The 132,030-nt window shown below is 42.8% G+C and overlaps 4 protein-coding genes across 14 annotated transcripts; 2 read left to right on the top strand and 2 right to left on the bottom strand.

Annotated features, from left to right (window-relative positions):
• Window positions 1–6,980: 6,980 nt before the first annotated feature.
• On the bottom strand, window positions 6,981–10,091 carry RAG1 (recombination activating 1). The gene has a single exon (XM_033062834.1). The coding sequence runs from the start codon at window positions 10,089–10,091 to the stop codon at window positions 6,981–6,983; it is 3,111 nt and encodes a 1,036-aa protein (XP_032918725.1).
• A 6,229-nt stretch (window positions 10,092–16,320) lies between these two features.
• TRAF6 (TNF receptor associated factor 6) lies at window positions 16,321–38,851 on the top strand. The gene is made up of 7 exons (XM_033061757.1): window positions 16,321–16,400; window positions 25,163–25,489; window positions 29,653–29,803; window positions 30,402–30,560; window positions 31,508–31,579; window positions 32,910–32,987; window positions 34,469–38,851. Exons 2-7 carry the CDS (start codon window positions 25,194–25,196, stop codon window positions 35,348–35,350), a joined length of 1,638 nt encoding a protein of 545 aa, XP_032917648.1. The 5' UTR covers window positions 16,321–16,400; window positions 25,163–25,193; the 3' UTR covers window positions 35,351–38,851.
• PRR5L (proline rich 5 like) lies at window positions 33,498–89,908 on the bottom strand. Of its 10 annotated transcripts, none has more exons than XR_006163000.1 (10): window positions 87,543–87,812; window positions 75,386–75,736; window positions 73,951–74,031; window positions 70,558–70,606; window positions 61,693–61,750; window positions 58,739–58,830; window positions 55,333–55,473; window positions 53,579–53,705; window positions 42,832–50,237; window positions 33,498–33,928 (listed from the first exon to the last, which is right to left on the bottom strand). XR_006163000.1 is itself a non-coding variant. In XM_033061762.2 (10 exons), exons 3-10 carry the CDS (start codon window positions 75,553–75,555, stop codon window positions 49,906–49,908), a joined length of 1,050 nt encoding a protein of 349 aa, XP_032917653.1. In that variant the 5' UTR covers window positions 75,556–75,736; window positions 88,600–88,917; window positions 89,794–89,908; the 3' UTR covers window positions 47,391–49,905. The 10 variants fall into 10 exon arrangements, 7 of the variants coding, with proteins under 7 accessions (XP_032917653.1, XP_032917659.1, XP_032917652.1 ...); XR_006162998.1 differs by having other exon boundaries at window positions 41,714–50,237; XR_006162999.1 differs by having other exon boundaries at window positions 41,699–50,237.
• A 19,517-nt stretch (window positions 89,909–109,425) lies between these two features.
• COMMD9 (COMM domain containing 9) lies at window positions 109,426–114,018 on the top strand. 2 transcript variants are annotated; one of them, XM_033063379.1, is made up of 6 exons: window positions 109,426–109,528; window positions 109,608–109,733; window positions 110,035–110,174; window positions 110,910–110,944; window positions 112,126–112,229; window positions 113,044–114,018. In XM_033063379.1, exons 1-6 carry the CDS (start codon window positions 109,478–109,480, stop codon window positions 113,182–113,184), a joined length of 597 nt encoding a protein of 198 aa, XP_032919270.1. In that variant the 5' UTR covers window positions 109,426–109,477; the 3' UTR covers window positions 113,185–114,018. The 2 variants fall into 2 exon arrangements, with proteins under 2 accessions (XP_032919270.1, XP_032919271.1); XM_033063380.1 differs by lacking the exon at window positions 109,608–109,733 and having other exon boundaries at window positions 109,452–109,528.
• The last annotated feature ends 18,012 nt before the right edge of the window (window positions 114,019–132,030 follow it).

A 132,030-nucleotide genomic window follows, 5' to 3' on the forward strand; every position in this document is an offset into this window, starting at 1 on the left:
GGGTAGAAACAAATGCAGTTGGCTGCTCAAAACATGAGGAGAAGATTGGATTCAGATTGAAAAGGACATTGTCAAGGTTGAATAGCCCAAGAGTTTACTAAGATTTTTGTGGATTCTTTTATTGGCTATTTGTGAAGCCTCATCATTCTTGACTTTATTTTTTATTTTTGTTACCGCTCCAAACATCTTTTCAGAAAATCAATACCAGCAGCTCAACATTTGTGAGCCAGCAATAATAGCTCAGTATTCACAGTCCAACTCTCATGCTGGATCTCTGAATAAAAAAGAAAAACAGGAGCAGCTGTCAGCTATTTGATCACAATGTGCAGACCCTGAGCAGCCATTCCTTTACAGAGTGGAGCACAGTATTCCTGTCAACACAGGCCTGTCTGCACAGTACTCCCCTTTAAACCTTGCCACCCCAAGCCAACAGCAAAGAGAAGGGCAACCATACAAAGTTTCCATTTAGAAACTTTTCATGTGCAGAGGGAAGCTTAAAGATTGGATTGAATTTCTAAAGGGGAAGTATATCACCCTGATTCCCCTGTCTATAGCCTGATATGGGTATAAATTCATAGATTTCAATGCCAGCTGCCCATTTCCTTTGTAGTTTTACTTTATGTAAACTCAGAGTATATAGTGCTATGTTTTTCCAAGGAGTAAGTTAATATCATGTTCATGAAAGGTCCCTTCAAACGGATGAAATTCAGTAGTCAATTTGTAGGTCAGTCATAGATCTTAGAGAGCTGAATTGTCATTAAAATAGATCTTCATCATGCACTTATTTACATCAATCAAAAAGATCCACACCTACATTAAAGCCGCATCATTTCAACACCAACAAAAAGGAACAATATACTCACACGACAAAACTCCATCCCTTTGCCATTTTACATCAACAAAGGACTCCCCACAGTTATTTGGCTCCTCACAATTATTGAATTTCCTGACAATACCCAGTCTGAGTTTTTGCCTGTTACCTCTCTCAGTTACTGTCAGTATCTCAAGTTCCTTGGACATAGCACACTATATGGCAAATTTGTCTGCTGGTACAGACAAATAAAAGGATGGAACTATTTTGTAATGGGAAAGCTCAACAGTGGCCTAGCAGAAGTGACATATAGCCTGAGATAAAGCCTTGTGGCTCAGGCACTGGTGGTGTGGTTGCAGTGTGTTGGGAGCAACTCTGAATTTCCAGAGCTGACTCCTGCAGCTGCAGTGACTCCCTGAATCCCTGGGAGCTGAGAACAGATGCTCAGCCTGTAGCAAGCACAAGCACACATTGTGGCCCCTTTGACCTCCCACCTGAGCTGTTGTTCTTTACTTAACACTGTGCTATGACGAGCAATTTGCAGTCAGACTTCATATTATACCTCATTGGGCCCATAACATAAGTGTATTGTATATTTGAGCTGTGGTTTTTTTGGGTTTTTTTAATGTATGGTTTATTTGAGTAGGAGGGGGAAATTGCTTGGTTAAACCATGTCCCAGCTTCACAGTGAAAGGCTGTACAAGCAGCATTAAATCACATCTCAGAGACTGTAGCTACTGCAGGAAAAAGAAGTTGTAAGTAAAAGAGAAAATATTTTAAAGGACTTGAACATAAAGAGATATACAAACTTCAGCTTGTAAAGAAGACACTTGACATAGCATTCAAGACTGCAGAAAGTACCTAATTTCCTGAATCATCTACTTCAAAAACATTCATTGTCTTCAAAACCAGCTAATCAATACAAGATGTTTCTTGCTCAGGCAGGTTAGAATTAACAGGTAAAATGAAGTAGATTTAAGTGCAGAAGTAAATCTCTATTGTATATGCATTCAGTTGACCTTTGTGTTTTGTAACCACAGTAAGCAGCATCATGGTTCCTGGATATATTTTACTAACACTCTACTGCTATTATCAGCTTCTCTGAGAAGAATATATGGATTTTACTGTTATTGAAAGGTGCTTGGACCTTGAAGTACCTGATTAATTTACAGGAAAAGCACAGCACAAACTTTACTGGTAGCACTAAAGAATGTGTTGTAGTTCAGAGTGACTCATTGCACCAATAGACCATTGAAAGGAGTGGAAATAATGCAAGTGGGAGCCCAAAGCAGAAGGAAAATATTGAATTCAGATTGAAAAGGAATTTGTTATTTGCTGCTGGACCCTATGTATTAAAGACAGAAGGACTGGCTTACTTTGTTTTCATGATTGGTGGCTATAGCTCCCTCCATATTTGATTTCCTACCCTATTGCATTTCAAACAAGACTAGCTTTGGGGAAAGGCTTGAGCCTTTGAAAATAAAACTCCAGTTTGTTGTCTCTGCTTCGAAAACTGTGGAGCTGCAGCCCATTTTTACTTGAGAAAAAAGCAAGATGATAACCTTATAAACTCTCCAGTTTCTCGACACATGAACATGTACAGGAGGAACAGGGCACTGGCCATTCCACAGATGTGCAGGATCTCCTTTGCAGAGGTGGTAGTTACTTGTCCACTTCCTCAGAATGTCCATCTCCAGGGGAAGGGCATTAAAAATTCACCTCTCTCCTGATGCTTCTAGAAAAGCTGCTAATTAAATGCTCTGTAATGTGTCTTTTTGTGTCATGGGCAATATTAAGCCTGATGAAAAAGGTACAAAAGCTCCTTAAACACTTAAGGAAACAGTAGTTGCAGCTGGTCAGCTGCTTGACAACTACACCATATTCAGTCCCCTAAAGCAGTACTCTGCAGAGCTGTGACAGGCCTCGTTATTCTTCATCTTATCCCCACAGAAATACAATTCAGGAAAGTACAATTAAGTCAGCTATTACAGATTTAGGAGTAAAAGAGTTATATCATCCTAATTTACCAGAAAACTGTCTGAGGCTTAAGTTTCTGCTTTATACGGGCTCTTTTTTTTCCATCCAATAAATTTTTTACTTGAGGTCAGATGGAAAAGCTAAGTTGGTGATGTAAAGTCCAGATATTAGAAGTTGGGTTATCTAATTACAGAGGAAATCAGGTAGCTTAATTTGCTCATCATTATTTCCATTGCAACCTCTGGGTTTGTGTAAATCTCTTAGCCTGTAGATATCATTGTAAGGAAGTAAAAAAGTTTTTTCTGAAGTAGAATAAAGCTAAGCTACATGTAGTGGATTGAAAGGTAGGTTGGAACTAATCTTTACAGCTTGACCTCTAGTGAGGAGCCAAACTTTAATGCAAAAGACAATCTATTAGCATGATGACAACAGTGCAAGGCTGATTTTACATGAAATCTGGGATGATATTTGTAAATGAACCAAAAGACATTTACAGACAAAATAAAGTTGGTTTTATATCAGTTTAGTGTTCTGTCAAAAAGTTGCCTGTGAGGAAGGGTGCTGAAAGGACTGCTGAGATTCAGAGAGTAATCTTCATTTGTGTTAATTTAGTGACTTCCAGTGACTTTGTACCTTTTTCATCAAGCTGGAATCACAGCTGCCTCTGGGTATTAGAACAGCCTAACTGTGAAAAGAATCCACAATTTAAATGAAAAGTAAGACTACCACCAGGAAATTATGTGCATAGCTGAAAAACTGTAAGAAATAAAAAGTCAGCAATTCAATATTTATAAGAACTTTATTTTAAACTGGTTTAATGAAATAAGAAACTGTAATACAGTAAGAAAAAGTAAAATTATGAAGCCATGCAGTAAAATAAAGCAAATAACTCAGGTTAGTCAGAAATTAAGATCCTGTAAATATCTAGAGTTTGTTTCTGAACTACCTGACAAAAAGTCAAAGCTGATTTGTTTAAAGACAATAGAGTTCTTCCTGTGAGGAAGAAAAACTTGTGATAGCAGAATTGTGACAATTGACAATACAAAACCTTGTAATATAGCAAAATAAAACAAAACTAAACAAAATAAGAAAAATAATGTGACTGTATGAAAACTACAGTCAGTACAATTTCAGACCAAGGTGATAGTTATTTACTGTGAATTACTGAAGGATTTTTACCAGTTATTATTGTAAAAAAAAGAGAATGTGAAGGTTTGAAAGAGTACCATGAATAGAAGTCTCTCCATGTTGCTAAAACCTCTTCAAAGTCAGAAAGCTTAACAACAGGCTGCATAACCAAATGATGCACCAAGGATTTGTCTGCCTTCCACATGGTTGTGTGCATGCAGCATCATTATTTCGGCTCTGTTTACAAAAGCCTCACTTGCAGGTACCTATCCTTACAGTGTATGTTCTAATGAGCTCAAAATTCTCAACTGATTTACAGAAAGATGTCAACAATGGGGAAATAGAAGACTAGATTCAAGTCTGAAAGAACAGAAAAGGAAAAGAAATAGTAGTACCTCTCTGTGGCAGTTATCCTGCCCAGAGATGGTAGGGAGTGAAATGTGACTTTATAGCTTAAAATATCTCACAAAAGAATACTGCTGCATGGCACTGCATTCCTGTGTCCCCACTGCATTTTGTTCCCTTTGATGAGTTACCCTAGGATGCAAGGCTTTTCTTAAGAAATCACAGTACAAGGATCAAACTTACTCAGCCCTTTGGAAGACAGTGAGGCCAATCACTTGCTGTTACATTGGCAGTCTGCTAAATTTGAAATTGAACTTGGAATTTGACAATGTTTCAGTTAGAGTCACTGAAATTACACGTGCAAAATTAACAAAGTCTGGTCCCTCGCTCCATGACACATTGGTAACAGTGCATTGCTGTGGATGACTTTGGATTCCTTGAAATTCATTCCTGTGCAAAAGGCAATGAAAACTATATATACCACTTAAATGGAGTGAAAATCACCATGAGATGATTGTTAAACAATCATAAACAAAGCCATAATTCATTCATGCACACTCAAGGATACAACATAAGATTAAACAATTGTCCCGCATACACTTACAGAGAAAAAAAATTAAGTGTGCAACTATTTGGGTAATGAAATATATGCTGACCAAGTATGAAAACTGTATCTGCAAAACTGTAACTGCTAGAGAATGCTCTTTTATACCTGCTATTTATATTCCTTAGGAAACAGCTGTATGTGTGGTCTGCACTTATTGGTAAAGAATGATACTTATTTAAAACTAGTTTTTATGATATATAGGAAAGACTTGTTTTCAAAGAAATTTTTTTAAAAATTAATCTAGAAATGAACACTCAGTAAGTGCAGATGTTTATGGTACACCATACAGAAAATGCTGTAACCTTCATGACAGCTTAGAAAAAGAGACATTATTTCCAACTGCAGATTTTGATATTGTGTTACATTATGTTTAAAGAAATCATGTTAAACTTAAATCCTAAATTATAGACTATTTTAAAAATAGTGATTTATTTAGTTGAAATCAAAAGAAAGGCATAATTAGAATAACATATTTTTACTAATTATTAGCTCTTAATTCTCTTTTTTAATTGTTCATAAATGGTAAATGCCAGATCCTTGAAGATACAGTAAACAACATGAACAAGATACTACCAAAGAAACCTCAGACCATTAATTCTTTTAAATTCGTTGTTCACTTACACTCAGAAACCAACTTCTGCCACATCAAAATGGAAAAAAAGAAGTGGATTCTTTTAGATCTGTGCTTTGATTGTTTCCGCATCTAATCTTGTTTCAGAACCATTACTCCAAACACAGTAACACCCTAGCCACAGATGCAGATCTGAAAGGCTGGGTGATTTGGAGGCATCTCAGGTACCTGAGTATGTTTCATGACTATGTCAGTGAATTAAAGTCATAATTTTATTAATTATGAATATACTAAATATCACATCAGAAAGACAAATACCAATTAAACACCGCTGTAATAGTGAAAAATATGGCATGCAAAAATTTCAAGAGAGTTTATTGCTTTTTAACTAGTCATGTAAGCAACTATCTTTGAGGTTAATAAATATTATCCCTCTTTTAGAGATTTGGAAAATGAGGCTGTGAATGTGGTATATCCCAGGTGAGAAAAAATTCTGATGTCAGATACAGCTGGAGTACAGCAGCAGCAGTCAGGGAAATATCCTACTGGCGTGTATCGGATCAGGGTAATAACCATCTCCTGAGAAATGGGACTGCTGTGACTTAACTCACCTGGTGAAACTGTGCACCCACTGGCATTAATGAGGATTTACTGGTGACTTCAGCGAGGCCAGGAATTCATTCAATAAAAATGTACTAATGCAAATTGTACTATATACTGAAGTTACCATAGAAGTCTAAAACCCTCATGAAGCAACAAGCTGCACAGCAGAGCTTGAATGTACTTTATATAATGAGATAACAACAAGGTACTGTAAATCCTGATTTAGGAGCACAAGTTTGCCTTTCAGAGTAAACAGGCTATGGTAAAAATATCTTTTAAAAACTTCAGCTACCTTTCCTATATCTTTATATAGTAAATTAGCATGACGATACCGTCATCTGTTCCTAAGCAATACTACAATATATATGCTAAATAATAATATTTCTAGGCTATGTGACATCAAAGTTTGCATCTTTAGTAAGTATTTTCTATAAAAATAACTGAACTTTATCCCAAAACAATTATCCAACTGTCTCACTGATGAATCTTTACTTATAAAACCCAAAGAACCATCAAGAAAATATTCAAATAGCAACCAGAAAAAAAGAGTTCAACGAAATGCAAACAAAACAAATAGCAATGCTCCTTTGCACCAACTGTCACAACTCTCCACAATCATATTCCCTCCCAACTAAAACTTGCTATAAAACCTTGTTTACTTTGATTTTATCCCTTAGAAACAATATGACCAGAACAAAACAAAGACCCTTCTTTGCAATTTTTTTCTGCTTTCATCTCCTATAACAACTGGTAAATGCACCAGTGCATTGCCTCTTGGAAACCCCCAACACACACGGTGTTTATTAAATGAACTCCTCTCAGCACTTTAGGAGGGAGTGTGAATTTCAGACTTCTCTGTACCTCTGTAGGTTTGGAGAAGAATCTGACTCCTTTCAGGGAGACACCATCACAAACCCAACACCAAAGGTGCTGTATGTTTAGAGTTCTTCTGAATCATTACTTTCCAAGACCTCCAGTGGCAAGGAGTCACCTAAACTATCCCCTGAATCAATGGTGAAGCTCTGGCTTTTTAATGTTTTGTGAGCATTCATAAACTTCTGGAGGTACTTGGAGGTATATAGCCAGTGGTGCTTCAAGACATCCTCCATCTCATAGACTTTGGACTGCCTGGCATTCATTTTTCTGAACCTCCTAAACAGTTTGTTTCCAGACTCATTTCCTTCACTTGCCCAGGCCCCAATGGACCCATCTCTTTCAATGATTTCAGGAACATGAGCAAGTGTTTTGTGGAAATAATTTGTAATCTTGCCCTCATATCTGTACTTGAACTTTGTAGATAAGAGCTCTGCAAAGCGCTGTGAATTGTAGCTATACTGGCACAGCAGTTCTGGGCACTCCTTGGCAGGGCATGAGGATCGCCACACTGGCTTCATCTTCAGATAAAGGTCCATTAGTTCTTTTAGGGCTTCATGCCTTTCCTCACACGTTACTAATTCACATACTGCCTCTACAGTCTCTTTGGACATGAGCTTTCTAGCAAAATTTCCACTCATCTTCAACATAGGCTTCAAGTTCATCTTCTTCCTGAGGTGTTTGTCCAGAGTCAACTGCCACCTCTTCCTCTCCTCCTTAGACACGTCAGGATTCTTGTAAAGTTCACCGATCTCCATCTGGAAGATCTTGTAGAATTCTGTTGCATTGCCAATGTCACAGTGCAATGCATCTATGGAGGGGACAGTCTCGATAAAAGGTTTGGCTGAAACACCCTTCACTCTGTCACGGAGCTCATCGACAGACTCGTGATATGGGTTGGACCTCCATATTTCATATCGCGCCAGGTTTTCAGCATGGCTCCGGGTTATGGAGTGCAAGACCAGATTCTGGGATGCCTCCAAGCGGGTGGCATCACACAGGGTACAAATGTAAGTGGACCCTGAGGCCTCCAGCCCTTCCACTTCCCTCACGAGTTTCTCGTCATATCCTGTACCCCTAAAGACGAATCTAAATGTTCTCAGGATGCCTCCCATCTCAAGCAGCAGTTCACTGTTTTTCATAGCCTCTCTTTCTGCTATGAGGGGGCTCAGGATTGCTGTCAGAGTTTCATGGTCTGATTCATCAGCCAGCATAAGGCACAAGGGCTTACAGCACAGCTCTGAATTGGGCTTTAATTCCTCAAAGATCCTCTTGTTTTCATTTCCATGTGCTATAGAAATGTTCATGACTGTGAAAGAAAAGCGAACAGCCTTCTCTGGGACAGCAGGCCCACTTCCATGCTTCTCACTGACATCTCCCATTCCATCACAGGACTCTTTTATCACCACAGTGAAGGGGCCAGTCAAATAGTCATCCAGGTTTTTTGCTTTCATGCCTTCCAAGATCTCCTCCTCCATGTCCTTTAAGGCACAAACCAAGGCTGCATCATATCGGAATCTCTTTGCAATTGTGTCTACTGGGTAATCGTCAATTGAGAGTGGCAGTCCTGATAGTCCATCTATAATTCCCACTTCTGTGTTAGTGGATACGTTTTTCAGGGGAGGATTCCACTCAAATGGGTGATAACCTGGTAGGAGGGCTTTCTCAGCAGTGCGAAGAGCATGCAAAGGCTGGAAGATCTGCCTCCCAGTGACAGCTTTTACTGTTCTGTACATTTTGTGATACTGACTGCAGCTGAGAAACGTGTTGATTCGGATGGCCAGACAGACAGCAGGATGAAGTCCAGATCCCCTCCCTTGCATTATAGCCTCCAGTTCATCTGCTTGTTTGTGCTCATTTTTTGCTCTCAAAGCTAGCAGGAACAAAGTCATGCATACAGCCTTTATGTCACCGCCCTCTTCTTTCTCAGCAAAAGCCTTGACCTGGCGTTTCAGTTCCCTCAGACGATGTTTCTGAGCTCTCCTCGTCAGGGACAGGAGGTGCTGCCTCGGTCGGCCACCTTTATTTATGTAGCTGTGGAGCTCTCTGTCTTTCATCTCCTTGTGGCCAGAGAGGTGTTGGCCATACTTTCCATGCAAGATCTCTTCATCACATTCCTTTACAGGGCATCTTATACTCAGGTTATCAAGGATGTTCAGGAAGGATTTTACTGGGGTTACCAGGTCAGTGGGAAAGCAAGGATACCAGCAGGAGGGACAATAGCTGCCCATAACCCTGATACATTTAAGGATGCACGTTCTGCAAAACAAGTGTCTGCATGTTGTTTCCACTGGATCTGCCAAAATATGGTCACAAATCTGGCAAGACATGGATTTAATGAAATCCGGTGGGTAATCAACTGCAAGCAGCTTGGTGCTGAGGTGTATATCTTTGCAATTGAGAATCTCTTTCATTAAATTTTTGTTGTTTATCTGTGCTTGGTTCTTTGCACCTCTGTTTAGCTGAGCATGTTCCCCAGTGGTTTTGACACGTTTGCCACGTTGTACACTTGGGGGCTGGCTTTTTCTCTTGACTCCTCTTCTGGTAGTATGGCACACGTCACAGTTTGGGGAATGGGGTTGCCACTCCATTGTGCTGTTCCTAGGAAAATATACTTCACACAGAGTGTTACTGAATTTGCTATGTATAATACTCCAACAGTTGTGACAAAAGTGGGTGGGATGGATAGTATCGACATCCCCGCGCACATCAATCCTGAAAACCTTAGCAATAAGGTCTGGCCAAGAGGTTGCTGTTTTTTCTTTCTTTCTCAGAAGCCTCAGAGTTTCATCATCCACTGGCCCATGCACTGGGTAAGTTTTCTTGTAACAATCAGTTTTAAATGAAACTCCACAGATGCGGCAGAGTTGCTTCAGATTGTTCTGATGAGCTCTATTGTCTTGTGTTTTCATGGCATGGGCATCTTCCTCAAGTGCCTGCCTATTGCCTGTTAACTCCATCTTTTCTCCACTTGGTACTGCTTCATCTTCATGCAGAATGAATTCTTTGTTTGAAGAAACAGCCTCTTCTGACTGATCTTTGTTTATGTGCTGGCTGTCATCAGAGGGTGCTTTTTCAAATGATCGCAATTTAAAGAGCTTGAATTTCCATTCAGAAAATTTTGTATATGTATGCTGAAGTTCTTCAGGTAGGTCCATCTGTGATGCTACCGGCATCTGCAATCTCACAGAAACCAGACCACCTGAGAAATAAAAGATGTATGTTAACTTATTTTCCAAAATTAATAATAATTTGCTCCTGCATCAGACCCAGAAAATAGAAGTGTATAGAAACAATAAGGGTGATTAAACCTATTATTCATACCCTGCCTATGAGAAGTGCACAAGGCATAGAGAAAGTTAACAGTATAGAGAAAAATTAATTATGTTTTCTGACTTATTTTGGTTTTGCTGCTCTGGTTGGTGTGAGTAATAAAAATGAGGAAGGCTGTACTTTAAGATAATGCTCTAGAACTAGAAATTACATAGCTGTGATTTCTTTTACTGATTTTATTATCACTTAGTAATCTCAGTTCAGTGTCTTTTCAGGAGGTGTCCTTCATTAGGTAACACATCCAAGTCATGGTCCAAAGTGATGATGCCCAGGGTTTCTGAGATTATTTCATCTATAGCATTTCAATAAAGCATCATTTCAGTACAGCCCTTCAGAGTCTGTTGGGAAAGGACTGCATACATTAATTAAGTTCCACATGCAGAATGACATACGTCTGATTAGCTCTTTCCTGAAGAGCTGAGTTTTACTTTAAAATCCTTCATTAGACTGGCAACTAAAATTTAGGTTAGTTTTCATCCCAGCTTCTCTTCGCTCCATCCCACTGAGAACAAGCTGCCCATACAACGTCCCCATCTGCCCACATTGCTCTGTCCAGCTGCCTATACTCCTAAATATCTGTGTCTGCACTGCAGTCCCTGCTGTCCATTGCTGATCCAGCCTGGTACCAAGCGTGCTTGTATTCTGCTGTTCACAGATCTGTGAGGTGCAGCTGTGTACAGATGTATTCAGAGCATTACTACTGTCTGACTTTCATGTCTGCATCTTGTGACAGGCTCGGTGAAATTTATGCTCTGAGCAGTAACCCATTTCCCCTGAACAGTTCTGTGTTCCAACCACCTACAGAGTAATTGAATACTTAGCTGCCCTATACTGCCCACAGATCCTTCTCTTCTACATAACACCCTATGCAATTTTGTGCAATTTCACCATCACCAGCAGCACCTTCAGAATCTCTTAAACCATGAGTAATGCCTCTTCAGGACGATATCAAAGTCATTGTAAAGAAACAGCCAGCACAGAGCATATTTAATGCAAAATACTTAATACTTGCTCTGCTCCTCTGACCCTTTGAGTAAGTGCCACTGCAGTGCCATACTCATCTCCAAAGCCATGACCTGATTCTTCCTACTAATCACCAGCTCAAATGAATCAGACTGGGTTTACCCATGCTAAAGGAAAGTTCAAGCAGTTTTTTCTTCTCCTCTTTCATTGAACATGTCCTGCGAGAAATGAATGACGTAGACGCCTGCTCAGGTTATCAGAGCTTCACCCTTTGCAGTAGTTAATTGTTGCCAACAGGCTACTCATCAAATGCTTTTGAATTGTCTAGCTCCCAGGCAGTGGAGATTACAGCAGTTCTCTTGGGAGAGCAAGAAATATTCCCAGTGCTAGGAATATTTCCTGCTACTCATGCAAAATGTGCCTGTGTTCTGCAATTCTAGTTGGGGGTCATGCTGAACAATCTTTTTCCAACCCTGCCTACCCCACTCAGATTCTTACAGAGGGAACCCCAGGCATGAATCTCCAGCAATGGTTATTTAATCAACTCAAACAGTTGTGTTCAGTATCACCTTTTTCTCTTGAAAAGGGAACAGAAATGCCTTTTTTTCCCCAGATCACAGTATTTCATACATTTCTGAAGACAAGGAAGATTGCAATACTTTTGTTCACGTCAAGGAAGACTTTGCTTTATAAAAGGGCTCACCAAAATTAACAGAACAACCTCTGAAGTGAGGAAGCACATATAAAATCATTGACCTGCCCGTTAAACCAAGGAACCAGCACTGGGATCTCCTACAAGCATCTGGGATGCTGTCATTAATACTGCTACCCTACCTTCAGCTCGCTGTCAGTTTGTAGAGCTGCTGCTATGTCTGCCCAGTTTCTTCCGAATGTCGAGCTTGTTTGCTGTCTCTCATGCATTCTCTCACTCTTTCTGTGTTCCCTCTGCCTTTTAAAGACACTGCAGTGCTGTTTATCTCACTTATCCCTCTCCCTCTGAGTTCCCCACACAACACTGGTGCTAACCACAGTTTATTTGAACTGAACACAATACAGAACTCTCAAATCCAGGTGGCACCTGGCAATTTATGAGGCTTAACCACAAAATTCACATAAACAAGGTCGTCTTCTGTGAGACTCCTGGGCTCTGAGATAAGTGTGCAGGCTCTCTCTGAGGAGCACCTGCACTGTTTTTTAACACAAAGTTTGCATTTAGCTTTCTTCTTTGTAGTTTTGTAACTGGTTTCTTCGCTGTTAACTCTGAGAGGAGAGCTAGTCTTGGTCACAGTGATGTTCCACATCAAAGCTATTTCATTGAAGGCCAATGTCTCACTTCCCCAGCCAACTTTCTGCAGTTTGGGTCAATGACAACAGGGATCAAAAAATGCCCATGCTTCTGATACCAGTATTTAATTTTCATGGACATTACCTCTTTAGCAATGTGTATCTGGAGTCTTGAAGACCCTGGGCAGGCAGGACAAATGAACAATATAAAAGTTAGTTGCATAGTTATTGAGTAACTGGTAGGTATTACACCAGGTATGGGCCATAGGTGAAGTGGAAAGATGCTGTCATATAACAGCACTCTGAAAGTTTTCAGTCTCCACACACAAAATTGTGCAAAAATTCTAATGACCCATCAGATCAAATGTGAATGTAAGTTCATGCTCCAGAAGTAAGAATTTGCAGAAAATAGCAGAAAAACTACATAAACACCCAGGCATTTCCCTTTTTCTAGAGACTTTGTGATCCTGCAGGACTCAAAAGCCATTTCTGACTTGTACACTTTTCCCTGAGAAGGTGGCTGAGGGAGGCCACTGTGCTTACATGTCTCAGGATCTCCCAGGTAATGCATCTCTTGCCTGACAGCATCTAATGTCAGCCAGAAGAATCAGCAAAAGTTGTAATACTTGATATTTGCTATAGCTACAATGGGTGAGAGGACTCACTCTTTTATCTACTTTGATCTTATAACACTTTCAATTCTTAGAATCATAGAAGCCTCTAGGTCGAAAAAGGCTCTTAAGATCATCAGGTCTAACCACAAACCTAACACAGCTGAGTCCACCACTAAATCTTTTCCCTAAGTGTCACATCTGCATGTCTTTTAAATATCCTCTTGGGACAGTGACAACAGCTTCTGTGGCCAGCCTGTTCCAATACTCTTCAACCTTTTTTGTGAAGAAATTTTTCCTAATATCCAATCTAAAGTTGTCCTGGTGCAACTTGAGGCTGTTTCCTCTTTTCCTATCACTTGTTATTTGGGAAAAAGCCTGACCCTACCTTGGTACAATGTTCTTGAAAGCAAGGCAGTTGTAGAGAGCACTAAGGTCTCCCCTGAGCCTCCTTTTCTCCAGGCTAAACCACCCCAGCTGCATCAGCTGCGCCTCACAAGACCTGTTTTCTAGACCTTTCACCAATCTCATTGCCCCAGCACTTCAACGTCTTTCTTGTAGTGAGAGGTCCAAAACTGAGCAGAAGATTCAAGATGCAGCCTGCCCAATGCCCAGAACAGAGCAACAATCACTGCCCTGGTGCTGGTTGCCACACTATTGCTGAAATAGGCCAGGATACCACTGGCCTTCTTGGCCACCTGGGCACTGCTGGCTCATTTTGAGCTGACTGTCAACCAGCACCTCCAGATCCTTTTCCAGCCTTTCTGACTCAAGCCATTCTTGTTAGGTGATGTCTTGGAGAAGTGGTTCTAGTCCTGAGTCTTTGTGCTGCACAAGAGGCTAACAGCACTGAAAACCGTGTAAAGGTTCATGCCAAAGAAAGTAATGTATAGAGGAAAGAAACAAAGTATTTCTGGAATATACAATGCATGGAGAAAGTAAAAGGGTTTAGAGACAAATGCTGATATCCTTGCTCAGATTCTGGACATGCAAAACCCTAATATGAAATAAATCCCAATCAGAAAAAACATCTGAATGGGAGTGTCAAGATAAAGTAGAACAGAAGCCCTAGATGTCATTCCAGTCCAGGGCAGTGTGGGACGAGGATGTCATGGTTGAGGCATTTCTAGACATCTGAGAACATTAGATGGCTAGGGCCTGAGCTCACTTCTCTGCTGTTTTGCCTGAACTTCCTAACAACCTACCTATTTATACTGTTCACTCCCTAGCACTTGGAGAGACCTTTAAAAAAAAAAAAATCAGATTGAGCTGCAATGCCAGATATCAATCAAAATCACTCTCTGCAGTCACAGACTGATTTCCTCTCTTATCTTGAAATGGCAGGCACAGTTCCCTGACAATATGCATTGTTAGGATGGAGGAGTTTGAGGCTCTTTGAGAAGTTTAGCAGATCTGTCCCTCTGGGGTGCTTATTCAAAATTTCACCCGGGGTAGCTGGCTGCCTGTCCCGTCCCCCCAGGCGCCTGAGTTCCCGTGCAAAACCACGCTGTACAGGCATCAGCTTCCTTATCAAAGGAACCACATGGGCATACATAAACCTAGTCAAGTGCTTTTCTTCCAAGTACACAGGAAATCACCTTGGAAAAATATTGTCTCGTAGGGATACAGCAGGCAGCTAAAGATTTTAATTGATCTCAAATTGCTACAGCTTTGGGCGTGTTTTGTGTCCATAAGAGCACAATTGCTGAAGTTTGAGCTGCATAGACCCAGTACTGGAAAATGTTTTCCCTGGGCAGCTGGCACCACCGAGTGGAGAAAAGCATTTTTGCATTCATTTCTGTTACAGCAAGGATATTAATATGTGATAATGGGCCTAAGACTTACAGATTTAGAAACCCTTCTGAATAAAAGAATTCATTTATTCTTGGAATAAAAACTCCAGATAAGTTCCTTGAATTCTCAGTTAAAATAGGTTGGGCATCAGTACCCTTGACACCTTACAAATTACAAGAAATAGTATTTTTCAGACATACAAAACCCTCCATCTAAGGATGTCTGTTTTACAAAGCCATGCGATGATAAATTTCCTCCTTTTACAGCTCATGAAAGCAGCACACTGCATGTTTACTTGGCAGGAGAAAAAGGGTAGCTCTGATATTTGTCCATTTGTCCAGGAGTTGGTCCACAAAGTTTCAATTTATTTCTTTGTCCTTAATGTTGTTATTTCGTTATTGTGATTCTTTGGAGCTCTGTCTGATGGCCCAGCTATTTCTCTCCCCTAACTCTTTAGCTTCCTGGCAGTTCCTAACAAAAAAATGTAAGTATGTTTTGGACACAAGCAGTGCTCGGAGGGATGCGTTAAGGTCTGGCATGGCTTTGGCTCTGGGAGCAGCCCTGCAGAGGGAGACAGGCACTCTAGCCATGGAACAATCCACTGTTTCCCAGCTCCCAGGGAGTATGGCATGCAGACAGAAACACTGAAAATCACTGGAAAACTCTGGACCCCAGCACCCCCCTCCTCCCAGCTTACATCCCCCTAACAGCGTGAACAGTTTGTTGGATTTAAATGTGTGTGAATCAGAGATCATTGCCAGGAAAACTCCCTAACGCAGCCAACCGAATTCCCCTCGTTCCTCATTCCTAAGGAAATGAAGCTGTGTTCACACTACCCCGGTATTTCACTTCCTTAGAATTGTCCAAGCCCCGGGAGGGGTTCCCCTGCTCTCCCTCCCTGCGGGATGCAGCGCACTGCGGTGCCTGCGGGAGTCCCCACGGGACAGCTGAGGCGGGGACGGAAGTTGTTCCTAATAAACGTTTGGGTTGCATTGCGAAATGGCTTTTTGGCGACTCCCAAAAACACCATCACCCCCACCAGCCCCGGTTTTAGCGCCTCGTTTTTAGCAGCGCTCAGCCCGGAGCGCTCATCCCGATGGCTCTGCATGGAAGCATCGGCAGCGCGGAGCGAGCACCGCCCCGCAGGAGCGCCCAGCCGCGGGTGGGGACAGATCTGGGGGTGTCGGGGTGACAGTGCCACCGCCGCTCTCCCGGCCCGGTGGGGACAGGTCTGTGTGTGTCGGGGTGACAGTTCCACCGCCGCTCCCGGCCCGGTGGGGACAGTCCTGTGTGTGTCGGGGTGACAGTGCCACCGCAGCTCTCCCGGCCCTTCGCCCCGCCCCGGCGGCGCTGCCCCTCCGCGGCGGCAGAGGACGCTGCAGCAGCTGTGGCGCCCCGGGGGCCGCGCTGGCCCCGAGCCGCTGCTCCGGCGCCTCCCGAGCAGAAGCGGAAGCGGCGCGGCAGACGCGGACAGCGGACGGGGAGCGGCCCTGGGTCGCGGTGAGTCCGGCGGAGCGCGGCCGGGAGGGCGGGGGTGCGGCAGGCCCGGACACCGGGCTCGGGGAGCGAGGGCCCGGCTGGACTCGGGCCGCTGCAGGCGTGTGGCGTTTTTCCCAAGGCCGGGGCTGCCGGCTGGGGAGCGGAGCCGCCGCCTGCCCGGCCCGGCGGAGCCCGTCGGTCCCTTCCACGGAGCTCGGGCCGGGCCGCAGTGCGGGGAGGGCGGGCTGCGCTGGGGCAGGGCGCTGGTGGGGCTGGGGGGCGCCGGCCTGCGCTGCTCCGGAATTGAAACCGCGGGGCTGAGCCCGGCCGAGCCGCCCGGACGGGGGCTGGTGGTAGGGAACCGGGCCGGAGTGCCTCGGTCCCGGGTGCCTCGGTCCGGAGTGCCTCGGTCCCGGGTGCCTCGGTCCCGGGTGCCTCGGTCCGGAGTGTCTCGGTCCCGGGTGCCTCGGTCCGGAGTGCCTCTGTCCCGGGTGCCTCTGTCCCGGGTGCCTCTGTCCCGGGTGCCTCTGTCCTGCCGCTGCCCCGGCGTTGCCATCGGACAGCGGGACAAGCGTGAGCGGCGGGGGCTCCTGAGCTGTGCTCCTCCTTGTCTCGGACACATTGACATCAGCTGAACCTGGGCTCTGCTTTTCCCACTGTGCAATACACTCAGTAAATTTTTGGGGAACGCCTAAAAGGGTAATTTGCAAGATAGGTTGCTGTTTCTAAACCCGATAGCTCTTATTTTCTAGTAGAGACTGGCAGTATTTAATATTTACAGTAACTTTATTAACGCGAGTAATAAATTATTAATTTAGTAGTAATTTCCATCAATTTCGTCTGGCTCAGTTAAGTCACGCTGAGTCTTTTCGTACTTAAACGGAAATCTCAGTTGTAGGTGGGAGGAAAATGTTCTAATTATATCCCTTAGACCTAGTCGTTAAAGCTTGCCGAAAGTATTCCCCCGTGTTTGCCTCTGACACATTCTGCAGCACTACCCCTCGGCTCTGTGGATTTTGTGGTGTCTCAGATACCACTGTGAGTGATTAATGAAGTATCGATCTGAAGCTTTGGGTGAATTTTGTGCCGTGTTAAAAGACTTGTCTTTTAACTTTGTCTTCCTGTAGAATGAAAGGTCATAAAACTTGTCCTCCTAGTACAAGAAGGGGAAAAAAGTCACAGAAGTACGCTGATAAAAACACCTGGATTATTTTCATGGTATCATTCTGGGCGTAATTCTTCTGCATATTCCACATTACCTTCAGCTTTTCCTAGCGAGGAAGATTCATGGAGCTCAGATTTTGCTGAATGAGAACTTGTCATGACATAAATTGCTTTCAAAGTTTTGTAGTATTGCAAACTGCAGTACTGCTTTCTCAGAAAACTGCTACTGTATTTAGAAAGACAAGATGGACAATAGCTGATATATCTATGCTGATAGAACTTGAGCATGAAAAAATATCTGAGGTGAACACATATTCTCACCCATTGAACTTCCATGAGTTTACTATATCAAGAAGAATAACTTTTGTATCTTAGTAGAACAGATTAGCTAAGCACAGGTTTAAAAAAAAAAAAGTTTTAGTTCCAGACTGTGAAAACTGGCTATAAAATATTATGGGTATAAAGGACATCAAAAAGAAAACAAAAGTAAATGTAAGGTGGAGTGAAAAGGAGAAATGTTTTAGTTGTTTCAAAATGTGTGTTTAATTCACTATTTGCTTTCCCAGAGTCTCACATCATTTTACTAATGCCACATAGAAGCCTCATGCCTGTAGAGATGGATGATAATTAAATATAGCCTGGAGACTGTGCCTTGCAGAAATCACATTTGTTCACAGCCATACCTCTCCCTGCCTGCCTTTGAAATGCTTTCTGGGTGTTTACTTTGTCTCCACTTGGGCAGCATCTTATATTCTCTGTAGATCTGCTGAGGGGTATAGAAAGGCATAATGTATATCTCAGTGTGCAAGGGGAGAACAGAAGCCAGAGTCACTGCCAGAGTAAAGAGTTAAATAGTGCTGTTCTTATAACTAACAGTGCTTTCTTTGCATTTCTGATTCTGAACAGTTCCCAGTAAGTTCTGTCTAAACGTCAATAAACTGAAAAAAGTTTCAGGGAATTTTGGCTTGGGTTTGTTTTTTGGTTATGGAAAAACCCATAGACTATATTGGTCTTAAGTAGAGTATAGTATGCATCCATTGTTCACTAAAATTAAATTTGCTTTGACATATTTAAATTGGATAAAATATGAATGTAACTGTGAGTGTGCCATCGTCTAATCTCCTAAGTAACATTCAAGCATGAAAATACTTAGGTGATTAAATCCTGACAGCGTTCTTTACAAATAAAGAGAAATCACCTGGAAAGCTTTAGAAACCCCCCAAGGGCTGCTCTGCTCTAGTCTGGAGCTGTTGATAGTCTAATGAGCTCTGAATGTTGTGTTTGCCTCAAACAGAAACTCTTCTTTCAAGTCTTTAGGTTCTCATGTTAAAATGGTGTGAGTATGGTGGTTATCCAGAAGACTTGGATGTCTTAAAGGTTACTGGTATTAGAAAAAAAGTTTGTATCAACAAAATAAGCAATATGCTTGCAGATTTTTACAAGGAAGGAGGATTTAGCTTTTGCAGTTACAAGTTTAGCCTGAATCTCCTATTGCTTGTCTAGCCGTTTGATAGCTTTGCATGAAAGTGTTTTATAGGTATTAATTAAAAGGCATTAGCATAATTTCATGTGTTCTGCCTGGATGAGGCCATGGTGATGATAGCTACAAACCTCATAGTGGAAACACATGGTGCTTATCAGTAGACCATTGATTAATGTGCCTGGGAATAAGTGTTGCAAGTATTACTCCATAAGCAAATTATCCAAAGTCACTCCACTGGTCTGTCAGTCTCATGACCCAGAAATCGATACATACATATACATGGCAGGTGAAGAAAAGAGAAAAGTTTGGCCAGTTTTTCTGTTGATGCAGTGCTAATGGCATTTCCCCTGCTGGGTGTGTGCTGACCTGGCTGCAAGGAAATTAATTATATTTGTGAACTTTGAGTAAGAAAAAGGATTTGGAATAGTCTTCTTTATTGATACCTTATTTATATGGGCAGTCAGTGTCAATTTTCCAGGAAAGGTCATGTGGAAATTAATTGTATTAAGCACTTTCTGATTTATAATAAAAGTTTTCTCTTATAACTGATACTTCTCTGCACTGTATATCTTAAGTTTGCCAAATGCTTGAAAATATTTCATGTTTCAGTGTAAATAGTATACAATGCCTACTTTTACTTCCTCCCTAATGCTCTTAATGATAGTGGGATTATTTTGCAGGCAATCTGGAGATGTTTTCTGATACCAGTGGGGTTTTTTTGTTGGTTTTTTTTTTAATTTAGAGGAGTTTGGTGCTTGAAAATCTATAGAAGTCCTACCTAAACTTTGTTATATTATGGGAGTTGAAAAAATCAGAGCTTTGTTGCATGCATTGATTTAAAGTATGGTCAGTTTAGATTCTATTTTGAAGTAGTTTTTGTCGACCATAAGGTACATTATTCTTGCAGGAGTTTGCTCCTCTGGTCTGTCTGTGCTATCTCACATCAGCCTAATCACTTTGTAATGTAGCAGTGTAAATAGTAACCTAGCACAGGATACTTAGTGAAGAAAGGCGTCATTATGGTTTAAAGCTGGAAGAGTGGGTTGGGGACTCCTTTTCTGCCTTTTAACTGTTCTTTAATTGTCTTTTCTGGGGCCTGAAAGCTTCATCCCTAGGGCATTCCCAGACTTCTGCAGCACACGTAATGATCAAACAGTTCTGTCCATTACCAGTTGGCATGGAAAGCACCTTCCTTTCTGTTGGCAAACAACACTGCTGTTGCCTTGGAGAGCAAAATCAACCTTTGCCAGCCCAAGGCCAGGATACCTCTGTGCCCAGGCTAAAGCCCATTATCTCCAGAGTCAGCAGGTCTGGCAGCACTTCCTAGCTCTAGAAAAGAACATTTCAGGTACATTACCAGATGGAGTTTAAGACCTTCTCTGCTTTAGAAACTTCACACTGGCAAAAGCAAGAATTACCGTGTAATGACCCAGTTTATTTGCAGTTCTTCCCGGATCTGAAAACTGGGTGTTGTGGCAACAAAAAAGGTACAGAGAGCAGAAAAGTGTTTAATATATTAAACTACTACTACATTTTAAAAAAGGATCAGTTCTCAAGGCTGCGGTGTACACAAGGTATTATAAATTAATATTTGGATATTGTACTTGCATTTGACTCAGTTTTGTTCAGCACAGAGGAATGAAGAATAGCAGCTATTATGAATAAAAACTGATGTGGTTTTTAGGAGATCTTAGTTTTTATTTCACTGGAACCGGCATATATCCTAGGTTGGGAGTTAAAATCCATCCTTTTCCAGCCTAAGCATTTTTTTAATTCCCCAAGAGAGGGTGAAAAACTGCTACAGTAAGCTCACAGATTGTTTGCTCCATCTTCACTGGGGAAAAGTCATTACTATTCAAAGTACAGTAATTTCACAATTATAAGCCGCACTGAGTATAAGCCGCACTTCTGGGTGCCAGCAACTTTTCATTCTTTGTCCATACATAAGCCACACCTGATTATAAATCACACGTTACAATACAGAGTGTGATAAAAGGTATCTGTTCTATCACCATCTGTTGAGGGTGGGGGCAGTGATCCTTATCTCCACGGCAGATATTCTGCTAATGGGCCATCCATTGAAACCAGGCGGGGCATTGTTCTTTATCTTTTCACACCCCATCCTTCCTCCAGAGAGTCATTTTCTGCTAATGGCCGTTGAGTCCCACTGTGTGACTGATAAAATTACTGCATCCCATTGGAAGTTGCTCCAGCCAGGGGGAAGAGCCCAACATTTCTTACCAAGATAAAAACAGAGAAACGGAGGTTTCGGGACACTAAGGGAACCCCTTTCTCCACTGGACTCCAGAGGAAAACTGGATTTCTCCACATCACCACTGGAACTTTAGAGGGAAACTGCACCTTGTACAGGAGCACTGCTTCAACTGAATCACATCTGTCACTGCAGGAGGATGCAGCCACCATTTAATGGGACTGCTACCAACACCCTGCCTGACAGGGTGTCAGGTTGTACTCTGACTTTGTCAGGGTTTGGAGTTTGTTTCTTTGTAGTACTGTATTTCTATTTTAATTTCCATAGAAAAGAACTGTTATTCCTAATTTCCATATTTTTGCCTGAAAGCCCCTTGATTTCAAAATTATAGTAATTTGAAGGGGGATTTACATTCTCCATTTCAAAGAGCAGCTCCTGCCTTTCTCAGTAGACACCTGTCCTCCAAACTAAAACAGCAACTTTTTGTTCTTTGTCCGTATATAAGCCGCACCTGATTATAAGCCGCACTTTGGGTTCGGACCAAAATTTTAGTCAAAATGGTGTGGCTTATAATCGTGAAATTACTGTACACTTTTCTGTAGCTGTTTTTTTCCTAGCACTACTCTGTCCAAAAAGATTAAACCTTTGTTCCACTCTTGGAGGATAAAGTAACTTCCACAAGAAACAGATCTAATTCTTAGTACAGGAGTTACATCATGTAGAGAAGTTAGTTTGAACTATGGTGGAGTAATAAGGACGTAGTTAAGTGTTTGAGTAACAGCAGTGTGGATTTTGATTTGGAAAATTGTGCCTTGCCCCACACCTAAAATATGTGTGGAGGAAGGAGGATTTTACTCACAGATAAGATGAATGGATAAGAGTAGTAGGAGGAATCCTATCTTAGATAAAATACGAACAGAGTTTAAAATCTGGCTCTTAATCACCTTGTCTCTTTGTGCCTGAATTTCCCAATTTAAAAAGATACTTGCACTTCTTTTTTTGTGAACCACTTGGTCATATGCAGATAAAAAGCTCCATGTAGGAGTGGAGTATATCACTGAATAATGGGAAGTTTTTTGTCATACTAGGAAGTTGACTGATTGCAGTGACTCATTCATTAAACTGACTCTGGTATGGGAGTTTTGTTTCTGTAAACTGGGTCTACATACCTGCTATTTCTGTAGAAACAATTCAAATGGCCAAAGAGACACTACTTGCAAAGCACTTAAATCTACAAAATGTTCAGCTAGTGAGATTATACCGAGTCAGGTCCTGGCTTCTTCTTTATAAGAACAGCATTTTAAATAGTATGGGATTTTTTCCTAGGAACAACCCAAGACAAGAGTCACGCACTTTGCAATTAATGTGACAGCTGAATTTGAGTAAAGCTGTTATATATTTCTTCTTGCAACTTCCTAAATTCCTTTGTGACATTGCTAAAGGGACGTATGTTCCTCTTCTCTTTCTTGGTCTCACTAAATATACCTCTTGGCTTAAAGTAATGTGAATTTTTCAGTCCTAGACTGGCCTAGGACTAATTCTAGTATCGTACATACTAACTTTCCCACTCCATTGATCCAGTTTAGTTCCTGTGATTTTTCATGAAATGTGGCCCGTGGACTAATCATCCTCTGCAACAGTTGTTAAATAAGTTACGTTAGTTTAGCAGTGGAAGCAAGCTGAGTTTTTTCTCCAGAGAGAATAGATCTACTGATGGCAGGCTGAAAACAATCTCTGTCACAGAGCATCTTTTTAAGCATTGATTCCTCTGCATCCATTCTAAGTCACTGGGGGAACTGGTGCCTTTGTGGGATTAAACTTGCTATGTCTGGACTATGGCTGAAGCAGCTGCTGAGACCATGCTTGGTGTTTAGTTTGTATTGCTGTTGTGTTTAGGAGCCTCAGTTACAAAGCTTGTTGTGTGGATAACATATAGGGACAGTACATTGGGGTGGAAAACAGTGGAAGTGAGCACCACTCTCTGGCTACAGTTGTAGACAGCTCTGCTCTAGAGTTATTTCTGCAGAAAGTAAGCACTGCTGGCCAGTTCAGTACAACTCAGAACTGTCAGCCTGTGCTTTGAGGATCTGTACCTTAATGGTATTTTGGAAATGTCAAGAATGCTGTTCTTCAGATACTTCTCATACCCCTGCATATCCCAACAAGATGGAAAGTCATATATTTATACACCAAAATAAAAGTTTTGGTTAGATTATTCTAACTATATCTAACCAAAATATGGTAACTTTGTTTTTCTTTAGATAATCTGCCTCTTTTTTTTTTTAGTCTGGATAGCTGGAAAAAATAGGTCACAGTGTGTTATCATGGGCAGTATTGCCAGGTAGATGCCATCATGTAGATGGCCTAAAGCACATTCCTGTGACTTTGCATGTGTTCAAAATATATTTCCCATAAATGCTAGTTGAGGCCTTGGGTGATTTGTATTTCTGTGGATGTACTCTAAAGGTGTTGTAAAATAAGTAGCCAAATAAAACTACCTGTATGTCCTCATCCTGTCCATGAACATTTTGTAAAAATAAGTTGTGATATTTAAATTTTGATATAGGCAAGAAAATTCTCAGGTTTGTGAGTTCATAGTCAAGGTAATCCTATTCATTCTTCTGCCTCCAGCATCTGCAGTAGTGATGCAGATAAACAGTTCTTACAATTTGTCTTTTGATTGGATTTCCATTCCTAATATATTTTAAATGACACAATGGTATTACAGTGAATTCATTAGGTGAACACTGCAGGAGACTTTTGCCTATACTGCTTTGCAAAAGATTATCAAATCTGGGTTTATTTGGCTTGTATTGCATGCCTGTCTCCATAACCCTCAGACTACTCATACTGCCTTGCACCTGGTGATAATCTGTGTTCTTCAAAGAAATGTCATTTATAGAAAACTAACCACAGTAGCATTCTAAGAAAATGATTGTAACCATTAAAAAAATCAGGGGAGAGGAAAGTTTTTTTGGTCTTTAGAATTTGTATTTGTTGTTAAGACCTTTTTTTAAGGTTCTCTCATTCTGTGTAGGAGCACTAACAATCTGTTTGGGGGTACCAGCACTTTTTCATTTCATACTTATGAGTTCACCCTGCTTTGGAGGAGTGCTGTAAAAGCAGGCTTTAGTATGCCATCCACCATTCTTCAGGGACAGGCGACTTTTATCTTCTGTTCTTACAATCATGTCCCTTGTCCTCCCTGCCAGCTAGCCTGGGAGAGGGAAAGGAGAGCAAGAGCTCTGTTTGAGTACTAGTAATTTGTAGATAGCTTTTGAGCTGTGGAATTATTATCCTTATCTCATGTGTAGCTTCTTACTCAATTTAAAGTCCTATTGGCAGTTCTAAAATGTTATCAGCAGTGCTGTATATTTGAATTTCATTACAGCACATCACCTGCTTGGTTTAGGTATTTGGACTTATATTTTATTTGTAGTCCTGCAGCTAAGTCGATTTGAAATCTATATTCTGAATTGCTCCATTCAGAGAATGCTAAATAACATATATACACTGCAAGGAACATATGGAATTGAGCTGTTCTCCTCCAAGAAAACTTGATTCTGTACAGCATTTTTTCCACACAAAATCTGTTTGAAAGTCTTAGAAGTAATTAATATGGAAGGGGTAAAGAAACATCTTCAGTAGACACAGCAAGGACAAAGAGGATTCCTCTTTTTACAGAGAAATGGAAGAGATTGCAAGAGATTACAGACAGGGTGTGTTTGAACTACGCTGACAGGATGCAGTGTCCTTTCCTACATATCACGAGATAAGCGAAAAAAGATAATGGGGACAAAACAAAACCTGTGATTTTGAGTAGAACCAAATCTGTAACTCTGTTCAAGTATTTCTGGTCGGAAATAATTCTTGCCTGGGAGGGAAGGCCTTGAAATACTTAACCCATGTTTTTGCCCGTTGCAGTGCACTGCGGTGTGGCCCTGGCTCAGCTGCCATGAGCTTGCTGCACAGTGACAGCAGCTGTGGAGCCCGCGACGGGGACAGCGGCTGCTGTACGGCCATGGCCAGCGCCTGCAGCGCCGCGGCCAAGGAGGAGAGCTCCAGCATGGGCAGCAGCTCCGGCAACCCGGGCAGCTCCTTCACCGAGGAGACTCAGGGCTACGACGTGGAGTTCGACCCGCCCCTGGAAAGCAAGTACGAGTGTCCCATCTGCTTGATGGCTCTCCGGGAAGCAGTGCAGACACCGTGTGGCCACCGTTTCTGCAAAGGCTGCATCGTCAAATCTATCAGGTAAACTTGTGGGAGATGTGGAAACTTGCTTGAACTTAGAAATTCATGTACTAGAGCAGTTTAAGGTCAATCTGAACTGAATAGAGCTGTGCAAAGTGCATTACCCATGAGTGCTGATAGAACTCTGGAAATGTTTTATTCATTAAAGGTGCTATATATGGCCAGAATGTCACAAGTTTGGAAGATTTATGATAGATTGCCGTTTTTACAAATTTACCCGAGTTATGAATCTAAAAAATTGATTAAACTTCAAATAATAATTAAAAAATGAAATGTAGCCAAATCCTCCAAATAAATTCCACTTCCAACTCAGGGTTGGAAAATTACCTGTCTTTTGCCTATGATTGTTACTCTTGATAACTGCAGGAAACTACAGACAACCTGATTTCTTGGTGTAGATAAGGTAATTCATGCTTTCAGTTCTTCACTTGAAATTAGCTTCGTCCTTCTTGTGCTGGAAGAGAGAATATGAGGGAATACCATTGAGAGAGGAAACCAGGTGGCATATGAGGGACTGGGAATAAGATACAAAGGCAAGACCATGCTGGGCTTATAAAAATGGATAATTGAAAGAACAAGAAAGGGCAGAGAGTACCTTGTAGAGAGCACTTGTCTTAAACCTGGAATCAAGTCACTAATGTCTCACATATGTGATTATTGGCTTACACTGATAGATATTATGCTGTAGGATTTTTTCCTTTTCAGCATAAGCCAAATTTTTTTCCTAGCAATTGCTCACTTAGCTCAAATGTCACTTTGGTAGGAATTTATATATTCAGTTCTTTGTGACTCATGTAAAATTGGCTCATTTTCAACCTTACTTTGCACACTTGTGTAAAGATCATTAAATTGTCTTCAGGGTTGCTGTTTTTTCCCTGACATTTATTTTAGCATGCAAAATGAGCAGTGCTTTCTTGATTGGTTTTTCATACCATTTGTGCCTAGTTCTATTCCATTTCTTTTTCTTCCCTATCCATCATTTGTAATTCACTAAATGAATAGTATTCCAGCAATTATGTTCTCTGAATACAGTGTTTTGTGGGCTTCTCCGTAGTTTCTACTGCGTAAGTTCTCAGGAAGAATTTCTCCATGGAAAGGACCATAACCAGTAGCTTCTGCTTCTTTTATACCCTTTCTGTATTTTACTTCATTTCTATGAATGGTTATGACTGTTTCAGTGAATACTAAACAAGGTGGAAAGCATTTTTTTCATTTGAGACTGTAGGTCATCAGTATAATATTTCAGATGTTTCACTGCTAGTAAAAGTTTTCCCTCATTCCCCACTGTCTTTGGAGGACGCTCTGAGTGAATGCTTGTGAAAGCAGGGAGGACAGCTTGGAGTGCCAGACCTCTCTGAATCCCTGAAGGGCTGAGCTGCATGTGTAATTGGTATCCATGGATCAAGCTATTGATTTGGATTATGTAGTGTCTACAGTACAGTATCGATTTGCTGTATGTACTGTCTACAGTGCCAGATTGATTGAGGTATCGAGAAGCTTCTTCAGAACTAAAATGAAAATGGAAAGTGATATTTTACATTCTCTGAATAGTGTTTTTTTTCACTAAGTGATTGTCACAGCCTTCATTTGATCAGGAAAAATTGCTTCTGTTTATTCCTCATTTCACCAGTGTCTTAACTCAAGTGAACATGGAGATTAAGGATTTTAAATTATGAAAGATGGACAAGCATTTTTTGAGTAATTGCTTCTTGTGACTTACACAAACATTGTAGTTGTGTTGAAGAAGTTGCGCCTGCAACTAAAAAAAAATTGAAAAGCTTTTAAAAACTGGACTCTTCGATCTTACAGAGTGAAGGACACGATTAGATGATATTTGATCACAGTAAATGTTTGCCTCCCAGAAAGTCTTGGCAGCTTTTTAAATAAAGCTGTCTGAAGTGCTTGTAAGTCATGGAAGAGGAGAAGCTTATCTACCCAAGTAACTACAAATGAGTTTATAAATGTTACTTGTCAACAAAATACCTTAGTGGAAATTTTAGAACTAACTTCAGGTGCAGTAGCTAATTCGATGTCACTCCAATCTTCAGTTTATTGGAAAAGCAGAGTTGTGATGTGAGAAGGGGCAGCAGGGAAATCTTTGGGTGCTGGCAGTTCATCCTGGCATGGCTGCACTTAAACTCTCTGCCAACTGTCTCAGCTCCTTGGCTAAACTACTCACTTGTTAAAATCACTGAGCAGGCTTTTCTTTCAAAATTATTTCAAAATTACTCTGGACACCTGTATTTTAATCTCAAGGGAGATTACAAGAATATTCATTACACTTGGTAGCAGATGACCATTGCTTCACAGGTACTGTTGTGAGTGGCGGAGTGCAATGTGATAAATAATTCCAGCATAGGAAAACATTCACTGTAATGTAAGTTAGAACTGAGGTGTATAAATTCAATTTTGTCGCAGAAAATGTATAGCAACATCTTTGTAGATGGATCTTAACAGTGTTTCAAACACAATCCTGATCCTTGTGAATAGTATTTGAAACCTGTTTAATATCCTACAGTGAGTTACTGGCTTTTCCTTACTACACTTTCCTACTTTGGAAAATTGCATATCATTCTTATTTTGCCCTTTATTTGCTAGTTATTTAGACTGGGGATTTGGTAATCATTATTTCAAATTAATCTGTTATTGGTTGTTCTTATTCATGATTAGCTCTTCTTTGTAGAAATAAAGCTGCTGTCTTACCAGCAGACCTATTGAGCTGTCTTTATACTCCACTAAGTTATACCTGTGAAAACTGATTTCCTGTGGGTCGTGAAGTGAGGGAACATTTCTGGCTTCTGACAAAGATCACACTGGTCATAGCTCAGAGAGCTCTGACACGAGGCAAGCTAGGTGTTTTCTTTCTTCCACTTGTTTAGGAGAATGATTCTCAGGCATGTGGTGAGCTTGCTCTGCAAGCAAAACTTGTGAAAGGAAGTTCATTGCCTCTTTGAAGTGGCAACTTTACCTCCACTTCCTCTAGTAGCGTTGCTGATGGAGTTGCTGAGCAATTATTTCCTTTTCCAACAAAGAACATAAATTCCTTCCCAGTCTCCACAACCCACTAGGTTCTACTTCCCCTCGTGCTTGCAGGCAGTGACAATGATCTGGCCTTTGATCCTTGCACCACAAGTGCTCTCTGACATTTTTCCGCCCCATGTATTTTTCCATTTTATTGCTGTTTCCATTAGCACTCAGGAGCTTTGATCCCTCATGCCTCTTTAACTGCATTACTTAATTGTGAATTGGTACATTGGCCTGCTGCTTTCAGAATGAGCTGGTGCTGGAAAGTTTCACGGAGGTATCCCCTTTTTTAGTTCCTTTCTAATGGTTTTTGCATATAAATGCAGGTAGACAGAACCTGATGAACTGGAATAGGCTGTTAGTTGCCTTGTGCAGGTTGCATGCATCCATGTTCAATCAGATTCCAAACCTTCACCAGTTAGCACTGACTTCCAGTCTGTTAGCTGTTAAAATGGCCTCAGATGCAATACCTGGTTCCAAATCCAGTGTAATTTTCGTAGTTACTAATAATTTTTGCATCTGGAGGTTTTCACCCTGCTTGCTGTATAATGAAATTGAAGGATGACCAGCTGATCAAATGGTTGTAAAACAAAACCAACAAACTGAGCAGTGTGTAATGTAATGCCAAAGAGATGAAGTCAGTCTGGAAAAAAAGGCAATTCTGCATTTTTTCTTAGCTGTAATCACCACTACTGTTTATAAAATGAGAAAGAAATAAGAGGAGGTCTAAGAAAATTTAAGTAATTGTTTTGAAGTTAGTATGTAAAATATTCTTTGATGTTTTAGCTATGTGAAGTACTTAAAGAAACAGGACTGTAAGTTCTTAGTGTCTTTACATATTCCTCAAGTTTGTTTCCAGGGTACTTAATATGGCATTTGTACAAGTAAAACGTGTTTGAGTTTGAAAAGTGCTGCAACCCCAGTCATGCCATCTCCAGTGTCACTGTGTTTTCCATTTTTCTGAAATACATTTTGTATTTTCTAGTCATTGTCACAAAAATACTATTGTTTTCAAAGATCTTCTTACTGTGTAATTATTTGGCCACTAATGTCTTGCTGGTATAAAAATATTTTAAATTAAGTACTTGGAAATCTGTTGGTAATATTGGAATATCTTCCCTTGCTTTTCTGTGTCATAGGGATGCAGGTCACAAATGTCCTGTAGACAATGAAATTCTGCTTGAAAATCAACTTTTTCCTGACAACTTTGCCAAACGGGAAATCCTTTCATTAATGGTCAAGTGTCCCAACAAGGGCTGCACCATGAAGATGGAGCTCAGGCACTTAGAGGTGAGTAGTTTTGAAAATATAGAACCTTGTTTTCATGGACAAGTAAAAATTCAAAATAACTCAAATAGGTGGTCATACCTGGTATTCATTTATGCTGGCTCAGTGCATTTTTCTTTCAAGACTATAGCTACACACATTAGTTTTTCATGAGTATTTAATTGTAGTTAGGTGATTCTCAGGTGAACATCACAGTGCATGATAATTGTGCTAATGTAGCTTTCAGAATTATTAATATTTGTATTTTGATCAGTTATGTCTGTGCTTTACACAAGTTTCTTAAAGTTACTTTAATAGTCTCTCAAAGTAGCTACATATATTTGTTTAAATAATAAACTTTATTCGTTTTGGAAAATAATATATGCAGTTAAAAGGATAAATATAAAACTTAAATTTTATATTGTTAAAGCTCTGAGTACATGAAACCCTGGCCTTAGTAATGGGACAGTAACAGGCTGTTGGTAGTCAGCGTAAGTATACCAGGATTTCCTTGCATGAAGGAAAGACTGATTCATTTGTCTTGCACTGTGCTTTCTCTTGAAAATGGATGAGATGATACTTTTTGTTTGAAGTATCCTATCCCTCTTCTGCCCTTCTGCAGGACCACCAGCTGCAGTGTGATTTTTCCACTGTGGAATGCCCACAATGCCAGGGAGCCTTCCCAAAGAACCATCTGAAGGAGCACATGACCCAAGAGTGTCGGAGGCGTCAAGTGTGTTGCCCAAACTGTGCCACGTCTATGGCCTATGAAGATAAAGAGGTATTTAACAGGAGTCTCAGTTTGTCAACCTGCATTCACGTGGTTTGCTTGGAAAGGGAACAGCAGTTAAAAACAAACAAAAAAAAACCAGCTGAAAATTTTTGTTCTAGAAGAGGTCTTTGTGCTGCTGCACAACTGAGAAGCTACAAACTCAGGACATGAGCCTGGAGCAGGGAGAAGCTAGGGAGAGATTGTCCTTAAATGCAAATTTATTTGGAACCATGTGGTGTGAGGAGACTTGTGGACTTGCGTAAGAACCACTGATTTCTGACCTTACCATCAGTCAGGCCAGTATCTTCTGCCCATAGAATACAAAAGGTAGTATTTACATGTGCAGTTTTTATGCCTGGGAGAGAGGATGTATCAGGAGACAAATCCTTTGGGGATATCTACTACCACACAAGACCAAGATAATTTCTGAATTCCTCTGGCTCTGCATTTTTCACTCAGGTGATACTGAGGATAATACTTTCCCTTCTGCTGTTACCATTTCTTTATATGGATGTCTTTTATCTCAAGGACTATTAAATGTTATTGGATATTAATATTGTGAGTAATAAATCAAACATACCTCATATAGTCTAACAATACAAATTTAAAAAACCCTGAAAAAGCACTTTCATGTAGATCCAGTACAACTGAACATGAATTTTAGAAATTTGTGGTTAAAATCAGATTTAGTTGGAGCATAAGAGCTTTGGCAAATAAAACATCTGCAACTTTATAAATCTCTTGTATAAGTCCAGGAAAATCCCTTGTATAAGTCCAGTAATAGAAACCATACTGTTCAGGGTAAAGTGATTGTCTTTGTTTCACAGTTGCATACAGCTAAATGCAAAATTAGATATATAAATAAATATCTAATGTCTGATCAAGGGTGATTAACCCTGTCTTATATTGGGTAACTTTACTTTCTCCCCTTCCTTTTTTCTGTTTGATCACTTAAGCTTCATGAACAAACCTGCCCACTTGCCAATGTATACTGCGAATATTGCAACACAGTGCTCATCAGAGAGCAGGTAAGAGACTCCCTTCTTCTCTCTTTGTTCCAAGTCAGATGCTTTGTATTTACATCACTCCTTTAATCTGGATTTAAACTCAGAGATACAGTTTGTCTACTAGCTGCTAAATCACTACCTGCCTCTGAAAAGGTCCAGTGTAGGTGTGATACTCCCTTAAATGCTGCTCCAGCTTGTAGTTGTAGTCTGGCAAACCTCTGTAGGATTTTGGCTGCACATCACATTGTTGAGCTGTACTGCTTCTTGACAGGGGCCATGCTGCATGTCTTTGATCTTGAATGGAGTCGAAAAAATACCAACAATTGCCAGTGATTGTGGCTGACATTACAAGAGGAGGCTTTGATTTGGGCAGAGAGGGAGAGTTTTTGTTTTGGAAAGCCACTGTTGGAAAGTAACTATAAGTAAATTCACTATCAAACTGGGATACTGTCTGCAATTCTACTTGTCCATTACTGTTGTAATAGCCATTATTATTTCTTCTGTTCAATAATAACTTCATTTGTAGGAAAATGATAAATATTGATCTGTTTAATTTGGGATGGCTACTATGTTGATGGCCTGGATTAAAATAAAGAATAATCTTGTAAAATTGCACAAATACTCTGAAAAACAGGATTGAGCTTAGTAATGACAAAGAAAAAAAGTCTGTTGTTAGGTAGAATAATGAACTGCAGAAGTGGGGAATAGAGAATGCTAAACATTCATAATAATAGCTGACCTTTATTAGCCTTGTGCTTCATTGTGATGTTTAAACAAGGCAAACACCTGGGGTTATATAAACAGGGATTCTGCCAGTGAAACACTGAATTATCCTTTGCTCTGTTTAGGGCTCATAACACATCAGCTGAAGTTGTTGTGCTTTTGAGGGAAGGTGGATTGGGAGGATCAAGAGCAGTGAGATGGCTGATCTGGATCTGGAAAACATGGACCACCAAAAAAAAATTGAAGTAACTTGAACTTTTTGAGGAAGATGATAATAAAGAGAAACAAAATAAGTATGTGCAAGAAGCCCTTCAGAAGGGAAAGAATTTAACATGTTCTGGCTGGAGGAAAGGCTAGAAACAAAAAGTGTTTGGTCTAGCAGGGAAACCTGAATGCTTTCTGAGGTCTAACATAAGAACAAAGTCAGTGAATTGTTACACTACAAGTGTTATATATCATTTTTATCACCAGCTAACATTTGTTTCAAAACTTCTGTATTCCCTTAAGAAATTACGTAGGTATAAACTGATCTGACTTAGGTACCTGTTCAAATTCCATCCAGCTGTATCCTTTTAGGATAAGAGAATACTCTTGATGGAGAAGTAATATCAAATCTGATTTGTTTTAGATGCCTAACCATTATGACAATGATTGTCCTACTGCCCCGGTGCCATGTTTTTACAGTGCCTTTGGGTGTCCTGAAAAGGTAAGCCTTCTATCAGTACCTTCTGAATTGCAGACCTTCTGCAGGATTTTGTTTCTTGCTTTTGTAATGTATTTTCCTATTCTGGTCTCATTCACCAGCCCAAAATCCTCAGTGATTTGTGGTTGTGGGTTTTTTGTTTTGAGGTGTCTTAATTCTGAGACAATGTTGATACATTTCATAAATTTAAAAAGCTCTCTGAACAATTTGCTTGATGACCTCCCTTTATTATTTCATGTTTTCTCAGCTTTCATGTCAATAAAGTAGCTTCTAGCATTTTTTCCAAAGCTGTGGCTTAATATGCTTATGACTCCTAGAGTTCCATGAAAAAAATCGATTTTATTAAATTCTAAAATTACCCATCTAGATATTCTTATTTCTAGTTTTTTAATATCTCTTGGTAAAAATGGGTCTTTCTCCTTCATTTCCACATCAGTTTTCATACACCATTTGATACTATGGAGCATTTTTGCAAATCAGTGAAGGGAGTACAATGCTGATTGAGAACACAGAAAAATTCTAAATATATTTATTACAGTTTCACCATGTCTTTGTCTTGAATTGAACAGTGTTACTGAATTAATGAACATAATTAATGATGATTTCATAGGCAAATTATCACTCCTACAAAACCTTTTTTTTATCATGAATGCTCATTAACAAGAAGGTGACCCTGAATACACAGTGCTTGTCTTTGTGATATTTGACAAGAATGTTTTCAGTATAAAACACTCTATAGTTCTTCATATCTTGCTTTTACCTTCAGGTGCACAGTTTGAAATATGTTCTTATTTCTCACTGTATATACTGTTGAAATACTTCATGTGCTTTACTCAAAATTGCTCCAAAATTTGAAGTGCTGGTCTTGGCCTTTAGTAAGAAGTTGTTCCCAGCCTTTTCTGGGGAATTTAAATTTTGTTGTTTTCCTGGAGATGCTGCAGCTTCTGTAAAAATACAAAGATTCCCTTATTAATCATTACATAGAATTATGCAACTATACAATATGCTATTACTAATGATGAATATTCTAGAAGAATATGTTTGTGACATCCCAAAGTCCCAAACCAACAAAAACAATAATGCACATATCTGATTTATATTGCAGTCATTTATGTCAGTTCTATCTTAAGTTCCCAGGTTAAAAATTCTATGCTGAAATCACCTCATACCTACACTTTTGTTGAACCCCAGCTGTATCAACATCAGGGCAAAGGCACAAAGATCTTAAAGGTCTTTTCCATCCTAAATGATTCTGTGATTTGCCTGCTGGTATTTGAACTTCTTCAATTTTTCATAACAGTGATCTTAAATGTGGAGCTCTCCATTGGTAAAGTACTATTTTGTCACACCTTTGTCCTTGATTCACACTGCTGTTTTTCTCACGTGACAAAAGCAACTGCTTGTTTGATTTTCTTCAGAGCCACATTTAAAATGTCATTGCAGATGCTTGATGTGTTCCTAATGCCATGTCTCTTAAATCCTAGATGCAAAGGAATGAACTGGCACGACATATGCAGGAGTTCACTCAGGTTCACATGAGGATGATGGCTCAGAGTTTCCAGAATATCAGTGTTACTGCTGCAAATCCTGTACCCTTCATCAATGGCCTACCCTTTGAGCCTGCTCTCTACTCACACGTGTCACATGCTGCATATGACTGCCATCCAGAAGTTGAAAACTTCAAGGAAACTATTCAGCAGTTGGAAGGTCGTCTGGTAAGACAAGATCACCAGATCAGGGAACTCATTGCTAAAATGGAGACTCAGAACACTCACATGGCAGAACTCAAACGTACTATCCGAAATTTGGAGGGAAAGATTACTGAAATGGAGGCACAGCAATGTAATGGTATTTATATCTGGAAGATTGAGAACTTCAGTGGGCTGCAGAAGGCCCAGGAAGAAGAGAGACCTGTAGTGATGCACAGTCCTGGCTTCTATACAGGGAAGCCTGGCTACAAGCTGTGCTTGCGCCTGCATATCCAGTTACCAAATGCCCAGCGCTGTGCTAATTTTATCTCTCTGTTTGTCCACACTATGCAAGGGGAATATGACAGCCACCTGCCCTGGCCTTTCCAAGGCACCATACGACTTTCTATTTTGGATCAATCAGAAGGCCCAGAAAGGCAGAACCATGAAGAGGTGATGGAAGCCAAGCCAGAGCTACTGGCCTTCCAGAGACCGACAATCCACCGCAATCCCAAAGGTTTTGGTTATGTGACTTTCATGCACCTGCAGAACTTGAAACAGAGAACCTTCATCAAGGATGACACGCTCCTGGTGCGCTGCGAGGTTCTGACGCGCCTGGACTTGAACAGTGTCCGCAGAGAAGGGTTCCAGGCCCGCAGCACGGATGGAGCCATGTAGCCTGCAGGTCTTCGCCACAGCAATGGAGCCTCACTCATGTTTTTCCACACAGATCACAAAAGGGCTTCATTGTCCACAAAGGCTGTGTTTGTAAAGGATCGTAGTTGCCTACATAGTTGATCTTCACCTGAATGGAACTTTGTTGTTGCTGGTATGGTTTTTTCTATATGAGCTCATATGTTTAAATATTTGGTAAGGTTCTCTCTTAAAATAAGCTACTTCTGTAGCAGGCTAACTAAATGAAGTGTTAATCAAAACTTAACTGCCTACAAGAAAATCCTATTGCAGAACCTGTGCATCTCAGATTGGTATAACTTCAGTCATATCGAATAGACCAGTAAGTCTTTTCACCTCAGTGCCTTGGAATAGATGCTGTTGCAAAGAAGGATCAAAATTAATAAAGATGAGGGATTTTTAAAATTTGATTTTCACAGAGCTTGGGAAAGTTGAGAGAGTTTCTGTATTAACTTACCTAGAATTTTGCATTGGCTATGTGTCTCTTGAAGTTAGGGTTAAGACTTTGTTCATGTCACCAAGGGTTCAGGTATGCTTTGACCCTTTCCTCCTTCAGGAAGTTGCATGTTGATGCAGAGTTGATGTTGGTATTTCCAAAAGATATGAGGTAGTGCTGTGGAGAAGGCTAAGTGACTCTGAGCTAAATGACTCTGAGCACAATTTGTAATGTGGTCTGAAGGTGCCTCCCTAATTGTCTTTATTTTGACAAATTTTTATGTAAGTGTGTGCTCTAGGCACAGAATGTCAACCACAATCATCAAGAGATATACAAGTTTAGCATTTGAATGAAATCCCTTTGTGGTGGTGGGCTCTCCTAGTGCTGGTTCTGAGTGCACACATGAGCAAAGGGATGTACTAAACAGGGTGATGCAGAATTTGTTTTACTGCTGTTGAAACCCGAATTCGTACCAAAGCTGAACTTGTGACCTGCATCTGTTCAAGTGATCTCTTGGTGTTGTGGGTGACCTACCCAAGTCATCCCCTGTGAATTCTCCATGGGCAGCTAGCCATATCAGCATCCAACTGCTGGGGGTATTTCCTGTCCCTTCAGACAATAGGGCCATCTCAGCAATTTGGATGGTAATGAAAGCCTATTAATTCAGCAGTGTGAAGAAAAATTGTAATCCTGTTTTCTTTTAGGAAGAAAATCTGGCTGCCATAGTTACTCATTTATCAAACACTAGATTCACTGTGTCAAAGGTTCATGAGGTTCCTAATGCTGTGTGTATTATTGTTTTCTGTAGTGACTGATGATGTATGATGATGACTGATGATAATGTATGCCATGTAAATGTTGGTTTTGACCGGTCAAAGCAGAATAGTTTAAGTTCACTGGTGCTAAAAATTTTAACTTTCATGGTGCTGATAAAGTTCTGAATCTTGTCTTTAAAAGAAGGAAAGAAAAAAGTTTTGTTCACCCCATAACCTAAGTACATGTTCAGATACTGAAGAAAACTAAACAGTGCATGAGCTTATGTGTATTACTTATCCAAGCTAGTGAAACAACCTAAAGACCAGAGACACTGCAGCTTAAGAGATAGTGAAGAGTGTTCCAAGTATTTGGCCTCATCAAAGCAATACCAGTGGGGAAAGGGCACATTGCTTAATATAAACAAGACTAAAGAAATGCTTTAGTGGTTTGAGAGGGACTCTGCCTGCCTGCATGAGAGGTAAAAGATCCAGGACCCAAACTACCACAGTTCATCATATCCAGATGAGTAAAATTTCTTCTGCAAGTAGAACCTATTAGATGGAAGAGAGACTGTGTTCAGTGGAGTATTGTCACTACTGAAACATGAACTTCCTGGCTAATGGTAAATACAGTTAGTTGTTGGTCACTTTAGTGTATTCTCTGTCATTAGAGGACAGGTGAGCATATGTTAAAATAGGGAAAAATCAAAAATAGATTTTATAATAGCCTCATCCTATCAGCTGAATTGCTCTGGAATGTCTTCAGTTGGAGCATTCCCAGTAAGGCCATTCTTAACCAAGAGTTGTCGATGTCCATGGCAGTGCAAAGAATCACTCTGCATAGAAGGCAGTGTACAAGAGTTCTCCATTTTCAGGATGTGTTACCTATTCATGTTTTTTCAAGATGCTCGAAAATTGCATTCTCTTTTGTTCCTCTTCATGTTTTTTGGGGAGCAGGAGGGAAGGGAGGGGAGGCAGTCAGAAAAAACACTTGTCATTTGAGAGCTTCTTTCTACTCCAGGTCCTTCCTCAACCCTAGCAATAAGAAAAATGTCCTTATTCTCTGTTCAAATCATTTATACTCAAGACCCACTAAATGCATTAACACTTTCTTTGCTTTTGAAGATTTGCATTCTGAATGGAATTTTTGCTTTGAGCCTTATCTGCTAGATCTGCTGTACTTCTGCCTCTGAGGAGGAAACTCCCTGTGGTGGCAGGGTTTAAATTATTCAGGTTAAAATTGTACAATAGCACAAGCCAAAAGGGAATAGAAGGCTACTGCATGTGTAATTCTGTATTGGCCACAGTAATATGGATGCTTTATTCATTGCTGCTATTCTACTGGTTTCGTATTTTTATATTGCCAACTAGAATTCTGAGTGATGTCAAATTACTGTAATGTCAGAATATTACATGAGAGACTGTCAGAGCTAATTTGCTAAGTATCAGTTAAATCTTACTGTCATAAAAAGATTATAAATGTTACCAAAATATTTATTCATGTACTTGTTCCATTTTCTTCTTTCCCCTTTCTTCAAATCTCTTCTTTTGAGAACTTATTTTATCATGGTGAATTGAGGTATAATTGCTAGAACCATTTAAATGGAAGAGTCTGCAGCATTGAACTGTCTCTAAACCAGAGAAATATTTTAATTAACCAATGTCCTGTGTAACTTGTTCAGCAGTGGGGTTTTGTTCTGTAACTCAGTGCTTTGCAGCATTACTAGATCTGAAGATGGTTTAAAAAGTGGCTTAGCTTCTTTTATCTTCCAAATTTCTGTCGTCTTTAACATGTTTTAAGTCACCGACTCTTCGTATGTGTATTTGCAAAGCTGCTATGGCACAAATTTTCCAATTATAATATATTATGAACATGTTATCTCTTTGCCTCTGAATGTCTTCCCCTGCAGGGCAGGGAAAATTATTTTGCTAAAAATGTTGGTATGTAATGTATATGTGGGAGCTCAGAAAATGTGAGATGTATAGAGTTGTTTTTTAAGCGGTCTCATGCTATGTCTGGTCATGTTTGCTATTGAGGGATTAAACTTGCTAATGAAGTGAAATCAGGGTGACCTTTCTGTTCTTATTTAAAGATGGCAGCAGACCAAATACATTGATGATGGAGGCAAAAGATTGTACTGCATCAATGGTAAAGGTTTGTATTGGTTTGCATTTGAACAAAATGAAAGTACTCTTGTTCCCTTGGATGAACTGATTGATAGTTTAATATATTTTGTAATTAATGCACAGCTATGTTTCTGACAGAACTTTAAAGAATAAACTAATTAAACTGTGCACTGCATGTTGCATCTTTATTCAGATGGAGGGCTATTCAAAAATATTAACTGATACAGGATCGCTGTGGTAGTTTGTCTTGAGGGTTTCAGAGGTGGCTGGTATCATATCGCACCAAGAAGGCAAAGAATATTTCAAGATAAAAACCTTCTAGCATTATAAAGGGTGTTGATAGCTTTATTCATCACTAGAAGATACAACTCATGTAATAGATAATAAACTAAGTGTTCTCATAATCATCCTGTAATGTAAGATGTAACTCTCTAAAAAGCTGCACACGATCTCCTCTCTGGCCACATCTGCTTGCTTATTTGTCATAAAAGTGACTATGGGCTGAAACTTTGTTGCAGGAGACTGAGATCAGAAACCAGAGGGAGTTCCTCTGTCAGTAATAGAAGTACTTTAATGCAATCTCTGATTTATCTCAGCCTGGATCTTTTTTTAATTGCATCTGCAGGAAGGGATATTCAAAACCTTAAGATTGTTCTGAGTAAAGTTAGAGGTATTGCAATAATGTGCTGTTAATGCCAAGTTAATTATGACTTTATCTTTCATCCAGGTTGGTCCTAATAGCTTCCATGAGTAATGGATAGGAAGGCCTGCTCAGACATTGGTTATCTGTTGTGTTAATCCATTTTTAGTGTTCTGTATGTTAAGTCCACTAAAATCTTCTTTTGATGAAATGGAGTAATAATGACCTTTTTTTTTTTTAAGCAGGAAAAACTGGCATTTGCAGCTGCCCCAGGAATGGAAAGTCCATATACAGAAGCAGAAGAGCAGCAATATAGAAGCATGTTTACACATAAATAAATAAATAAATACATAAATGTACCTGTACGTTTCTGGGGAAAAAAAATGGCTGAACTAGATATGGACCAGGATACTCTGCCTATTTTCCTGAACAAATACTAGTTCATTGCAGTGACTTCATGAGAAGAGAATGTGTTTGTTTTAGCTAAAATCCTTAACTAGTGCCAAGCCAGTTGCTTTGCTACTTGCCTCATCCCCAAAAAGCACGAGCCCAAAACTCCAGCTGTTCTGTGCTGTCTCTCATTTAGGGGCTGAGACTATTCAGCCTGTTCCAAGACAGCATTTACAGAAGTCAACAAAACTTCCTGAAATAGCCCAGAAAAGCGTTGAGTGTGGTATTGGCATATGCAGCAAATACAAGGCAATACAGGGGGAGGTTAATGGACCAAAAATGGTAAGGAGGGAATCTAAGGCCTTCTGGAGGAAATGAGTAAGAAGTCTGATGAATTCTGCCTGTTACTCATCTTAGATTTTAAAAAAAACCAAAACCCAAAAATCTCACACCACTCAAATAGGAAATTTTTGTGCTAGCACAAAAACTTACCAAAGGAAACATTTCCCTGGCACCAGCCTCACCCTCATCATTTGCCACCACTGAGACTTTGTCCAGTCTGGAAGGGAGAGCTTGACTACACTGGACTGAGTCAACCCTTGTGCCATCACTATCCTCACAGGACCTGACAGTCTTGGTGATCTTGAAGTACCAAATGTCAGGAGCTGTGGCCTTCAGGTCTTTTTCCTTTGTTGGTTTTAAGTTTTTACAATGAAACCTAACCACCTTGATAAATATGTCTCTGAGCACACAGGCAGATACATGTTTTAAGTTACTTCAAGCTTGTCAGAGCTCAGAATGGGTGAAGAGTTCATGCTAGTTCTGCAGTCCTTTCCAGTTCACAACAGCATTTAAAACAGCCAATCCCCAGCCAGACCTATCCTTTTTTCTCCTGTCCTCTCCTTTTTTTTTTTCATTTCTTCATGTCTGCACAGGAGCACAAAGATTCTGAAGTAGTAGTCATATCTTGAGTCTCTCCTCATTCATGTTTTATCCCAAGTGGACCTGTTGCCACCACTTCTCAACCCTTCTGAAAAACTGCAATTATTCCTGTTAAAAAAAAAATACAAACCTAAAAAATAATTTACCTTGCTAGTGCACGCTGAATTTAGAGCAAATAAAGACTGAGCTACAGCATCATGAAGATAATCTTTCCACTTAAATGCTGGGGCCCTGCTTCACTGTCATCTTCTGATCATGTTCCTTGAACATGTTTGCTCCACTGAAACAACCACTTGCATTTCACAGCTCTGAAAGTAGCATTTTGGCTAGGGGTTTTCCTCTCCAATGGAATAGGAAACCATGAAACTGTGTGCAAGGAGGAGATTGTGCAACAGGAAAATAATTTCTTTATTAGTTGCAGTCCAAGCCTCAACCAATGAGCCTTCTTTTCCTTTTGGTTTGTGCTCTGACTGATCTCTGAGGCCATGCAGCCCCAGTGTTCCTGAATTCAGTGATTTCATGCTGCTCCTTTATCGAGCCAACTCTTTGTTGCCTACAAGAGCTGCTCTGCAATGCCAGGGAGGATGCTTATTGCAGCCAGTCACCCACTGATGAAGCAGGGGAAAAGCCCTGCTCTACCCCTGGTCCTGGAGATTCCAGCTGATTTTCTCACTGAGGTACCTGCAGGTTTGACTTGAGTTGGCCAGACTTGACAGGTGTTGGCCTGGGGCAGAATGGATTCACAGACCATGCTTTCTGGTGGCTTTTGTCCAGAGACTTATCCCACTCAACAGCGAAGGGAACAAGGCATAAACAGAGCAGTGTTTTAGCAGCTGGGTACTGACAATTAAAAAAAAGAATCCTCCTCCATTCTCTCAGCTGATTAGAAGCAGGAGAGATATCTTCCTAGAAGCCTTGTGGTAAAGAGTCCAAAAATGTGATTTCAGTTTCTTAGCCCTCACAGACAGAACTTGATTTCCATGGAACTCAGATGATGATTGACACCCAGAGGAGGAAGAAAAAAAAAAGGCAACAACACAAACCTTTTCTTGTCTTACCTGATGTGCAGAGTCCTCACTCCTGCTACAGACCAGTATTAGCAACTTGCACAGCAGGTGTCAGGTGAAGGTGTGAAGTTCAGGAGTTTGGCCTGTTAAATCTTACAACAGTATGCTCAAGTTAGCATTTGTATTTACATTCTGGTATTCCTGCCTGCATGGACTTGTTTCTCTCCAAGATTTAACTTTCTGTTGCTGCCTTTAATAAAGGAATAGTTTCAGCCAGGTATGACCTTGGCCTTTGTTAACAGTGTTAAGGAGCAAAGGCACTGCCAGGGAAAAGTGACACATACAAGTGTTCCTAGTTTCAGTATCACACCCAGATGTGATAAACTTCACGGTGAGGAGTTTAGACTTGCCTAAGCAAGTGCCTCCAGTGTGATTCACCTTCTAGAAACAACTCCCTGAACTTGAGTTTCTTCATCCAGAAGTCCTTTATACAGGCATGTGCCTCTACTCATCCTTCTAGATAAAATGCAAGGACTGAATATTTTAAGTTCATCTTGCTGGTCTGCACAGTGCATGCTTTTGGATCCTCTGGCAATGGAAGGGATTTAGAATTTATAGGGGTAGAAATGTAATTATCCTGAAAGGCAAATCAGTAGTGTTGGGAAAAGGGAGGTCAGACCACCAAACACCCAGGACAGCAATGACCAGCCACAGAGGATTTCTTGGTTCCTTGGCTGCTTTCAAACAGCAGTGGAAACCAAGGTGTGAATGCAAAGGAGCCATATTTTAACCTCTGCCTATTCTGGTTCCTGTATATTCTCAGTCAAGTTGTAATAGTCTCAGATAAATAAAGTAATTATAACAAACCCAATACAAAAATTAAAAAGCATATTATATACATAAAAAACATGTTTTAAATTATTAAATGTAGTATTATATTGATGTACTGTATTAAATATATACAAATGTATATTGTAAATAGATAATCTATAATACATAATAATGTATAAAGATAAGAAAAATAAATTCTAACGAAAATTGCCCCAGTCCAGTCCAACTGTCCCCAGGTTTCTGAGCCAGAACTTGCATCCAACACCATCACATGTCCTTCCCAAAATGAGAAGGGGTAAAAGCATGGGTATGCCTTTCTCCCAGGGAACTGTACTTACTCATAGTTCCTTTGAGCTGCACCTCTAATCCTGTGTTCAGTTTTGGACCCCTCACTGCAAGAAAGACTTTCAGGGCTTGGCCCATGGGTTCTGCTCTCCTCCTCCTGCCAAACGCACATTTTCTGCAGTAACACCAGGTACAAGCCGAGCCAGAGACCCCACAGCACCCAGTGCACACAGCAGGGACGCAGCCGAGCAGTGCCCCTGCCCCAGGTAGGGCTGGGCAAGGCAGGGCAGCCTTGGAGGGTAAGACACAGGCACAAATTTGCTTTCCCCTAAGACTCTCAAAAGCCCATTGGAAGCTCCCCCAATATGGGCAATCCCTAACAAACAATGTAGGAAGAACATATCTGAAAAGCAAATAGTCACTCCCTCGAAGGCCTAGTTCTGCTCTGCTGCTCTCTCCATAGTCCCTACAAACAGCAGTGCCTGCTGCTGAACGGACCCTCACTCTATTTCATGCTGAGCTGAGCCTTTGTAAGCACTTCCAAGCCAGAGAAGGAGTGGAGAGAGGCTGCTGCTGCCCTCTGAAGGCATCACTGGCTCTGTGAGTCAATCAGCTAACCACGACAATTAGTCAGGGAAAAAAAGAAAAAATATGAGAGGTCCAGATCTTGAACAATTTCCTCTCCACACTGTAAATCCTAGGCAAAGGAAGACAGTTATGTTGATGCAAAAAAACAGTGGATTAGATTAAGCATTGGGTAAGAAATAAGCCAAAGAAATAAGCTTTTGAAAATGGGCTTTTTTGTTTGCCTGACAAGCATGGGTGTCCTTTTCACACCAGCTCATACATTTCAATAAGCTAGGGGGAGGCTCATGGCAAATGCTCTAAGGTCTCATTTACTGCAGCTTTCACTTCGATTTCAAAGAGCAGGACATTTCAAAGACTACAGGACACTGACAGGGGAATGACTAGACGGTGGCAGCTCCTTTTCCCTGAAGTTGTTAAGGAAACTTTCCTGTGTGACCATTCAGGAGTCACTCTGGCAGTCACACTCCCACCACTCCAGACTGTCACTGCTGGAACAAAGCTCCAGTGACCCCATGGATGTCTCCCTTGGATTGCTGCACACCCCACACCCACAGTCAGAGAAAAGGTTTCCTTACCAGTTCAGTCATGGGTTTCCCACAGCTCAGGGGGTGGGAGTGTGACTGCCAGAGCAGCTCCTGGATGGTCAGACAGGAAAGGTTCCTTAACACTGTGCTGTTGAGGATGGGCCACTGAATTTAACCAGGACTTTATACCCAGCAGGCAGCATCTCTCCAGTCTGCCGCAGGGCTTTCAGGAAAGAGAGATGTTGAACATTTAGGAGCCAGAAGAGAGACTGATGACATTCAGTGACAGGCTGAATGAAGGAACCTGGAGGAGCTCCATCTGCACTACCAAACGCAGCGATGCTCAGCCTGTAATCACCATCCATCACTGTCTACTGAAAAAAACAACAGGGTGGGGGAAAATCACAAGAAATCTTCTGCATTCACTCAAACTTGTAATGGACAGTGGTGCTAAATCTCTGAGATTCAAAGTTCTGAATGCACATCAGAACTCCTCTCCCATTCCCACAAAAATAAAATACTAGAGAGTGTTTTTGTAGATGTAGTGCATATATCACTTAAGAGGCACTTTTCACACGTACTGTCAGTTCCCTCCTGCAGAACAGCCTCTCCCACCCTCTCATCTCTTCTATCCAACCACTCAGCAAATCACAATCCATTGGCCTGAGATGTGCCTGAAGAAAGACAGGCTTAGCACTTGTCACAGTGAAGCCATGAGACAGAAATACAGGGGACAAGGGTGTACAAGCTTCTACTCCAAGAACCATCGATATGTTAGTCAATAAGCCTTTAGTGTGAAGGGGATTAAAAACCCCCTGTGAAAAACATGGCTGGCTTACCCGTGACAGGTGTGAATCAGTTTCAGAGGTCTGAAGGGCAGATGATTCATGGCACAGAGTCTGTGGTTTCTTACTGACATTTAATATTAATAAATTCTGTCACCTTCTAGGTAGTCCTGTTGCAGTAAAGACTTGAAGACTGAGTGCCTTGTAACTAGTCTGTCTTTAAGAAGCCCAAGCAATTCTAACAGAACTCGCTCTTTCAAGTTAAAAAAAAGAAAAAAAGTTTTTTAAAAAGAAAATAAAAGTAAAACAAAACAAAACAAAAATGCAACAACCACAAAAAACTCCTGTGTGAGCCACTGTGGCTGTCTTCATAAATTTCAAGGTCAGAGAGAATGATTCTCTGACTCCAATCTATTTTCCAATGTAACAGAGGTTGTTACTGCACAGTCTACAATAATTATGCCACAAGAATTATCAACTAGCTCTTGCCATAAGTGGGAACTAGCTTTGAAGCCAAATGAGAGACACTTCAAACAGCAACTTCCTGAATACTCTTGCAATTCATAGCTACTGCAAATCTGCTCTGTGCTATGGCAGGAGTTTGGGCTAGGTGGGACCCTTCAAGCCATTGTCTTTTTATTTATGGAGTTTGCTTTCCTTTTGCTCATTGCAAAACCTGGTGACCAAACTATAATTAAGCCTCTACCTTCTGTTATGCCAATTGTTCAGGTGAAGATTAGTCTAGTCAGCTATTTCCTTTAAACCATGTACCCCTTCTTTACTACTCTCTCCCATACAGGTGGCTCACCTACACACATGCCCATATTTATGGCCCCAAGAGTGTGTTGGCCATGCACAGCAAGCAGCTGTTGATAAATAATGACAATTTTCAGTTCACTTACTTCTGCACTGGAGTTGTCACTTCTTTTCATCACTTGGAGAAATGCACCCAAACATCTGAGCTGCTCCTCCTTCAGATGCAAGTAATGAATAAAAGGCAGCCAATTCTCAGGTGGCAAGTGGCAGCTATTTTACAGCATGCAATTTTGAGCACCACATTGATGAGAACGAGCTGTACCTTTGCAGCAAAGTTGCTTTAAAAGCTGCTACCTCTGTTTTAAAGCTTTTGTTTACGTAGCTGAATGCTTGGTGCCCTTACCTGTAGCTGTTGGCATAGCAGAGGGAAGAGAAAGCACTCTCAAATGTGTGGACAAGCAAGAATATCCCATTTAACCTACTGTTGTCCTGCCAGATCCACCTTCCATATTTGAAATATGAATAGGATGACTAATTACCTCCTCTTCGCTCGGGAAATACCAAATACCCTGCTCTTCACACTTTTAATTAACAGGAAAATTTGCAGTGACTTTCCTACAGAGAATGTTGATTGTGGGCTGAATTTCCAGCTCAGGTACCCCTGGGAAACTCCCTGGGCCCTGTGGGGAATCCATGCCAGGGTGGGTCTTGCTTTCTCACCTGCTTCTCTGAGTGGGAAGCGGTGCTGGCTCTGTGCAGACCTGTCCCAAGGGGGAAGGGGCAGCCAGGGAACACAGCCAGCCTGGTCTCCTTCAGGAGCTCAGACACCCACCTGTGGCTTTGTCTAACACACAGCTCTCCTTCAGGGAGAGGGAGGTGCACTCTGCCAGGCCCAGGAGTCCTGCTGCTGGCATGGGGAAGGAGCCAGGTTGGGAAGGAACAGGGAATCCTGTTAGGGAAGTTTGCTACTCTGAGACTACAGCAAAATTAGGAAGTTCACATAACTAAGCAGACCATACATACCACAGTTTGTCTCTCACTAGAACTGCAGTTTCTCCTCTCTGGGGAACACAGGCTGCCTCTAAGAGCCATGTATTTTCCAACTGTTGACTCAGTGGCAAGTGCCAAAAGGCCTTCCAAGTGAACCCATTGCCATTTGGACTTACAAAGAAAGGGCAATCCAAACCCTGCAGTGTTCACCCTGCTGCCATCAGCGCCAGCAGCAAGATACACTGCAAGTCTTCCGATTGAAAAAAAAAAAATAAAAAGAAAAAAATAAACCAAGTTGTTGCCCACATGGCTAGGGCCAGAAGCAGCTCTGCTTTCTGCCAACAAAAACACGTGCTTGGCTAAGGGGAATATCATAGAAAAGGCCAGTGATACTAAGAATAGCCCCATCAATAAGTTTATGACAGAATTTAATGGACACAGAATAAATCGCTTACCTTAAGAAGACAGAGTAAAAAGGGAAGACAGATTCAGTGTGATGAAAAGTGACTCAGTCTAGGTCATTATCCAAGTAGAAGGTAACAGACTTCAGGAGGTGTGAGAGAAACTCCTTCTTCCCATTCTGATAGCTCCTCCAGGAGGTTTTCTCAAGCTGGTGACCACGAGGGAAGAAAGGACCCACCCTGAGACCCTGTCACAGCTGTGTGACATGGCCAGCAACACAGTGCAACCCCAAAACAGAATGCTGTGACCAAAATGCAAGTGCTGCTCATGCTGCAGCTTGGGCACAGGGACAGAGTCTTTGCTGCCAGAGGTTTGGAAGCTTCCTCAGCAGAGAGCAGCCTCTCAGAGCTGCTCCCAGGACCCTTCCAGGCCAGCCTCACTCTGCCACCACGGCACAGCTTTCCAGCCACCTGCAGAGTCCCCCAGTCTGTGCAAGAAAAGCACTTGCAGAGGCTTGTGCAACCTCACGTGGCTGTGAATGTGGTGCTCATGACCATACACTCGGTGTGGTTTACAGAACAGTTGTGTTTACTTCCGTTTACAAAGTAAAGCCACCAGCTTTAATTCTCTGTAAAAACAAAACAATGGGGCAAGTGCATGATTCAGAGGGTTTGGTGCAAATTTTTGCAAAGTAACAGATACAAAAACCCAAAATAATTAAAATCATACATATGTGTAAAACAAAATAAATTCAAGTTAAAACCAGGACTAACTTCTATTAGTCCTAGAGATGATCCAAGAATATGTCAGGAAATAAATAAATCATTCTAGTTTTCACCATAAAAAGAGGGTGCTGCTCTCTAATCGAAATGGTTTGGGTAGTTACAGAAGGCAAATGGGTTACAGGAGAAGCAGAAAGAAGACAAGCATTCATAAGAGTGAACTGAAATGCTACAGGGTGGCCACCTCTCCACACACCTCAGTGTGGCTAAGAGAAGGCTTTAAATCACAGCAAGGGGCCAAAGAAATTAACTGTGAGCAGGACACCATCATCTGTGCCAAGCTGAGACCAGCATGGCTTGGCTGCCACCAAGAGATTCTGAAGCTCCACCACAATCCATGGCTGCCCTGGGGCAAATGACAGTAAGCTGGCTGGTCAGTCCAATTTATAACAGGAGAGCAATTTATCCTATCATGCATCTGAAGGGAACACTGCTTAAAGGCACATCTTCCAGGCCTCTGCTGGACTGGGGGAGCTCTGAGGAGGAGGAGGAGGCAGCCAGCACAACTGAACCTCTTTTCCTGACATGCAAAGCACAGCTGGGGATCCAAACACTTGGCCCTTCCCCAAAGGCCAAGGAAAAGGAGAAAAAGGAGGCTCTTCCAAGTATCTTTCTCAACACTGCAAACCACAGTAAATAAAGCAACACCCTCATTTATCAAGGCAGCATGGCTTGTGCTCATAGATGGTATTTCTGATGCTTTGTTGCCAAATAATAACCTGCTCTCCTTTTGCTGAACGTGCTACTAATGCCAAATCCTGGCAGGTCAGAGCTGTACTTCCAGTGCAGCCAGTGGAGCAGATGTTTAATGCCCAACAGAAGCAGGGTAAATTCTGCAGTTAATGTCATGGCATGCAAAAAACACCCTGAAGGCTCACCCTAATCTTCTGTTTCCTTGTCAAGACACACTTATTTACAGTACTACTTGGAGTAAATTCAAGTGGTAGTTGTGTTGTGTCCATATTTTTAATGGGATTTGACATTTAAGGCAGCAGTTCACCTCTAAGCCTGTAATTACACTTGCAAGTCTGCTTAGCAAGACGTGAGCAGAGTATCCTGAGGACAGCTCAAACAGATTGGATCTGTCCCCACAGAAGCAGCATTAGAGTACCAAGTGATGCTACAAAGCAGACACTGCAGAGTGCAGTGCCTGACACAGACACCTGCAAACTGGACCCACTCCTAATCTTCACAACAAAAACAAACCCAAAGACTGCAAAGAGCCCTTGCTTTACTTTAAAAGCAATACTGCACTGAGTCAGATACCACTGGAGGTCAGGAGCACTTCATGAATACACTGAGACAGGACTCCTTTCCACACCCTGCTGATTATCCTCGCTCTCATGAAATCCACAAGGGCTAAAATTGCCAGGGTAGGCTCAGGATGAGATCCTGATCATCACCCCCTGATCTGGAGTCACCACGGCCCAGTGCTGAGCAGCACCTTTACATCTCCTATACAAGTGCAGCATCTCCATTGCATTTGATTTGCTCTTTCATCATAGCCCTATCACCACTGAAATTTTGAGAGCAAACTGATGTCAAATACCAGGATGCTCAGTATATTTTGCACCCAATTTACACCAGAACTCCCAAGATATGACTGGAACCAAATAAAGTACATATGAAGTACTCAGTTCAGACTCCATGTATGCTTGGTTCTCTTTGGGCCTGGGAAAAAAAATAAGTCTGATTAAAAATAAGTCTGATTAATTCTGATTTGGACTTCTCATCCATGCCCATATGGGAAGCAAATGAAGGACGTCCTCCTCTCACAAGCCACCCCAGCAGATCTTTCTGCAGGATGCAAATGATTTCATCCCTGAGTTCAACTTTAGAAGAGAAATTAAGTGCTCAGCATTCACCATGCTAGCACCAGAAGCAAAGAGAACACTGAGCACAGAGACCTCCTCTGCAGGGACAAAGAACAGAGAAGAAGCACAACTGGAAAAGATGGAGAAAAACAGAAGGAACTCCGTTTGTATCATACTAAAGAGAAAGAAGGAAACCTGATGCCAGAAAGGTTATACCAGTAGAGGGAGAAAGCTTACAGAAGGCAGACTGTGCTGTTCAACAGCAAAACCTTTGCAGCCCTCAGTGGTCATTTGGGAGCAGCCTGGTACCTCCAGCAACAATGATCCCAGACTGGCAAAAGAACATATCTAGAGAGCATTCTCGAGCCCATTTCAATGACATGACCAAAATTCCTATTTCTTTCTTTTTTTTCCCCGGCAGGGATGACACACCACTCTCTGTCCAGCTCGGTGCATGCAGTTCTCCACTCCCCAGCCAGCCTCCTCCTAGCTGACAGAGGTGCAGTTGAGCTCGGCAGGGTCCTGCCTGCTGGCTGCTGCCACCCCTCCCTCGGGGCCATCGGCAATGCTGGGCTCGCTGGAGCACTGCCTGTGGCCGAAGCAGCTGGGCTGCAGCAGCAGGCATTTGTCAGGAGTGTCCGATTCCTCTGCCACCATGCCCGTGTGCATCATGGAGGCCATGGCCAGCAGCTGGATATCCGAGTGAGCGTTGGCTACCGTGTGCCGACGGATGCTGCCACACTTCTCCAGGTAAGCCTCGCCCTCCTGCTCCGTCAGGGGGGTCAGGGCCTTGGGACGGGATCTGGAGTACCGTCTCTCTGCAAGAGAAAGAGCAGGCACCAATGGTCAGCAGCACACAAGCACTGCCCACACTGCTGGGCTGGCCTCAGGCAGCAGAGAATTCAGTGTGCAGCTGCAGTGCCCCACCTCATCACCACTGGAAAACAGCCAGGAGCTCACTAGGAGACCTCCCACCCTGCTGTAGGGGCCGGTCCCTGCAAGAGAACTCAGCCAAAACATCACACTGGACTCTCCTGAGCATCCTGAGAGTCTTCTCTTGTATCAAGGGGTGAAGACCAAGTAGGTACTCTCACATGCAGGTTCACTAAAATAAATGACGCTAAAGCGGCACAAGTCTCCAAAAGAAACGTTCAGTGGGGATTTGAATTGCCATTCCTTTCTCTGAAAAGTTTTTCTCAAGAAGTGTCATTAGCTGTTGTCAATGGGAAATTCCTGATGCTTACAGGGAGAGGTAGTATTTGTGCTGAAGAGGAAAGGCAGTGACACAGCAGGGATAAGTGTGGGCTGTACAATCTGCTCAGCAAAGACATTAAGGAGGAACAATGCCTGGTCCAAAGCACAGACCCAAGACACAGTTCCCAGTGCAGTATCATGAAGCACATTTCAATTCTGACACTGAAAGCTTGAAGGAAGGCAGGGGACAGAGTTTGGCTCACTATAAATCCCACCCCAGCAGGTTGAATAAGACACACTGTTCACCTGCTGGCTTCCACCCCCGCTGCAATGTTCCAGGTGATCCTGGACACCTCCTGGGGTTCTATCCCTGCAGCAGCTGATGGAGCCATTCCCTCTTTGTTTCTCACAAACTTCACTGAAGTGCAGCGTCTCATTTCATAAAGTTAGAAGCCTGTAAACCATATAAAAGGCTTCCAACCAAGACTGAAGAACATAAGAGTAATAGAATGCAAAGCAAAGCACTCTGAAGGTTATAAGGGTTTTACAAGCTTGTATCATGAAGAAAAGCAGAAAATAAACTATTTGTTGCAGGGAGGAACAGGTGAGCAGCCAACACTTCACCCTGCTACTGCCAGTAATACATCAACTCAAAATGGTTCATTTCAGGTTAAGAGTATGCAACAATCATTTCTGAGGCTGGTTACAGCAAATATACTCTTTATGGCATCTCAAGCCACAGCAAGCTGTGGTGTTAAAGGGCACTGGGATATGACTCTTGAGAAAAAAACTAGGTGGAATTAGGCTAAACTCTGAACATGCATTTATTGCTTTACTTTTCCCCCTTTACTTTCTTGGCCACAAAAGACAGTCTCTTAAGGGAGTTGTCATGCGCAGCTTAATTAGAAATTTTATTTTTATTTTGATGGCTTATGACCAGGAATATAAACTGAGAGTTGTTTCTTCTGGGACTTTTTTGCAAACAACCTCAGATCAGCAGTGATGTGTGGTTGTTTTATCTTCTCTCCTATCCCCAGTATAAACCCTGTTTCTTAGGCAGTTGGATCCCTTTGGCATACTCCATCCTTTCCATGCAGGTTATGGCTAATTTACACAGGCAAAGCAAAAAGGGTGCTAACAGAGAGCAGGTGGGAATGCTGCCATCTACAATTCCCCTGTGTCAGCAGTCCTGTCCCCTTTCACACCTCTCTTGCTTTAAATCAGCTCAAGATACAGCAGCCTTGCAGGCTGAAGCCTTCTGTATACTCACAGCTGGGATCAGATACCTCCAGTCATGTTTCCCAACACTCATTTACCCTGAAGGCTCCAGTCCAGAGGGCAGTTTGGCCCCAGAGCAGCTGGGTAGAATGCAAGCACACCCAAAGGCCCAACAGCACCCTTCCCAAAAACTACTATGGGGAACCTGCTGGGCTTCATCATCATTACAGGTTGCCCAGTGAGAGAACAAACTGGTTCTGGGAAAACAAAAAGGTGACTGAAAGAGGCAGAGAGGAAGAGAAAGAAGTCTGATTACAAATGAAAGTTAAGGAAAAGAAGCCACCTCCACAGCAGCACTTGGAAAATACTAAGATTATTTGTAGAAAAGTGCTGTTTTGCACTCCCTGTCTTGTACTGCAAACACAAGTTCCTTCTTTCCTCATGCTCAGCACAGGGTGGAGCAAGGGTAAAAGGCCACCTTGGAAATATAGACAAATAAATGACAGCTAAAATCGAAGTAAGTTCAATGATTCTAAGGCATATAAACTTTACAAGGCCAGTTTGTCTAGGTTTTCTTTTTTTTTTAATGGCACAAATGCCTTGTTCAGCTGGCAGAAATCCAGCGTGGCTAGAAACTTCAGTACAGGTCAGGCAGCTACCTTTCAAGCTATCCTAGCAGCATCCACAAACAGCAGAGCAATCAAATTTGTCAAAGTCCAACTTTTACAAGGGATTTTGGTCTAGATGGAGCCTTAGGATCAGATCTGCAAATCCACACTGAACTGCACAGCCACATTCACTTGCATGAAGATATCTGATTGCCCAGCAACCACAAAAACAAAAATCCTGAGCCAGTTTTCCTACAGCAATGCATGAGATTATTAAAAGCACAGATTGTATCAGTTCTGATAAATTCTCCTACCACAAGACCATCTTTCCCCATATGCTGCTACAGTATAGTACAAGGCAGGCTGCGGGTCTCCAGCTTGCTACAATTTTGCATCTATGCAAAAGCTAAAGCTAGTAAAAACAGAGGGAGACTGGAGCTTTCTTCACTTGTTCCATTTAAATCTTCTTGACTATCAAATCAGCAACACTATGCCCATTAGCTAGCCAATCTCTTCTGGCTGGCCACATGTGTAAGCAGAGCTCCTGCATCATGAAGAAGTGAAGAAGTTTCTCAGAGTAAGCATGCTCTTCCTTAAGTGAGCTGCCTCTTCACTCACCTAGACATGTTTATCCACACTTTAAACACAGAATTTTAATTTGTTTTTTTTTAAAACAGAATCCTCACATGGAAGGAAGACTTCATGCAAAATCCCTGTCATCCCTCAGAATTAATATGCAGAATTAATATCCAGTTCTGCTGTTTGCAACCACTGATTGATGCAGCAGCTGAAGCAAGCAGGGACAGAGAGCAGGCAGCAAAGGACCAGGTACAGTCTCTCACTGTGGTGAAAGCACAGGCATGGACAAAGGGGTTTTAAAATCCAGTCCATGTCCAGAGAGAGGGGAGATTTTGTGTGTGCAGTGATGGGGCACTGATAGTTCACTAGGTCGTGGAAAAGAAAAAGCCTTCACAAAAATCTACATTCAGAAATATTAATCAGGGCCTTCTCAAGGGTGTTTTAGCCTTTGTTTTCTGTCTCTCATGGAGTCATGCATTGTTTCCTTTTCCAGCACAAATGCCTCCCACTACCCAACCTGTGTACCCAATAATGGCTTCAGTACAATGTGCATGTCTTACCAAGCAAGCAGGTGCTACCAGAAGAGCTGTGATCCTCACACAAACCTAAGAATGGTGATACCACCTGCTTGACCAGTTCTTCCAGCTGTAGGTAGCCCTCAGTGGGGCCAGTAGGTTCATGGACACTCTGAAAATCAAACACAAAAAGTCAACTTTACCCTTAAAAGGTTTTTTAATAAAGCCTGGAGTCTATCAATTCTCTCTGTACTGGAATATCCCAACTGTGTGAGTAAAGCCTTTGGAGCTGATGGAGGTTTGGGTGCCTTTCAGGTCAATCTCCTTGTTCAACTACAGTCACACCCTACAGACATTGAGCAGACAGTTCTTTTTTCAGAGCAAGTGACAGAAAGGTACAAGGTGTGCTCACGCTGAGGATGTGCACAGCAGTGTAATTATGTCAGGGTGGTTCTACCAGAAAACACCTCTTAGTAGAAAAGCCTTAACACACCTCGGGCAAAGCACTGCTCTTTTCCTAGGCAGGACTGCAGGCAAAGCACCCTCTGTGGTTCAGCTTACAGCTGTGAAGATGGTAGATAACACCAACCAATTTAACAGCAATTTCAGAAACCGTTCAGACTCAACTTCCTGCAAAGCCTCAATGAGCTTTTTTCATCAAATGTGTTACTTTGAGATGCTCTTTGCTCTCAAGGTTCTTGTATTAAAAAAACATTTCAGGGAAATTGAAGTAGCACTTAAATATCACCTGCTATTCCAGACTGGGTCACTGGGACATCAGAATAGTGAGAACTCATACAGAACTACCAGCTTAGCCACTTTACAATTTTGGTTCACAAAGCGTTTCAGAAAATTTCATTCTCAGACCCCCATTATGTAGGAGAAGAAATAAAAGCCACCAGGTTGTGTGGTGTGTTGGAGGGAAGGGATGCCACCCAGAGGGACTTTGAAAGGCTCGAGATTTGGGCCTGTGCAAACCTCATGATAATCAACAAGACCAAATGAAAAGTCCTGCACATGATTCAGAGGAAGGCTGGACAGGGCTCTGAACAGCCTGCTCTAGTGGAAGGTGTCCCTGCCCATGGCAGGGAGCTTGGAACTAGATCTTTAGGATCCCCTCCAGCACATCAACTCAAACACGTAAGATGCATTTTCCAGGACTGTCAGGCTGGGCAAAACGAGAATAAAACAAATCTGGCTGTATTTGGCATGCTTGGAAAGTATTCTGTTGAGATCTGGATAAAGAAGATAGTTATCACAGATGCTCTAGATCTCCTGGGAGAGGCCTTTGAAAGATGGCCTTTTATTTTGCCTGCTGCCAAAAGGTATTGCTCCTCTAATGGGCACTACTCAGCATCCCAGCCAGCCAAGGAGCTGGTGTCAAGCAGCCAGAGAGCCACAGTTCATTCAAATTCCATTATCTGCTGTGATGGAGACTTGCCCTGTCCTTGCAAAGCTGAGAACTCAGGAAAACTAGGGCACAAAGAGGCATTCAGACAAGCTAGAAGGTGAAAGTTTGTGTGAAAAAAAATAGTTCTGACACTGTTCCTGGATGGGGAGGAGAGGTAGCAAAAAAAAAATTCAAAAACCCAGATCTTTCAAGGCAACATCTGTTCCCAGGAAAGCTCAGGGCATCGAAATTCAGCTCTCATTTTAACACTGACACTCCCAAACAAGCACATATCACACCCCCTTCATCACATCCTCTACTCTCCCCTCTTTTCCAACAGTGTTTGTATGATTTCAAGGAGATCAAGATACCCAAGTGAGTCAGATGAAGAAGAGCAGAGGCTTCCCACCTGCAGAATTAACAGCATCTGGACAATGGAAGCTGGAACCTTTGTCTGGACCAGGGGAAGAATTTCTTCCAACTTTACTTTTAGCAAGACCAAGTCTCTGAAGCCAAGAAGAGCAATCTGACGGATAGTCAGCTCCTGACCCTATGAAAACAAAGAAGGCAAAATCCCAGTGTAGATAAAGGGATGTGTGAGCATTGTACATGGGCACACAGACAGGAGGGTCTATTCTGCCCATTGCTGCTGCGGCAAAACACCCCCCAGCCATTCATGTTGAGGATTCATGATACTCCTTAATTTCTTCCCTCTCAGTCTCACACAAATTCTGAAGTGGGCACCGCCTCTCTGTGGCACCACTAGGTTCAGAGTGAAGCCAGAAATGCGCCTGCAGTTCACCAAATGACTAAATATGTATTCACAAAACCCACTTGCCATTCAATTTGTTCACCAAAAAAAACCCAGGCTGGATGCAGCTTGTGCTTCTGGTACTTGGATCTGAGAAAGCAGAGAAGGTTTGGTAGGGAACAAAGCTGTTTCCGAATATTTCTTAATTAAACCTCTCTCTGACCTATATTATACCCTCTTTTTGCTCAACATCTGCACTTTAGACCTTGCTGATATGACAAAAACTACAAGTTGGTCCATCACAGATTTCTGCATTTAGGCTGGAGCAAAGTTAGCAAGACTGCTTGAACCAAACAAAATTTTAAAAAACAACAGCTTTAATATCCTCTGCAAGGCATTCCTATTTTACATCAGCAACACAAGTGAGCAGGCTTAACAGATGATGAAGTATTTCTCAGCATATTTAAACACAGTCTAACTCCATTTGGCATTCTGGTATTACCACCTTTCCCTCTCCTATATTTAATATCTCTATGACTTTCTCTTGCCCCACTGCAACTCAATAGCAGAAATTTTCCTCCCAGCCTTGCCCAGCACTTTCCAGCCTGAAAAGTTTGCCTTGTTCTTCTCAGTATGCTAATCTCTGCCCCATGGTCTGCTTGGGAATCATTTTATGATCTCCATAATATACTCAACATAGCAAATATTTAGCTGGAAGAAATTAACAACAGTTAATCATTAATTCAAAAGAGGTTGCATGTCATAATTAACAGCATTATCAATATGCAAATATGAATTAAAACCAATAGTATGGAGGGCAGCTTGGCCATAATAAAAGCAGTTTGCTGTTTTAAACCATCACTGTGTAGGGGAAAAACATGCAGGAAAAACCAGTGCCTATCTTGAAACTGTATTTCAGCAGCTGCAAACTTTTTATTTATATTAAGCAGTTTAGTCCCATTAACTTCATACCCCATTTCAAAACGCAAATATGTTTCTGTGCCAAGCAAAACAAGATTTGCTATTCTTTTTTCCACACCAATAGTCACATAAACAGCTGCAACTATAGGGAAGCCAGTGACCTGTTTACATAGTTTCCCTCTGTACAGCAATTTAACCAACTTGTCTGCTTAAAGGTCATATTTCTGCAAAAGCTGTGAGCCTTGGGGTTAAACTTGGCTGAGATGCAAGGCTGGTGTGAGTTCCTACCTTAGGTAACATACACTCACACATGTGGCTGACTCAGTTTCATTCTGAATGGGCGATTGCTGGGATCACAGGGCAGCAAAACTAAATAATCCTGCTGATATTTGCAGGAAAGGATGGGGAATCACAAACAAATTGACTTTCCCATCTACCAGAGCAGTGAACAAAGAACTGCTCCGTGATGGAAGGCACTCACTGGATGAGCTCTCCTCATGTTGTGACACACTGGTTACATACAGTTCCCTATTTCTAGGAAAAACCCAATCTTCTTATTAGGACACTGGCCTGGTATAAGAGCAATTTCTATTTCTTGCTGCACCAGCAACTCTCTCTGTGGTAGCCTAATGCAATTTACTCTGAGTTAAATTCTTGGATGTATTTAGGCAGCTTAATCCATACATTTATGTAGTACTTAAGTGCCTACAAAGCTTTAAATATCCTGTTTACCTTTCAGTTCCTCATCCAGAAAGTGGCAATACTTTCCAAACTTTACAGTTTTGCTGATATATTTTGAGTGACTCAGATATTGTGACAAGACAAATACAGAAAAAAAAATGCTTTCAAAGAATCTCAACATCTCATGGTCATCCTTTCACCCCTACGACAAAGTTACTTCCAAAAGCTGTACCCACAGTGTTGTAACTTCTGTCCCATTTCTCATCAGAGACATGTAATAGCAGGGCAGTAGATTTTTCTGTTAAGTGGCAGAATTATTAGTGTCAGTGGGTATGACACACAGTCAGCTCAACTGTTCCCACAGTGCACAGGTAGCTGCAGTGCAGACAAACCCCTGCTTAAATAGGTCACTCCCACACTGACAGATAGCTGCAAAAGGAGAGAAAGGGAGGGTATTACAGCTGCACAGTTTTACCTGTCAAACACCTACCTCCAAGCATCTGCAGCAAGGAAAGAACAAAAATAAACACAGCAGAAAGGTTAGTGTCTGTCTTTGCAGAAGTCCTTTCTCTTTTAGGAAATGCCAGCTTTAATAGGATTAGAGGAAAAGGGCAAGCTTTGAGCTTTACCTGCTGCCTTTCAAACAATACAAGGGAAAAATAATTTTAAAAGGCTCTGGAAATAATGTCTTCCAGAAGAGGCAAAAGTCAACGGGAGGAGGCTAGCATTTCCAAGAACGTCATTCTCCACATGAGGTACATTTTTCTTTTCCTCTGATGGCAGGAAAGTTCAAAATAGACTGGGGAGGTAATTAGACTGCTCATATGGAAACCCTGACTAAAACTACATGAAAAAAATGATACAGCTCCACACTTCTGATGGGATACTAAGTTTTCAAAATACCCAGCGTAAAAAGGTTTTACATAAAGTGTTCATTCTTCCTCTACCCATAGACTTACATGTCTCCTTACTGAAGCTTCAAAAAACCCAACTGAGGATTTTCCAAAGGCACAAATGGGACATAAGCCCTTCAAAAGCCATTAGGGTGAGTTTAACACATTTTCTTCTGATCTAGTCTTCAGATTTATACCTCTAAGACAAATTGTCACTGCACCAACAGTCCCAGCTACTTAAAAGAGAAGGAACTATAAATACAAGTAGCCCAGAGCTTCAGTCTAGACAAGGTATAGTCCAACAGTTTCAGTGCAAGCTTAGCTAATCCAGACAGTAGACAATTGGGAAAAAATTCAGCCCAAAACACCATGCTTGTCCAGTAGATTTTAGCAATACTCCTTACAGTTAATACTTGGATAAACTCTACTTCCTCCAAGATTTAGTTTAAAGGTTTTAACATGTATTTAGCCACTGGCCAAACAGCGCTGCTGGCAGAGAAGTTACCACTTGCCATTAGCAGGCATTGCAGTTACATTGCTTCACCTGACTGAAGTGTAATTAGGATTACCTGGACTGGGTAGAATATTGCCTGGAGTGTAGGAAGAGTCTCTGTAAAATAGTGATCCCAGATTTCAGACAGGACATCAATGCGATCCTCACCTACAAAAACAGATGGGAGCAAGAGCTTTAGTGACACCAACACTAAAAGCAAGTTGGATTTTCCAAGTACTCTCTAATTCCCAAAGCAAGAGACACTTCACTTCTGCAGTTTCTGCCCAAAACTGGACGTCACCCAGCTCAGCTTCCCCTTAAGTGACAGAGACAGAAGGCTGTGACCATTGCTTGTTCTGTGAAAAACATGAGACCAATCCCAACAAGAGTGAAGCCTCTCTTTAACCAGAGGCTTTAACTCCACAGCACAGGATTGCACAATTGCACAGCTCACAGTTAACATGCTCAACTAGCAGGGGAGAGGCCACACAAAACCAGCTGAATCTGAGAGCCAACATCAGCTGATCATCCAACACCACCCTGCAACAGAGTCAGGGAGAGCATTCAGAAGAGCTGAGCCCCTCCAGCACCCACTCAGTACCAAGCAGCAGCCAGGCACCTGCCAGGAATACCAACAAAGGCACTAATGACAAATCGGGCACTTGTGAAGGTTCCCAAACAAAATCCACTTGTGGCCAACCCTTATTATGACTCTAGTTCAAATAAACACCCCCAAATGGAACTGGGTACCTAAAATGAAGGCAGACTAAGCTATGTATCTTGGGATTCCCATAACAGGAATACAATTGTGATCAAATTATGCTCATAGGTTTGACTTACAGAGCTGGGCACTCCTCAACATCTGGGCCCAAAGCCTCTAAGATTTTTAGTTAGAGGATTGCAATATTCATTTCACTAGAAATCTCAGGTACAAATACAGATTGCAGGTTTAAAACCACAAGTTTCTGACAGAAGAATTTTCCAGAATACCTCCCACAAAGCCTCAACTGGAGCTCAGAAGCAGTCTAGACTCAAGGAGCAGTAATGGAAGACGGTCACTCAAGACAGGTTTGAAGGTTCAGCCTCAAGGTCACTAAAGGCCCTACATGAGGAACTGGAAAACATGTAAAATTGAAACTCAAAGGAGTTTTATCACTCTGTACTGGAGTGCTTTCCTCATCTTCAGACTTCCACACAGACTTTCCTTGTGCTTGCCCATGGATTGTGCTGCTTAGGACACAGCCAGAGAGCAGAGAGCCAGCAGGACTAGATCCTGCAGGCGTTTCCCTTTGAGCAGAGAGCCAGGCACTAACAACCACAGAAAGGTTCAAAGAGATGCTTCATGTGTCAGGTATGACTCTGGCTTCAAAACTGGAACTGCAGGCACCCCCACAACAGCCAAGTGTAAGCAAAAAAGACAACAGGAAACAGATTAATTGAATGTTCAAATTTTTCCCTCCTCTGCCTCCTACCCAGGACTGCAATGCTTTGCTGTTGGAGACAGAATGAAATGTCAGAGATCACTTCTCCTTCTGAAGGAGAAGCAGGAATGGTTTGTTTTTTCAAGAAATCATAAATCCTGTAGGCATTGAAAGAGATTCTGACAGACTGTATAAAGAAAAATCACGTTAAAGAGGCTGTCATTGAAAAATAGACACAGATAAAACATTGCCATGCCCTGCAGCCACTCTGTCTGGGTGCAGGGGCAGTACAAGTTTTCCAGGAAGACAGAACTAACCAAGAAGTATGTACAAGAAATCCTCATTGCTGTGACCACAAGACCTGCAACAAGCCCACACACTACAAAAGAAAGGTGCCCATGAGTCATCTCCTGCAGTGCTGCCAGCCTGCACAGCAAAGTGGCTCCAGTGTCGCTTCAAGCTAGGGACAGAAAAATGAGGCATAGAAGGTGTTTTGCTGTCTGCCTGGAAAACTTCATCTGATCCTAACTACCTGAGCATTTGCAAAAGACTCCTGGGCAGCTCTCAGCTTTTTACAGACTCAATTTTCATAATGCTGAAGCAGATATTGGAATAGTTTGATATGAATACAGGAATCAAAGTCTCTGGTAAGCTGTGCAACATTCATTCTGAAGAGCTGGCAGTGACAAGGCACATATCCACATTTTGGAAAAAGCAGGAGTCTGCCTTTTTTCCTCCCTCACAGGGCCAATACTGAAGAAGCACACCCCAAGGGGGAGCCTGGCAACCCCTTATCTCCTCTGGGGCCCAAATCCTACAGCCTGCCAGCTGGGTGAAGTCACTTGGTGAAGAGTGGTGCAGAGGAATCCAGCACCAGCAATGACGTGAGATCATAAGCGTCTATTGGTATTTAATGACCCATACACAAGGCACTGGTGATTAGCAAGAGATCTTCCCTGCAGGCTAGAAAACTGGGTCAAACCAAAGAGCAGTTTGGTTTTGAATAAAGACATGTTGGCTTCGCTTGAGCAAACAGTTACTGAATGTGACCAGCTCCCCACACGTCCAGCTCTGAGTGGCCACACCACACTTGCCTTGGCTCTGCAGCAGTACTCTGAACACAACTCCAGGCGTGATCACCTTCCCCCCCAAAAGATTTCATTCTCACCCGAAGGACTGTTCTTTTATTTAAATTTATACCAAACTTGATAGTTCAGCTCTCAAAAGCATGACAGAGAAATCAAAATTGTGCTTACATCAAGCTGCAAATCACATTGAGAAATAAAAGGCAGAAGGCAGCTCCAAGCAGGTTTGCAACAGGATCCATGCCCAGACCAGAACTGCTATGATATGAGCCCAGGCTCAGCTGCCACACAAGACCCATGTCCCTGCTCTCGTGATGCAGTTTAGGCTGGTGGGAGCACCACGGCTCTGTGGTTTTTCAAACAGCCCACCCTCTCTCCAGTCTCACAAGGGCTCCTGAGGGGTTGAGTGACACCCCAGGACAGCACCAGAAAGGGCTGTATGCTTTCCAGACATGCAAATCATCCTGTCTGGCCAAACATCAAAGCACAACTCCCTTCCAAAATAGGTTTCCTACCATACTTACCTTCACACAGCTTGACCTTCTCCTCCATAAACAGCAAGCCTTTTGCAAGGAGCTGGTTCTGCCAAGAGAAAAGAGACACATGCATTTGCCTCTTAGGTTTTTTTTTATAATGAACATAGAAGAATGCATTTTTGTCAGATGCTATTCACTTTGCATGCATTTATCTTAAGATTAGTCATGTTGTAGTACCTTCTTCCAGCACTGCTCTCAGTTATGAGTGCTCGACATTCCTTAAAACCCTCTTGTTTAGCTAGACATGAAAATGCATCAGACACAGCATCTCCAAGAACTGGAAGGATCACAGGGAGGGAGTCAAGAAAATAAAATGGTTCTTACCATAATGGTGCACCCACATATGCTATAACTCAATTACATGATGGAAGCAATCAGTCAAATGCTAGGAAAATGTCCTGCTCTCTTCTTTTTGCACTTGCTCGTTGCTTGCCTATCTGCACAGTAGGCCAAGTTCAGCTCCCTAACATCTACTTCCCCATTCCTACCTACTGTCATGAGAATGAGCCCATTCTTTTTGTATTGAGAAGCTGGATCATCTCAGTATGCAGTGTCAAGCTGCAGAAGAACTGGCAGGACCTGGTCTTTCTAGATAAACTTAATTCTCATGGACCAGACAGATCAAGATATCAAAATATGCCTGTTTGCAGTTCAGGACATCCAAGTACCTGATTAGCTTTTTGTTCCCACTTCCCCAAAGGCAAGAATGGTGTAAAAACAGCACCAATCTTTTTGTTCTCCTGACAACACTAAGTTAATCAGTTATTCTGAAAAGTTTTGGGAACTCCAGAGAAAATCACCAATCACCACACACACTATTTACTGCATCCTAAAAAAGGTACAGACATGATATTGATAGAGAATAAAGCCTTTCTCTGAAAGGACTCAGTATCAGGGCAGCACACAACAGTCAGAGATGACTCCCCCACCGTTCATCACACATCTTTTGTTTTTCATGGGGAATCAGGTCAAGGTTGCACTTTAGAACCTTCCATCAGCCAAGGAGCAAAGGCACCTCTGTTTCCACTCCCAGTGGACAGTGCTGTTCCCCCACTGCCTGGACACCACCACGGCCTCCTGATGAGCTGCCACAGTGCATCCCGCCCTGGTGCTCCTGCTCTGGATCCTAAACCTGTTCCTGGAACCACACACCAGCCTGGCTCAGCCCTGACACAGACACAGGCAACTGTGGAAGCAATCCAAGCCAAGAGAGCAGCACACCTCTGCATCCTCCCTTCAACAAGAAGCTAACACAAAGCTGGGTGTAAAAAGGAGGAAACATTGCTCTGTGACATTCTCAGGTTGGGAGATATTTTTCACCTGGGCAATGACAACAGGAATTAGCAAGCCTGGATAAATATGTTCACAGAATGAAAAAAACCTACATTTCCAAATATCAGCAACAAGTGGAAAGTGAGTGCTTTAAGAAGATACTCTAGCAGAAATACAGGCTTTAGAGGAAATACTGTCAGGATGTCTATTCAAATTTTAGATTTGCTCAACAGAAATAAATGACTACACATATTATGCTCTGGACAACAACAGAAAACTTTCCAGGAAAAAAACCAACAGCTCGAAAAAAGACGGAGAAAAAATCTGTAATGGAGAAAAACACAAGGGGAAAAAAAGTGAAACCTACTTACACTATAAATATTTTTCTGCTTGAACAATAGATAATGTTGGAGTGATATGACACTTTAATCCTTCCAAATGCTTTCAGTTTATTAATAAGTTTTTAATGCCTTTATTTTTCAACTTGTAGCTCAAGGCAATTTTTCTCATGTACTGCAAGGGAAATTTACAGATGGTCTTTAAAATGGTGTTATTTTAAACTACTTAGTAATAAAAAGGTACATATATATACAGATACACAAGGATGTGATGCTTATTTTGTTGTGTTTATCTCAAGAAACAGGAATTCCTTCTCTATCTGCCATAGATTTGATTTTATGTATGTTTCCGATTCTGGATACAATTTTCCAGATACTTTGCCTAAAAGTTAGTATTCTAGGTATTTTTTACTTCCAGGGATTTTTTTTTTCCTTTTGCAGCTATGTCAGCAACCAAAGAACACATTTGTACACGCTAATGGGCAGCATAGCTGTATCTATTGCAAAATAGATACATTAATTGTTACTCTGTGGCAACAAATTTATAATGCTCCTACAAATGTGTCATAGCAATTCCATGTGCTAAAAAGACTGCATAATCTCACTCTAAAGGTTTCCTTAAAAAAGATATTAGGTCCATATAATTACTGTAGTTACTGCAGACTTTTCACTTATCCTCTCAAATTTTCCCTTTTCCTTTGGAAGAGACTTTAAAAATAAATAAAATCAACCACACTTCATTTCCCTTCTCCCCATCCTAAAAATATTTGGAAGTGTTACTTCCCCATCTTTCCTGCAAGAAGCCACAGGCTTAGAAATTGATTCAATCCAAACATGAATCCCTCAGAGCAAGCCAGACAGGTAAATTTTCATTAACAAACCCTACAGGGTCTGCTGACAAATCAATACAAGCTACTCAATGCAGCTGCAGTGGAGGTCTGGACCAGACCTTGTCTAGATTACAAGCCTCCTTTTGCTGCTGCATCCCTGCTTGCCAGAAGCACAGAGCTAAGAGGAAAAATAAATCTTCTATTTAAAGCAGGACCAGATAAAGACTCACACCAAGTGAGCTTCGGGGGTACATTTATTTGAAAAAGTTCAGCTGCCACCTTCCACCTCTTTGCAGTTACAGCTGAACTGGGAGCTTGGGGTGATTCCCTTCCCTCCCCAAATGAGCCTTTCCTGGTTCCCCAGGGTGTTTTCCTCACCCTGCTGTTGGCACACCACAGGATGATATATGCTCACTGTGGGGGTGCAAACATGCCTTTACTCTTTGCTACTCTGCTGTGCAGGGGAACAAAGTCCCCACTTCAGCACAGGTACGTGCAGTTGAGAAATCTGGAGAGATGTTTTGCAGCAGACAGAAGTGACCTTGTGAAATCTCACAGGTTGACCCCTTTTCTCAGTGCAGAAAACCAATACAGCTGACTCAGACACACCACTAAGAAGGGCAGCTAGGAGAAAGCCCTTAAGTACATTTTTTAATGCCCTAAGTTTTTCAAGACAGGATTCAAAGCAAAAATAATCACTTTTCACTTGTTCCTCAGTAACAATCCTCCCACAACATATCTGTGCTTGCTACTCTTTAAAGTAAGTCATGCTCAAATCACTGGGAATAAAAAAAATTTGAAGGCAGTCAGACACCACCTTATAAAACACGTACACACTTTCCTTGATAATCCCTTCCTTTTTTCTGGCACAGGTATTTTCCTGTTTCCCTTCTCTGTTAGAAAAATTGAGGCAAGTTTCTCCATTTGCACCCAATGGAGTAATTCCAGTCCCATCATCTTTCCAGAAGGTGAAAGCTGTCCCAGTCACAACAGCTGGAGCTCCTCTGTCTCTCAAACCAGCAGTGCCTGCAGTACCCAGCACCTTCTCCCTCCCTCCCTCCCTCCCAGTGCAGGAGCTGGGCATTCCCAATGGGGGCCCTTCCTGTGCACGCTCCCACTACCCCTGGGCAAAATGGTACCCATGGGACTGTGCCTGAGGAAAATCAGATACTGCCTGCCAGCAGCACTCAGTCAGCAGCATGGGTGTGGTGCCAGCCTCCAGACAGAACCAACAGGAAGGATTTTGGGGTGACAGCCGTGCCACCAGCACAGCTTGCTCTGCTCTGAGTGCTACATGCAAGCAGAAGGATGGCAAAAAACAGCTAAACAGCTCTGACAAGAACTCCACAGAAAACACCAAGGAGGCTCAAGCCATCACAGGTAACTTCACATCTTGTCTGAAAGCCATGTCTGCAGTATAGCAGGGTAAAAGAATTCTCCTGTTAATAACAAATAAGCCATTATCTTTGAGGGAAAATGTTTTCACGAACACACATTTCATTATGGATAAATTCTGCTTTCCCTTCACATCTCCAAGCCAAACGTGGCCAGGAATGCCTTTTAAAAGCCACCTTCAAATAAATTAATATTAGTTCATCAAACAACATAAGCTTGAAACACAAGTAAATGGATTCCAGAATGCACTCAAAATAATTGACCTCATTTTGCTGGATGAAAAAAAATCAATTTTTCTACAGACCACTACAGTGTTTCTCAAATGCAGCCCACTTTTATAGGCGGCTGAGGCTTTGTGTTCTAGTGCTAAACCAGACTTTTACAGGCTCTACAGGCACATAGCCATTGCTTTGTGGATAATCTGACGTTAATTTGGGAAAAAAAGCATCACCCAAACTTACTTAGCAAGTATTTTCTACAAAGTCATTGCCAGCTGCACACAAACACCTACCTAATTCTTGGCAGTGTTTTAGAAAACACAAATTTGTGTGAGCAGCATCTCATACCTAGAGCACCTTCCCACCCCCATCCTTTTTTCTCTAACAAGAGGGGAAATACTGACAGAAGCAGAGAGATCACTTCGATCCTACATAGAGGAGAAACCGCAAGATAAATATGAAATCACATCCTAAAATGACTCTTCCTAGAGCCGTTCTTTTTCACAGATAAAGGGAAGGCCCACTTGGAGAGATGAAAGTGAGGCAGGGAGAGTAAGAAGGAGAGCAGACCAAGTAGGCAGCAGTGCTACAACCCAGACCACAACCAGCCAGGCAGCAGCTCGGGGAAAATCCCGCAGGCAGGGCCCCTGGCTTTGCCCAGATCAGTCACTGCTCCAGGTGGGATCCTGCTCAGCCAGCCCACGGCACACTTTGAGTGGGGCAGCCAGGCTCCCTTTGGAAGGATTCACACACATCTGTGGGTCCATGAAAGGAGGTGTCCCCAGCCAGGACCAGTCCTCTGCCCGTCGGCAGCACTGAGCTGCCAGAGGACTCCATCCATGATAAGGAACCTGGGCACTGCTGTGGAGTCTCTGGAGCTGCACCATGACAGCTGCTCTAGAAAGTGCCAGATGAAGCAGAAATAATTAGCAGACCTGGATGAACAGGGGTTCCCAGCCAGTGAGCAGACAAATACAATAATAATGACCAGCTTGACCCACAGGAGTATTGCAGACACACAGCTCAGCTCTGCAAGTCACACAAGTGTGAATTCTGTTCCGAGCTGCTGCAGGCCCTGGCAGCAGGCACAAGACAGCACTTGGCCAGAGAAAAGCTACTGCTGCCTGTATCCAGCAGCAACCATCACTCCAAGAGCCTACACAATGATTTCCTTGCCTTGCTGTGAAACAGGTAGACACAGAAACCTGGCACCAAGGAAGGATGCATCACACACCCTGTATTTTCCCCTCTAGCTGAGCAGCCCCATGGCCTTTTCAGCTGTTTGCTAGGCTTTACAAAGCAGCCTTTCAAAGTGAACAAGCATCATGAGAGATGCTGGGGTCATCTCTCCAGGCTGGAGCTCCAGGCAAACACGCAGTGGGGACCTAAACAAAAGCTTTATGGTGCCACAAGAGAGGCAGGAGTGCAGGTTTGCCCCTGTCACTGCAGCCACCCGGCACAGCTGGGGCGCCTACAGCGAGAGGGGCTCTGACCACAGGAAGGCTCACCAGCACCACTCCTGACTGCTCCAAAGGCTTAAGATAAAATCAGGCTTAGTTTGGATCCAGGCTTGCCTCATTGCTGACACCACTTACTTTTGAGCTATTTATTATCATCTTGCTGCCTGGACTTTGCTTGACACCTCAGCAATGTGCTCTCGCACGCTGCAGCTCCTGCAGCTCCGCGTACAAACAGCTCGGTCTAATTCTGAGTCAGGACCTGCCACCTCCAGTGGCTCTCCACTGCAGCAGGCTGGAAATTATCTAACAGCTTGGCTCTAGTTTAAAGACATCAAAGATCTCATTGGATGAGATGAGGAAACACAGTCCACTTGCCATTCCTCACCTACCAGCTCTGCCAGGGCAGGGAGTGGACATCAGGCATCAGCTCTGGGCATTTGACTTTGCATTTGTAGCCTATGGATTCTGGGAGAGGTTACAGTGCCTGGGAAGGGATCAGGTCTCTCTGCCTTGGGAGGAGACAGTTTGGAGTTAATATACATAAATGCATTTCCATTTTGCCCCCCATGAGTTTCAAGATCAACAAGCCCACACAGAATGAAAGGACACAGTCCATCCCTTCCAAAGGTTTTGTTTCAGGCTGTTTGCAGAAGCAGGCAGATAATGCATCAATTTACCAACACTTGCTAATTTTATATTTTAAATTCTATTCCACCAACATGGGGGCCAGACAGCAGGAAAATGAAGGGAGCTTATCTGAAACATCACACAGCTGCTCCAGAGAACTCCTAATTGCCAGGACACCCTGCTCCTCCAAATCCCAGCCTCTTACCTTCCATGGTCAAAGGATTTCCACCTATTGCAGTTGAGCTGACCACCAGCAGACTAACCCAGCGTTGAGAGCAAATGGTGCTCCGCTAGGTTATTGAGCATAGAGGTAGGTACAAAGCACCCTTTTCAGGAAATTCTTAAATCAGTTCATGGGCAAAGTCAGTACTGAAAAAAAAAAACCTGGAGCATGAAGCAGTGCTTTAAGGCAGATCTGCAGTAAATGCTACAAGTCCCAGCTATCTGGCATTTACACTCAGGCTTCAATCCAAGGAGAGGAGTTGTATATACAGTAGGATTGCTAAAGCAGCAGATTTATAAACACAACTTTCCTTCAGAATGAAACATCTGAGTTTGCACTGCAGTCCTTACAGGAATTATATTTCTCTTTCAAAGACAAAACAGACTCATTAACTCTGGTATGATGATGGATTGGTAGCAGAAAAAGACTGCATGAACTCCAACCATTTCCTAAACATTCCTTTAGCAATTTCAGGAGCTAAAAACTGTTAATTTGCATGAGTGCTGATGAAAAGGACTTGTGAGTAATCAAGTCAAGTTGATCACAAAGGTAGCTTTGTCTCACTATAAAAGCTCTGTTCCATTTTAGTCTTGACTATTCAATGGTTATAAAAATGTGCATGTGTGAGTGTATAAAATTTACATAATGTAAAATCCCGCACTCTTAAAACAAAAGTGATTTAAAAGTTCTTCTTAGTGGCTCTCCTTGTAGGTGCCATGGCATAAGAAATGGAAAACATTTAAGTCAGTTTATCACATCTAAATATTACATGATCCAGTTAGTTGCTCTAATTGCTGCTAGGATAGTTAAAATTGCCTGGCTACACAGAGAGCGTATTCTTCAGGATCCATTTCAATGCAAGTGGACAGAAAACTTGGTTCTTGGGACAGCATTCAGTGGGCTTTAACAGATGTCAGAGGAAGTCACTGCCAAAAGATACACTTCCACTCCACTCTGCATCCTGGTGACCCACTCCCAGCACCTCCCCCATGTCAGAGGTGATGACCAAAACACGTCAAAGGAAGTAGTTGGAAACTTCAGTTTTTTTCTTTCAAGGTTATTTTTCAGCCAAATCAGCAGCTTGATTCAACTCTGCTCATCTTGGTGGCAGCAGTACTGCCATAAATCAGCCAACATCAGCAGTGAAACAGAACCCACAGACAAATGAAATAATGTTGTCAGCCCTTCTTTAGCATATAAAGCCTTTTCCCCACTCCATGGTCGTAGGGTTTTGAGGAAAGACATTCAGGAGGGAGTGGTAGCTTTTATCATGGCCATATGCTTTAGTCTAGAATTAGAAATAAGTCTGCATCTTAGCTCACAGAGGGAAAAATCTCACTCCGACAATAGCCTTTATCTCACACTTTGTCTCACAACTTGCCTGCACCAAGAGTTTTACCTCAGGCTAAGTCTGACAGATGCCAAGTTACTCCTTTTGACACTGAGCAAAAACACCCCAGAAATTAAATGAATGCTGGTGGCGGCCACCCCACTCAGGGTCCAGGAAACATCCTGCCATGCGCAGGCAGCAGCTGCCTCTGCAGTAAACAACTTGTGCAGAGAGGGGCTGAGGAAGTGAAACATAACTACCCTTGGGGCAGGAGTTTTCTTCTCACTTGATAGCACAGCAGGGGGATTTTTTAAAGTCACGTAATCTAATAAATCACATAATCTGATAGGAAACAACACTAGTCTTTCTTTCTCTTTTAAGCTGTTAGCACGCACACAGCAGCATCAGTCGCTTCAGAAAGTACAGAACTTCTCTCTCTTACTCAAAGGGAAGAAAACCCTCTTGTTTCCAGCAGCCCTTTTTTTTTTTAAATCAACAGTACACTGAACAAATTAAAACACTGAAAGCCATCAGTGCCTTCTAAAAATCATCCAGTAGGCTTTCATGTGGTCTACATGTGAACCTCTGTCTATATGGTCAGTGTCAATAAAAGGCAGCAACACGCATTCACATTTGTGATTGTTCAAGTCTTCCATCATCTTTCACATTTTCCTTTTTCAGAAGCTGCATTTATATTTGTGGGACTAAAAGGCAAACAGCACCCAGGTTGATTTCCTGCTGAGAGAAACTTCCTTCTCTTTGCCCCCTCCTCCTGCCTCCAGGCAGTTGTCATTATCTCTCCTCTTTCCCTTTGCTGGCCCCTGTTGCACAAAACCTACTTTTGAATTCCCTACACTCAAGAAAAGGCATCCCATCTTCTTTAAAAACTTCAAGTGAATTCCTTGTTGATCTTGGCGGGCTACTAGCAGCCTTTCTTAAGTGCAAAGGAAGATTATCCTTAATTCTGCACTCATATAAATAAAAATAATTACTCCCAGGGCTATATGGCCTTCATATAAAAAGTCCAGTACCTCCATCATCTTCCTCAGCAAAACAAAAACAAAACTTGCAGGTTACACACATTTAAAATGTAATTTTGTTACAGGCTAAAAAGCTGAAGGGAGCAAACCTCAAAATAAAGCAAGCAAGTCATGCAATACCTGAAAGTAATCAGTGATGAAGGATCCAAGTTCACTCTTCAGCAGCCGTCTGTAGACAGAAGGAATGGAGCCATGAAGCAGCAGCCACTGCTGGTCATTTCTTACAGCTATACCACTCATACCAAAGATACAGGAATGTATGGGAAGGGTCCTTTTGGCCACAGTTACATTTCTCTTACAGTCACGTATATATTTTACAAAGGCTATTCTCAAATTATAAAGGAATTAAAGAGTTTCTCTAAAGTTTTCTCATTATGAACCATACATCTAAAACAAGCAAAAATCAAATTGCTCCCCTGAATGAACAGAAATCTGGGGAGAAAATTTGGAGTTATTTAGATTGAAACTCATAATTTTCTCTGCTTTTTTGTTTAAACAAAGATGCCTTTCATGTCACTGAAGATAGCATATATCCCTAATGTTGTATTCCCTTTTCTCTTGGAAGTAGAAGGTGAGGATAAGGAGAGGAGAAATGAAGCAGAAGCTGCAGACACATTTTAACTACCACATTTCAAACAATAAAAAAGAAGGCATATTATCCAAGGAAGAAATTATAGAAATTTAAGAAAAGGCGTTTTAAATGCATACAGGAAAAGGCACTCTAAAGTAGTACTTCTGATGAAAATTGTTGGCTTTTAAATCAGGTTGTGAAAAAAGTTTTAAATTCTAATACATATTTGTATTTTAAAAAAATATATAAAAATCAGGATTGTTTTACATCAGAGGCAGCATTGACAAAACAACTTAGGAAGTTCAGTGCATTTGCACTTTAAGCTTTCAGTGACTGAGAATAAATTCTGTAGCAGTAAATTCTGCCTAAAATGTAAGGGTCCAACACTTTCCAATGTCAAACATTGCTTCTTTTTTTCTAAGAGTTTTGCTTTTTGTCAATGTGAAGTATAGTCAAGAATGCTTGAAAACAGGATTTGAATCAGCAACCATCCAGTTCTTAAGGCTGGGTTTTTACCAACATTTTTTATCTCATTTCTGCTCAAAGTTAAATTTGACAGCCTTCCTTTCTAACCATTTAAAAATGCTTCTACATTTATTTGCATGCCAGAATGCCTTTACTCTTTCTCTCTCTGAGTGCTTATAGTCACCCACCCAAATCAAAGCACATGTCTATGTGATCAATAGATCAGGTAAGTCTTTGGGGGCCCATTTGTCAGAAGCTTTTCTGCTGGCTTCAGCCAAATCCAGCAGGCTCTCCACCAGTTGACTGACAAGCCCAGCAGGATTTGGCTTCATATCAGCAACCAAAGGTTTGCACCTTAGAAAAAAATCAAGGGAGGGGTCTCATCCTAAGCATAGCCTGGCCACTTCCCACTTACAGAAATTACATTTACCGAAGGCATTTCTTACATTTCCTCTTGCTGTGACAACTGACTTTCAGAGTAGTTAAAAAAAAAAAAATTAGCCAGTGAGATGGTATCAAATCACAGCAAGATAAAAACTTGGTGGCAGCAACCCAGAACAAAATGTTACCACCTGCTCATCTCCTGATCCTGTCATTACCAACCTCCTTTAAAACTGCCCCGTGTTTCCCCTGCCAAATAACAAGCATTGTGCAGAACCTGAGAGCCCCTTACTGCATTTACAACTACAACCCAGGAGCTGAGTGGAGAGCTACGAGCAAGGGCAAGGAAAATGCACCAGCTCCACTCCATGGCACACAGGAGCTGTCTGTCTCAGGGCTCTGGCTTTTCTCCAGGGTCACGATGGAGATCCACGTAGTGCACAGAGCTCAGCCCGTGCTGGGAGCTCCATCAAGAACCACAGGTGTGAGGCTGCAGGTGCTCATGCACACACACACGCAGAGGCCTGTCCTTTGCTCCTTAGATGGGCACTAATGAGCTGCTTGGACTGAAATCGTCTATTTAAAGAGTGACATTTGGAGATGTAACCAACGCTCAGGGCACCTGCAGGAACATTAATCATGTAATTCAAGGTGAGTGCTTCCAAGCACAGCCTGGCAGAGCATGGCTGTGGAAAAGGGCATTTCCCCTCCCACCATCAGCACTGCTCTCAAAGCATACACAGCCCATAAGGAATTTCCTGTTCTTTGCCTGGTTGCATGAAGAGAGCATGGTCCAGCCACTGGGGCCAAGCCCAGACCCCACAGCAGTTCTGCCCAGAGTGCTGCCTCCCTGGAAAGGTGGCAAGGAGCACCTGCTTGCACTTCAGGGCAAAAGCGGGATGCAGCCACGGGCAACAGGCAAGTCACAAAGCCCAAAGCCACTCCCCAAGTCTGCTAACAGGCTGGGGCTTTAGGTATTTCCCAAGCCTTATGACATCTGTTTTTATTTTCATATCCACAAATACTCATCCCATGGAGAATTTAGACTGCTCCAAGTACTTAAACCTAACTTGAAGACTTCTGACCTGAACACACTAAAATATCATTAAAGTGCAAGATGCTGCCCTTGCTCAATTCTCAAAAGGAATTATATTAAACTTTTGGGTTTGGGACTAGACCAAATTGGATAGAGTCCCCTGCCCTGATAGCTGCATTTATTTTGAAAGTGGGGAAAGGGGTAGTTTAGACTGCTGTTTAGTACATACTTAGCTCAAATTGCCATTTGAATCTTTTGGAGCTCAAAAAAATGCAACAGCAATGAAGAGAGGGCATATAAAAGAAGAAGCAGAGACATGTATGACAGCACTCTTGATGAATTAATAAAGATGCAGTGGTAAAAAGAGAAGGAGGAATCTACATCCATGAGTGCTGACAATACTCCTCTCAGCAGCACTTGGAACCAAGACAAGAGCAAATAGTTCTTTATCTACTCTACAGTCCTATCTATTGCTAATCAAACTTTCCAACTAATCAGAATGAAACCACAGATAATCATGAAACTTGCTTTGAAAAGAAAATTATATTTTTAGCCATCACTAGTATCAGTGACAAAAAATGTTAGCTAGGCTTTTAGTTTTTTTATCTTTACAGTTCATGTTTTCAGGTTTTGCTCTGCAATTATCAGGTGAATATTAAGCCTTTAAATTAAACTTTGTGGTTTGCTTTAAACGCTCCATGGTTCTGAGAAGTTTGGTTTCAGAAAAGAGATGGCAATATGATTAGGTATAAAACCTATCCAAAAGAGGCATAGCACCTAGGAAAGAACAAAAGCCTTACAATCAGTACACAACCTGTCCTTATCAAAGCTATGTACCTACACAACCTGGAGAAAAATTATCCAAATACCCTGTGCCATTCACATCACTCAATAGCAAGAAAGAAGCAAGTTAGCCAGAAACCCCAGAGCTGTGCTTAAGTTTGCTTTCTTCCCTTCTCCTCCCACCAATATCTTCCAACTGTGGTTCTGAAGGCAACAGACCCCAGCAAACGCCAAACAAGCAGCAACAAAAATCCATTTTTGCATTTCAGCAGCCTACCTGATATTTTCATTGAGGGTGTAAAGTTCATTGTTCTGCAAGCCTCCCCCTTTGAACACATTTATCACTGCTGTTTGTACGCTGCCAAAAAAAGAAATGAGACAGGACAACATCCATGAGTAACAGTGTGATTTACCACAGGGCACAGTGTGAGCAAGGCACCAAAAGCAGAGAGATTACAACCAGGTGAATACTCTAATACTCCCGCTCTTTCTCACCTTGAAATTGTCACTCTTAGCTACTTACATCTCCCCTGGGAGACAGAGTAAAACCAACCTCAAGCTCTGCCTAGGGTAAGCAAGGGAAAGTTGTCACAGGGACACTGCTTGTGCCAGATAGCTTTTGAACACAACTCTCTGGGGGATCTTTGCAGGCTCCTTGCTATGAGGAGACATAGATTTTTGGTAATATCTGCCAAACACATCACGCTGCATTATCCAGCGATCCTACCAGGAACCACCCGTTCTGCAGCATCTGGCCAGACCCTGGCCGTGCTGGAAGATGTTCTGTAGCCAGAATCACCTCATCAAATCTGAGTTTAAGACCTGTTAATGCTTTTAAGATACTACTGGAGTATCTCCTAATTCTCTCACCAGCACAGAGGAAGTCATAAAGTGACAGCAGACAAGGAGGTTTAGCAGATCTAAAGCTTGCCATGGCTAACAAGGGCACATGTCATTCCCTGCATAGACATTCCCTTCTGTGGACAGTTATGGTATCTGCATGCTTCACAGATCCCAGCTCACTATCATGGCACAAAACTGCAATGTTTTTGCCAGGCTACTTTCGTGTGACATTGGTAAACTGAGCTAGGTCAGCAAGCAAGAACGGTCTGCAGAGCACAGAGCTGGTGCCAGGTGGCAGAAGGGAAGGTGGGAATGCCCACTTCTCATAGCAGCACACCACTACCTCAGATCCAGCCACAGGACATCTCACTCTTCACCTTTCACAGTGTTTTCCAGTTGCTATTGCTGCATGACACACACAGTAGACAGGATTTAGCTACCAATAGGAAATGCCGGTTGAAGCCACAAGCTTAGTAGCTGTCAGAGGAACTTGACTGCGATAAAAGCTTCATAATATGCAAATACATGCCTTTGTGAATCAATAAACTGGCATTTATTACAGTACTAGGAATGTGTTTTCCTCAGTGGGATTGAAAATATACAACTGTTAACAAAAAGCAATTCTGCTTTACTTCAAGACAGTACGGCTGAACAACATTGGCCAAAACCAAGCAAGCATTAGTAGGTCTAAATTTTTCAATTCCATGGATGCTTGCAATGCCAGCAAAGCCTGGACATGCCAAAAATTCATGCATGCTTACGAAGAGATGAGCTTAGTCATAAACAGTGCAGCACAAGCATAAGGTACACATGACCCTCACTGAGGAGCTGCTGCAGGGCAAGAGCTCAGCCAGGTGGGTGCTGCTCACCTGTTCCAGGCAGAGTTGGAGCTGAGCTGCATCGCCTGCCGGGCTGCCTGGAAGCGAGGCAGATCGCTGAGCACAGGGGAGCTCATGAAGCGAGGTCGAGGCCTCCTGAACGAGCCCATCTTGTGGAGCTGGAGCGCCAAGGACAGAGCTATGGTGAACCCTCCTTTCATAGGGTCAGGTGGAGCAGAGCAGGACCATCAGAAAGACTCTTCTCTCAAAGGTGCAATCTCAGCAATGCCCATGAGTCTTCAAGCCCAAGGACTCAGTCAAAATCAGCCCTGGACTAGCAGTCCCACACCGTGTCGGGTAGTGACATGAGCTGCATGATGAAGGAACTGAAGCAGTCCTGCACTGCAAAGAGAAAAGAAAAGAGTAAGGCGGGGAAAGGGAGGGATGAAAATATCCTGTGCCATTAGACTCTGGAATTCCAGAGTACTTCAACAGCCCCATTTCCCATCTTGCCCCTTAAACAACAACTCAACTGAGCGAGTCAGAAATGCAAGCATGGTCTCTCTTTTGACTTTAATTAGCAGAGATGCAAGAACAGAGATGCCTCAACTCGTCTGCCAGAGGCACTTTACAAATGCCTTTAAATACAGTTAGCCACTCAGCCTGTATATAAAATAGTAGTAACTGGGGAAAGAGAAAACTATTCCACTAGAGAGGTACAAAAGATGAACAATGGAAAAAAGATGAATAGACTAACACAGTGCTTTTTTTTTTTTGAGAAGTGTTGTGCAAGGGAATCGCTTGCTATCAGTTCACTACAAAAAGGATATAATAAGGAGCTTCTTCAAAAGAGTTCTGACATCCAGATATTTTGAGCATAAGCAGGGCTTTTATGTTTCTGGTTTTTCTACAGCACAAGAAGTAATTGCTAGGCCAGTTACGAAATGCCCGTATTTTCCACTCTGATCATCATCTCCATGTAGATGACTATGTAGCCCCAAGTAAACCACAGAAATAGAAGAAGTGAGCTTGAATAAAAGCCACAAAAAAACTTTGGCAAAGCTTCTGTAGTTTGAAATCCTCCCACTTCAGATGAATACAAGCAATAGATGTAGTTGGCAGTTTGGAGAATGAGACGTGGGACACAGGAGAGCAGAGGGGAAAAGAAACAAACAAAAGAGTTGTGTAACAACTGCACATGAAAGATGTAAAGCAAAATCTCTTTTCTATTACATCTTCAGCACGAGGGGAAACAAGATATGGTCAGACAAAAAAATGCTATGTATTTGCACTAATTTGACTAGTGTTCAGCTTCAGGAGATCTTTCCACTGCCTAAACTATAATGAACTCTTACATGTGAGAAAACAGCTTTCTTCCCACCTCGCCAGTGCCATTTTATGCTGAGCTCACTTTGCTACTCCAGTTCTGCACAGCCTTGGCAGATTCTGATCAATCACCATGAAGCCTTTGCAGCCTTGCTGTGCCATGGACACCACGTGCCCGGCCAACAAGGAAGCTAATGGAGAAAATACTCAATTTTTTAGGCACTGAAACACACAGTACTATCGTTCTTGGTGCTAATTGAGAAATAAATATGGTTATTATACCCTCCCAAGCTAAATGCAGTTTGCAGAGATCTCTGTGGAACTGGAACATGGCTGTAAGTGCAACTTTTTCCTCCCTTTAGTCAACTCCTGGCTGTCCTCAGAGATGACAAAGCCCAGACAGTCTTTTGTGACATAAGTTTAGCCTCAACTGTTGTTGCCTGAAAGGGCAGCAATCTGTTGATTCTTTGGCTGCTCTGTTACAATTAAAATAAAGTCATAACTTCTAGGCATCAAGACTAAATGTAAACTAGTACAACTGCATTAGCAGGATCTTTTGTGTGCATTTTGCAACAACAGTTCATTTGACATTGCCCACACATTTTCAATCTGCCAGCAGTTTCTTCACTGACAACTGTAACCACATTAGAAATCACGAGAGGAAAAAGCTACAGCACCTTGGAGAGCCGAGGCAGGTTCTTTTCACAGCAGGCCAAAGGGTGGCCACGAGGCAAAGCCCAAGCACAGCAGCTGTTTCTGTTACAAAACAAGAGCTGGTGCCAATGTTTGTCATCGAGTTCCAAAGCTGACAGCGTGAGGAGCTGAATGAGTGACAGCTCACTCCTCCCAGCAGCACTGTAAAACTTCTCACTTAACCATCCTTACACATAGAAACACAAAATCATTTGGGTTGGAAGAGACCTTAGAGACCATCTGGTTCCAACCCCCCTGCCACAGGCAGAGACACCTTTCACTTTCAGAGGTACAAAATGCAATATAAGCACTATTTCTCGCAGGCATTTAACAGGGCTAGAAAGCAGTGGTTAAGATGTGCTAACCCACAAGCCTTGTCTTACCACTCTTCCAGGTGCCACAAAGGCATGCAAGCACCTTTCTCCCCAACAATGAAATCATTTCATAGGATGCATTTATATTCATTTGAATTATATTAAGTTGCAAGGGGAAGGTTAAATTCAGAAATGCAAAACAGTGTAACAATCTCTGTGCTTTAACATATATAAATTTAAGTATGGGTAGGAAATTCTTTGACCCACTCTGTGCAAACAGTAAACCACCATGATCAGGAAAGTCTCTTCTGAGCTTGGGTTGTGGATTTACAAGATTGATTCCACACAGCAGAACCATGGCATTACAGTGGGCCCCATGATTAATTTCCTGAGCACTTCTTACCTAGGGAATGTGCTCAAGCTCATTGAAACATACATGTTGTTTTCCTTAATCTCTGTTAAAAGTCACTAGGTCAGATAAAAACAAGCTCTTGCCTGCAAAGAGCAGATAAGACACCCCTCTTCCTCCTCCAGCCCAGCCTGCAATGTATGTTACTGTCAAGTCAACCTCACTTTAGAATCTCATTAGGAATTTAAAGCAAGATCTTCAGCTTTAGGACTTCACTCAGAGTCTTATTTTTAATTCTTCAGGACTCAAAGACACAAATCTCTCCTATCTTATCTAAACCCAGAAACTATTAAATGGCAGGCACACCAAACTCTTACTCTGAAGGCAGGCTAACCCCAAATGGTATCCAAACATAACTGACCCTCATGTTACCAGAACTGGAAATGCCAGTCTGTGAGAAAGACCATTCTCTCCCCATGCCCACAGCCCATTTAAACTGTTTCCAGAGTTCCATAAAGCTTAAAGCACCAGAGTGCTTACTAAAAAACTGACTTTTGTCACATGTACTCTGCAGATCCTACCTGAAGGTACAACAAAGCACCTGAACCAATCCAACACTTACATCACACCAGATTTTCCTAAGAAACTAGCTTCCACTGAAAATTTTCCCCAAAGCAAGGAAGCCTTGTGAATAATGCTTCATTTTCATAGGGAGGTTGCAGCAGCAGTTTCTTGGCAGTATCTGTAGTGTGCATTCTGCAGTGTGCAATTTTTTGGTTTTTTACTGGGAGAAACTACCCCTGTGGCAAGAAAGACATTAACATAGTTATAGGTTAGTGAGAAGTCCTCATGGCATTCAGGTTATTTGAGCTATTGGAAATGAACAGCATTTAGCAAAATGCTGAGCAAGGAACAATTTTCTTTTTCATTTTGCTGTGAAAACTCTCACATAATTATGCAGAAATGTTCAGAAACGGACACTGTTCTCTTAGAGGTTTTCAATATAAACTCCTTCACATCTCCAGTTTCTTCTTGCTAGGACTAAAGTGGTTTAGAAGGTTACAAAATAAAACTTCACTTCTAATAATCACAATCCTATTAGCAACCACAGAACGAGAAACAGCTTTACAGAGAGGCAATTACTTTTCCCCTTTTCCACAGACTATGGGAGACACCAGGACGCAGCATGTTCTAGGCACCAAGCAACATTCTCTCCATCAATTAAGAGTCAGAGCCTGAAGTGCAGTGACTGCATAAGACATACAGCCACACCAGATAATCTTTCACTGTTGGGATGATGCTTTACATGGCATCAGGGGACTTCAAACTGTTTGCCAACTGATACACCCTAAAACACTCCCCACTCTCCTCATCTTGCTTAGTGACCCTGCACAACCTTTTTGGCAAGACATGCCATGTCTAAGTCAGAGAGATAGGTATTGTTCTTCTTTCCCTTCCAGATGTCCTACCCACCTCCCATTCCCCCTCCACAAGTCCTTTTGCTTTCCTTATCCTTGATTATCATCTCCAAGTCCAGCTACCAAAACCCTCTAGACCTCTAACAAGGCAGATATGTCATCTGTGTAAAACTCAGGTCTCCAAGGGAGGCAACTCTGCAGAGATGAAAGTCAATGCTCCCAACTGAGGCAGCACAGCAGGACAATGAGTCAATCCGACAACAATGTAATTTCATCCACTTGTAATTCATCACATCTGAGTAAACACTTTCAGGATTAATCTGAATCTTCAAAGAAAAGAATTGAGCATCGAGAGACAAATCCTTTTCCAACACACATAGATACAGACATTTACAAAAACATTACAGTCATGAAGCTAGGAAATTTTTATTATTTGTTTGCTGTTAGCCATGAAAAACAACAGAGAAATCATTATAAAATGATTTCATGAATCGACCTCTCCCTCCCAACAGACCATAATACATCTGACTGTCTGGAGGAAAAGCAAGATCAAGAGCTACCCCTACTTCAAAATCCCTCTCTACTAAAGAAAGAATAAACCAAATTAAAAATTGGCAGCAATTTCTCCAAATTATGAATCTTCATGATAATCTTGGGCCAAACAAACAAAAGGCCCATGGTAACTGAGATTTAACAGAACAGACCTTTTAAAATTCCTCCGATGCCTTCTCTGCAAAACTCAGAGCAACATCCTCTAACAGAAATGACATGGCAGAAAAATCTACAATTGTTTTTGCTTCTTAGAAAAAAACTTTCACCAACATTACTTCGCAACAAATTCACACCAAAAAGCAACAAGTCCAAAAGTAACTTTAAAACAGGAGGGAAAGAAATAGTGAAGAATGAAACAGAGCAATAGAGAATGAAGGGTTATGCTGCCATGACTGATGTTTGGCCATTTAATTATTTTTAGTGTTAAAAATAGCCCTTTCATGAAGAAAAATATACACTTGTTTATATTTCTCTTTTATATGCTTCATGAAGTTGTAACATTGATGACCTATGATCATAAAATACACAAATTGGACACTGCAACATGCACCTGAATACTTTGTAATCACTTTGAGTGTAGAAGAAGTGTAATATTTAGAAAAATGCCCCTCTGAACTAAGCCTACAATGCTTAATGAGCAGTCCCATCCTGCCTCAGACACAAAAAGTATACAGAGAGATAACTAGATTCTTGTTAGCTGATTCTTCTTCCAGCCCAATAAATCTTTAACAAAGTATGTGATTGGCAAAACCCTTGATATGCGTTCAGCTGACAAGATCTGAAGACGCTGCTTCTGCCAAAAATCCCTCATTTACCTGCTATGCAGCCACACTGTGAAGTGGAAAAGCAGCCCACAGCCTGCAACTTGGAATCTTGTAGGTCATCATAATTACAGATGGCACGTGTGTATGAACTTCATTTATATTCTAACACAGACAGTACTTGCAACTGGTAAATTAACAGCATAGCCAATTCTTCTAATGGATCCAAATTGCTCAGTTTCTTAAAATTAAACAAAGTTTGATCATCATCTCTCCTACTTTTCAGGAGAGAAGATGATGAAATTGAGATTCACTCAGCAACTAACAGAGGTTATTTCTGGTCAAAAATGATCAGAAGCTGTGTCTTGGATATACCTCAGAAGCTATTGAAAGCAAGTGTCAAAAATGTTGGAGCAGTCTAGGGTCCAATATCAAGGCATGGTCCTTCCTACACCCTCATCCTTTCATGCCTTCACACCTTTGGCTACCTGACCCATGAGAAGTTTAGTGCTTAAACCACAGCCCATAAAAACAACAAGAATCTAGGTATTGATCCTATTATGGTTTGAATTGAGTCCTGAAGCAGCATGGAAAAGTGGTGACACTTCCTGTGAGCAGCTCCTCACATAAGGAAAAGTGTATCTGCAGGTGTGCTCATGCTAGCACCAGGAGCACAGCCCATGCCAAGAGACATTCCCAGTTCAGGAAGGTACTTGTTTCTGAAATCCCAAAAACCATCTCAGAAATGTTGCAAGGGGAAACTGTAGTGAGCTATGATGAGGGATCACAGGCCATAGACATGCTCATGGGCCATACCCCTACTCCTCAGCACAAGGGCAGGATCCAGGTGGAAGCAGGACAATGCTCCACATCCACAGGGCACAGCCAAATGACATGCTGTGCCCTAGATGCTGTCCCCTGAGGGAACACAAGGTGATTCCTCAAGCTCTTTGTGCAGGTTCATGCCAGCTGGGAAATGCAGGACTTCAGCCAGTCACAGCACATTACCTGCAACCCCATCACACACCTCCTGCCAGCCCCTGGCTGCCCCCAGTGCACTGCCAGCTGCTGCCAGGGTTGCCTGTCTGTCTGCCCCACATCTGCAGCCTGCCCAGCCCTCCCTGCACCATGGGAAAGCCCTGAGGGATCCCAGCAAAGCTCAGCCCCAGGTAAATGGGCCACTCAGCCCTGCAAATCACTCCTTTCATCAAGAGCTCTTGGAGGCATACTAATAAGAGTAAAAATAATTAGCTCAATTTTCTGGCTGAGGAAACAAAAGTTGCTAAGCCAGTGAAGTAACTTAGCCTGGTCTTCAACCTTGCAAGCCAGGATCCTATTCCTCAAACAAAAATATCCCTCTAAGCTGCTTTAATGAACCTTTCAAATTATTTGACAGTGCTGGAGAAAAAAGGATGAATCTGATCTACCTCTCCTTACCTCTCCCTTCCTAAGCTGATTGAATACCAGAAGGTGTCTCTTTTTATTTTCCTGGCTTCACCACCACAAAGGCAGCACCTTGATGTCCCACAAATAATCCAGAGGTGTTCTACTGGCCTCACATATCTGTAATTAAAATTGATAGATTTTTACTACTGAGCTTAAATATGTTACCAAAGTGACATCAACAGAATAGGGGGAAACAGCCCTCCTGATATAGCGTTCACACCCTGGTATGCAATCATATAATCAATAATTTTACTGCCACAGAACACTGGCTACCCAAAACAAGATCTCACCTTCCTCATCTTCTTAGTACACACCCATCTCCAAAACAGAGACAGCAGTATCCATGTTTTTAATCCCCATCTCTTGCATATTCCCTCTTCCAATTTGACCCACACCCTGCCTTTATTCACTATACATCTCAAACAACTTCACAGATCTAATTTGGCTGTGATAACAGAACCATTTATAAAGAAATTCAGTGGTATCCACTCAGTTGTGCTCTGAGTTTCTGAGGTTAAATCAAACCTGAAACTCAAAGTGAAACTCTGTTTAAGAGTGAGAGGAAATATATGAGGAGGGGAAAAACCTTTGTTATATCCCACCATCAGATCTCAGAACCTTCTCTGCAGTTGAGAGACTCCTGTAGCCCCCTTGGAGTTTACAGGCAGCTCAAAGTAAGACTGCAACTTCATATCTATATACAAGACAGTATAACTACTCATTAAAAAATGTAAGAAATCAGTAATAACACAGAGCAAGCCGGCTCAACTAAAGAGACCAGCTCACAGTAAAGAAGACATAGAAAAATAAATATCTTCTTATATAGGAGTAGCATCTAAGACAACAAAGTTATTTTGTTTTCTACCACAGATGTTCTGTGTTATTTCAAACAAATTTTTTAATTCCTAGGATCTAATAATTCAAACAAACTGAGAAAATTTTAATGGCTATTAAAAGGCATGATATGTTTGCAAAACACTCTGACATGCTTGGGTGAAAATAAGAGGAGAACAGCTCATTAGAATCACTTAGCTGACCAGAATGAAGGTAGAGACAAATTTGAATGAGATGTACAAACAGATTATTTATTCTGGTTGAAGTAAATTACATCCCCCCCAATAAGCAATTACCACACCAAAACCTAGCTATGAAGGGCAAGAAGCAAAAATGTCACACAGCCTCAGAAAAATAAAACTGATTGAGTGGTTTGAGAATGAAAAAATACCTCTTTGGTGCAATAAGAAACCAATCCAATAGGGAGGAGGGATGGATAAGAAGGGGGAAAGATAAGATCTATCCTCATTTTCTGATCAAGTGAAAGCTTTAGGCTATTTTAGGCATTCCATAAAGTTGCATCCTTAACAGCTGGAGCAACCATCCTTTCAAAAAGGATCACTGCAGTGCCATCCTAATCCACAGCAGCTGGCACAGATTCTTTTAAGCACCAAACTTATCTGCATCCATCTTCTGAGTTTCACCCACCAACACATAGCAGATGTAAAATCACCACTGCTTTGTCTCGAATTCTATAGCGAGGCTTTACTCAAGCTGTTAACACTCCAAAAACCACAGCTGATTTTATAGCAAAGCAGTACTCCCAGGATCTCAGGCCCCCAGTTCAGTATATCATGATGTTCTCAGACCTAGCAGTCTTAAACTCAATTAGCAGGTGATTTTCAAGAAATACAGCTAAATGGGAACACACATGAAAACAAGGAAGAGGAAACACACAGTTATTTCCTTCCACTGGCAGTATTCCTGCATTCAACAGATGCCCTAGTAAATGCACCCCTTCTGGAAAAAACAGCCCAGGAATGTATCACTTGAATGACACAAGTATGAGTAAGCTATCAAACTCTTTCTATAGAAAAGGCCTTTGGACTGAATTGACAAATACATTTTCAAACCCAGAAACTAACTTACCATTGCTCTGCCTTCTGAATTTCACCCATGTGGGAAGTGATAACACCCACAAAGAGCCATTCCTTCAGCATGGGCTCTAAAAATATTTTAACAAATCTCAGATAAACTTTGACCATTTAGACCATTTGACCTTTTAGACCATTCCTTCCTTGGTCAAATGTGTTGAAATTCACAAACAAATTCCTAAGGGAATTCGCAAGAGAGGAACAGACAAGCCACAGGATGCTTTCTTAAAGGTCACACTCAAGGAGTTGCAGTGAATGGCTCCTTATCCAAGTGGAAAGCAGTGGTCAGTTCTGGGATAGTTTAACACTTGTCAGTGACAAGGACAGCGGCACTGAGCAGTGACATCCTCAGCTGTGTGGTGTGCAATCGACACATTGCAAGGAAGGGATGCCAGCCAGTGGGACCTTGACAGGTTTGAGGACAAACCTGAACATGAATTTGAACAAGGAAAACTGCACAGCTCTGCACCTGGGTCAAGGCAACCCCAGGTACAAATGCAGGCTGGGCCAAGAATGGATTGAGAGCAGCCCTGAGGAAGACTTGGGGGTGCTGGTGAACGAGAAGCCTGACATGACCCAGCAAAGTGCAGCTGCAGCCCAGAAAGACAATCCTATCCTGGGCTGCCCCCAAAGCAGCATGGCCAGCAGGTTAAAGGGGGTGATTCTCCCCCTCTGCTCTGCTCTCCTGAGACCCCACCTGCAGCGCTGCATCCAGTCCTGGAGCTTCCAGCACACTGAGGATGTGGAGCCCTTGGAAGGAGTCCAGAGGAGGGCCATGAAGGTCATCAGAGGAGTGGAGTACCATTCCTACAGGAACAGGGTGAGACAGCTGGGGGTGTTCAGCCTGGGAAGAGAAGGCTCCAGGGAGACTTGGAGCACTTTCCAGTACCTAAAGAGGGTCTTACAAGAGACCTGGAGAGGAACTGTGTTCAAGGGCATGCAGTGATAGGTGAAGGGGGAATGGATGGCTTTAAAGAAAATAGGTTTAGATTAGACATTAGGAAGAAACTTTGTACTGTGAGAGTGATGAAACACTGACCAGGCTGCCTAGAGGAGCTGGAATTGTTCAAGGCCAGCCTGCATAGGGTTCTGAGCAACCTGGTCTAGTGGAAGGCGTCTCTGCCCTTGCCTGGGGCTCAGAACTAGATGATCTTTAAAGTCCCTTCTAATCCAAAATATTCTATGTTTCTATGATTGTATGCCAGGCAAGAGCATTGAGTGAGAGAAAAATGCAATTTCAGAAGCAAAATGGTCATTATCAGTCTAAATGTAATGACATGTTTAATTTTCTAGGAATGTTAATCAGAAAGCATGCAAGACATATTTTATCAAAATCGAATAATAACTCAGCAAACAAAATTACTGCAACTACAATGACAATCTATTATCTTTGCGCTTTCTTGTACTTCATCCTTATTCCTTTCTGTTTGATTTTTGTTTTCACATTCCTGTTGTTGTTATGAAGAACCTAAGTATGCCCCACATTTTTGACCCTGGGGCTACAAAACGTGGCAGTTAAGTGGCTGCTTATACACCACAGCCCATCCTCAGCCAGCTGTAGTGTAACTGGGGTTTTGCTAAAATCCTCAGTCCATCTTCTGAGCAGCACTTAAACTCACCTTGTGCAGTAAAAACAGGTTGTTATGCCCTACTGAATAGGCCCAGGAACCCAGTACATATTTAGTCAGTGTATATGCTTGAACTCACATCAGCAGAAACAATGAGTACAAAAGTCCATACATTATGGGCAAAAAAATCCACAAACACTCCAGGCACCTAAAAAAGTCACAGGAAAACTGAACTCACTGAATACGAGTTACCAAAAGAATAAAATTCTAGTACTTATGTGTCTGCTACTTTTAAATCCCTGCTGATACATGCAAGTCCAATTCCTCCACTCTTTTCATAAGAACAAAAGCTGCATCAAAGAAAAGGTTAAATATCTCACCTATTCTGTCTTTGGCTGTTGGAAATTTAAGGAATTGAAATTCCTCCAACAGGGAGTAAGGACTCAGTAAACTACCTGTGTTCCAGCTGAACTTTGAAAGTGAACGTTGAAAGTCTTATCAGAGTTTCAGGTGATATCAGGCAACCCATAAACACACTGCATACAATTATTACAAAGAATTTTATCTTGAAGGCGGAAGACAAATGCGAAACTATCACCTTAACTGTGCTGTAAAACTGCCGAAACGAAATATTACTATCAAGCTGACATATGAAAAAAAAGACTCCCAAAAGGGTTGAGAGCACTTGTACCTCCCTGCCCACCCTTGTCACTGCCAGCTTGCCAGTGCCATCCACGCAGAACCCAGCGCAACACACTGCACCTGATATGACAGCTACTTCAGCCAGAGATTTAGGACACCTCCCTCATAGAAAATCAAGAATAATCCACCTCTGGAAATGTTTCCTCTTAGCTTCATCAAAATGCACATGATTTTTGACCCAAGCCCAAGGACTCTGCTGCCTCAGATGTTGTATCTTAGCAAGAATGCCGTTCTGAATGTCAATGAATTGTGCATCAAGAGCATACCTCGTCCTAGATTGCTGTAAAATTTGCATTTACTTGGGATCTGAAGACTACTTTTTCTTGTGTTTTGGAACACAAGAGAATAACCTTTTCATTTTGTAAGTTCAATACTTTGGTAGCACCCCTAAGTTCATGAATCTCTTCTATGTTACAGCTAAAAGTCGCATGCCTTCTGCAGGAATTTCTTAGCACTCTTCACCCTACATGACAGGTCAATCAATCACAATGGTCTCTCTTGGCTGTAAAAAGTATAAATAGCTTTAATAGGAGAAGTTTAATCTGAGCAGCAAAAAAAGAATGCAAGTGCTTTTATATCACAATTCTCCACTTACCTACACAGACAGGCCATTAAATTTTGGGTTTCTCCCACAGATCATGTTCTCAAACCTAACATCCTTGTCATGGCTGTAGAACAGCTGACATAATTTACTGCACAGATTTTCAACTGTAGGTCATTTTTTGTTGTCAAAATGCTTACAAAGTTCTTCACAGAGGTAAGAGGATAGGATTTTACTTGCAGCTAGGGGGTTTTTGGGAAAGTCAGTTCAGTAGTAGACCACAGTGTCTTGTCTCCTCTGATTTAGAGCTACACTGCACAGCTGGACTGTGGCATCTGTCTAAAAAACAGAAATATGTAACCTGCCCATCAGCTCCTGTGCTCTGTGCATGCTGCCTCACCATGAAATATGATCTATGGGTATATACGTTAAACATGCACACACACAGTATATGGGAGATGTAAACAGGTCTTGCATGCTGATCCAGGTACCGACGAGTTCTGCATAACCGAGATCTTTCACACCACAAAATTGCAGCATTGCCTATAAATACACTCAGCACTTGTTTTTGACAAACAAAATATCCCTCCAGTCAAGACAGCTCACTTACATGAACAAATCATCATATGACTGGAAAAGGCGGAAAAAAATAGCTGTGCTTTGGACTAGTCTTGTCAGCATAGACAGCCAGGAGCTGCATTGACTGGGGTCACTGCTGGAATGACGTGCGGCTGTGGCTGATGTCCCATGGCGTAGACGGTGGCACTGAATGTGTTTGGCAGCGGAAGGAAAGTAGAATATGCCCACGAAAGTGGAAAGCACTGTAAATGTTCCCAGGGCAGAGAGGTTCCGAAGGTACGCTGGGGAAAGATGGGCGGCATCAGCACGGGAGAGGTACAACAAGGGAAGAGAGAAAGGGATGGAGCTACGCTTCACTTTGTTAAACAGGTGGCCAGCTACTCTTACGGCTTTTGTCTCCTCTACGTGCTAATTCAATTTACTTAGAGAAGGACGGGAGAAGAATCTCTTTCCCTCCGCCCCGGTTTCAGAATTATTGCATCTCCTGGGGGGAAGGGTTAGACTGAGCCATTTGGTTTGGAAATGACTCACTCGGCAGCGCTATGGAGCCGGAGGGTCTATTTTTAATATTTTCAAATGGAGCACTTACCCGGGTCTCCTGCCTGCGCTGCGGAGCGGGGAGCCGGCCGGGCCCGCTCCGCTCCCTCCCGCAGCGCCCCCGCTACCCATCCCCGAGCACCGCGCTGCCCCAGCCCGGCCGAGCGGGGCCGGCGCCCGAGCTCGGGCTGCACTCACCGGGCCGGGCTGCGGGACTCCGGGGCTCCCGAGCTCCGGGGCTGCGGCTCCCCGCGCCCGCCGCCCGCACAGACGGACACACGGACGGACGCGCTGCCTCCTCGCCGCGATCTGGCGAAATTTGCCACCCACCGGCCAGGATTTTACACTTCCTGGCGGCCGGCCAGCCCTTGCTGCTCCAGCCTGCCCCGGGCTGGCTCCTCCCCGCCCAGACGAGAGCCGGCCGGGCCGGGCCGGGCGGAGCGGAGAGCCGCGTCTGCCTTCCCCGGCTGCTGCCTTATTCCTCCGGCCCCTGCCTTATTCCCCGGCCCCTGCCCTCCCCGCCGCGCTCAGGAAGTTTGAATTCTCCTGACCTTAAGCGAAAGAAAGGCAGCGCGAAGGATGGAGAGCTGGGGAGGCCCGTGCCGGGGAAGGGCGGCCGGTCCCGCGGGGCGCTCCCGGAGATGCTGGAGCTCCGCCGGCTCCTGGCCGGCCTGGCTCGGAGCGCTCCCAGCCAACGCACGGGCGAAGGGATGTGCCCTGTAAAGTTAGGGTTTGTTTTATTTTGATCTCATGGTTCAAGGTTCCTCTGGCGGCTGCAGCGCCGTGCAGTTTGCCGTGTTCTGCTGTCACAGCCTATAGAAGGTATCAGACAGGAAACTGCTGAAATAAACCACTTGTAATTCGGGGTCCTGAAAGAGATTAACAGCCGCAATTAGTTGCAATCAGGGAGCAATCGCATGGAACATGTAAGTCAAATAGTTACGCTGACTTTTGGAGAGCTACTCATTAATTGAGAACACTTGAGACGTTTAAGTGCTTAAAGGAGACAGACCAAATTGGTTAAATGGTGTCATTTTCCTAACTGTTTAAGAGCCTTTTGGGAATTATTCACCATACATGGTGAAGCTTGGTAATCTGATGCACTCCTTGTTAAGAGAATTCAAATCATAACTTTAAAACTGAGTCGCATCTGTCTCAGAATGAGAAAAGCTGGTGATACTCTGAAAGCAGTATGTTTATCCATTAGTTCATGCTGGAATCCTTTAACACTTTCAAGTTAACGGTTAAAACTGTTTTAACACTTTTAAGTTGTGCCGATATTCATAGATAGCTTAGATAAGAATAGCTGCCATATGTGTTTGTAGGAGAGGTATTCTCATGTCTCTTTTTTTCTGTCTCCAGATGTTTAAAACAAAGACTCACTGAGGTGCTGTGAATCTTACCTGCTGTCCATTCCTTCTACTAGTTAGGGTACGAAATCATTACCTAGGGATTGCAGACATGACTTTACTGCAAGCTATATGAACACATACAAAAACATATTTCACGTCCCAGACTCATGTGTCATATGATGACAGTTGATATCTACCCAGAATATAAAAGAGGTTAATCTACTAATAATTAAAAGTGAATATTGTCATTCATTCTGCGCCTGCTTTTCAAGCCAACAGTTACTTATTATTCACAGACAGCATTGCTGGAGTTTGGTGATCTCAGCTCATGGTATAGCTGGGAAGTGACCACCACTCTGGGTAGATCCATTGCAAAGCAAGGATGTAACTTACTGTACTTGAACTGTTCTCCATGGGCCAGCAAAAATCCTAAGGAATTCTCAGGTGAAGAGTCTGGTGACCTGACATATTTGTTCAGGTGGCATGCTCCACTTGAAAGAAATTGCCAGGTTTTCTGGAAAAAACCAAACACCATCCCACAAGCTGACATTTTCCCCCAAATTTTTATGCACATGGTTATGAATCAAAATGTGACAATACATTTCAAGTGTAGGACAAATTCCTGCATTAGGTTTATGAAGGAAAAGTTGTTTGCCATACCCATGTGGTTCTAGCTTAAGGGCCACCACTGAGGGACATCATTGCCACAGACTTAACTGTGACCATCCTGAGGTATTGCTGGACTCTTGTTGTGAGAGAGGAGGAAGGAAAGAGCTGAAAAGACCTCTGCAACCATACCAGAAGGAAAGGAGAGGTCCTCTTTAATTTCCTCATTAGCAAGAAGTAAGGATTCTGCGGAAAGAAAATAGTCTTTGTCTCTAAGAGTGAGGGCCCCTAGTTATGTTATGCAGGAGCACAGGTACTGGGAAGACTTTAATATATGGCAAGGGCAGACAAGAAAGACAACTAGAAATATTAGCCCTGCAGAAAGAGATAAAAGACTTGGGTAGGATTCATTTTACCTAACTTTAGCTATCTGAGTCTATGCAAAACACACGTAGCTTTCAAAGTTAGATAAGGTATATCTTGCCCTACAGCTTGCCCAGATTGGAGTAAGGTAGCTGTGAAAGGAATCTGAAAAGACTTGTGTTCAGGTTGACAGATGAGAAAAATTACCTTTAATTTCTCCTTTTCCCCTTATAGCTGTGGGTTAAGCAAGAAGACAAGAATATGGTTTTTGAAGAAAGCTCCTTGCCTTACACAGACGAGTGATAATTCACAGGTGTCTACTCTCTGCCCCAAAGACAATGCGTGGTGCAAATGCACTGCTGTGTGCTTTCTGAGAGAGGAACGGGCTCTTCTATGGCCTTGTCCAACAGCATCCTCTCAGAGAACTGAAAAGCAGGCAAACTTACAACACAATGTTGCCACAGACATTTCTGTCATGAACAGCTATGTGAAAAATAGCTACAGTCTCAATTTTGTTTTTGCCACTCTGTCTTAACAGCACATATCCTCTCTGTAGTAGGCTCTACAGCGAGACTGAGCACACACGCCCTGCTCTCACACAGCCTGCTGTTCAATAAGAGCCTAACCACAAGAGTTGTGACTAACAGATGTGACCTTTTATTGGTTTGCTGATAATGCACTCGATGGTGGGATGAACTCGCAATGTATCGCCTTCGCTTTGGCTGCGAGATCCAACAGGTCTGCAGCATCGTGTGCTTCCCAGAAACGAGTCCTGGGAAAAGCCCCACTGTGTACTCTAGGAGGAGGGCACTGAGGAGAGTCAGCATTTCTGGAGAGCATTACCAATTCTGGCACTGATTTTCAAATAGCTGAGAGTTGCAGCTAAAACAGGCTAAGAAGTCACCAACCTACATTTTGTTCTTGCCTTTTCCATCTGCAAGGATAGCAGGTATTTACTGCATCTCTCCAATGTGTGGTGGGGAGGAGGGGCCAGCAAAAAAATAATAGACTTCAACTAAAGTGGATGATTTTGGCAACAAAGGATTAGGCAATAGCTACATTTGAAGCTGCCTTGCAGATTCTAGCAAGGAGTATGGAGCCGACAAATGGGGATAAGCTGGGAGCAGCAACCTCCTATCACATCCAGACATGTTTGGTAATCCTCAGTGACAGAAATTATTTAATAAAGCAATTAATCTTTCTCTTGGGACTGTAGTGCGAAAATTTCATGTAGCAGCGATGCCATGAAGCTTAAACAGCTCTTTCAAAGAGAATAAAAAATATTTTTTCGTAAGTTGCCATTTAATGTTCATTTTTATGATTTCAAGCTTGGGGATGGAAGAGGAAGGGAAGAGCTCTAAGCTGTGTGGTTGAGGGTATACTATTCTATTAATTTTACAAGTCAAAGCTCTGGCACAAATTATATTCAGGAAACAAAATGTAGTTCCACAGGGAAACATGCAGCTGTACTACTACATCTGTCAAAAAACAATTCAAGTCACAGCTATTCACTGAGAAGATGAATTCTCAGAAGCTGTAATGCTGAGAGAGACCTAAAATAGCAGGAGAGCAGACAGTGAATTAGACAGGCCCATAATTTGAGATGATGGGAGGGGAAAAAAAAACAGAAACAAGAAAACAATGGGATAGTAGAGTTCATAAACAGAAACTGTAACAAAAGCCTCTGTTACTGGAAGTGTAGTGGAAACTCTTTGGAATAGTGCATTCAGTCCTGACTATCTTCTCATCAAAAAGACATCAGTAAACACAAATGAATTATTTTTTTTAAAAAGCAGAAGTGATGAGGATTGATTTAGAGACCCTGTCATGTGAGTTGAAAGAACTAAATACAGCTGTGCACGGTGTGTAGGACACAATGCTACAAAAAATAGATGCAGCTGTGGGAGAACAACTACTTTGATTTACAGAAGTGAGAGCATTATTATTGTGAGTAGGGAGAAATGAGGATGAAACAAGGCAAAAAGATTAGGATGAGTACTGTCACAATGGCTTGGCTGCAAGATCCACTGCCTGGTGGAGCAGTTGCTGTGGGAGATTCTTGTGGTATTTTAAATAAGCACAAAACAGTGTTTATCCCTTGGCCTACCAAGCACAGTGGGCTAGTTGATCTTTTACAGAGGAATTTTCCATCTTTAATTTCTGTGTTTCTAACGCTTCCTCCTCTGTAGAGCACTGTTTGTCACGCCAGTGGCAAACCTCGAGGAGAAGACAAACAAAATAGCCCACAGGCAGAGATCTAAATGGAGAAAATAACTGAAGTATGTTTGTGTTTGATGCTTTACAGCCACATCACAAATCAGAGCCAGGCAAAGGCAGTGACAACCAGTATTCCTTACTCTGACCCCTGCTACAAACCATAATATAAATTTCCAAAGGTCACAAGCAAGCATAACAAACCATTCTTTCCATCCTCCTGCTTTAAGTCTTCCCATCCCACTCCTGACTTCATCTGTCTCTCCAGCATCTCCATCTGCTCCATCTCCCTCTTGCTTTTCATCCCCGAGGTCAGTAAACTGAATCTTTAAATTCATTACTTGAAATCTTATACATCCACCTAAACCCTCTCTAATCTGGTTTCTGTACCTCCCACATCAGAGTGGTGTGTCACATTTTCTAAGTACCCTGTTTCAGTGAATCCTCAGAGCAGTTCCCATCTTCTCTGACATGTCAGCAAACTTTGAAACACATGGCAGTCCTTCTGCCTTTCATTTTCCATCTAACAGTTCCTCTTCCTCCTTAATTTCTTCATCAGTATATTATCTTTTGGCTTCCTCCAGGAGGACTTTTTTCTTTTGGTCACTTCTATTCTTCTTGACTTCAGGTAATTTCACACACACAGACCAATTAAATTACTGGTGCATGGTTGCCTTCTCTTCTTCAGTCCCTTCTCTTCCTTTTTGAGCTCACTATACCAACTATAAATACACATACACACATTTATTTGGGCATTGTTTTTACATTGGACTATTCTTTTTCTAGGTTCTCATTTTCAGGCAATGTCTAAATTTTCCAGATATTTTCTGGGTGTCTTCTTTCAAATAATGTCCTTTCTTACCACAGAGCAATATATCTCAGCCTGACTTTAGTTACTTCATACCAAAATTACCGCGGTATCTTTTCCTCCAGCTTTCAAAAATATAACCTTCACTCGTATTTATACAGAACAGTGCTACAAATGTCATTGCACTCACCTCTCACATTGAAAGCAGTACCTTTTACTTTCCTTCCCTCTCTTGGCTTGTCCTTCTCTACTTATCACCACAGTTCCTCTCCTGTCTTTGTGTTACTGCAGTTTCTTACATCTTAGTTTCACCAAAGTCATCTGTGATTGCCAGTGAAAAAAGCAATCTGGCTTTGGCTGTTAGCTGTGCCCAGCACTGCCCCTCCCTTGTGCCATCAATGTCTCTGTGACTGCACAGCAGACTGGACCAGGAAGAGGAGCTGGGTTACAGAGATGACACTGCCTCCTCTGCTCGCAGGGAGCTTGACCTTTGTGCTGTTGGTGGCATCTGGAAAAAACAACTGGATCCAGTGCGGTGAGTCCCACTGCGACACCAGCCTAAGAGCACAGGAGAATCTCACTGTGCTCTCTTAGTGTAAGGACAGGCCTGGAAGTAGAGCTGCAAGCTTCTCTGCCTCGGGTGCTGCCTTGCTGTGAGCCAGCTCCGTGGCCATTCAGGATCTGTAGGCTGTGCCAGTACAGAGCTCACCACAGGGGGTAATTTGGGTACTTTTGGCAAGCTGGCCAATGGCTCAGTTGCCAGCTGCAGAGAGGTTTGGTATTTCATGTATCAGCTGTCTGCTGGCACCAGCTTTGGATTATAATGTCTCTGGAAGCTGACATAGTTCTTAAGGTGAAATGAGTGACCACTGGTGAATGGATAACAAATCATGCTCTTCTGATTACAGGAGGTTTCTAAGGTGTCTTCCTTTACTCATCCTTGACTTGGTGTGATTCATCTCTTGGTTTTCAGTTTGTCTTTTTTTCACTTTCTACACCTCATTTGTAGACCATGCTATGCTGTGCAGGACAGAAGCACTCCAACACAGTGAAAGTCACTAAAGGGCGTAGACTTCTCTCAGTGAGAAAAAAGCAGGCTTTCCTCCTTAAAACTCCTAAATGCGTTTGGCACTGTCACTTTGATGTAGCTCCCAGAGCCAGCTGAAAACAAATCTGTGTGCACATGGCAGAAGGACATGTTCACCTCCTGAGCTCACTGGCACAAGAATCAGGTTGGTCAGGGGCCATGAGGAAATCATGTGATGTACCAAAAGCGATCAGAGTAGCTCTGCCTATATTTATATTCAGAGAGAATGTGGGAGACTTGAACCCTCAGCCATTCCACAGATGGTGGGATGATGGGCAGACATGCCTTTTTCTCTAGGATCAAGATTCTTACTTGTTATTTGAGGCTTATGTTGCTAATTTGGCACAGTTGCTGACAACTTTTCCTCACCTCCCCAAGGTGACCCTGCTTTCCTTGATAAATGGAGGAATGATAGAATGCAGCCAGGTGCCATAGACAGAACGTCCATGTTTACAGCTTGGTGCTTATTTACTCATCTGCTCTTGACTTCCACTGTGATGCCCAGGTCATCTCTTCCAGACATAGCCAGCTGACCACACTGGAAGACGCCTTTACTGGCTAAAAGTTCTTATTTTGTCTGCCCAGGAATGGGGCTGTGCTGTGGGAAAGATGGCTGGAGGATGTGGGGTTGGGAGAAGAGAACCTTTGGCCATTCTGAGTTTATCTGCACAGAGAAAGGGCCTGGCAGAATGAGGGAGTCACAACTCAGTAACTACATGCCTCTTTCTTGACCAAACACTTGTCTCAGTGTAGGATTAAACCAGGGAGGATGAGAATCCTTGGATAAGTAGAGGCCTTTTAAAGGTCGACTGTGTTTCAATACACAGAGCAAGATGCAAATACCTATAATATGCATGGCTCATGGGAGATATGTGGATGGTAAAGTGAAGGACAGCTTCATAGAATTCCTGCTATCAGGAATGTTATCAGATGCTTCTGATCCAAAATTATCTATCGTTATCACATAGAGCCTTTGTACCAGACCACACCATAAGGCAGGAGGAAGGGGAAGGATACAAGATGCTAAAAGCGCTGCATAAAGGAAGATGTAGACTTATATTGACCTTCTTGCATAGGATGAGTTTTTGCAAGCCAGAAGGGTCTGTGCACCTGTGGAATTCAGCTTGTGATTGCCAGAATAAATGCATTTAACTTCAGCATCCCATATGCACACGTTCATATGTCTTATGAGCAACACTTTATGGTGGCCACATGGCCATGTGTACAGACACACTTCTCCAGTGAGCTAACACAGGTTTTGGAACACCAGCTGTGGAATTTGTGTCTAAGGCTCTGCATTTTTGTAGTCATATCCCAACTGTGCCAATAAGAAGCTGAGTAAATCAGTTTGACACATAGCCAGTTTTCCGAATTTTTCTCAGTCTCTCAGGTTTTTGATTTATTTTCAAAAACTCTCCATGGAGACTACTCTTTATGTGGAATTTACCCTCCTGCCAGGCCAGACTGGAATTTCAGCCATTTAAAGGAAATAGGAGATTTTTGTATGTGTATGTGGTGCCAACTCACTAGAACAGACACAGGGACAGCACATGGGCTTTGCAACCAATAAAACTCAGCAAATAAACCAGCTTGCCTCTTCTCCTTCACTTCCTCTCTCCCTCCCCTCTTCTCTTCCTTCCCCACTATTTTTACACCTTGCTGAAACTTGAAATCAAAATGGCAAAAACGTTCCAAGGAAACAGTCATTTACTCTGGATTATTATTTACTGGATTTATGCACACCATGCCCTGAGCAGGCAGCCTCTCTCCCATCCTTGCCTTGCTACAAAAAGCACATCTGCCTGGTCATGGCTAAGGAAAGGCACAGTCCTGACCAGTGGAGACAAACAGCTCTGGTGACAGCCCAGTGAAGCAATGCCTGGCTGACACTGTGTCACATCCTGGGCCAGGAGCTCTGCCCAGCAAGGTACAAATGCAAAGAGTGACACTGACAGACTGTGGTGTTCTCCTGCAGCTGGGGAATGTGCTTCATTAAGGAATTCTGCATTAGGCTGCATCCAGCACAGAGGGTTGCTCAGGAAGGGAGAGTGATGTTCAGAACTAGGCAGGGGAATTTGGAAGTGAGCTGCAAAAGCAAGGGCACCTACACATTGCCTGACAGATCCACTACCACCATGAATTACCAGCCTGTTTAAAAATTAGTAGTTCTACCTCTAAGAAAGGCTTGCTTAGTCCAATTATACAACTGTTACAAGCAACTGGCAATAGGAAACGTGCCTGATTGCATAAATCTGGCTCAGGTAGGCTAGCAGGGATCCCAGCCAGCTTGCATTTGGTTACTAGGCAATGTAACATACTGAGGGCCAGAATGGGTCCCTTTAGCTCAGATTTCTGTCTCTGACAGTAGCCAAACATAGCTGCCTTAGGTGGACCACAGGAACAGGAAAAGCATATGGAAAGATGACTTCTCTCAGCCCTCTCCACCACTATTTTACCCTGTACTAGCTAAGTTGAGGCTAGCATGAGGCACTCTCTGCAGTTCAATCACTTTTCCTCTACAATTGCAGTTACCTTTGAATTCATTTTCAGGTTTGTGTTTTCCAAAGTCAGTGAAGGACAGATGTCTTGCTGGAGCAAACTCCATGGCATATGTTCCTGATAGGAGGCAAAGAGAAAGAACAGTGTTAACAGGAGTTAAGTTGCTGCCAAATACATAGTCACAGCCTGAACTGCAAAGTCAATGAAGTCAATTCAAACTAGCCTTAATGTGGTTCTGTATTGTCCCCAATTCTACACACAGTGGTCACAAAATTAGCCATATAAAAGCCTTCCTCTCTTATGAGTACAGAAGTCTAAGCAACAAAATTGCTGTTCCTGCAGTAGCCTTGATAAAGACATTCTGCTGACATACAGGTATTTTTCTCATCTGATGAAAGCTGCAGTAGGCAGCAGTGCTCAGGATATGCACAGGATACACACTGCCTGCACCTACCTTCTTGCATGAGCCTGCAGCAGGGGCAGGAGGGCAGAAAGAACCAAGGTCAGCAGCTGACCCAGGAAGATTTGGATTCTTGTAGCTGCAATGCGTTATTACCACTACAGTGAGCTTCCAGTGTTTACTGTACACACAGAGATTGGTATGCAGGGAGATGGGCTGTCTGAGCAAATAAACAGAAAAGGCCAGGGTCCAAGTCAGACTGAACAATAGACTGGGGAGAATGCAAGACTCCTCTTTAGCTGGACTTCCCTCCAGGAAACCCAGCTCATACTGAAATCCTCCTGTATCCTGTGCCCTAGTCTGGGGGTGTTGACTCGGTTCCAGCTAATCATGTAAATCGTATTTGCAGAAGGAGGTGAGTGCAGGCTGCTGGATGCTCCCAACAAAGTATTCTGGAAGAAGTCTCCCTGCTCTAACATGGGAGGAGAGTTAGCCTCAGCATTTTGAGAGAAGTTTGTCTGCTCAAGAGCCCCCCAAACGCAACTGCTTCTTTAGTGAATAGGTGACCATGCATCAGACCTCAGAAATATTAAACCTCCTCTGCTGCCTACTTATCTTGGGAAACGGGAATGGTTGTTCAAACACAGTGACTCCATGACTCCAGCAGAAGGAGATTTTTAGACTCTGAGGCTCCCACATCAAGATGACAGGGGCTGGAACTGTGTAGTATTTGAGGCTTACTGTGGTTTTAAGCTGACCAAGACAAAGAGAAAATTGGGACAGGAAGTTTCTACCTGAGAATTAATATCCAAGCCCAAACCTGGGTGGTAAGAAAGCTATTTCTCAACCTTTTGCAATTCACAAACCAAATAGTATTTGAGAGGGGGAAAAAATGAAAATGAAAGTGGGAGTCTCGGAGAATTCTACATACTACCAGTGTTTGTCAATTTGCTCAATAAAGAAATTATCTAATTAATAAAATTAATCTTATTAATAAAATACTGACATTTTGGAAAAATTAAATTACACATAATCACAGCCATTTTGACTGGGATTTTGAGTGGAATACTGACACTGCTCTCTTCCAACAGTCAGAAATCGGCAAGTATTCCAATGTCTGGACTCTTTATGGATCAACAGTGGTTCATAGTTCACAAGGATTAAATTGATTGATACTGGTTTGGAGCTTGTAGTAATGATCTTGAAAACCAAGGTAGCTAGGATTTCTGTGTGCTTTTGTGCTTTCTATCAGTTATTTTAATATGCTGCATATTCATAGATGAAGCTGGTAAAGTCACTGTACTTGCTTTTTCAAAAACAATGTAAAGTGACTTTTTTTGGAAATAAGTGAGATATTTTCACCTCTTTTTGCAATTTGGAAGTGGACTATTCCTATTTTTACATTTCCTGTTCCAGGAAGGAAATAGGGTTTTAAAATTCTTGTTACTATAGACTTTTCTTTCCTAGTTGAATCAAATCTGAATCAGTGGCGATACTGAAAGAGTTATGCTTCCTGTTTGCTTCTGCTTAAGAAAAAGTTCTAGTAAGAACTGTTGAAAATGCAGCTGTAATTAATTGATATCCAACTTTCTCCAAACACTGTTTAATATTTACTTATCAATTGAAGTCCTTACATTAAACAGTATCTCAATTGCCTTTCCTTGTAGAAATGGAGACAGGAAAATTCTCAAGGGTGTTGTGAATACTCTTTATGTTCTACTGTAGAAAACATGTTTTCTCTAGGACTTCTGCCTCAGTTTATGGAATTAGAGCATTTCCAGTCTATTTCCAAATGAAATGTAGCTGGGAGAATCCTGACTACTTAAAAACCATATTGATTCTTACAATAAAAGCAGAGGCAAATGCTAGTCCAAATCCAATTTAGGTTGCAATATCCTGATTTTTACCTTGGACATGGGATTCTTCATGCAACTTCCCCTTTTACCCCCATCTTTCTATAGTTACATTGAATTTTGTGTGCCGATTCAGCTGGAACATTCCACTCTTGGAGGGAGTCCATTTTCAGCAACAATTGAAATATTTACTACTTGTATAAGTTGTGAAATATTTTAGAATATTATAGAATAAACTAGCAATTTTCCTCACCATTACCATCACATTTACAGAAATGACAAATGGCTTTCAGTGATATTATGTAAGCACTAATTCACTAATGATTGTAGTCTATGGAGGAATAAGAATCTCACACGGTCAATTTCATTTATGGGGAAAATGAAATTAAAAATTAGGAGCCTAATTTTCAGTAGGTTCTCTCAACTCCTCTTAAAAATCAGATCAAGTTACATCTGCATGGTAAAGTCAAGCAGACCAAGAATCTGTAGAATAGATGGTGTACTCAGACAGCTGCTGCTGAGGATCTGACATGCACACTATGCATAGTCCAGTTTTTTTCAACTGAAATCACCTTCATTTGCATCCCCTGGAGTGAATGCCTAATGAAGTCTGAGCATGTTGGGTATGCTTCTGGAGAACATTTTTCAGTTTAATTTCACTCATCAGCCCCAATGCAAAATGAAACACAGGCAACAGAGACATTCTGGAGATTTGCATCAAAACCCCAGTCCTGATTTGTTGCAGCAGACACCTCATTAGGAGTAGAAACAAACCAAGACACAGACTCTCATTCAACAACATGAAAAGGGTTCTAGTTAATTTTCCTTTACATCTTGGCCATCCATCTGCCTACAGCAAGCTCCTACTGCAGGGTCCAACTGCAGACTCTGCTGGCTATTTCCTGCTGGACTGTGGCTGCAAGTGTTGGTTTGTACACTCTGACCACAGCTATCACCCACCTCAGCTATGGGTACAACCTCCAACAGCAGCTCTGACTCCATCAGACCCAAACTGACCTCATAGCAGATCTTTTACTGCAGCAACTCTCTTCCTTGTTTCATTCTTCTTTGTGTCTCTCTGGATCATTCCTCAAGGCTCTGCTACTTCCTCAAGGTCCTTTTATCCAGACCCTCTTCCTCAAGAGTCCCTCCTGACTAGCCAACCCACCCCTTTTATCACATTTATCTTTATTAGTCACAGCTTTGACCCATTAAAGACAAAGTCATTCCTCTTCTTTGGTAGTTAGTACAACTGTGACTTATCAGGGGCAAGGTTGCTTGTAATCCCTTCTTCTACACCTACACTGATCCAAATGAAAACACCAGTGGAACCACATCACAAGCATTGCAGGCAGGACTGTTGCAATGGCTGTGCTCTGTCCCACGCTTTTGTCACTTCACTGCACACTACAGTCACAATGGAGAGAAAAGGCACAACAGGCTGACACATGGTTCTGCTGTTTCCAGACCGGTACAGGAGGTCCTACTTTTAGGCACATTTCCTGAGGTGTAAAGCATCTATACTTCTCTTAACTCTGACAGCTTGTATCTGACGGTATGAGAATTCATTCTGCTTCATTTCAAGACATGCTGATTCAGAACAGTTGGTGACCCAGAGCTGCCTTACTACCAAAACCCTGTGTTTGTGTTGATTTAAACATTGCTTTTACTGCTGGAAGAAATTTTTCTTGAAAGTAGTGCTTCAGCTCCATGGTATTTGTGTCACTGCATAATGAAGTTGCATAACGTTACATCACTGTACGCTGGCAAGATGCTGTAACACGAGGATTCAGGCAGCAGTGCTCCTGTGTAGCACTGGCACAAAGAGTTACAGGCAAGAGTGGAGAAACCTTTGAGGCCTGATTTAGACCACTGTATTCACATTTTATATATTGTATGCCTTTTATAATTACAGGTTTCTATTGTACGTGGATATAAAGTCAGCTACCAATGCCCAGCCTCTCTGTTGCATGCACAGATTCTCTTCCTGAGCTGACACAAACCCTCAGCAAACATATTGTTGTCACAGGAACACTCGACCAGTAAAACCATGCCTGCAGCTGTCTCCCCTGAGCTCTGGTTCCCCAGGCAGTGGCTCTGCTGTGATACACCCTGTCAGAGTGGGGATGAACAGCCTGGTCATAACAACCAAGCACCCCAGTGATAGGGCAGCATCAGCAGCTATCAGCCAGGGAATTACTTCCTAGGGTTAATGTTAAGAGTCATGACAATTTGGTTTACCCTTCAACTAAGGTAATTTTTAGCCATGTCAAAAGATGTTTTTAACAGAAAATATACTGGGGAGACTGGTTTAAACAACAGCTATCAAAACAAAACATTCTAGGTTCAGCTATGTCATTTTTTGAAAGCTGTGGCACTCTTCAGTAGCCCTTTGATTCAGTCTCTGGTACGATGAGGCACCGTGCATCACACATCAGTTGATGCTGATCTGCTACAATGCAGTCATTGTGGGGACAAGGAATGAAGTTGGATTGTTTGCAGGATGTATCAGTCAGGAGGAAACAGAACAACAAGCAGAGCAGTGCTTAGGTGCTCTTTTTAGCATAGCTGAAGATTCAGCTAACTCATCAAACGACATACCTTGGGATGCCAGGATTAAATACAGCATGTCCTAAGGGGCTGGAAGTTTTGCAAGCTCCATTCTGCAGTTTACTGAGAGGAAGAAATATAAAACGCCACAGCCATAAAATATTCTGAATTAAGGAAAAAACCCTCATTAAATTAGTAACCACCAACAGGACATGCACTGAATAAACACCAGAACTTTCTGCTTTCACAAGCAACAAACACACAGTTCTCATCTTTGATAAACCAAACCTGCCAAAGCTCTCACGCTGAACATGAGAGTCACACCACTGACAGCTCCCTCCTGCCACACCACAGCTTGGTTTGCACCTCATGTGCTCACAGGGTCACAGCTGCTGCTGTGCATCCCTTGGAGACACAGAGCTGCTGGGCACAGCACAGCGTGACTGCATGACCTACAGAACTGCAATGTTTTGTTTGTTTTCGCCTCCAAACAGCACCTCTGCCATGCTTCCCCCTCTCTGGGTCACGATGAATGAATACAAAATGGTTAAAGATATTTTTCTGGAGAAAGTATTAATTTCTGTTACACATGCTGCATTTAATATGCAATAGATGATTGGCATTGGGGATGAAGTCTGTTTTGGTGTATTTTACATAATCTGCTTGAAGAGCTTCCCTTAAAAGAAAGTAATTAGTTTGTACTATTTTGCATATCATTCTTATCCTATTGGTAAGAGCCCAGCAGACAGCTAGTTGGATTCAATTTACTTGTGGCATAATGTTTCACATAAACACAGTCTGAAGTCTTAATGTAATTAGATAATTTCTTCTGTTCTGACGTCGCCTCACACACCCTAACTAACACCGGATATTTTGTAAAGCTCCAGAGAAGACAATATAAGCTGCCAAGTGGAAACTTCTTTGAGAGGCTGACTCCTGAAATTACAGATGCACAAACACAGCTGCATTTGTGCTATTTCTAAAATGCCAGAGGCAAAGCATTTAATATACATTTATACAGATATGAAACACCCCTCTGGGGATTTACTACTTACACACGTGGAAGTGAACAGCGGCAGCAGCAGATAAATAATGAAAAAGTCAATTACGTTTTAAAGAGCCTTTTAATTTTAATAGTCCACAGTGATGTTAATAATACAGGGAAGGACATTTTCAAAGCATTTATCTTGATATTTACCCTTATGATGCTTTGGTAATTTAAGCATGTGGTTGTGGAGAGGTAGAGCTTTAGCTCTACCTCTCTAGAGAAAGAGAAATCATTTATATTCCAGTTTGTTAGTTTTTACAATTCTGCTCTTCTGTTTTGAGGCATTAAATAGAGGCTTTTCTGAGTGTTTGTATTATACCTCCTCTTTTCTGAGTTTTAAGCCATATAAAATAGAGAAAGAAACAGTTTTTTGTTGAAAACTGCTGTTGAAACTGTTTTCTCTTGCAATTATATGCGTGATCAAGGCATAGTTGAAATGAACTGTGGCTTTATGATTTTATTGCTATTTCTTAGCACCTAAATCTGGAGTTCTTTGAGCTAGCCAACATATTAACACAGAATGAAAAGACAATCATAGCCAGTAAGGCAGAAATAAGCCCTCCAAAAGTGTAATTTCAAACCAATAAAAGGCAGCAATTGCAACAAAAGGGGCTTGAATGACTCTGGTATTTCCTTGATAATGGGATATGAATCCTTTTGCCTTACTGAGCTGTAACTTAAACTAATGGTGGCTGTTCTCTCTCTGTGAGCTATTCTCATATGAAATGAGCTGATGGGTTCTGGTAGCCGTTTTGGGTCACAGCAACGACCTTACAGCTCTCCTTACCTCCCTCTCTGCAGGCAGCCTGAGCTGCAGGAGCAGAGACAACGCGATTTCTTGAAGTGCCTGGGTGCCCGAGGCTGCCTTGATCTGCCACTGGCTGTTTCACACACCTGCCCTCACCACAAATGTAAACGGAGCCCATGCACAGCTGGCTGAAGTGGTTCAAGGCTGGTGTTTCTCCTCCTGAGGCAGATCCAGTGTGAGTGGCTTCCTGCTGGGAGGCCCCTGGCACCCAGTGGCTAAAGGCAGGCAGTGCAGAGAACAGTGCTCAAGGGGGATTTAGGCTGTGGAAGAGTGGAAGGGCGACAGGAAAACATGGCAGACTGAGAATGGTTAGGCAGAGTTTATAGGTTGTGTCACAGCAACATTGCAGACTGCAGTGGGCTGGGGTACAGCGAGACTTTGTGATGAGCACAGAACATTAAACTGATTTAATGCGCCTACAGCTGCTTTGTGGATACTTGGCATCACTGCTGGCCCTTGATGTTTCACTCTAAAGGCTAAACTGCCAGAAGTCACCAGGATGGCCTGAGGCCCCACAGATGTGCAGAAACTGCTCTCCTGCCAGCAGTGGTTCCCAGGAATAGATCTCAACAACTACTTGCTGCTGAAGGTGGCTTCCTCTGCTGGAAGAAAGAAGCCATGACACTGAAACAGGCACGTTTGAGGCTTGCTGTTTTACATACCTTGTCTCACAGGACACATTTCTGGCAGCTGTTATGACCAGTTTACCAATGAACTCCAGCATGTTTGAGCTTTCCCTTGCTGCCTTCCCCTCCACATTTAGCATTTGCTTGCACAGAGTGCAAGGCTACCTCCAGTAGCTAAAAGGGAGAGCTGGGAGCCCAGGCTGGTGCTGGCCTCTGCCTCCTTGTTCAGCTTCAGCATGACCACGTCATGCTAAGGGACACTGACATTCAAAAGGAGAGTGGGGAGGAAAGGCTTGTTTACTTTGTTTCTTTTATGAGAACTATTAAATGTCTTGCTTTTGTTTGTGCTGGCTTGCTCCTTCTTTCTTGTCAGAACTGACTCTGTTATGCCATTGGGGCTGCAAATACCTCATGGAAAATATTTTGTTACATGCTTTAATTTGCTTTATAAAACCAGATGTAGTTCCATTGATTCTTACACAGAATTTTCTCCCAGTAGTTTTGTGAGCATCAATGAATGGTCGTTACATCTTAATGTGACCTTTAATAAAAACAATGGTAAAAGCTTGGTATGATGCTCAAGCCAAATGCTCTTGGCTGGGAATCACTCAAAAAGCTTCTTTTTGTCCCAACAACACATTCATAATCTCATGAATAGTCTGAGCTGCCTATCAAATTTTATAGGGATTGTCTTGCAGCAGAGGGCAAAGAAAATTGCCTTAGATGAGCTGTTAATGTGCAATGCCTTCTTTACAAGTGTTAGGCCACTCACTTTACAGTTTTAATACAGATTTACAGCAGTGTGAGGCTGCTCACTTTCCAGCTGTAATGCAGGCAACTGTCCACAGACTTACAGAGCACACAGAGTATCTGCTGGCACGAGCCTTACAGATCACATCTGTCAGCAGTGGTCTTATCCTCTAATTTGCAGTCCCATTTGACGAGTCTCAAGTATCAGCAATCCAAACTGAAAAGGCAGTTCAGCTGCTTCAGCTGAGAGGCCAGGGAGGAAGGAATACTGTCATCTGAAAACTGGCATGGAAGAGTACAAACCTGAGTGATAACCACATGGCTTGGCTCCATTCCTTAAAAAACCCTAACAATAAAAGGATGACAGGTCCTTGGTGAGTAGAGATGGGGCCAAATAGGAAAAGTGTTAATTCTACATTACATGCACTTTGTTGGGCCACTGCAAGAGACAACAGACTGGCAATGAACAGAGTGCACAGCCATGCAGAGCCAGGCCAGCACTGCTAATCATGCCCATAGTGTATCCCCAGTGCTTCTACCCTATTCTCACTATCACAGAATTAATGGGTTTCACCAACAGAAATAAATGTAGGAAACTGGAAGATGCAAAGAACCTGACTTGCCTAAGTCTGTTAAAGCGAGGATTACTTATGAAGTCCAATGATCAGTTCAGAAACTTTCCCCAATAACACACACCAATCAGTTTTTCTGAATTGCAGCAAAAAGTATTTTGTGCCAAAATACTAATTACGGGTAACTGTTTGGAAATCCTGTTCTGTGAAGTTCTGCAGGGCTTAACTGGCTGGGGCACAGAGCTTTCCTCTCTCACACAGTCTATACCCAGGCCCATGAACACACTTGATGTCACCTCTCTACTGCATTCCTTTAGAGCGAAGTGCTGCATTTCTAATTTGGAAAAGGATAGGAAACCTTCTTACTAAAATTGCACACACCCAGCAGGGAGCAGTTACAGAGCAGAGCCTTGCCTTGCAGCTGGAAACCCTTTAGGAAGAGACCACTTGTCTGCAACACATGCTCCAGTGAATACAGGCTATGCTGTGGGGAAAAAACTAATAATTCTTCCCATCAAATCCTTAATATCCCAAGGACTGTCCCAGGGAACCTTGAATGGACAAAATGAGATAGAATTGTTTGGTTCTTTCCCTGGAGTATAAAAAATTACAGTTCTCCAGGTATTGTAGGGAAACTAAATTTATTATTTCTTTTTTTTTACTTCTCAAGGAGAAAAAAAAATACCTGCACTACTTTAGGGAGAACCATTTGCAGATACCCTAGACGGGATCAACCAAGAGAGAGTCACATCAGTCAGTACTCCAGCTGTATCATCCAGGTCTGGGTGCAGACAAATTTGACAACCCAGAGGCAGAGTTTAATTTTCAGATTCAATGACTGGACAATTTGGTTCATGAGATCAAACTCAATTCCTGCACATAGTGCTGTGACTCATCTGCAGGCTCAGAGCTCACAGCTGAGTCCCCTTGGGTGATACAGACATGAAATCATGGTAAAAAAAACAGCTGTGAGAAAACATATCTGGAGGTCATCCAATCTATCTCACTCCCCTAAGTGGGTTTCTTTTTTCAAACTCAGAGAGAAGTGCCTCTGGCACAGCAGATAATTGAAGTGGTGTTTCTCAAACCTTCCTGATAATCACACTGATCACAGGGCCAGCCTTCCTTTCAGGATGCAGTCTCACACTTCATCCCTGATAATTTCATTTTGGAGGCCTTGACCTTGAAGACAGAAGAATGAAGCAGGGAAAGAAGAAAGGGAAGAAGGGAAGGAAAGAGGAGAGGAAGGAAGGGAGGGAATAAGAAAAAAAAAAAGAAAATATCAAACCAAATAAAGCATTTTACTAAGCATTTCTGTCAGCTTCAGTTGTTTCAAATTTGATATCAAACAAACAGTATTTCAATTTTGATATTAAATCAAACCTGTAATTATTTCTTCATAATTATAAGGCTCCCAGAGTGAGGAAATGGCAACAATAGGAGTTGGACTGGAGAACAAATTCAGTGGGATGCCAGCTGTGTTTACTGGGGCAGCATCTTTGCTCTGAGTATGTAATTCACAGGTAAATGTTCTCTCACCACACAGTCCTGTGAGAGCTGGCAGTGACAGCTATCTGCTCTGTCCACCCCACACCCTCCCATCCTTTGCATCTCTCCACCTACTTGTCTGACAAAGTTACTCTGTACAATTAAGTCCTTAACCCAGGTGTGGTTTGACCTTGGCTGGATGCCCAGCGCCCACCTAAGCCACTCTATCACCCCCTTCCTCAACTGAACAGGGGAGAGAAAATGTAACAAAAGTCAGAACAGTCAGATCACTCACCACATTACCATCATGGGCAGAACAGCCTTGGCTCAGAGAAATTAACTGAATTCATTACTAGGCAAAATCAGAGCAGGATAATGAAAGAACAAATTCTAAAAGTACATTCCTCCCACCCTTCCCTGCTACCTGGACTTAACTTTATTCTTGATTCACTACCTCCTCCCAGTGGTGCAGGGGTACAGGGAATGGGGGTATAGTCACTTCATCAGATGTTTCTGATGCTGCTTTCTCCTCAGGGGAAGATTCCTTCCCCTGCTCCAGCACAGCCTCCCTCCCACAGGAGACAGCTCCCCATGAACTTCTCCAATGTGAGTCCTTCCCACAGGCTGCAGTTCTTCATGACATCTCCAGTGTGTGTCCCTTCCACAGGATGCAGTCCTTAGAAACATCCAGCATGGCGTGCCCCGTGGTCACAGGTCCTGACAGCAAGCCTGCTCCAGCTTCTCACTCCATGGGTCTCCTGCTTGAAGCCTCCTCCAGCCCACGGGCTCCCAGCTTCCTTCAGGTGTGCAGGTGGATCTCTGCATCCCTGTGGTCCTCCTGGGCTGCAGGGGCACAGCTGCCTCACCATGGGCTGTGCCAGGGGCTGCAGGGGAATTTCAGCTCCAGCACCCAGAGCACCTCTTTCTCGTCTTTCTCCAGAGAGCTTGGTGCCTGCAGGGCTGTTTCTCTCACACAGTCTCACTCCTCTCTCCTCTGGCTGCAATAACTTCTGTGCAATAACCTGTTTTTCCTTCTTAGCCCTGCTATCCCAGGGGTGCTCCCACCATCACCGATGGGCTTGACCTTGGCCAGTGGCAGGTCCATCCTGGAGCCACTTGGTTCAGGCTCTGTTGGAGACGGGGGAAGTTTCTGACAACTTGTCAAAGAAGCCACCCGTGTAGCCTCCCCCACTACCAGAACCTTGCCACAGAAACCCCATACACTAGGCATGGATCAACCCAATTTTACTAAAGTCTTGTAAAGTCGTTGTTTTAGAAAGGCTCTGAAAAAATGTAAGTGTCCCTCTCCCCAGTTAGATATGGCATTTCAGAGGTGTTACTGCTTAGGAAATGCTGCTTAGTCTCATTGGTTTGGGAACATGAAAAGCAGGCAGATTGTAAGAGGTCAACGATGCAAGTACAAATATATCCTGTGAACAATCCCGTTTCCTTTAGGCACACTTCCTCAGATTGTAACACAGTCTTGCTTTCCACGGTGCCTTCATTCTGTTTATCCTTTCCCAACCCCCACACTTACTGCTGATGTTAAGAAATGCCCAGACTCATTACTGCAGGATGTAATGTGCTATACAGAGTTCCCTTACCTTCCTCGCACTCGGGACAGAAGTCACGAATCACCTACTGTGATTCATCTAAAGACTGAAGCAGGGTCAAGAGAAAGTGATTCTGGTTTCCTGACTCTTAAATTCTGACCTCTAACCACTGGGCCATGCTTTTTTCCATTGGGGTGCTATTGTTTAACCCACTGACTGCAAACCTTTCATTCTGAAAACCAAAAATTAATATCTCACCATCCTTCCCTTCACTTTCTGTTCTATCCTAGTGCATAGCATGGAATCTGTTCCTCTGCAAGAGTAAACCCTGTTCCCTGCCAAGCTTGTGAAGCCCAGTGAAAGAAGTGTTTCTATGTTTGCATTCCTCACTGTGCAATATTCTGCTTACAAACCAACAGAGATGGAAATGACGATGGGGATGTGACAGAGGCAGTGATGGGGAAAGATCATAGACTAGTGATGCCCTGGAGCCAGATGAGCTGGAAGCCACACAAGGCAGAGAGAAGACATTCTCTCTCAGAAAGAGGACTTATTTAAATCTCTTAAAAAGTGACACAGCTTGCAAAGATAACGCTCCGTATCTCTGCGGCAGTGCCGTGATAAATCCTTCACCTCCCGTTCCCGCTGGCTGGAATCAGCGCGCTTACAGCAGAACTCTAAGGCAGAGTTTTGCACTGAGAGTGGAAAACGCCCCGAGTGGAGCGGCAGGGACAGTACCGAGAGTCCGTGTCCCGGTCCGTGTCCCGGTCCGTGTCCTCCGTGCCCGACCCCGCCCCGGTGAGGGCCGCGTGATGGCGGCGGGCGGAGCGCGGCCGCGCTGACGGCGCCAAGATGGCGGCGCTGCGGGACGGGGACTTCGCGGCGCTGCAGATCCTGCTGAAGGTGAGCGGGGCCGGGCCGCGGGGGACGGGGCCGCCGCTGCCGGGCCGCGGCTGAGCGGCCCCGCTTTGCTCCCCGCCAGGCGCCGTCCAAGGACGCGGTGCGGCAGCTGTGCCAGGAGTGCTTCTCCAGCCCGCCCGCCGCGCTCGGGCCGCTGGCGCAGCGCGCCGGCCCCGGGCTCGCCGTCAGCGCCGAGGAAGCGGAGCAGGTAGGGCCGGGCGGGGCAGCGGCACGGGCGGGGGTGCTCGGGGAGGTGCGGGGCTCCGTCCGTGCCGCTGGTGAAACGGGACGTGCGCGGTAACAGCGAGCCGGGCCCGCGGCGGAAGGGAGCGGGCTGAGGCTGCGCTCCTCAGCCCCATCCTGCTGAGGATGGGCCGCACCTGGATGCCCGGGGCTCTGGTGTGTGGGTCTCCCACCATAAGCTGTATCTCCTGCCTATGAAGGCCCGTCCTGTGCTGTACGTATTGCCTGCTTTTCAAGGCAGCCCCTTCTCCCCTTGCCTCCCACAGCTGGTGTCTGCTTTGCACAACCTCACCAGGCACGTGGTGTACCGCGGCTTGAGCAGGGCGGAAGACATCCTCTGTCTCTTCCCAGAAAGCTTCCACCAAAATCTGAAAAACCTCTTGACTAAGATAATCCTAGACAATATGTAAGTGCTATCCACCTGCCGTTTGCTTTCAGCTGGAGAGTTAAGGCCTGTGTACGTGGTTTGGTATGTGGATAGTTGGCAACATCCACAAGTTATCTTGTTTCTGTAAATTCTGTGTGCCTTGGGCATAATCACACAGACTGGGATGAGCAGAGTTGAACAGAATATGTCATCCGAGTGGAGTGGCCAGCGAAACACAGCCATGGGCACACAGAGTTGTCCCATGACTTTTGAAACAGATGTGGGACACATTCCCAATACGCAAAGCCCCTTTTATCTTAACAGCTGTGTGATGAAAAATGCTACTGTTAATGATAAAACCTAGAAGGCTGGATTTCAGCTCTAGAAAACCTAGGTAGTATCCAGATATCCATCCACCTGTCACCATGGCTCAGGTGCAGAGGCACTGTAAGTGATAAGCGTACAAGAGGTGGTGGCAGAGGAGAGCAGTTCTGCCTGTACATCTCAATGCTTGGAGCCCATTGCTTTGGTAAAACCAGGGAGAAGCTTAGGTGCTTTAAATGAGCTACCCTTCCAGAAGAACCCATGGTTGGTCACCAGTTTGCCTGCCATTACCCACCAGCCTTTCTTTCCATGGCACTCAGTAGCATAGCTAGTCTCTGTCTCCTGCTTACTGCTGGTGACCCTTCAGTCAGGGATAAGCCATGCTAAATGCTTAGCTCTTTTTTTCCCCTCAAAGCACTGTTGATACTGTTTTCTCCACTTTTTTCACAGCTCTGCTTGGAGGAATGAAGCACAAGCCAGTCAGAGTAAGTAGCAGAGTAATCTCAGGAATAAGATTGTCTGCTAGAAAATGTATTCGTGAAGTATCTGACATGCATTACATACAGACCAAGGCAGACATCCCAGCAGACTGATCTGTGTTAACATAAAAAGTGAATGGTTTCCTGCCCCTCCCAAGCCACCAGTAATCCATCTTTGAAAATTAACATACAAGGCTAAACAGATGTATTTTGTGTTGTTGCAAATGCTGCCAAGTGATGGCCCTAACAGACGGTGAACTGGAATTTGTTCCAAAAGCAGGAGCAAGGCAGCCAGTTGTGCACTGCCCCCTGGAGCTCTGTGCAAGGAAGCAGCAGAAGCACGGAGAGAGCCTTTCCCCAAACAGGAAAAAAAATTCAGTTAGACAATGAAGCACAGAGAGGAAGCGACTGGAGTGTCTGTAGTCAGTAGGAAGGCTGCAATCAACCCCTGGGGAGGACACTAAGCTTCTTGCAACAGGCAGAATCCAGACAGGCTGCAATTGCTTACTGAGACAGCTCTTAGCAGCCAAGTTAGACTGTCTGTCTTTCCTTGGGTGGGCCCAAGAGGTCTCCAGCTCTGAGCTATTGATGTCAGTATTGCACCTGTTAAATAGTTTCTGCTAGGCTGATGTAATTAGGATGATATTTGAAATATTTTTAAGGGATGTGAAGATTGCAGTTTGCCAGTATGTTTGCTGTATTGAAGGATGCTTTGGTTCCCAGGCTGGGGAACTTGAAATAACATGTTTTGTACTGCTGGATTTTATGAGCTTTCCTGAGTGCTTTCTTACCAGTTTGAGAGCAGAGCAATAAGCATGCAGGTGCCAAAGCAACTCATGATGGAACACTGGTTGAGTGTAGCAAGGCAGGGCATAAAGATGTGGAGATGACATCTTTGTACTCTCCTTCTCTCAGCTGCTTTGTGAATTTACCTCTGATTCTTGCACTGAACTGTCATTGCATGTAATGATGGGAGAACCCTTTTTGCTCTTCCAGTGTCATGAGGAGGCCTTCAAAGACTAGCTTATTCCAGAGTAATATGATGGGAAACTGCATAGCAGCAACTAAACTTGTAGGCTTCCCAAGGCCAGAAGTGGAGAGGCCTGTGCAAGGTGGTAGTCACAGGTTCCAGGGTCTGGTATCTTCGTGTGCTGCTGAGCCTAACAGAGCCATTTTTTAATCCCCAGTCTCCCTGCCTCGACTGGTGGACATGGACTGGAGGGTGGACATCAAGACATCTTCAGACAGCATCGTAAGAATGGCAGTCCCTACCTGCCTGCTGCAGTTAAAGGTAATGGCAGTGGCTGTGAAGGACCAAAATAATGAAGTCCAGCACCTGACTTGTCAGGGCAAACCAGTTCAGACAGGCATCTGGTGCTTGCCTCATGCCTGGTGGACCATTAGATTTTCTCAGAGATGATACCTGAAATGCCACAGAGCATGTGAATGATGTCTCTGGTGAAAGCTCTCTTGCACAGAAATTTTGTGTGCATGAGGATATGAGAAGTCACCATGTTTGTTCCTTGTTTACTATGGAAAAAGAGAAGATAAACCATAAAGCCATCGTCCTTTAATTCTAAGCGTTCCATCAGCATGTTTAGCTGATTTCATTAGTTAGAAAATGACTTGAGATTATTAATAACTTCCTTCACTGGCCACATCTATCATTTGGGGAGTATACCTAACTTACTGCTTCTGTGCTGCAGAGATTTGGATCCCCCCAACCAATAAAAATTAGATGAGTGGGATTCAGAGGAGGAATTAAAATCTAAATTCTGTGTGTGTGGGGTGGGGTTAAGTATCCTATGTGATATCTGCTGAGATGCTTTTGATACAGATGTGGTTTCCTGTAGGATACTTCCTACAAGTATGTTCAAAATATCCCAATACTCATGGCAGTAGATCTCACTTGCAATGGGAGTGCACTTCACTAGTGAGGCGTAAACAGCTTGGAAAATGTGCTGTGGTTCTTCAGGATGGAGCTAGGTTCCAAATTCAAACCATTTTGTTTAATCTGTGTATTAAATGCTGGCTTTTGTAGTGGCTTTGGAAAAACACATAAATGAATTTTTCATACAACTAATGTCTGCATTCCTATTTTAAAGATTCAGGAAGATGCTGCCTTATGTGGAAATAATCCTGTTGTTTCTGCACTGACCATGGAACTGAGCAAAGAAACCCTGGACACTATGTTAGAAGGTCTGGGAAGGATTCGGGACCAACTTTCTGCTGTTGCAAACAAATGAATGCTCAAGGGATGGATTCCAGCAGCAAAGAAGGGAAGTATTCTCTGCCTGCAGCTGGCTGAAGTTGCAGCCTAGTGTAACATATTGTGTATTTCAGCAAAACAAAACTAAAGAGGTTTCTTTCTTGAATTAATGAGATAGCTTTTGAAAAGCTAACACTCAAATATTCATTTGGTTGGATGCCAAAAAGTGGTTTCCTATTATGTTGTTGAACAAAAGCTGTTCACCGTTTCAGAAGAGGATTTGAGGGCTCAGAGCCTGGCTTAATCACAAGGGTCATAACTGGAAACAGCAAATAGCTGCAGCCAATGAAGCAAGTTCTATCTCTGTCCTGAAATGAGAATCTGAAAGGCTCAAGCTGGGTAATGGGCTGCCTTCCAACATCAGAAAGGAGGGTGCTTCTCTCTGGAATGTGTATGTACTGAGGTGTCTGCTGGATGTAGCACTCTCTCCCTCTCAATGAAGCACAGCCATGCTGCAGATTGTTATTACAGGATAACGTGTTGAAATAGGGCAATTATGCTACAACACATTCCCTTCTGATCAGCTTCATAGCACATTTGCAAAATGACTGTTCTGTACATCTTTAGCAGGAACTAATTTCCTCCTTCTGTTTGAAAAGAATAAAAGGAGTTCAGGAAATTCATGTTTGGGGTTTATTGGATTCTGGGCTTTGCCTTTGCTGCACAGAAACCAAACTGGGAGGATAAAGAATTGAAGGCTGTTTTCTGTGCTGTAGGAGGCCCTTCTGTGGCAATACGTGCCTGTATTTCTCCAAAGTGTTCTGTTGTTTGTGTAAATCTTCGTTTAATTAAAGAATGAACTGCTAATTGATTTTGTGAATCCTTTTCAGTCTGGAAGAGATGTTGTCCTGGGTTACCCCAGCCTCTTTGTGTTGGTGCCAAGTTTCTAGGCTGGTTTAATGGATGTTCATGTTTGTTGCTGAAGAAGGATCTTTTGTTTCCTATTCAAATTGATTTATGTTTTAAACTTCCTTCTCTTCATTGTAATACAATTTCAGGGCACGTTTTTCCATGGGCAATCCACCACTGTACACTATTAGAGGTGATGACCCTGACCTAGAAGTTTCTAAAAATATGTGCATTGAGAGTGTGGAGGAGTTAAATGCAGAAGATCAACAAAATTCAGATTCTATTTTTTATGAGCTTCTATAGAAGTCTGTATCCAAATGTATTTATGGCAAAATCCAATCTTTCCTACAACACCGGGTTCCTCCTTCAAGACACAAAACATTGTTTTTTATGTTTGAAAATAAGAAATCATTCAAGAAGTGTGCATAAACTGCAAGAACCTTGTTAATTAATTTTACACATTCCCCCAAAGTGCAGGCTAGAGTGTAAGTGTTAGTGAGGGCTTGTGCCTTTAAAAGATAATGGTGAAATGCAGCTCATGCATCGAGATCAACTGTGTGGCAAGTCCCTTGCTAATGTCTTGAGCAAAGGCTATAATGCTTAGTATGGTATCAAGGCAAACTGCTACATTTCCTATAAATAGGGACATCTCAAATGGAGGAGATGGATATTTAAGAGTATGTTCTGTAAGATTAAAGCTGTGAAAAACATCTCACAGTAGTTCAGTTCAAAGAAGTTGCCTTTGCAGCCTAGCCTTAAAAAATAACAAATAGTTTATATAGTAGTGTTTTAGAAGGTGAGAATCACTGAGGAGGGAAATAATTGCAGGATGGAGTACTGTGACATTAAAGGAGCTGAGGAAGTCAAAACACAGAGGAAATTAAATCCTTGAGGTAAAGACTGAAGTTATAGTCAAAATGCAGGGTCCAAAGCAATGAAGAACAGGTAGTTGTTCTCAGGTAAAACAATTATACAACTATAGAATAGTTATAAAGAAAAGAAAGACTTAAAACTGAAAAGGCTTTTCTGGTGAAGCTTTCTGCAGGTAGCTAAAAGTTGCTTGTGGAGTCATAATAAAAAGAAGTGTGTCCATTGGACCAGAGAGACATGCCAAACATCTGGTGGCTTCAAGGGGTAGATCTCTGGTTATTCTGCAAGAAGACAGTGATTTCTAGCCCAATATTTAGGATGCTGTGATGGCTTGCCTTCAAATCTTTGCCTAAATTGTTAGGTATTTTATTGTGAACTCTTACCTCCTTAGCCAGAAGAGCTGAGACTGCTCAGAGAAAGGTACATAAAACAAGGGGGGCTGAGTAGGACTGTCATTACCCAGACAGCAGGAGAACTTCACTTTAAAGTCCTTTTTATGGAACCTGCTGCACAGAAAGAGAATAAATTGCCTGCTACTGCAGGCAATCATATGAGATCTTTTTCATAAAATTATTGCTCTCTTAAAATGAGTTAGATTTTCATCCTCCCTCCACATATTGCTGCTATTTGGTAGGGCTAGCCTAAGAGATGATGTATTCATCTCTTCTGTTACCAGTTTGTTGCTGTGCCAACACTGTCCTCTTTTGCTTACTTCTCTCTTGCCTTTCCATTTTTCTCTCCTATTTAAGAAGCAGTAAAATCCCCCTTCAATTCTGATGACTAAGCCTTGTAAGCTCTATATTCTGTGCCTTTCAGAATTGCAGTGGCCATTCTTCACTTAACAGTTGCATCTCCCTTGCTTGAATAGGGTCATCACCACAAATGTTTCTGGAGGATTGTCCAAGGACATTACTAGAGAATGTATATGAATCACCTGAATGAATTCCTGCCAGGAAACCAGGAAGCCTTCATTGTGAACTGGAGCTTAAAAGCTCCATCCTCGTTCCAGTATTTGAGAAATAGAAAATTCATTTTCTACATGTACACTTGGTAATGGTGCTAATTCAGTTACAGTAAGCAAAGCAGTGATAAATTTATTTGTAAAACACAATATGCAAGTTAAATTCAAATTTTAATTTCACAATCAGACATTGTGTTGACTCTGACTGTGTCAAAGTGTTGAAAAAGCATTAAAAACATTAAAGCCTACTTTGTATTCTTCAAAACAATACAAACAATGCTTCCTTCTGTTGCAAGAAAATGTACACTTAAGGGTGTTCAGACTAAAAATTGTGTAGATGTGATTGAGAGAAAGAAAAGAAAATGCCTTTAAGATTCCTAGCTTCTACTTCAATTACTGATCTTTAAACACCGGTTTAAAGCAGTAGAAAACTTTCTAAGACTAGTGATGATTTGGTAAAGGTATAGTAATTACTCTATATTAAAGTCTTGAGTTTAATACATTAAATTTATATATTCAAGCTCTTCTGAAACTACCATGTATACAAAGTTTTTGCTTTTTTTATGACTGAGGTCTTACTGTTTCACTTCAAACAAATTATTTTGTTACTAGCAATCTAGTTTAGAATTGTTTTGACCTAAGTGAAAAATGTTAGTTTCTATTTTTTTGCTGTCTAATTTTCACTGGATATAATAAAGTTTCTTTAACAATACTGATGGGACCACCTGCCCAGATCAGGATTGAAAAAGGCATTTTAGGATCAAGAGACCAGTCTGGGATAGGTCTCTTGTTAAATGAATATATCTCTTAAAAACCACACCAGTCCAGCTTAATCTCAGTTTTTTGGTACTAAGAACAACCTACTTATAGGTGTAAGTTCCTCAGCTGCATTATAACTGTGGTTATTCTGAGTCATAATAACCCCTACAAAAGTAGCAGTTTAATACATATACCATTCTTTTTTATATACCCTTAAAAGATTCATCTAGGCTGTAGCGTGGCAGCACTTGAAGTTGAGGAATGCCACCTCCCCAGACCCTTTTCTAACGTTTTGAGCCCTTGGTCAGAAACTTTAGTCCATGACACAGTAATTACACAAACTTTCCTGTATTTTTCCCCTGTCTGCACAAATGTTGTGCAGGTAGTTGCTGAATTTTGCTGTTTTTAATGTAAGAGATTAATAATGCTTGTGACACTTGGGCCTGCCTTATTAACTGACTTCTCCAAGGTATAACTTGGTTAACGTGATGTAATTTAGTCTCCAGTATCACTGCGCCAACAGAGCCCTGTGTCATTACAGTGCCAGCCCTTGGTTACCCACCATCAGTATGAACTCACCCTGCCCAGCGTTCCCATCTGCTCTCACATTCATCTGGCCCCTGCTTGAAGGCAGCTGCACTGCCATCACCAGCGAATTAAACCTCACAAACTACATTTATAGCAAGGCTGATAAGAATGTGCTAGAGGTCTTGAATTTTTCAGTTGCACTCAAAAAATCATAGGTATCCATTAGAAGCCTCACTGTAGGGATCAGTGGCCAAACAGCCCTTGCCCTTCTAAGCCCATAAGAACCTGACTGTTGCTGCTCCATGCTTTATAAATCTCTTCCCTGGACTTACTAGTGCCTATGAGTCTTGCCACTGACAGTGCTGCTGCTGAAGTGCCTATGAAATACATAACAAAAGTACCAACACAGTACACCCACCCTGTGACAATTCTGGTTTATTTTACTGAGTGTTGCAGGAAGAAGAGGGACCACGGCAGGGTCACAGCTGGCACTGCAAGCTCACAAGCTTCCTAAGCTTTCTGCAACATTGGTCTTTAGGAAAGAAAGAGTCACAGAATATCCTGAGTTGGAAGTGACCCACAAGGCAACTTCTGACTCTGCACAGGGCAGCTCCAACAATCCCACCATGTGTTTGACATCGTTGTCCAAATGCTCCTTCAACTCTGTCAGGCTGGTGCTGTGACCACTTCCCTGGGGAGCCTGTTCCAGTGCCCAAACACCCTCGGGAAAGAACCTTTCCCAAACAGCCAGGCTAAACTTCAACAGAGAACAAGGAAAATGAGCCTAGATTTACAGTCCTCCTAGTGTGCTAAAACGCTCAAGCCTAAATGTCACGGAGAGAATGTGACATAACCACTTAGCTGAGTATTTCCAGCCTTCCAAACTGGTACTGCGTGGCCGGCTGGGAACAGCACCTGGCCATCTCCTGCCGACACACTGGGCACGTGGGAATGAAAGGAGGGTGAGAACCAAAGGATGCCACAACAAAGGAAACACTCCTGAAAGCGCAAATTCTTTTTCCCCAGGAGGTGGCGAGCTCGGTCTCCCATTTCTCTTCTCTCAGTTTCTCGGCAGGAGACAGCAGTCTGGGCTGTCGTCCTCAGAATCTGGGAGCAAAATCAATGACTGCCAGAGTCCTAACAGCACCAAACCAGAAGGGGGATCTTATTCACTGCTCAGCAAAAGGTCTCCCAACTGCTTCCATAGCTGCGGGTTGAGGCAGCTGAGCACATTTTAGGGGAAGCTGGCAGAGATGGAAGTGGCAGACAGTTCTCTGGACTGTGCCAGTCATTTTAAACACCAAGAAGGAGGAACTCTCTCCTTTTTGCCTGCTTGGATGCATAGTCCCCCAGGGCGAGCTTAGGCACTTAAAAGGGTAAGAACAATGTTGCATTTAAAAGGATACAGACAACTCTGAATGTTTCCAAACTGGCCTCTCTCAGACAATGCGAATTTTGTGTAATTTGTCATTAAACTGTGATGAGCAGGACGCTGTAAAAATCACATCTGCAGAAGGAAGTAAGATGGAGGGAGAGTTCCTTCTTTCCCAAGGATGTTAGAAAACAATTTAAAACAGTGCACAAAGCACAGCACCATCACAGCAATATATACACCAATTCTCTTGTTGCTTTTCCACTCACTTCTGCTGCTGCTGTTAATACAAGGCGTGGGATTAAGCATTCCCTCCCCTCGCTGACCTTCCTGCACCCCCTCCTCCCAGGAGGCATCATCCTGCCAGTCTGGGAGGGGAAGTGCTAATGCACACTGGCAACACTGACACACCACACAGTGCTGTCAAATATGCAAAGTAAACAGACAGAACAGAGGCAGTGAAATAGCACCCTGCTTTCATCCTTACTCTCTTCTAGTCACTGTTCTTGTAAAAGCTCCCTTGGAACAATAGTAGGTACGGCTTCCTCCCCCCTTCCCAAGGAAGACACGATTTGTCAAGTTGACAGCATGCCTTTATGCAGATGAGATAGTGAGGGTTGAGTGCCAACTAGCAGCAGAAATATAATAGCATCCATCAGAGCTGTTAGCTAGAGTTGGCCAGTGCTTTTGTTTGTAATTTAGAGGGCTATAACTCAGGCTTGCAAATAAGACGAAAGAGGAACTCTACACTGAAAACCTTGCAGTGGGCCCTTTAGTTTCTTACAAAAGAAAAAAATCAGGCTTGCTTTGACATTCTGCACTGTGCTGAAAAGAAGCGATAAGAAACCTGGATGAGATGACTGCAGTGTACCAATGCTTTGCACTGACAGGGCTAACTGGAAATGTGAGTTCTTTACAACTGCATCAGTGACTGTGGGTCCAGGGTGTTCAAACAGACTCTCTGTATCAGTAAGTCTTGAGGCAAAATAGCACTTCACTTCCAAACAAATCACTATATAGATCAGCAAGGCTCCCCAGGTTGTATCTCTACTCCACACAGTGGCAGGGCTCAACCCACATAAAGCTCACTGCAGATTTATGACCAGAATCAGTAAGTTACCCACTGTCTGAAGTATTCTGGTTCCTTAGTGCTTGGTGGCATTTCGGTATTGGGGCCTCATTCACAAGCCTGTTTCTGCATTTATCTTATTTTTATACCTGCACAGAGACATGACTGCTACTTTTGAATGGTTTTGGGTTTTTTTCCAATCCACTAGTGTCAGCCATTATTTTTCCATGCTCTATTAAGCCAGAACAGTAGAAAGTCTAGAAATTTTGAAGTAGATCTCAACAGACAACTGATAGGCTTTTGTGTCTGATGACAAATAAATAATCAGAAGATCAGAGTGAAATCAAAGAAACACGAAGCATATCTTTAGTGCACTGCATAGCTGAAAGTTAAGAGAACTGCATTTAGAAACGACTTTTTTTCCTCTGAAAAGAACAGCATGAAAGTATACTTGGCCATCTGTGTCTCAGGATGTTTTCCTTTTCTTGGGCACAGATGGTAAACTTCAAACATCTCTATCACTCCCATCTACCACATAAGCCCTGTAAGCAATCTTATTTACCATTTCTATCCATTGCTTTCCAGTGACCTCATTTCTCCCTTTGGTGCTGTCTTGGAAGCTCTGGCTAATATTAAAGGCACTGAAACAGACACATTCAACAGTCCCTTGTGGGTGTGGTAACATAGTTCTCAATAAAGCAAAGACCCTTTAAACAAAATGAAAGCTGGCCACGTTTTCGCCTTGTCCTTAGGCAAGTGAGAAATAAAACCCCTTTCCTATGCTTTCAAAACAATAAAATAAAACAGCTAAGCAAGAAATCTAATGAAGGAGAACCTTCATTCCACCTTGTGGTTTGCACACCACCTCTCCAGACTGCTCATTCTCTGAGGCAGAGACCTTGTCTTCACAGCCCCATACAGGAGACTGATTCTGCCACTGGTACTCCATCAGTAACACCAAGGATTCTGTCCCCTGGTGTTAATGCATCACCAAAATCCTGTAGTTATTTCAGGACCAGATTTCCAGTTGCCTGACACAGTCTTATCTTTCCCTAGATAAATAAGACTGATCTATGCAGTTTAATGGGTGGATTGTGTCACCACTGGCAGTTCACAGAGAAATGGTCCAATTTTAGAGGTGTGAAATACTTACTTTGGAACTTCAGATATTTCTGATATACTTCTGATAACCCTCCCTCTGAGCCCATCTAATCTGCAGTGTCAGAAGGGATCTCAGTACAATTTCCCCCAAGAGAAGCAAGTGTCGTGATATTTTTGGTTGAAATTTCTTCTTCCTCTATAATTCCATTTCCTTTTATCATTCTGTGTCATACACACTGTCATTCTCACTGCAGACCAGATTACACTCTGGCAGTGAAAGAACACCATTCTATTTCAAAAATTCAATAATAAATGAAAAGCACCAAAATTAAAAAATAAAATAAATTACACAGACTGTCAGTTGTTGCGAAGAGAGTTATGAAGCCTTCTAGCAACTGAAAACGAGCTTGACTTTCAGGTGATGAAATTCAATTAATTAGTATTTCTCTAGAGAGGGGGGAAAACCTTTGGGGACAATCTCTGCATACAGAATCAACACTCTGGTCATTAATGATATTTATTCTGAAGACAGAATACTCACATCAGACAGCTTACTCACATCAGCAGTGTTCTGGGGAAGGAGTACCCTCTAGCACAGGGCTGTTCTAACAGCAGGCACTGCTGCAACTCTGGACCATAGCCCGATTTTGCTGAGAGCTCTGCATGTCCTACCAGAAATCAAACTTTTCACAGCTCCTTGGCTGCAAAAACAAACAGGGCCCAGGAGCAGCTGCAGCTCTCTAGGCTCAACAGCATGTCCAACCCTGGGTAGTGGGATTGAGTTTGGCTTTTACAGCAGACCTGGAGGCCTTGGTGTCACCTCTGGGAGCACAGTAAAACTTCAGCAGGCAGCCTGGGTGGGGGTGAGAGTGAGGTCTGGAAAAGCAGACCTCTGAGTGCTTGTCTCTGCAGTGTCTCTGAACATCTCACTGTACCTCTGACTTCTGCCTAGCAGGTGAAAAGCTACATTACACCTGTTTTGGTGGTGATAGAATAATTAGCTGATCCAGCTGGTATTAAGCCTCTTGCAGTAAAGGAACCTGCACGTGCATTTTGCCAAGACAAAGACGTTGATACTGGAGTATTGTGTTCCCTATGACGGCAAAGGCTGAAAGGATTTTCTGCTGCCTACAAAGAAAAGAGTACTTTGCAGAATTTCTCTCTCTCTCAAATTTCTCAGGAGCACAGTACCACACAGCTTTGAAAATGCAACGGGGTTCAACTCCTGGACCTAAATCACTATCACAACGCTCTTCAAAGGAATCGCATCCTGCTGGGCTTTATAGCTGATTGCAGCTCTTCACCTCTCCCTGACCCACTTTAACAGTGTGTCCTTCTACCTCATTCATATGAAAGGCTTCAGAAGGAAACTGTGAATAAAGGCCACAGTGGAAGACCAGCCCATCTGTTTGTTTAGGCAGAATTCCTTTTGCTTTGTCTCAATTTCAGACCTTCCATGTATGTAAATGGAATTTCCCTGCATACCCCCCTTCCTTTCTCCACCTCTCCAGTAGCGTCTTAGCCCTAGCCTTGTCTCTCCTTTCATGTAGCTGTGACTGGATGAATGGGCACAGGAAATAAATTCCATGTATTTGAAGTCCTAGCTGTATAAAGCTCATGTGCATGCAGAGGGAGGGAAGGATTATGGCACTTCTGAGTGAACCAGCGATTCTGATGGATTCACTGACATTAATTCAATTTTCACACCTAAGGTCCCTTTTGCTCAGGGTATTTTGGTTTTTATTTTTGTTTTAAATGCTGGTTTCCAAGCATTTGCTATAAGATATGGTACAGAATAAATATGCCCTGGGAGGCAGTATGGCCTCAGCAAGCCTTTAGAGGTCTGCAGAGCCTGCAGGCACCACGGATGTCTCATGGGTGGAGTGATGACGTATTGCTCAAATAAACCTGAGATGAAGCAGATGCAGGGAACAGTAAAGGGGCCTTCAGCCATCCTAAGTGAAATAGAAATACAAATTTATTGTTTCTTCTGAAATCAACCAGGGACTTCATCATTGCCATTTATTGCCTTATTAACTCACTTTTATTACAGCATTTGTGATATTTGGACATTCCACACCTGACAGAGAAATGCCTGCAATGAGCTAGTAATGTTCAGGTGCTGTCCTTTATTTGGGCTGACCAACAAAGAACTTTATGGGTCTATTACTTTCCCTCTGAGATCTATTGTGTGTTGACTACCACGGAAAAACAAGCCATTTTATAATTATAAACCAACCCCTTAACCAGGGTTTCTGCCTCTCTTCTTCCTCTCACACTCCTCAGGAGCCCTACACCAGGAGCCCTCTGAATGCATGACCAAAAAGACCCCTTGTCCCCAGTGTCCCTGTCATTGTATACTGCCTTTGCATGCCCAAGACAGCTCCACAGGTTCTCCCTCCTTACCCCCAGCTGTTTCTATGCCATGGTAGCACCTTCCTGTCCAGTCTGGAGGGCAGCTCTGCTGTGAGGACACAGGACTGGGCTGTCTGGTGTTAATTAATCTGTGACAGGACTGCAGGCAGCACAGGGCTCTGTTTCCAGGTGGCTGCTATTAGGAAAGCAACAACATCATCAATACTGCTCCAGTGACTACAGCTTCCCATTTTTATTTGGTCCTAGGTGCATTATAGGGAAAAAAAGAAAAGAAAGTGAGAGAGAGTGATGCAGGGAGGGGATGGATCAATTGTGCTCTGCTCTTTGCAAGCAACCAGACTGAAAATGTTCCCCAGTCAGCTTAGTGATGAGAAATGGCAGGCTGAAAGTAACCCACACCATGGGTCTATTTTAACACACATCACCTGACTGCTAACTAACCTAACTCTGGTTGGACTTAGCAAAGCCGTGGATTTAGAAGAACAATACCTATATTCAGCTGAACAAACAATTTGTGTTAAAAATATATCTAGTAATTCTGGCCTGAAAGGCCAGATCCCCAAGCCATGCCATGTTTGGAGTATGCAGTGAATGCACCTGGTCCTGATTTCAGTCAGCTGTTCAGTGAGCCAGACCCAGTACAGCAGCAGGGAGCCAGGGAGCAGTTCAGAAGGAGATTTAAGAATAGACAGTGCTCTAAACAGACAATTGTCAGCCAGTATTTGGAGTTTAGCAGTCAGCAAGCAGAAAGCCTCCAAATAAGAGAATTAACTGCTGCTTAAGGACTTTGTGCTCTCTCTGCTTGCTGACAACCAAATTTGTGCTGAATCTGATGCAGCAAACTTTAATCCTGCTGTGTTATCAATACTGTGTATTTCCAGGTTTAAACACTCCCAGTAGATAAAATACCCTTGAAAACTCAGTCTCTTTAATTCCCAACACTTTATTTGAAAACATAATCCTAAATATCTCATTAACCAATGGCCACAACAGCCTTCATCCACTCCAAGATCCTTTTCTATTTGATATCTACCACATTATCACCATCCACTGAAGCAGGCTCAGAAGTGCTGTTAAGAGACTCTGTGCAACACTGCTGAAGTCAAATGACAGATCGCCCTAAAACTACATACCCTGACATTCAAGGAGACAACTAAAGTAGAAATACTTCAGGAAAGGCAGTCTTCCAGAAGAGAACAAAGATGACAAGGTACAGTAAATACATTTTCACATGCCCTCGCCCGATCACAAACTGAGACTGGCTGCAAATGAATCCCCAGAGAGTAATTGCATTTTATGGTTTTTAAGCTCATGCAAATCTCAGGGTCCAGCCACACACTCAGCCCACCACCTTTTAATGTTATTGCACATGAACTGAACCATGCTAACTCACTGTCCCTTCTGCTCCCAGTGCCCGAGAGCACACACAGCTGCACTGACCCAAACTGCAGGCACGGGCAGGTTAATGCCCTCCACCTAGGACAGGACAGGCTGGAAATGCCAAGTTAAGGCCATACAGTATCCCCTTCTGAATGGATGGGACTAATCTGCTCATCCTGTGCTTTAAATGTGGTTTAAAGGTTGACATGTGCTTTGCAGTGCAGGAAGGAGGCTAAAACCATGAGATATGCCATGAGATAAGTAGTGATGGATTTCCATCAGATATACTGAGAGATTATGCGGTGAAAGGATTATGTTGGCATGACAGTGGGCATGATGGATAGTTTATCAGGTGGGAGGACTCTTATCTCTGGAACTGGTGGAAGAGGGAATGACACACTAACACATCAACATTCTGTTCTACCCTTGCACAAACCCCAGACTGTGTAATCCCTCTCTTTGTAATTCCCCATACCCCTCACTTCCACATAAGATGGCTGCCTCCCCCCTCCCATTTATGATGGCAATAACAGGATGTTTCGACTACAGTTTCACCTCCACTTCTGCCAGAAGTATAAATGGGCATTTGAAATCCTCAGTGGCAGAGGATGAGAATACAACCCTACCTTGCAGACAGATCAACTTGCTCCTCTCTCCTCCCCAAGGCAGGGAGCCTCTTTCATCAGATTTTGCCTCTGACTGCATTGGAGTATACAGAGGAACACTTGTACATAGTGCTATCCATTTATATTTTGCAGGTCTGGTGAGTTTATCACCAGCAATCTCACAGAAATCTGTAACCTGCTGCTCCAAGAAACTGCACTATATGTGCATTAGTGATAGTGAAGGTGACCAGACCTAGAGTGTGACCCATGGGATTTGTGCATCTGGGATTTTATTAAATGCAACTGGGTTTACCAGAAATTAAGCCCAGCCCCCTGATCTCTGAGGACCACCTGGAAGGCAGGGAAGTCAATTTTCTGCCAGATTTCTATACTTTTCACACAACAGCTACAAGAGGATTCACAGGACATGGACCCACTTAAGTATGCAATCACCTCCTTTACAAGTTTTCTGAACACACTCCCTGAATTTACCTCTGCTACCCATGTCTGCTCCAATGGCCAGCTTGGCTCAGAGCTCTGCAGTGCTCAAAAGAAGAAACTGAGTGCAATTCTGCAGTGTGAGCCACCAACCTCCCTGTTGTAACCGAGGCTCCCTGAGCAACCTCTTCAGTGATGAGTCAGAGATGTGGCTCACATGCCAACGCTTCCCCTTGCACACTCTGTCCCACTCTGGGAGCCTCATCTACAGCTCTTGCCTTGCAGACAGGCAGCAGCCTGGAATGATAATTGGGGATCATAACCTCAGCAAGCAGATCCCCATGGTTTTCATCTCTGGCTGTTGTGCCTTCAGCATTATCAGGAGTCAGAGGAAATCAGATGTGATGGCATCAGCATTTAGGGCAGGAAAGGGCAGGGAACACAGAAGAGTTTTTAGGAATCTGGAATGGGAAGGTTGGTGTTTGGTATTTAGATAATGAGGATACCAATCTCAAGATAAATTCTCATGGGTCGCCAAAGGCCTCTAATTAATTCCAACTCTCCTTTTTTTCCCATCTGCTCCTTCACCCAAACTCACTGTAGTCTCCTTTGCTTAGGAACCCTTTCAGGGAGGCTGGGGGAGGGAGGTCAGTCCCCTTATGCAACTCCTGCTGCCAGGGACAGCATCCAAACTGAGCAGCACAGGGGGCCTTGTTGTAAATAAGTGTTTGAAACAACCACTTCCAGCTTTGTATATAAATGAATTATATGTTACTGAGCAAAGGCATGATCTTGGGTTCACAGCTAAACTAGACTGACCACAGCCAACATCAGCAAGGAAGCACAAGATTCACACCTGCTAATGACATGACCAGCAGGATCAGCTGATGCTGGAATTTTCAGCTCTGCCTGCAGGAGCTGCCACCAGTCACAGGGATACATAGGATCTGAGAGTCCAAACAGCATGTCCTTCCCTCCTCTGAATTGCTCATTTGTAAGTATTTGACAGTGAAAGGGTTAACTTGGAGAGAGTCCCTTGATACCTATGTGATGGATATATCAAGTGACCCCTCTGGTCAAACATGTTCACTCAGACCAGAGCCTGCTTCCTCATTAGCAACAATAAATTCAAAGCAGATGGAAAAACTGTTCTATTCTCTGATCCAGCTTTCAAAGCCCTTTGATTTCAGAATCCCTCGGCTGCTCCTTGACTTTTCTTGCCTGTCAAGTTCTCTGGCAAGATTGATAGGAGAAGGATATCAGTGCAAATTCTGGTTCTGGTCATCTCCCCTGTCAAATTTCCCACATCTGACCATGTTAATTGCTTCTCTCTCCTCCTTTGGTGTAAAGACCATTTGATTTTTTCCTATCCTTTCTCCATCAGCAGGTTATTACAATGATTTGAAAGGGTCAGTGGTTAACTCTTTACTAAGGCTGCATTACTTCTCCCATACATTCTTGCCTGCATCTCATCAGGTCAGGCTGGGAATTACCCAAGGCTAGGAAATTTTTCTTTAGAGACCATGCCCTTTTCTTTTCCACACCACTGGCTGAAAGCCATAAAATAAGTGGACGTCTGAAAAGGATAGCAAGACAGCAACCTAAGCACTGACATCTGGAGAAGACTCCACAGCAAGTGTAAAACCAGGAGAGGATCAATGACTAAGCAGTGGTCAGAGCCATACCACAGCTCACAAGGAGTCTGGCAGGTGGGTGTTGCAGAGTAACTTGGGCAGAAGGCACTTGCAGGACTCTCCCTCAGCTGGGGATAGACAAAACATTTCCTGCAGCCCAACCCATGCCTTGCTTCCTTTTGCACAAAGGTATTTTTTCCAGTCCACAGCCTGGATGTGAATTTTCAGCCAACTGCTTCTCAACCCATCCAGGTGGGATGAAAGGATGGACCCTGTCTGCCCCTCCTGTGGCCACTGAAGTCTCCTCTCAGCTCCTGAGGCTCTTGAGAGGGCCCTGTAAATGAGCAGGCACTCACACACTGAATTCCTCAAGGGCACCTGGGGGAGCAATCCTGACCTTGACACCTCACGGTCCTCCTGGAGCCTCAGAGCCATCTGCCTTCCCCCTGCCCCTTGCTGGATTCTCATTTTAGCTCCTGCCATCCTGCTGCTTCCTGCTTCACTAAAATCCCCATAGCAATTATTACCCCTAAGGAAGGAGCCATTTCCACAGGCAGAAAAAATGGGGAGCCCCAATGGTAGGGTCTTCCCTCCTTCCCTTCCTGCCCTCAAAGCTCACTTGGCCAAGGCAACACAGACTGATGAGGCCTGGCAGGCACCCCATGCACCATCACAGTCCCACTGCAGAGGCAGACCAGCTCTGCCAGTCAAAGCAGCTGCTATATTTTAATACACTGCTACCATTGATAAGCAAACTCCTGTTTCCCCACGGATCTGTGACCTTGGCCACAGAGGTTCATGGTCCCTATTTCCCAGTCTCCTCCTGCACTGCAGACACTGCTCCTCACCCACAATCCAGCTCAGGGAGTCATTTGCCATCAGAGGCTATGAAGAAACACTTCTGAAAACTGAGCAGGTCCCTGCCATTCTGGAGATGCCCTGCCAGGCCCTGGCTCTTCAGGAAGACCGTAGAAAAGTTTGTTTAAGCAAGGCAAACTGAAATGAGGTTAAAAAGTAGTGGCATTGCACAGAAACCTCTAGGAAAGTATAAGTAATAAATCCAACCTCAAATCAGATTAGTCTGAGGTTTTGACCTCGGCTGCTGCCTCAAGAGTCTGCCAAAGTACAGCAAAATTCACTTTTCAACATCACTGGGATGACTCCCTACTCCTTGCAGAAAGATAGCAACACACAGAGCTAGAACTAGTGAATGGCTGGTGGATTGCTTTGGCCATCAGGGCCTGTGGCAGGCAGTGAACACAGGAGGAAAACTGAGACATTTCCTTTGCTAAAAGCAGCTCTCTAGGCACTGTCAGCAGGACTGAGCTTATGATGCCCAGACCAGCAAAAAGCTGATTCCATAGAATGAAAAACAACCATGTGCTGATCAGGTTTTTGACTAGACACTCACTTATGGTCAGTGTTTGATAATCCACCTTTTGTCTTCAAAACTATTGTGGGCCATGTATGTTTTCACACATCCTGTAGCAACACAGAATGTGCCAGTGGCATACTGAACATGCTTTAAGTTGGAATACATAATGCACTTCTAAATCCCTCAAATGCTTTCAAAGATCTCTCCATCATAATGCCTTTAAGCTGAAGCCAGTGCCCACAATTCAGATGTTGAAAGAGCAAGCCAGGATCCAGGGGTGCTGGCCTGACTCACACAGCAAGCCTTGTGCTCAGGCTGTTTCACCTCTCCCTGCCAATGAGGTACACCAGGGCAAAAGCAGAATCATAATTTCCTGCTAGCTTACACACAGAAGCTGGAAAGATTTAGTTCTTTGTAAGAGAGTGTATTATATCCTGCATAAAGATTTTGAGGCAGGACTGACTGAAGGATGTTTCAATTTCTCTCCAGAGAGACAGGAGTGGACATGCACACAGAATTGATGTGTGTCTGCATGAGAGGAATCTGCTCTTGCTTAAGGTATATATTTATTATTCACTAAATCTAGTAAAAGGCACCAAGTTTGTCTCTGAGACTGAGCAGCTGCCACAGCTATTTTGGAGTAGAAGCAAGTCAGGCTATCAGGGTACCCACAGCTCCTACTTGTTTCTACTGCAGGAGATACAATCATTACAATTTTAATAATCAGACAGAAGGAAGCTGGAGGGAACCAGAAACCTTACCATACAGCAAGGGAAGGTGCAAGATGATGCTCAAAGACTTAAAAACTGTTGTTTGATGACTATGGAGAGACTGAAGGTGGTTTTGCCTTCCTCATCCTTTCAGGGTGCAACTGCAGGTAGAGTAGAAACAAGGAAGAAAAAAAAAAAAAAAGAACCACAGCCAAGCAAACAAAACTGATTTCTACTTCAGCAAGTTGGAAGAGAGAAAAACTGTTGGCTGTGTGTTAATGAGGCTGCTTTGGAGACTTGGGTCAACAGAAGAACACAATTTTTACTGAAAGTGTTGGGACATCAGACACTCAAATATCAAAGCTTTGGAGATGTGTGCAGTTTGGATATTGATTTACTTGTCACCTCCATGTAGACAGTGCAGATGAAGTAGGGGTTACTCTGCAGTTAGGTGTACCACATTCCTCTTCTCCCAGCTTTGGAAGCTGGGGCCAAAAGGAGGTGTCACCTTCCTTCTTCCCATCCCAAGGGACTTCATCTCAGTTTAAATGAATCACTTCCAGCTTCCCTAAGTGTTCAACACATAGGTAACTTCTTCCAGTGCCATGGTAGAAGCCAACAAAGCAGGCTGCAATGAGCTAGGGCAGGAAAAAGCAGGTGTAAAGGGAAGACACTCCATTGCTTCAGCACAGAAGCCTTTGGGAAGACCAGAAATAAAATCAGTTTAGAGTTTTTCCTCAGCCTGCAATCTTGGGGCAGATTTCACTATTTTTACTTTGAACTCAAAATAAGTAAATTATTTGGTTTTGTCATTCTTTCTCCTCACAGCAGCTTTTAAAGCCTAAGTCATAGTGTTTGCACAGCAGTCAGCAATTCCCAGAGAGAAAGTACCAACGAAAGGCCTCAGTACCAGTGCTGTCATGAAGCACAAGGAATCCAGACACGGGGCAGAGGGAGCAGAAAGAGGGGAATGATGAAGCAACCAGCCCAAGGGCCATCTTCCCCAGCCCTTCCCTGACTGAGGGATGCTCAGCTTGCCACGATACAGTTTAATATTCAGAAGGTCACAGTTTCAACTTTTGCTTCAGGCCTCCCAGACTCCTTGGCATAGCATTTCAAATTGCATTAGTTTGGGAGAGAGGCAAACAAAAAAAGTTAGTTTTCTCTCAGGCATTGCTTAAAATAGAAAGCAAACAAATGTCATTGCTGACATGCACAGCCCTGGAGACAGCAGTGAGATGCACAGACACAGACAGATGCCTGCGACTGGCCTCTGTGCTTGATCAAGACTACAATTCTTTAACTATCAGCCTAACATTTTCTGCATAGATTTTCATATCAGATTATGGAAGATAATTAAACAGCTTTCCATTCACATGCTGAGCCATTTGGTGAAATATCTGAATACTGTGGTAGTTTGCTCTCAGTTTTCCACCATTTTCTTTTCCACAGTCTCCTGTGTAATTTGTTCTGTCTGACTGTTTCAAAGCACATCCTTATGATGTCCTTTTACTCTATTTAAATCACCATCTGTTTGTTTCATTAGCAGTCTCATTTGGGGGGTGGGGTGTGTTGAGGAGGTCATTCAACATTTCAGAATTAAAAGCTTGGAACTAATATTCTTCAACTAGAAAATGATAAAGTGCCTATCTCTGGCATTTTCCAGAAGCTTGTCTAAAAGAAACCCAGTGCCAATTTCTTAATACTTTCCCTTTTTCTTTTACCCTAACTGAGAATCACTGCTTTACTTGCAGACTAAAGACTAAACGCTTCACACAGTTCAAGGAGAGGTTGCTAAATAATCGGGCTAATACTCCACAGGTCCACTTATTTATCTGAGCACAAAGCTTTCAGCAAAGAAATGTGATGCTACTGGACACAATCCCAATCCCCCCTGAACCACCAGCTCCTCCTACTCTGCTTTCAATGGGGTCAAATCCAACCAAGAGTGCTCTAGACCTGCAGTTCATGGGCCAGCAGTATGTTTGATTGATGAGAAGGTTGTCACACAGCTTATCTAGAAAAATGCACAATGCCGAAACATAAGCAGACATAAAGAGGGAAGCGTTTGTCACCCACAGTGCCCGTGTCACAGGAGAGACAAAGGATCATTTTTCATGTCTCTACCAGGGAGTGCAAGATTGTTGGGAGATGATGGCAACTCATTGATCTTGGAAAAAAATCTGAGTAATTTCTTGCTGAACCAGAGGGGGTGCAACAAATTCAGCTTCATGTCTTCCTGCCCGCCTTGTTCTATAGCACAGGATGAAAAACAAGCCCTGCCAGAGAAAGAAAAGGAGACTATTGCATTGCATTAGGTTATATTGCCTTGTGTTTGATTTTTGGGTGATGCAGGTAGGCTGCAGGGGGAAAATGAAGAGCAGGCAGACTAGAAACATGAAGGGTCACACAGTGATTTGTTTATTCACTGAGTCATTAACTCAGCAGTAACCATCTGAGATGTTTTATTGGTTTAGAACCCGGTTTTGAAAGGTTCTTCTTTAAGTTGTGACTCCTAGACTCACCAGACTGCAGCTGAAGCTATTAATTTCCCACTGGTAAAAACAAGACACTTGAAAAACACAAACACATCATAACTAATGCACTGCTCATCTGTATGAATGCAGAATACTGCTTAGAGAGATGTACACTACTCCTTACCTGGGCTGCTGGATGAAAGTATGGCTGCATTAGGATGAGTGGTGCCTCAGATGCCAGGCATGTCTCAAGTTACCAAGCTATCACAGCTAGGGAGCACCTGTGTGCTCCCAACCTGCCACTTCAGAAGAGGGATGC

This window comes from Catharus ustulatus, chromosome 6 (assembly GCF_009819885.2).
Source record: "Catharus ustulatus isolate bCatUst1 chromosome 6, bCatUst1.pri.v2, whole genome shotgun sequence".
NCBI lineage: Eukaryota > Metazoa > Chordata > Aves > Passeriformes > Turdidae > Catharus > Catharus ustulatus.

Coding starts and splice junctions, on each gene's coding strand:
- RAG1 (XM_033062834.1), bottom strand. CDS start 10,091: ATGCCGGTAGCATCACAGATGGACCTACCTGAAGAACTTCAGCATACA.
- TRAF6 (XM_033061757.1), top strand. CDS start 25,194: ATGAGCTTGCTGCACAGTGACAGCAGCTGTGGAGCCCGCGACGGGGAC. Junction 29,804..30,401: donor TGGAGCTCAGGCACTTAGAG/GTGAGTAGTTTT, acceptor GCCCTTCTGCAG/GACCACCAGCTGCAGTGTGA. Junction 30,561..31,507: donor TGGCCTATGAAGATAAAGAG/GTATTTAACAGG, acceptor TGATCACTTAAG/CTTCATGAACAAACCTGCCC.
- PRR5L (XM_033061762.2), bottom strand. CDS start 75,555: ATGAAAGGAGGGTTCACCATAGCTCTGTCCTTGGCGCTCCAGCTCCAC. Junction 70,607..73,950: donor ACCCTCAATGAAAATATCAG/GTAGGCTGCTGA, acceptor TTCTGTCTACAG/ACGGCTGCTGAAGAGTGAAC. Junction 50,238..53,578: donor TGGTAGCACCTGCTTGCTTG/GTAAGACATGCA, acceptor TTTCTCTTGCAG/AGAGACGGTACTCCAGATCC.
- COMMD9 (XM_033063379.1), top strand. CDS start 109,478: ATGGCGGCGCTGCGGGACGGGGACTTCGCGGCGCTGCAGATCCTGCTG. Junction 109,734..110,034: donor GCGCCGAGGAAGCGGAGCAG/GTAGGGCCGGGC, acceptor TGCCTCCCACAG/CTGGTGTCTGCTTTGCACAA. Junction 110,945..112,125: donor TGAAGCACAAGCCAGTCAGA/GTAAGTAGCAGA, acceptor TTTAATCCCCAG/TCTCCCTGCCTCGACTGGTG.